This window comes from Amblyraja radiata, chromosome 3, assembly GCF_010909765.2.
Source record: "Amblyraja radiata isolate CabotCenter1 chromosome 3, sAmbRad1.1.pri, whole genome shotgun sequence".
NCBI lineage: Eukaryota > Metazoa > Chordata > Chondrichthyes > Rajiformes > Rajidae > Amblyraja > Amblyraja radiata.
In genome coordinates this window covers 105,617,936-105,746,448 of record NC_045958.1, presented here as the reverse complement: position 1 = coordinate 105,746,448, position 128,513 = coordinate 105,617,936, and the positions used below count along the sequence as shown (strand labels likewise).

Genomic DNA, 128,513 nt, shown 5'->3' with positions numbered 1-128,513 from the left:
CTCTGGAATTTAGAAGGATGAGAGGGATTCTTATTGAAACATACGATTATTCAGGGTTTGGGCACGCTAGAGGCAGGAAACATGTTCCCGATGTTGGGGGAGTCCAGTACCAGGAGCCACAGTTTAAGAATAAGGGGTAAGCCATTTAGAACGGAGATGAGGAAATTTTTCACACAGAAACGTTTTCACACAGAGTTGTGAGTTTGTGGAATTCTCTGCCTCAGAGGGTGCTGGAGGTCGGTTCTCTGGATGCTTTCAAGAGTTAGATGGAGCTCCTAAAGTTAGCGGAGTCAAGGAATATGGGGAGAAGGCAGGAACGGTGTACTGATTGTGGATGATCATCCATGATCACATTGAATGGCGGTGCTGGCTCCGAGGGCCGAATGGCCTACTCCTGCACCTATTGTCTATTGTTTATGTTAACTTTTATTAAGTTGTGTGTCTTGTTGTTTGTTTTTGGTATGGCTGTATGGGAAATCGAGTTTCACTGTACCTTAATTGGTACACGTGACAATAAAAGACCTTTGAACCATAGAAATGAATATAATTCCATCAGAGTCTATATAAAATATATATATATAGTTTATTTAAGAGCCTGTCCCACTTTCAGAACTTAATCCAAAACCTCTGCCGAGTTTAAATGACCTAAAAAAAAAATCTAGATTTTGGTAATCAACGAACTCCTATGACCTTCCACGAATATGCTGACGAACTGGTGACAGATATCACGTGATGTTGACTTAAGCTTTTTTTTTCACTCACATTTTTCTCTCTGTCCAGCTGCCTTGAGTATTAGAAAGGCGCTATATAAATCCCATCCATTATTATTATTATTATTATTATTATTACCCACAAATATCTATGACTACCCTCACGGTCTACTAAGGTCTGCCCACAAACAAACTATTGGTAAAAAGTTGCAATTTTTTTCATCCCGACTATTTTTTTACTCGTGGACATTTTTTATCGGGCTGGAAAAAACGTCCCGACTTACCTGATGTCCCGAGTACCTACGGCTGGCATAACGAGCCGCTATGATATATCCACAAACTCCTACGGACTCGCTACGTACATTCTGCGAGTTTGAATCAGGGGAAAACGCGGGAGAATTCGTGAATTACCTCGTGAAAGTGGGACAGGCCATTTAGAGTCTATAAAATATATAATTCCCCAATCTATCTGATATATATATAATTCATTGTGTCTGGATAATATATATGTTGAATTCCCTCAGTCTATATAATATGTAGGTCCCCCGATCTATGAAATATACATATAATTCCCTCAGTGTCTATAATATAAATAATATAAATAAATAAAAGATATATTATTATTATTATTATTATTATTATTATATATGTAATTTTCTCAGTATATATAAAATATATATCATTCCCTCAGTCTGCGTGATATATGTAGAAACCGAAGATCTCGGAGAAAACCCACACAGGTCACGGGGAGAACGTACAAACTCCGTACAGACAAGCACCCGTAGTCAGGATCGCACCCGGATCTCTGGCGCTGCAAGGTAGAAGCTCTACCGCTACGCCACCGAACTTCCTCAACAGATTTGTCAGGCAAGATCTCCCCTTCACAAAACCATGCGGATTTTGGCCTGTGTTATCATGTGCTTCCAAAACACCATAAAACCCCGTCCTTAATAATGGACTAAAATGTTACTAACCACAGTCAGACTAACTGGCCTATAACTTCCTTTCGAAGATAGACACAAAAAGCTGGGGTAACTCAGCGGGACAGGCAGCATCTCTGGAGAAAATGATTAGGTGCTGTTTCGGGTCAAGACCCTTCTTCAGACTGACCATAATTTCCTTTATTTTGCCTCGTTCCTTCTTAAAGAGTAGAGCTACATTTGCGATTTTCCAGTCCTCTGGAACCATTCCTGACTAGTGATTCTTGAAGGATCACTAATAATGCCTCCACAATCTCTTCAGCAACCTGTTTCAGAACCCTAGGATGTAGTCAATCTGATTTATTTTTTGCTTTATTTCAGTGAATGTGACAATAATCAATAGTACAGTAACAATGGTCTGTTTCCTTTATCATTTGTTACTTTTTTGCATATCTTTCATTCATTTGTTCTATATCTCTCTATATCACCGTCTATATCTGAAGAAGGGTCTCGACCCGAAAAGTCACGGATTCCATTCCTCTAGAGATGCTGTCTGACCCTTCTCTTGACTCCATTTATAGCTCACCCTGCCTCAGCAAGGCCAGCAGCATAATCAAGGATGAATCGCACCCTGGCCACTCCCTCTTCTCCCCTCTCCCATCAGGCAAAAGGTATAGAAGTGAAAACGCACACCTCCAGATTCAGGGACAGTTTCTTCCTGGTTGTTATCAGGCAACTGAATCACCCTGCCACAACCAGAGAGCAGTCCTGAACTACTATCTACCTCATTGGAGATCATCGGACGATCCGTGATGGGACTTTACTAGCTTTACCTTGCAATAAACGTTATTCCCTTATCATGTATCCATACGCTGTAAATGGCTGTGATTGTAATCATGTATTGTCTTTCCGCTGTCTAAATAGCACACAACAAAAACTTTACACTGTACATGTTGCCATAAACTGACCCGCTGCCACACTCCAGCTTTTTGTGCCTATCTTTGGTTTAAAGCAGCATCTGCAGCTCCTTCCAACATTTCAAGTTAAGAACTTTGGAATGCCTGAGTACCACTCCGTACCACTGTATGTGACAGGTTCAACTGCATGTGTGTTCACTGTGGCCTGAGTGGGGAAGTTCTCTCGTTTTCACACCTTGCCCTTCCATATCTCTGTGCCTCCCAATCCCCTCTCAGTCTGAAGAAAGGTCCCGACCCGAAACGTCACCCATCCTTTCTCTCCAGAGATGCCGCCTGTCCCGTTGAGTTACTCCAGCATTTTGTGTCTATCCTGGGGAAAAAAATATCCATTGACGTCCTCCGCAGCCTTCTGCGGCAAGAATGAAAGATATGCAATAAAATTTGGTTGTAGAGCTGGAGAATCACAGAGGGGGAGCAGTGAGAGTGTTGCAGAACTGTCGTCAGAGAGAGGAGGGGAACTTTTTCAATGTGGGTACACCTTGAGGAGATTTAGCAGTGGGGCGGACGAAAATGTGATGTGTCCACGAGAACTGAAATGACAGTCATTGCGTTTTTGAAGATGGCTCTAGTTTTTAATCAATTAGTTACAATAAATCAGAATAATGCAATCAGTTTACAAAACCAGAAGCTGTACATACACAAAAAGGCAAAGCACTTCTGAAAAATAGAACATGCATTTTTCTCTGGATTAAAAATATCTAACCCACAATATACTTCACATGATGTCGATTCTTTATACTTTATGCAGCTTTTATTTCTTACGAACAAACTTAGGACTGAGAGGAAACAAACACTTTCAACGCTTCCCGCTGAGAGCGTGAACCAGTATGATCTAGGTTCTAGTTTATCTGTCCACTTTCAAAACTGTTTGGCCGCAGCTCCCAACAAAGGCATTGACTGCTTCACCAGCATCGATGAGGTGACGGGGGCTTAGATGAGGCAAGGGTCTCAGCGGCCAAGCCACGACAAAGGGGTGCGCACCTTGTGAGGGAGTAACATCTCTCACAAGTTAGGGAGATGGTACCACCTCATTAGGTTGGTCGGTAGCAACAATGGTTCGTTTGAGATAGCCATAATATGCTGGAGTAACTCAGCGGGACAGGCAGCATCTCTGGAGAGAAGGGATGGGTGACGTTTCGGGTCGAGAGCCTTCTTCAGGCTGAGAGTCAGGGGAAAGAGGGAAAACGTTGAGTTTATTGTCACGTGTACCGAGGCACAGTGAAAGGCCTTTGTTGCGTGCTAACCAGCCAGCAGAAAGACTACACATGATTACAATCGAGCCATTCACAGTGTACTGAAACATGATAAAGGAATAAAGTTTAGTGCAAGATAAAGCCAGTAGAGTTCGATCAAAGATAGTCAGAGGGTCTCCAATGAGGTAGATAGTAGTTCAGGGCTGCTCTCTTGTTATTGGTAGGATGGTTCAGTTGCCTGATAACAGCTGGGAAGAAACTGTCTCTGAATCTGGAGGTGTGCGTTTTCACACTTCTATACCTCTTGCTCGATGGGAGAGGGGAGAAGAGGGGGTGGCCGGGGTGCACGAGTTTAAGGTGAGAGGGGTAAGATTTAAATGGGTCCTGAGGGGCAGATTATTCACACAGAGGGTGGCGAGTACATGGAATGAGCTACCACACAAAATGGCAGAGGCAGATACATTTGGAGAGGTACATGGGGAGGAGAGGTTGAAGCGGATATGAGCCAAATGGCACTAGCTAAGGTAGGCATCTTGGTTGGATGGATGAGTTGGGACGAGGGGCCTGTTTCCAGCCTCTGTGACTGTATTAGTCATTGACCTGAAACACTGATCACTTCTTTCTCCACAGGGTGGCAAGGCAGTAGAGTTGCGGGCTTACGGCGTTACAGCGCCAGAGACCCGGGTTCGATCCAGGCTACGGGTGCTGTCTGTACGGGGTTTGTACGTTCTGCACGTGACCTGCGTGGGTTTTCTCCAAAAACGTTGGCTTCCTCCCACACTCCAAAGACGTGCAGGTTTGTAGGTTTATTGGCTTGGTGTAAATGTAAATTGTTCATAATTTATGTAGGATAGTGTTAGTGTGCGGGAATCGCTGGTCGGTGCGGACTCGATGGGCCGAAGGGTCTGTTACCGCGCTGTATCTCCACACTAAAAAGTTCCCCTTGATCGAAATCTGTATTTGGATTTCTGTATTTCTGTTTTTATTTCAAATTTCTAGAATCCATTGTATTTTGCCCGAGGATTTTGATTAAAGACCTATTCAGAACAAGTTTGTCAGAGGCTATGCAAAATGTATGTAAAAAACGTAACTCAGCCATTTCACAAGCATTGGTGTAAAGGGTCCTGACTTGAAACATCGCCTGTCCATTCCCTCCACAGATGCTGTCTAACCTGCTCAGTTACTCCAGCACTTTGGCCTTTGCTCAAGATTCCAGCATCTGCAGTTTCTTGTGTCAACATTCATAACAACTTTATTATAAGAAATGAACCAAGTTATTTGGCAAATTAGATGACAGGCTTGGATAGTGTGGAGGTGGAGAGGATGGTTCCACTAATGGGAGAGTCTAGGACCAGAGGGCATATCTCCAGAATGAAAGGACGTTCTTTTACGAAAGAGATGAGGAGCCATTTCTTTAGTCAGAGGGTGGTGAATCTGTGGAATTGATTGCCACAGAAGGCTGTAGAGGCCAAGTTAATGGATGTATTTAAGGCAGAGATAGATAGATTCTTGATTAGTGCGGGTGTCAGGGGTTATGGGGAGAAAGCAGGAGAATGGGGTTAGGAGGGAGAGATAGATCAGCTATGATTGAATGGTGGACTAGACTCGATGGGCCGAGTGGCCTAATTCTGCTCCTATCACTAATGACTGGTGTCAGGTCATGGAGATTCACTGATTGTCTTCTGAGGAGTAGGACAACTGCTCTTTTTAAGTAGAGACACTCACCAGTTCATGTAAGCCAAAGATAGACACCAAATGCTGGAGTAACTCAACGGGTCAGGCAGCATCTCTGGAGAGAATGAATGGGTGACGTTTCGGGTCAAGACCCTTCTTCAGTCTTAAGCCCAAGTTTCCTTCAGTCGGAAAAATCACTGGCTGAGATTGCAAAGGTTGCATTAGTAGGTTAAATATCCACTGGGAAGTACAGACCTTAACGTTAGATGGTAGCTATCAATAATTACTGTATTTCCGAGCTACGTGCATGACCAGGTGAGGTGCCACACCACAGAATATCGGACCTGAAAGTTTCAACCTGCATTGTGCGTGAGCCCATAATGAAGAGGTTGCAGCAGCTAATACCGAGGGAGAGCCCCTGCGAGGGTCGTCAGGCGGTAACCCAGGAGGCTGATGAAGGGCTGGCGCTAGGTGTCCATGTGCACGTTAGTAAGGCGTTTGACAAAGGCTGCTCCAGGTTAAGGCACAAGGCATCTGAGGCGTGTTAGTGATTGGCTGATTGGAGGAATAGGGCAGTGGGGGTGGGTGCTGCTTGGACGGTAGTCTATCACCACTGCTGTAGTTAGACACAAAGAGTTGGAGTAACTCAGCGGGTCAGGCAGCATCTCGAGGCAAAGGAATAGGTGACATTTCAGCTCGAGACCCTTCTTCGACCCGAAACGTCGCCAATTCCTTCTCTCCCTAGATGCTGCCTCACCCCCTGAGTTTCTCCAGCATTTCGTGTCTACCTTCGATTTTAGCAGCATCTGCAGTTCTTTCTTAAACCCTTCTTCAGACTTCTTCTTGAGAGTCAGGGGAAAGGGAAACGATAGATATAGACAGTGACGTATAGAACAAATGAATGAAAGATATGCCAAAAAGTAACGATGATATGGGCCATTATTAGCTGTTGGGCGAGGTGAAAACAAGTTACAGACAATGAGACTCAACAAGATGACTTGAAGCTGGCACAATGACTTGGGTGGGGGAAGGACGTCAGCTTACAACCCAGCAGTATGAGTATTGATTTCTTTAACTTCGTAACCCTCAGAAGCAGGGTCTCGACCCGAAACGTCACCTGTCCCTTTTCTGCAGAGATGCTCTCTGACTCGTTTGAGTTACTTCAACATTTTGTGTCTGTCTTTATTTTAAACCAGCATCTGCAGTTCCTTCCTACACCACTACTGTGGTACGCCGCATGGATCCAGCTAAACCCATTGTTGTTGGCAATATGTAGAAATTGCTTGAATGGGAATGGAGAGGGCAGGTTGGGCTACCTGGTAGATGCACATAAAATTATTTGAGGCACAGATAGAGTGGATAGTCACAACCTTTGTCCCTGGATGCAAATGTTCAAGGCTAGAGGGCATAACTCTCAGGTGAGAGGGGCAAAGATTAAAGGAGATGAATGAGGCAACTTTATTTTTACACAGAGGGTGGTGGGTGCCTGGAACGTGCTGCCAGGGGTGGTGGTGGAGGCAGCTACGAGAGTGGCTTTTAAGAGGCTGTTAGATAGGCACATGAGCACAGGGAATGGTGGGAAATGGATCACTGAGTCATAGAGTGATACAGCATGGAAACAGTTCCTTCGGCCCAACTTGCCCACAGCGACCAACATGTCCCACCTACACTAGTCCCAACGCGTTTCGCCCATATCCCTCCACACCTGTCCTATCCTTGTAATTGTCTAACTGTTTCTTATCCCAGCCTCAACTACCTCCTCTGGCAGCTCGATCCATACACCCACCACCCTGTGTGTGAAAAAGTTACGCCTCAAGTTCCCATTAAATCTTCTCCCCTTCACCTTCAACCTATGTCCTCAATTCCCCAACTCTGGGCAAGAGACTCTACCCGATCTATTCCCCTCATGATTTTATACACCTCTATTAGACCACCCCTTCATGCAGGCAGATGGGATCAGTTGCAATTGGCATCGTGTTCTGCACAGACATGGTGGGCTGAAGGGCCTGTTCCTGTGCTGTACCGTTCTATGTTAACATTTCTCTCTCCAGCTGACCCGCTGAGTGTTTCCAGCAATCTTTTTCTATGTCAGATTTCCAGCATTTGTAGTTCTTTGATTGTTGAAGAGTTTATTTTAGTTCTTTATCTCCAATATCACCGCTTTTCAAAGCAAGGGTTAACATGGACGTTTAAACATTTAGGCACAAGGCATTTGAGGCGTGCTGGTGAACTGGATCCACAATTAGCTGGGAGACCTGAGGCAGAGAGCAGTGCCGGATGGGTGCAATCTTCCCCAGATTCATTACTCAAATCCCCTCAAATCCTCACCAAAACTAAATGGAAAGCTTACAAAACAACTTCTATTTATTTTAGTTTAGAGATACAGCACGGAAACAGGCCCTTCGGCCCAATGAGTCCGCGCCGACCAGCGATCCCCACGCATCAGCATTATCCTGCATACACCAGGGACAATTTTACAATTATACCAAGCCAATTAACCTACAAACCTGTACTTCATTGGAGTGTGGGAGGAAACGGGAGCACCCGCAGAAAACCCACCTGGTGAAGGGGAGAGCGTACAAACTCCGTTCAGACGGCAGCCGTAGTCGGGATCGAATGCGGGTCTCTGGCGCTGTGAGACAGCAACTCCACCGCTGAGCCACCAATCCGGCCATGTTTAAAGTATTTCCGCAATTTATAATAACACTGATCTAAGCAAAGTATTTTTCACATTTTAGTACCGGGACCAAATTTCTTTCTGGCAAAATGTCGCATTGAGCGGGGCGAGTCAGACATGCCCCCGTGTTCAGGATCGAACCCGGATCTCTGGAGCTGTGAGGCAGCAACTCTACCGCTGCGCCACCATACTGTGTTGTAAGGTTTGCCGTCAACGCCCACTGCAGCCCATGTCAAAGATCCCACTGACTACGCTAATCCCACTGCGGACCAAGTGAGGTTACCGCCCAATCAACTATTCAAACAGACCACCATCTTAGACAAGGGTTGAACGGACAGAGCCTTTACTGTGAACGCAGAACAGTACAGCACAGGAACAGGCCCTTCAGCCCACAATATCTGTGCTGATCATAGAAACATTAAAACATAGAAAATAGGTGCAGGAGTAGGCCATTCGGCCCTTCGAGCCTGCACCGCCATTCAATATGATCATGGCTGATCATCCAACTCAGTATCCTGTACCTGCCCTCTCTCCATACCCCCGATCCCTTTAGCCACAAGGGCCACATCTAACTCCCTCTTAAATATAGCCAATGAACTGGCCTCAACTACGCCAAACTAAATTAGCCACAACTTATGGATAGGACAGGTTTGGAGGAATGTGGACCAAACGTGGGCAGGTGGGACTAGTGCAGCTGAGACATGTTGGCCAGTGTGGGCAAGTTGGGCTGAAGGGCCTGTTTTCCCCCTGTACGACTCCGTGACTCTATAACACTGCACGTGCTCCGTATCCATCCATTCCCTGCATGTTCATGTGCTTGTTGAAAGCACTGAAAGCCATATCCAGAACCCAGTTTGGGATTCCTTGATGATTTTATCCCCAGCGGGGTACAAAGAGTTTGTCCAACTTCACTATAAACGGCAGTGGAGGAACATGGCTGATATGCAGGAGAGCATTTCCGTGCAAAAGAAGTTGCTAAGAGGATTGGTTGGCTAGAGTAGAAGGCAGAAGAGATTTTAAGTTAATAACTAGGTTGGCACTGCATTGTTTCATTTAATTCCACTCCCATACCATGCATTGAACAGGTCAATACTTCCCTGGTCGTCTAAGTCCCATCAGAGGGAGCATTTTGCAGAGTGAATTTCCCCTCATGTTCTCTATTAAGCAGCCTCGTTACACATGTTTACTTTCCCTTTAAGGGTGCTGTGTTAGTGATATTAGCTTTGTTCCTGAGATCGCCTCGTTTACGTAAAGCTTCTGTTTGATCCTCCTGTCATTCCCGTTGACAGGGAGCAGAAGGATCCTGCAGTCTGCCCCTCTAGGGGGGCGGCGGTGACGTTGCCGCTGCGAGCACTGTTGTTTTCAGACCGTCGATTGCGGCCCCCGTAGTCCATGGCTGGCTGCAAGCACTAAACAGCGGTGGAAACGCATTGTACATTCAGTTCCATCGGCGGGGGCTGAAGCTTCGGGAATGCAAGGATTCAGGGCATTTGCTGCTCTCCCCGATTCCCCAAATTTGCAGCAGGCATTCACCAGAATTCCAGAACTGATCTTGCCGAAGAACAGGCTTCCAAGTCCACCCGACTGAGAACTTTCTTCCAATTGCGTTCCAGCTTCGCCATGGCAATTGTTTTTGCTTTATAAAAATACAGCCTTTTCTCACTAACAAATATAGCTGACATTTAAAAATAATTCTGAGCCTTGATTTGTCATATAACATTTCTCACTGGTTGTACCGTTGTGTGTGTGTGTGTGTGTGTGTGTGTTTCCATGAGCTAATACTTTCATATCGTTGTACACGGTCGGTGGGACAACTCTGCTCGCACTGGGGCTGCTGGAGGTACAGTGTGGTTAGGGGATGACATTGCCAAGTTGTTCAGGCATCAGGTAGCCAGCCAGGCTGGCCTGACACTTGCTGGGCAGCACGTTTGGGTTCAACAACAGGCTCTGCTGAGAGTCCACCATGTGTATGGAGGTATAGTCCGGGACAGGTAATGTTGGCCGCCTCGTATCTCCGAGCTTGGCAAGGATGTCCGTGGTGAAATAGTTGTTTCGGTTAAGGCTTTTCTCCGCGACGTTGCCACCGCACAGTTGTTTCATGTCCCCTTCCGAGGTGTAGGAGCAGTCGTCCTCCCTGCGTTTGCCTGCCCCAGTTGCCTTTGGGTCGGCCGAGGGTCCTTTGTCGGGGAGCAGCTCGGCTTTGCTCTGCTGCCCTGGGGAGAGGAGGACTCCCCCGGAGGGGGTGATGTCGCTTACCTGTGCGTAAAAGTCCATTTTGCCGAGCGTGTTGTGGTTGCCGGGCTGGCTGGGCCCGGCCGCTGGGCCCGGCTCACTCTTGGCAGGCGGCCTGGGCCTACACCCAGCGGCCTGGGCCTGCTCCGCGTTGCCGCGCCGGGGCTCCTCGCCGAGCGCCCCCCCACCCTCGCCATCTCCTCCAGCGGCCATCGCGTCCCCGCCTCCGGCCTTCAGCTGAAAGCCCGCCAACTGGCCGCCCGTCTCCTTGCAGCCCGCCTCGGCAGTGTCCGGCTCGTAGCAACTGTCGCGGCCAGAATCGTCGTCCTTGGCGCTCAGGCCGCTGTCCACCTTTGGGCTGCCCGGCCCCAGCAACCTGTCCGTGTCCAGCACCTCCATCTTCCCATCCGCCTCGTCCAGGTCTACGTCGATGAACTCCACCCACGGGTCGTCGATGTACAGGTCCGACTTGTAGCTCAGGTGATTGGCGAAGATCGAGTTCACTTCATCCATTTTACCTTTCTGCAACAGAACAAATATTTATCAAGGATTTTAAGGAGGCGCCAGGGAAAACTGCAGTGTGAGCAAAAAAGTGTCGACAATGGTGATTAATGCGGCCCACCTAAAAGCCTCCATTCCATGTTCAGATGTCAGTGAACCTGTATAAGTCTGTCCCAAAATGTCTGCCATCATATGATACCCTTTAACCATGGATACAGCCCAGGCCATCACACAGACCAACCTCCCTTCCCTTCAGTCTGAAAAAGGGTCTCGACCCGAAACGTCATCCATTCTTTCTCTCCAGAGATGCTGCCTGACACCCTGAGTTACTCCAGCATTTTGTGTTTACCTCCCTTCTATTGACTCCATTTACACCTCAAGCTGCCTCGGCAAGGCCAGCAACATAATCAAGGACCAGTCACACCCCGGTCACTCCCTCTTCTCCCCTCTCCCATCGGGCAAAAGGTACAGAAGTGTGAAAACGCACACCTCCAGATTCAGGGACAGTTTCTTCTCAGCTTTTATCAGGCAACTGAGCCATCCATTCACCAACGAGAGAGCAGTGCTGAACTACTATCTAACTACCTTCGATCGGACTCTACTGGCTTTACCTTGCACTAAGCATTATTCCCTTATCATTATCCTTTATCTGTGAATGGCTCAATTACAATCATGTATTGTCTTTCCGCTGGCTGGTTAGCACGCAACAAAAGTTTTTCACTGTACCTCGGTACACGTGACAATAAACTAAACTGAACTGAGAACACAACGTGTTGAATAACTCAGCGGGTCAGGCAGCATCTCTGGAGAACATGGATAGGTGACGTTTCACAGTGTGCTGGAGTAACTCAGCGGATCAAGCAGCATCTCTGGAGAACATGGATAGGTGACATTCCACAGAGTGCTGTAGTAACTCAGCAGAACAGGCAGCATTTCTGGAGAACATGGATGGGCGACGTTTCAGATCGGATCCCTTCGTTGGAAACCTCACCTATCTTTGTCCTCAACAAACGCTGCCAGACCCGCTGAGTTGCTCCAGCACTTGTCTAGATTCCAGCATCTGCAATTCCTTGTGTCTCTGAGGACAATTGGTGATGAGCAACTCAAGGATGTCTACATCTCAAGACATCAATAGAATAAAGATAATCGTTGCCCTATTACTTGGCTATATTACTTCTAATGGAACCATAAAAAACACTCTCCTGATAGTCCTCCCACAAGCCCAGATCCATTCCCAAAAATTAATTCCATAACTTCGCTGCCTCATGTACACTGGATAAATAAAACGTTCTCTTAAATGGAGGAAAAAGAACAATTATAGTTTTAAGGTGAAGGGGAAAAGATTTAATAGGAATCTGAGGAGTAACTTTTTCACACAGAGTTGTGTGGAACAAGCTGCCAGAGGAGGTAGTTGAGGCAGGGACTATCCCAACATTTAAGAAACATTTAAACAGGTACATGGATGGGACAGGTTTGGAGGGATATGGACCAAACAAGGGCAGGTGTAGCTGGGACATGTTGGCCAGTGTGGGCGAGTTGGGCCGAAGGGCCTGTTTCCACACTGTATCATTCTATGACGTGGGACTAGTGTAGTTGGGACATGTTGGCCAGTGTGGGCAAGTTGGGCCGAAGGGCCTGTTTCCACATTGTATCACTCTATGACTCTATAACAATAAGAGTAGCTTACAACTCAATATGATGTTCATTGAATTTTCTCATTTTTGGTAACTACAACCCTCCCTCCCCCATATCAACACCTCTCCCCCTCTCCCTCCTCTTCCCTGTGCCTCACCTGGACCAACACTTCCCCTCCCCCTCCTCTTTCTTTCTCTAGCTTCACAAGGTGCAACCCTTCAATCCTTTTGCTTGCTGCTCCTCTCTTCCATCTTTCCTCCCTCCACCTCCCATACAATCTATCCATGTTCTCCCGAGACGTTGCCTGACCCGCTGAGTTACTTCAGGTGTGGAATTCTGTCCACTCTGGACCTTTTACCCAGTTTGTATCGCAGTTAACATGAAGGTAATTACAATCACTCACTCTTGCAGACTTTTTTTTGACCTAGTCATAGAACTGTACAGCATGGCTGCACAGCATGGCTCTTTGGCCAAGCTTGTCCATGCCAACTAAGTTGGTATAATGGGCTGGTCCCATATCCCTCTCAAACCTTCCTATCTCAAATATATGTCCAAATGTCTGAAAAAGTTGAAATTGTACCCGCTGCTATAGTTTGCTCTGGCAAGTCCTTTCCGATACAGACTACCTTCTGAATGAGAAAGTTGTCCCTGAGCTCCCCCTTAAACCTTTCCCTTCCCACCTTAAGCCCATGTCCTCTAGTTTAGGAATCCTCTACCCTGGTAAAGGGACCGTGAACGTTCCCTTTATTTATGATCCTGTACACCTCAATAAGGTCACCTCCAGCCTCCTACTTCTCCGTAGATTGTCACCTTGTCGTGGTGGAGAAGCTTGCGTGGTCCTGAGATTCTGAGAGCGATGCCGTCTGGAGCTATGCTCCTGGTAGGGCCACCCATGGCGGGTAGGTCGAGGGGGAGGTCTCTGACAAAGAGCAATCCAACTAAGACCTCAACGGTGGAACAGGCGGAAGACGATGGCTGACCTTAGTGGAGCGTCACAACGGCTGGGAAGGCGGATGAAGGCTGCAGCAGAAAAGGGTCTCCGATCGTCTTGGACTCCATGCCACTGGATCCTGACCCAGATCTGTCAATGGCTGTCTGTGCACCAGTCTCCCCACGTTAAACAAAGTCACGCACAGGCGTCCTCCATATTGGGAATAGCACCCTGGAGACACCCATGACTGAAGGGGGCCTAAGAAGAGCTTCCTACGCTCCAAAGGAAAAACTCCAAGCCTACACAACCTCCCCCTATAACTCGAACCAGCAAGCCCAGGTAACATCCTGGCGAATCTAGACACAAAATGCTTGGATATCAGCAGGACAGGCAGTGTCTCTGGCGAGAAGGAATGGGTGACGTTTAGGGTCGACACCCTTCTTCAGACTTGAACCGAAACGTCACCATTCTTTCTATCCAGACGTGCTGCCTGTCCCGCTGAGTTACTCCAGCATTTTATGTTTATCTTCTGGTGTAAACCAGCATCTGCAGTTCCTTCCTGCACATCCTGGTGAATCGTATCTGCGGCTTTACCAACTTGAAGGCAGACTAGACATTTGCCCCTAGATTCTAGGTCATCTATCTCTTCCTTCATGGCCCGCAGTACATTTACAACAGTGTTAAGAATCCTTCTTTCTGCATCTTACAAAATGTATATAGTTATCAAAGATGTGGATTACCTTAAGAAGGTCTGAATCAATTCCTTTGATTTTGGGCACAGGAACAGGCGGCAGAAAGAACAGCTTCAGTCTGAAAAGAAATATTTTAGGATATCAAGTCACCCATTAAAATACCTGCCTGGAATGAATTTCTAAGACAATCCTCAAGTCTGACGACTATATCTGGCATGCATGTGTCAGGATGAGTGGGATTCATTCACTCAGGTTTTAGACCGCCACTGACAATTTTCTGTGCCAGTCAAAGAGTTGCCAAATACTTTAATTCCCCTTCCCATTCCCACGCTGACCTTTCTGTCCTGGGCCTCCTCCATTGTCAGAGTGAGGCCAAACGCAAATTGGAGGAACAGTATCTCATATTTTGCTTGGGCAGCTTACAACCTAGTGGTATGAACATTGATTTCTCTAACTTCAAGTAACCCTTGCATCCCCTCTCTCTCACTCCCCCACCCAAGTCGTCGTACTAGGTTAAAAAGTCTGTAACTCGTTTTCACCTAGCCCACAGCTAACAATGGCCTGTTTCCTTTATCATTGTTAATTCTATGCATAGCTTTCATTCATTTGTTCCATATCTCTCTACATCACCGTCTGTATCTCTTGTTTCCCTCTCCCCCGACTCTCAGTCTGAAGAAGGATCTTGACCCGAAACGTCACCCATTCCTTCTCTCCAGAGATGCTGCCTGTCCCGCTGAGTTTTGTGTCTATCAAAGAGTAACCTAGTTGCCTCTCAATATCTCCTTAGGTTTACCAGAGGCATATGGGCTAAACTTGGGCAAATGGGACTAGTGCAGATGGACATGTTGGTCGGCGTGGACGGTTTGGGCCGAAGGGCTCTATGTCATATACAAATACATCAGTGTGCTGCCTGGATTAGATGTTATTCGCTATAAAGAGAGGGTGGACAAACTTGGCTTGTTTTCTCTCGAGCTTGGAGTATATAAAATGATGAGAGGCACGGATAGAATAGACAGTGTGAACCTTTGCTCCAGGGTGGAAATGTCAACTACTAAAAGGTATACCTTTCTGGTGAGAGAGGGTGGTGGGTGCCTGGAACGTGCTGCCAGGGGTGGTGGTCGGTGCAAATATGGTAGTGGTGTTTAAGAGGCTTTTAGGTAGACATGCAAGGAATGAAAGCAAATGGATTACATGCAGGCTGAGGAGATTAGTTTAACTTGGCAACATGTTTGGAACATACATTGTGAGCTGAAAGGCCCGTTTTATGTTCTATGTTTTTGCCCCCTTCACCTTAAACCTATGTCCTCCGGCCCTCGTTTCACCTACTCTGGGCAAGAGACTCTGTGCATCTACCGCCCGCTCTATTCCTCTCATGATCTTATACACATAATACAAGTTTGTAGATCTGCTTCTATGACTAGCACACAGTCGGCTGCATTGGGAGCCATCTTGGAAGCAGGGTTGTAAACGTTGGCGGGGAACAGGAATGTGTCTGATTCAATGGGCGAATGGCCTCGTTCTGTGCTGTTAATAGTTCTGCTCTGTGATGGCAATGGCGCACAGTACCAGAGGTCACTTGGCAAGCCTGGCAGCTCACTGTGTCTACAGTGCCCTCCATCATGTTTGGGACAAAGACCCATCATTTATTTATTTGCCTTTGTACTCCACTATTTGAGATTTGTAATAGAAAAAAATCACATGTGATTTAAGTGCACATTGTCAGATTTTAATAAAGGCCATTTTTATACATTTTGGTTTCACCATGAAGAAATCACAGCAGGGTTTATACATAGTCCCTCCATTTCAGGGCACAATAATGTACAGGACACAGCAATGTCATGTAAATGAAAGTAGTCATGTTTAGTATTTTGTTGCATATCCTCTGCATACAATGACTGCTTGAAGTCTGCGATTCATGGACATCACCTGTTGCTGGGTGTCTTCTCTGGTGATGCTCTGCCAGGCCTGTATTGCAGCCATCTTTAGCTTATGCTTGTTTTGGGGGCTAGTCCCCTTCAGTTTTCTCTTCAGCATATAAAAGGCATGCTCAATTGGGTTCAGATCGGGTGATTGACTTGGCCACTCAAGAATTGACCATTTTTTAGCTTTGAAAAACTCCTTTGTTGCTTTAGCAGTATGTTTGGGATCATTGTCTTGCTGTAGAATGAACTGCGGGCCAATGAGTTTTGAGGCATTTGTTTGAACTTAAGCAGATAGGATGTGTCTGTACACTTCAGAATTTAATTATGCTACTACCATCAGCAGTTGTATCATCAATGAAGATAAGTGAGCCTGTACTCTCAGCAGCCACACATGCCCAGGCCATAACACCCCCACCACCATGTTTCACAGATGAGATGGTATGCTTTGGATCTTGGACAGTTCCTTTTCTCCTCCATACTTTGCTCTTGCCATCACTCTGATATGTCAATCTTCATCTTTTCAAAGCTAAAAAATGGTAAATTCTTGAGTGGCCAAGTCAATCACCTGATCTGAACCTAATTGAGCATGCCTTTTATATGCTGAAGGGAAAATTGAAGGGGACTAGCCCCCAAAACAAGCATTAGCTAAAGTTGGCTGCAATACAGGCCTGGCAGAGCATCACCAGAGAAGACACCCAGCAACTGGTGATGTCCATGAATCACAGACTTCAAGCAGTCATTGCATGCAAAGGATATGCAACAAAATACTAAACATGACTACTTACATTTACATAACATTGCTGTGTCCCAAACATTATGGAGCCTTGAAATGGGGGCACTATGTATAAACACTGCTGTAATTTCTACATGGTGAAACCAAAATGTATAAAAATGGCTTTTTATTAATATCTGACAATGTGCACTTTAACAACATGTGATTTTTTTTCTATTACAAATCTCAAATTGTAGAGTACAGAGGCAAATAAATAAATTATGGGTCTTTGTCCCAAATATTATGGAGGGCACTGTATGTCATGCCTACCTTTGGTTCTTGGTGTAGAGGACCAAGAATAGCATCAGGGTTGTGCCCAATGAAGCGAAAATCAGGATTAGCCTGAACAAAAGGCCTGTTTCTGGAAGAAACAACATATGAAAAATGAAAACACAGAATGGTACAAATCATTGGCAGGTCAGTCCCTCCTTCAGACTGAGAGTCAGGGGCAAGAGAAACAAGAGACATAGAAGGTGATGTAGAGAGATACATCACCTATCCCTTTCCCCATTTCTCTCTACAGCACTGTCTGTATCTCTCATTTCCCTCTCCCCTGACTCTCAGTCTGCAGAAGGGTCTCGACTCAAAACATCACTTATTCCTTCTCTCCAGAGACGCTGCCTGACCCGCTGAGTTACTCCAGCATTTTATGCCTATCTTCGGTTAAAACCAGCATTTACTATTCCTTCCTACACATCAGTGGGCCAGTTGCTATCTTTGAGGAAAGAAACCAAGTTAGCCTTTAGGCAGGTAATCGTTCATCTAATAGAGAAAAGATGTTATCAAAATAACCAAATTAAATCCTTACGGCTAGTGCTTTTGTTGTGATGGTTTGCACTGGTACAGCAGATCAGCACATCTGACACGGCACATATGTTGATTAATCATGCTTAGCGAATGGATAACATAAGCAAATCAATTAGAACAGTTATGTATTAAGACTCAGAGTTCAGTTATTACATTGCAAGTCAAAGTGCCCCATCGACCTGTAAAGCAATAACAAATGATGGAAAAATGATGGAAAAATATGTTGGTAAATGTAGCTTAAATTTTAGTTTAGTTCAGTTTAGTTTCGAGATACAGCGCAGAAACAGGCCCTTCAGCCCAACGAGTCCGCACCGACCAGCGATCCCCGCACACTAACACCATCATTCACACCAAGTACAATTAACCTACAAACCTCTACGTCTTTAGAGTGTGGAAGGAAACCAAAGAGGTCAGAGAAAATCCACGCAGGTCATGGGGAGAACGTACAAACTCCTCATAGACAGCCCCCTTATTCAGGATTGAATTCGGGTCTCCGGTGCTACAAGTGCTGTAAGGCAGCAACTCTACTGCTGCATCACCGTGCTGCCCCTGAAATGTGGACCCATTGACACGTGCTTCTGCAGGTATCTTCTCTACAAAAACAGCACTGCTGAAGGGGAATTTCTTCCTTGCATCAAAGCATTAGATTTTTCACCAGTTTTTCTACTGACAGCTACGAGCTTAAGAGACACAATTTATTGCATTGTGGCAACGTACAACATCATTTGAGCAGTCTGAAAGGGAACTGTAAGCTGAACGAATAATCATTGTCAGAACTGAATAGGACAAACATTTCGATACAATGCAATAATTGTATTTTTAGAGAGACACAAAATGCTGGAGTAACTCAGCGGGTCAGACAGCATCTCTGGAGAAAAGGAAATTAGAGGTATGACTCTCAGTCTGAAGAGGGGTCTCGATCCAAAACGTCACCCATTCCTTTCCTCCAGAGATGCTGCCTGGCCCACTGAGTTAATCCAGCATATTGTGCTTATCTTCAGTATAAACCAGCGTCCGCAGTCCCTTCCAATGGCGGAAGTGGCGGCGCTGGTGAACGGCTGCGGCTCGCCTGCAGTCCGTTTGTTTTTACTTTTTTGTGTTGTTTTTTTTTCGTTTTGTCTAGTTAAGTTTTTGGTTTTTAGGTTGTGTTTATGTGGGGGGGTGGGGGGTTGAAACAGGGCTTGCTGTCTCTCCCTTCTGGGGAATGCGACTTTTCTGTCGTATCCCCCTTCTCTGCCTCCGTTTGCGCTGAGGCCTAATGGCGGAGCTGGCGACCTCAAGGCTCCGGAGGCAGAGCCTGTCAGGACTCGCCCTGGGCTCGCTCCCGTGAGGGCGGTCCGGCTCGGGGCTGGAACGGCGCTCCCGTGAGGGGCTGTGATGCTCCCGTCGGGGCGGCCCAGCCCAAGGGTGGAACGGCGCTCCCGTCGGGGCGGCCCAGCTCGAGGGTAACGGCGCTCCCGTCGGGGCGGCCCAGCCCGAGGGTGGAACGGCACTCACGTGAGGGCTACCCGGCTCGGGGCTGGAACGGTGCTCCGGTGGCTGAGACGGCGTTCTGGCGGCGGTGACCTGAGTCCGGGGTTCAGCCGCGGGCCAGTGGACGACGTCGTCAGCGGCTGCATCCGCTGGACTGGAGGGCGGTAGCTCCGACCACCCCCGGGCCGCGGTGTTTGAGCCGTCCCATTCGCGGAGCTCGGTGAGCCACGGGACTGATTTTGCCATCGCCCGGTGGGGAATCACCTCAGCGCAGAGGGAGAAGAGGAGGGAAGAGACTGCAGTCCTAAGATTTTTGCCTCCATCACAGTGAGGAGGTGCTTGGTGGACTCACTGTGGTGGATGTTAATTTGTGTTTACTGTTGTTTATTATTGTATTATTGTATGTATGACTGCAGGCACGAAATTTCGTTCAGACCGAAAGGTCTGAATGACAATAAAGGAAATTCAATTCAATTCAATTCAATTCAATTCAATGCTTTATATTCTAATTTCGGGAACCCGGGTCCGTTTGGTGAGATCAAGTTTAATCAAGTGTCTCCAATTGGTGTCACGGTGGCACAACGGTAGAGTTGCTGCCTTACAGCGCTTGCAGCGCCGGACACCAGGGTTGGATCCCGACCACGGGTGCTGCCTGTGCGGAGTTTGTACGTTCCCCCCGTGACCTGCGTGGTTTTTCTCCGAGATCCTCGGTTTCCTCCCACACTCCAAAGACGTACAGATCTGTAGGTTAATTGGCTTGGAATAAAATGTAAATTGTCCTTAGTGTGTGCAGGATAGCGTTAGTGTGCGGGATTTGCTGGTCGGCGCCGACTCTGTGGGCCAAATTGCCTGTTTCCGCGCTGTATCTCTAAACTAAACTAAACTGGTGCTGCCTGCGTAGGCGCTGCTGCAGCGTTGGGAGATGTGGTTCGACAGTGCCCTGTGTGGGATGGTCAGAGAGGATTTGCAAAGGCGGGTTTTGTCAACCGATTTTTGAATTACGAGGGAAACGAAGGACTGCGGCAACTGACCAGGAAGGTGGAATTAAGGCCAACAAATCACGCCAGCCACAGGTCACACAATGAGAGAGCAATCACGTTGCTCACTCCTACAGAGATGGTGGAAGCAGGCAGGAGATGGTGTTGGGAAGTGGAAGGTCATGTCCCTGATGGCAAGAAAGTGAAGTCATAAGGTCATCAGTAATACGAGCAGAATTAGGCTATTCGGCCCATCAAGTCTACTCCGCCGTTCAATCATGGCTGATCTGTCTCTCCCTCCTAACCCACTCTCCTGTATATTCTTCCCTCAGATACGGGGCCCAAAATTGCTCACAATACACCAAAATACGGCCTGACCAGTGCCTTATAGAGCCTCAGCATTACATCCCTGCTCAGTAGACACAACATGCTGGAGAAACTCAGCGGGTGAGGCTCAGGAGGGTGAGGCCAGTGAAAGGTCTGTACAGAATGGATGTGGAGAGGATGTTGCCACTAGTTGGGAGGTGGAAGGTCACGTCCCTGATGGGAAGAAAGTGAAGTCATAAGCTCAGTCTGAAGAAGGGTCTCAACCCGAAACGTCGGCAATTCCTTCTCTCTGCCTGACCCGCTGAGTTTCTCCAGCATTTTGTCTCTACCTTCGATATATGTTTCAATAAGATTCCCTCTCATCCTTCTAAACTCCAGAGTATACAAGCCCAGTCGCTCCATTCTCTCAGCAAATGACAGTCCCGCCATCCCGGGAATTAACCTTGTAAACCTACGCTGCACTCCCTCAATAGCAAGAATGTCCTTCCTCAAATTAGGGGACCAAAACTGCACACACTACTCCAGGTGTGGTCTCACTAGGGCCCTGTACAACTGCAGAAGGACCTATTTGCTCCTGTACTCGATTCCTCTTGTTATGAAGGCCAACCTCTGGTCCTAGACACTCCCACTAGTGGAAACATCCTCTCCACGTCCACTCTATCCAGGCCTTTCATTATTCGGCAGGTTTCAGAAATCTCAACCAACAACATAATTAGTTGTTGAGCAGTGGTGTGGAGAGAACCTGCGATGGTTTGTGGTTCTGGCTTACCTTCTGCTGAGGGAGGTGCTGGGATGAAGATGCTCAACGCCTCACTGAACTCGCTGAACTCCCCGTTGGCGATCTGTTTACAGCGTAGACGGATCTCGTAACTCTTGCCGGTGCCCAGAGCATAAACCGGATGGGAGGTCGCGAATGCTTCGATCTGTGACGAGGAAGGTGAGAAACAAAACATCAGCGGAAGATGTTTCAAATGAAACATCTGAAAGATGAGGTGCCTGTGATCCTGCCGCAAACAAGCTTTCCACGGCGCCTGTACCCCCAACATACTCATGCCAATGACTTTTAGAGATACAGCGCGGAAACAGGCCCTTCGGCCCACCGAGTCCACGCCGACCAGCGATCCCTGCACTATAACACTATCCTACGCATACCAGAGACAATTTACAATTTTACCGGAGCCAATTATCCTACAAACCTGTACACCTTTGGAGTGTGGCAGGAAACCGGAAATACCTGGAGAAAAGACTCGCAGGTCACGGAGAGAACATACAAACTCCGTACAGACAGCACCCATGGTCAGGATCGAACCCGGGTCCCTGGGGCTGTGAGGCAGCAACTCTACCGCTGCGCCACCGTGCCACATGACAATAAACTTGAACTTGAGGAGTGATGTGCAGATACAAAGTAAAGCTTGGCCATCGCTTCGCTGCGCTGTTCCAGGTGTCAACTGCTCTACATCGGCGAGACCAAGTGCAGACTTGGCGATCACTTTGCCCAACACCTCCGCTCAATTCGCAATAACCAACCTGATTTCCCGGTGGCTCAGCACTTCAACTCCCCCTCCCTTTCCGAATCCGACCTTTCAGTCCTGGGCCTCCTCCATGGCCAGAGTGAGTCCCACTGCAAATTGGAGGAGCAGCACCTCATATTTTGCTTGGGCAGTTTACACCCCAGCGGTATGAACATTGACTTCTCCAATTTCAGGTAGTCCTGGCTTTCTCCTTCCTTCCCCTTCATAGATGCTGAGTTTCTACAGCTTTTTTGTCTAGCTCACAGTACAATGTCGCTTAACTGAGGCACAGGGCATCATGTAATTTTCCCGTACACACCCTCCTCACCAATACTCAAGAGGTGGTTCTGAGACCACAATCAGCATTCCAGGTGAGATGGAAACATAACTTCCACCTCTGCGAAGACCAACATGCCTTAAACGTCGCCTATCCATGTTCTCCAGAGATGCTGCCTGACCCGCTGAGTTACTCCAGCACTCTGTGAAACGTCATTTGATTGTTATTCTGTGATATATTAAGGATACTGTATTTGGGCTCCCTTCATTGTAGATCTACTGAACCACCATTTAGAAGACTCACTGCTGGAGGCCCGGGTTCCATCCAGACGCCGTGTGCTGTCTGTATGGAGTTTGTACGTCCTCCATGTGACCGCGTGTTCCGGGTTTCTCCCACACTCCAAAGACATACAGATTTGTAGGTTAAATGGCTTGGTGTCATGGTAAATTGGCCCGAGTGTTAGTGTGCGGGGATCGCTGGTCAACGTGGACTCAGTGGGCCGAAGGGGCTGTCTCTCTCAACTAAAACCAAACTAAAAGAACCAGAGGGCATAGGTTTAAGGTGAAAGGGGAAAGATTTAATAGGAACTTAACGAATAGTGAAAGGCCTGGATAGAGCGGATGTGGAGAGGATGTTTCCACCAGTGGGAGAGTCTAAACCAGAGGTCATAGACTTGATGGGCCGAATGGCCTAATTCTGCTCCTATCACATGAACTTATCAACCTGAGGGTCAGTTTTTTCCACAGACACTGGTGGGTATATGGGATGAGCTGGCAGAGGTATAATAACAGCATTTAAAAGACACTTGGACAGGTATATGGATAGGAACGTTTTAGGATAGTGGCCAAATGCAGGCAAATGGCACTAGTGTAAACAGGGCATCTTGATTGGCATGGACAAGTTGGACCGAAGGGCCTGTTTACCTGCTGTATGACTCTTTGATGCTGTCTACATTTTCTTTAAAAAGCCAGGTGTGAAAACTGGGCCTTCGGTGGAACTTGCCCACACCAGCCAACATGTCCCATCTGCACTAGTCCCACCTGCCTGTGTTTGGTCCATATCCCTCCAAACCTGTCCTATCCATGTACCTGCCTATATTTGGTAGAAGGATAAAGTAACACTTTGAATAGATTTGTACTTACTGCATCCCAGTGGCCACTCTCACTGGTTCTATACTGGATCTCATACTTCAGGGATATCCAGCCGTTTTTAATGTCTGCGGTCGGCGGAGGTTCCCACCACATCTGGATGTCAGCGAGCAGTCCCGACTGGCTGATGTTCAGCAGAGTCCAGTTCAGGGAGATCGGAGGGTCCGGCTTCACTGCAGAGAGGAGGAGGCAAAGTCAATCAAAGGGGAGTGTTGCGCAGACGTGGTGGACCGGTACCAGCCGCTAGGACATGGAGATGACCAGCACTGGGCCCAGCCGCCAGGACATGGAGATGACCAGCACTGGGCCCAGCTGCCAGGATATGGAGATGACCAGCACTGGGCCCAGCTGCCAGGACATGGAGATGACCAGCACTGGGCCCAGCTGCCAGGACATGGAGATGATCAGCATTGGGCCCAGCCGCCAGGACATGGAGATGACCAGCACTGGGCCCAGCTGCCAGGACATGGAGATGACCAGCACTGGGCCCAGCTGCCAGGACATGGAGATGACCAGCACTGGGCCCAGCTGCCAGGACATGGAGATGACCAGCACTGGGCCCAGCTGCCAGGACATGGAGATGACCAGCACTGGGCCCAGCTGCCAGGACATGGAGATGACCAGCACTGGGCCCAGCTGCCAGGACATGGAGATGACCAGCACTGGGCCCAGCTGCCAGGACATGGAGATGACCAGCACTGGGCCCAGCTGCCAGGACATGGAGATGATCAGCATTGGGCCCAGCCGCCAGCGGGTCAGGCAGCATGTCTGGAGAAAAGGAATAGGTATCGTTTCGGATCGAGTCTGAAACGTTACCTATTCCCTTTCTCCACAGATGCTGCCCCATTCTACAGATTTACCAACCTCGGACTAAAAAAAATTCCTCCTCATCTCTTTCCTGACGGAATGTCCTTTTATTCTGAGGCTGTGACCTCTGGTGCTAGACTTTCCCACTAGTGGAAACATCCTCTCCACATCCACTCTATCCAGGTCTTTCATTATTCGGTAAGTTTTAATGCAGTCTATCTTCCTATTCCTTTTCTCCAGAGATGCTGCCTGACTCGCTGAATATAGACTTCAACCCCAATCAGCAACTCACTCTCACTATCTTTAACAACATCCCGTCACCTGCCTCCTTCCCCTCAGAGTTAAAGGATGTTCCTTTAGAAAGGAGATGAGGAGGAATTTCTTTAGTCAGAGATGGTGAATCTGTGGAATTCATTGCCACAGAAGGCTGTGGAAGCAGTGAATTGATATTTATAAGGCAGAGATAGATAGATATTTGATTAGTACGGGTGTCAGTCATGAGGAGAAGGCAGGAGAACGGGGTTGGCAGGGAGAGATAGCAGCAGGGAGGGCGGTCACGGTGGCGCAGCGGTAGAGTTGCTGCCTTAAAGCGAATGCAGCGCTGGAGACCCGGGTTCGATCCCGACTAAGGGTGTTGGCTGTACGGAGTTTGTATGTTCTCCCCGTGACCTGCGTGGGTTTTCTCCGAGATCTTTGGTTTCATCCCACATTCCAAAGACGTACAGGTTTGTAGGTTAATTGGCTTGGTAAATGTAACAATTGTCCCGAGTGTGTGTTGGGTAGTGTTAATCTACGAGGATCGATGGTTGGTGCGGGTCCAGTGGGCCGAAGGGCCTGTTTCCGAGCTGTATCTCTAAACTAATCTTAACTAAACACCAGCCATGATTGAATGTTTGAGTAGACGTGATGGGCTGAATTGCCTAATTCTGCTCCTATCACTAATGAACATATGAAGCCATTTCACATTGTCAAAGGCAGGTGTACACACTTGGCTGGGGTCATTACTCCTGCTGTCCAGGCACTCTCTGAGAGAAGGAGCTTTACCTATGTTATCAATGGAGAAACAGCGTTTGTCAAAAATGATGTTCTGGTCCTGAATGTCAGACTTGAGCTGGACACAGTATGAAACCCAGATGGAGGTGTAGGTCTGGTTGAAGTAGCAGGCGTCCCTGTCAGGCAAGTAATTCGGACATTCTCTCCAATCCGCGTTGCTTCTGCAGAAACAGTCATCGGTTAGAACTTCAAGAAACAAGAACTTATTCAAAAATATTAAACGACTCAACACTCGGCATTGACATTGCAGACTCTGCAACAGAGTGCTCCGCCAGTAATTATCTTGTCAAGAGACGGGTCAATGGACAGTCCGTCAACATACAATGTCGGACAAAACACACACGTGCTGGAGTAACTCATCGGGTCAGCCTGCATCAGCGGAAGGAATGGACAGATGACTTTTCACCAAAAAAAATCAAGTCAAGAGTGTTTTATTGTCATATGTTCCGAAATCGAGCAATTAACCTTTCTGTCTCTTTTTCTCACAGAGAGTGGTGAGTCTGTGGAATTCTCTGCCTCAGAGGGCGGTGGAGGCAGGTTCTCTGGATACTATCATGAGAGAGCTAGGTAGGGCTCTTAAAGATAGCGGAGTCAGGGGATATGGGGAGACGGCAGGAACGGGGTACTGATTGGGGATGGTCAGCCATGATCACATTGAATGGCGTTGCTGGCTCGAAAGGCCGAATGGTGTACTCCTGCACCTATTGTCTATCATCTATTATCTATTGTCTATTGTCTGTCCTGGGCCTCCTCCATTGTCAGAGTGAGGCCCAGCTCAAATTGGAGGAACAATACTTCATATTTTGCTTGGGCAGCTTACACCCTAGAGAAATCTTAATTTCTCTAACTCTTGCTTTCCCTCTTTCTCCATTCCTTCCCCTATCCTAATTCTCCGATGTTTCATTGTCCACCTGATTAAATATTACTGATTGCATGCCTCGTTGTCACCTTTCCCTCCGCCAACAACGATCCATTCCACATTTCCTTGAGCATTGTCCCCTTTGATCTGTGTTTTTACACCTCACCCTTCCATATCTCTATGTCTCCCTCTCCCCTGACCCTCAGTCTGAATAAGGGTCTGGACCCGAAAAGTCACCCATTGCTTCTCTCCAGTAATGCAGTAAAGATTTATGAGGATGTTGCCAGGACTAGAGGGCCTGAGCTATAGGGAGAGGTTGAGTAGGCTGGGTCTCTATTCCTTGGAACACAGGAGGATAAGGGGAGATCTTATAGAGGTGTATAAAATCATGAGAGGAATAGATCGGGAAGACACACAAAGTCTTTTGCCCAGAGTAGGGGAATCGAGGACCAGAGGACATAGGTTCAAGGTGAAATGGAAAAGATTTAATAGGAATCCGAGGGGTAACTTTTTCACACAAAGGGTGGTGGGTGTATGGAACAGGCTGCCAGAGGTAGTTGAGGCTGGGAGTATCCCATCGTTTAAGAAACAGTTAGACAGGTACATGGATAGGACAGGTTTGGAGGGATATGGACCAAGCGCAGGCAGGTGGGACTAGTGTAGCTGGTATGGGGAATTTGATTAAAGGGCCTGTTTCTACACTGTATCACTCTATGACTCTATGCCTCAGCAAGTGCCAGAAACAGTTTGCAGTGTGAAAGAACTCACAACAGATCCAAAGAGATATCATTCACTGTCGCCTACTTACAGTAGGTTTGTCTCAGTCCAGCTCCAGAATTAGACGGCTTCTCTAAATCTCCAGCACAATGCTAATCTTTTTGCGGTTTTGTTTAGTTTAGAGATACTGAATGGGAACAGGCCCCTCGGCCCTCGAAGCTGGAATTCTTTGAGGAAGTAAATAGCAGGAGAGACAAGAGAGAGTCTGTAGATGTTGTTCACCTAGCGTTTCAGAAAGCCTTTGATAAGGTGCCACATGTGAGGCTGCTAAGGAAGATGAGAGCCCAGGGTATCAATAGGCAGATACTAGCTTGGACAGCAGGTTGGCTGGATAGAAGAAGGCAAAGAGTGGGTGTGAAGGGGGCTTTTTCTGGCTGGCTGCCAGTGACTAGCGGAGTTCCGCAGGGGTCGGTGCTGTGGCCGCTACTCTTCACGTTGTATATTAATGATTTAGACGAGGGATTGAAGGCTTTGTGGCCAAGTTTGCCAATGATTCGAAAATAGGTGGAGGGGCAGGTAGTGTAGAGAAAGCAGGGACTCTGCAGAAGGACTTGGACAGGTTGGTAGAGTGAGCAGAGAAGTGGCAGATGGAATACAGTGTAGTAAAGTGTCTACGCCTTTATTCCTACTACCAAACTGCAGGATTCCACACTTTGTTACGCTGTATTTTCTAATTTGGTATAACAGCTGAGAAGAAACTGTACCTGAATCTGGAGGTGTGCGTTTTCACACTTCTAATCCTTTTGCCCGATGAGAGAGGGGAGAAGAGGGAGTGGCCAGGGTGCGACTGGTCCTTGATTATGCTGCTGGCCTTGTCGAGGCAGCGTGAGGTGTAGGTCAATGGAAGGGAGGTTGGTTTGTGTGATGGTCTGGGCTGCGTCCACAATTCGCTGCAATTTGTTGCTATGCTGGATGGAGCTGTTCCTAAACCAAGCCGTGATGCCCCCAGTCTCTCCAGTTTCCTCCCACATCCCAACGATATGCGGGTCAGAGGGTTAATGGTGTAAATTGCTCCTAAATTGCTCCTAGTGTGCGGTGGTAGAATCTGGGGAAGTTGAAGGGAATGTAGGGAGAATAAAATGGGCGGTGGCAGGATCAGAGACACGGCACGGTGGTGCAGTGGTAGAGTTGCTGCCTTACAGCGAATATGGCACGTCGGAGACCCGTGTTCGATCCCGACTACGGGTGCTGTCTCTACGGAGTTTGTATCTTCTCCCCATGACCTGCGTGGATTTTCTCCGAGATCTTCGGTTCCCACATTCCAAAGACGTACAGATTTGTTGATTAATTGGCTTGGTATAAATGTAAAAATTGTCCGTAGTAGGTGTAGGATGGTGTTAATGTGTGGGGATCGCTGGTCGGCGCGGACCCGGTGGGCCGAAGGGACAGTTTTCGTGCTGTATCTCTAAACTAAACTCAACTAAAAACAGGGGATTTATGGTCGACCCAGACCCTCGGTTTCCAAGGGACTGTTTCTTGGCTTAACATTAAGTCAAGAGAGTTTAATTGTCACAGGGATAGGAAAAATGAAATAGTTACTTGCTGCAACTTTACAGGTCTAAGGTTATTTAATTGTCATATGTACCATAAACAGAACAATGAAAATCTTACTTGCAGCAGCAAAACAAGTCTATAAACGCAGTACTCATAGATAATAAAAAAACAAAAAAATTCAATAAATTATTTTCAAAAACTATAAAAGCCCAAAATCCCTAGTGCGACCAAGTCAATTTGTGTGTGCAGTGCTCAAGAGCCTGATGGCTGCAGGGAAGAAGCTGCTCCTGAACCTGGACGTTACAGTTTTCAGGCTCCTGTACCTTCTTCCCGATGGGGGGAGTGAAATGAGAGCGTGGCCAGGGTGGCGTGGGCCTCTGATGACACTGGCTGCCTTTTCGAGGGCCATTATCAGTGGCGCGGTGGCGCAGTGGCAGAGTTGCTGCCTTTACAGTGCCAGAGACCCGGGTTTGATCCTGACTACGGGTGCTGTCTGTACGGAGTTTGTACGATCCTCGCGTGACCTGCGTGGGTTTCCTCCGAGATCTTCGGTTTCCTCCCACACTCCAAAGACGTACAGGTTTGTAGGTTAATTGGCTTGGTATGAATGTAAAATTGTCCCTAGTGGGTGTAGGATAGTGTTAATGTGCGGGGATCACTGGTCGATGCGGAATTGGTGGGCTGAAGGGCCTGTTTCCGCGCTGTATCTCTAAGCTAAACTAAACAAAAAAATGAACACCAGAAAAGTATACAATAAATGATCAGTTTTTCCATGTAAACCAGACTATAATATTGCAAGCCAAAGCAAGCAAGCAAGCATGCACTATTTATATCTGTTACACCATGTCTATGATGCATTGCCTTCAGTTCTGGGCACCATGTTACAGGAAAGATGTTGTCAAGCTTGAAAAGGTACAGAGAAGATTTACGAGGATGTTGCCAGGACTAGAGAGTCTGAGCGACAGGGAGAGGTTGTGTAGGCTGGAACTCTATTCCCTGGTTGCAGAAGGGGATGAGGGGTGACCTTATAGAGGTGTCCAAAAGCATGAGTGGAATGGATCGGGTAGACGCACAGAGTCTCTTGCCCAGAGTAGGTGAATTGAGGACCAGAGGACAAAATGTGAAGGGGAAAAGATTTAATAGGAATCTGAGGAGTATCTTTTCCACACAAAGGGTGGTGGGTGTATGGAACAAGCTGCCAGAGGAGGTGGTTGAGGCAGGGACTGTCCCAACGTTTAAGAAACATTTACTCAGGTACATGGATAGGCCAGGTTTGGAAGGATATGGACCAAATGCGGACAGATGGGACTAGTGTAGCTGGGACATATGGGCTGGTGTGGGCAGGTGTGGTGGAAGGGCCTGTTTCCACACTATTATTCTATGACTCTATCTGATACAATCCCTCTATAAACATAATATCTGCTTACTATCCACTTCACGACCCGATGGCCTGAGCTATAGGGAGAGGTTGGGCAGGCTAGGTCTTTATTTCTTGGAGCGCAGGAGGATGAGGGGTGATCTTACACAAGTGTATAAAAACAAAACCCAGACGACATAGGAACACAAGAGGCTGTGTTTTCATTCAGAAGGTGATGGGTATGTGGAATGAGCTGCCAGAGGAGGTCGTTGAGGCAAGTGCGATAATAACATTTAAAAGACATTTGGACAGGTACATGGTTAGAAAAGGTTCAGAGGGGTATGGGCCAAACGTGTGGGCAGGACTAGTGTAGATGGGGCATCGTGGTCGATGTGGGCAGGTTGGTCCAAGGGCCAGTTTCCGTACTATATGACTCCATGGTACTTGGATAGGAAATGTGTGGAGAGACGTGGGGCAAAGGTGGGCAAATGGCACTGCCTTAGATGGGGCAACTTGGTCGACAAGGAGGAGTTGGGCCGAAGGGCCTGTCTCCATGCTGTGACTCTACTCTCTTCAATCTCGTTTCTACCTGCAGTACTTGAGTTGGATTTGATAGTGTTTATGTAGAGCATTATCTGATCTAAGTGGATAGTATACAATATAGTTGGAAGATCAGAACTACACCCTAGCCTAGGAGTGGGCTATGCAGTGGTCGGATAACAGCGGGGAAGAAGCTGTTCCTGAATCTGGTGGTATGTGCTTGCAAGCTTTTGTATCCCCTGCCCGACGGGAAAGGGGGGAAGAGGGAATAACTTGATTGTATTTATTGTGGATTTAAGAGAGAGTTAGATAGAGCTCTAGGGGCTAGTGGAATCACGGGATATGGGGAGAAGGCGGGCATGGGTTATTGATTGGGGACGATCAGCCATGATCACAATGAACGGCGTGCTGGCTCGAAGGGCCGAATGGCCTCCCCCTGCACCTATTTTATATGTTCCATCTATGTTCTATGTGTAGGAGCATAATTAGGCCATTCGGCCCTTCAAGTCTTCTCCGCCATTCAATCATGGCTGATCTATCTTTCCTTCTCAACCCCTTCTCCCCATAACCCCTGACACCCGGTATTAACCAATCTGATCGAATTGGTTATTACGCATAACAAACCTCTTCACTGTACCTCGGTACATGTGACAAAAATAAACGAAAAACAACACAAAGGCAAAGCATCCGTGGAGAATAAAATAACGGTGCACAAAACGATTAACGTGTCTTCATCACCACTCACCCCTTTGTGTAAAAGAATCTGAGCTGCCTTGGTTGAGTCAGGTTTTGGTAATTGCCAGCGCTCCATCGGCACATGAAGGTCTCCTGCTCTGGTGAGCGGCACTCAATGATGCTCGGCCTCTCCAAAGGAACTGCGGCAGAAGAAGAAGAAGAACGTGAGAGGTATGCGGGGAATGGAGGGATGTAGATCTCACGAAGGCAAGTCAGTGTTGGTCTTGGCCTCCTCCTGCACCTATTTTCTATGTTTCTAGTAAACTAATCACTGGTTCGTATCCTCCATTCCCTAATGCATGTCAATATGCCTATCTAAAAGCTTCTGAATCGCCACCACCAATCTACTTCTACCACCACCCCGACAGACAGCCTGTTCGATGAAAAATAAAAGTTATTAGTGTTTTAAAAATGTTGAGATTCTCTCTCCTGTCAATCACACCATAAAGGCCATGCCCCTTCTGGTGGGAGGGGGCTATAAAACCCAGAAGTGTGGGCGTGGCTCAGTCTCTGCAAGATGGAGGAGAGAGAGGTCACGACTCTCTGTCTTTAGTGGCCTTGCAACCTGCTTGAAATGGTATGAAACTGCACTTGAATTTGGTGGCCTTGCACCCTGCTTGAAATGGAATTTCAAGAAATAGCCGTGAGTCAACTACCAGCCGTGAGTGAGTGAGCTGCCAGCACAACAGGCTTGAGTGATTGAGCCGCCAGCCCAAAAATCTATTCGGCCCACAATGTCCTTCAGCCCACAATGTCCATACTAGCCCTCTGGAAACCAGTCCATTCAGCCAACAACACCCATACTAGCACTCCAGAAAGCCCCCCCCCCCCCCACTGGCCACCAATATTGGAATTAGTGGAGTGGTGGGATATTGCGTTGGGGGACCAGCCCTCCCGTGCGATGCTGGGACCCAACGGGTCCCACTTAGTCTAGTATATATATATATATATAGTATATATGTCTATCTTTGGTTTAAACTAGGATCTGCAGTTCCTTCCTACACCTTGTTTGCCAGTCTATTTTCTAATGAGAATAATAACAGCAAAGCCTGGCAATCTTTCTCTTGTCTAACCCATTGAGTGTACATGTTCTATATGCAGCAGCTTCTACCCAGCACAACCACAATCTGCATCCACAAGCTGCCACTGAGAGCTCTCACTGAAACACTGCCAAACTCATACAATCTTTAAATACCGTCTCCAGAAAACTCTTCCACACCAAATCCCACATTCCATGGGTTCTAACGTTCATTTCACCTCCTATTGATTGCGGTGTCGGAAGGAAGACTCTTAAAACGTCGCTGAATTCACTGTAATTGCCGACGTCGTAGTAAACGCATCTCAGTCGTATGACGTACTGCTTCCCTGTGGCAAAGCTGTACAGCGGCTGTGGGGGAGGTTGGCCGGGCAAGGTTTCCATCTGCAAAGACAGAGAAATTCAGCAATCTCCCGTACCGTAATCTATTACAGGTGAAACTACCAGGATGGCACGCTGATGCACCGATAGTGTTGCTGCCTCACAGCGCCAGAGACCCGGGTTCAATCCTGACCACGGGTGCTGTCTGCATTGGGTTTGTACGTTCTCCCCGTGACCTGCGCGGGTTTTCTCTGGGATCTCGGTGTTAGTGTGTGACGGTCACGGGTAGGCACGGACCCGGTGGGCCGAAGGGCCTGTTTCCGCGCTGTATCTCTAAACTCAACTAAAGACCGGATGGTCGGGACTTAATTGGAATGGGGCAGCCTCAGATTGTCAGAACACCTCTGCAATCATTGTTTTGGTTTCATCCCCGGAGAGGGAAATGTCAGTGCTTCGATATGCCTCGGGTGTACTGAATGCAAGGCCCACCATCCCAACTGATTGCTACTGAGGTCACCTCTCACCTACCAACATCCATTAAACAAATATGAAATGCATGTCAACAATCGGAGAGTCTAGGACCAGAGGTCGCAGCCTCAGAATTAAAGGACGTTCCTTTAGGAAGGAGATGAGGAGGAATTTATTTGGTCAGACAATAAACAATAGACAATAGATGCAGGAGTAGGCCATTCGGCCCTTTGAGCCAGCACCGCCATTCAATGTGATCATGGCTGATCATCCCCAATCAGTACCCCGTTCCTGCCTTCTCCCCATATCCCCTGACTCTGCTATTCTTAAGAGAGGGTGGTGAATCTGTGGAATTCATTGCCACAGTAGGCTGTGGTGATCAAGTCAATGGATATTTTTATTAGAGATAGATTCTTAATTAGTATGGGTGTCAGGGGTTATGGGGAGAAGGCAGGAGAATGGGGTTAGGAAGGAAAGGTAGATCAGCCATGATTGAATGGCGGAGTAGACGTGATGGGCTGAATGGCCTAATTCTGCTCCTAGAACTTATGAACATGAATTGAGGAGAGACACCAATGTCTTTTCAACTAACTTAATTGATTGGGATGAGATGCTGTGAGCAGGGGTAAAACCTAAAGATTTTATGATGATTTCTCCCAACCATCCTTTATTCCCTTAATCCTGTATCTGTGCACTGTGGATGGCTTGATTGTAATCATGTATAGTTTTCTTGTGACTGGATAGCACGAAACAAAAGACCTTTTCACTGTATCTCAGTGCATGTGACAATAATAAATGAAACTGAACCCAGTGTTATTTTTATGAAAGTCCACACCAGTAATGTGATACTGATGTTTATAAAACCTAACTAGCTAATTGATAATGTAAATGGATGAATTATAACATTTATTTGTTTGGACTTAGAACTCAGTTAATCTATTACAAGTTGTTCCCAACGTGAACACATGTGCAGTAACTCAGCAGGGCAGGCAGCATCTCTGGAGAAAAGGAATGGGTGATGTTTCGGGTCGAGACCCTTCTTCAGACTGTACACACACATATATATATATATATATACATACACACACATACATATGCACACACACACACACACACACACACACACACACACACACACACACACACACACACAAACACACACACATATATACACACACATATATACACACACACACACATGCACACACACATATATATACACACACACATATACATATACACACACATATACACACACACACATATACATATACACACACATATACACACATATTCTGTGTGTTTTGTTGCTTTTTATTGGTATAGTCAAATCAAATTTTTCGTATGTTGCAAAACATACTGGGCTAATAAAGTATGATTATGATGATATTTCACTTAGGCAGCTTACAGCCCTGTGGTATGAATAGTGATTTCTCACACTTCACCCTGGCATTCCCTCTCTCTCTATCCCTCCCCCACCCAAGTCGCACTGGATTTTCATTTTCACCCTACAAACAGCTTACAATGGCCTGTTCCCTTTATCATCGTTACTTTTTTGCACCTTTCATTCATTGTTCTTTTATCTCCCCACATCACCGTCTATATCTCTCGTTTCCCTTAACCCTAACCATTGAAGAAGGGTCTCGACCCGAAACGTCACCCATTCCTCCTCTCCAGAGATGCAACCTGTCCTGCTGAGCTACTCCAGCATTTTGTGTCTATCTTCGATTTAAATCAGCATCTGCAGTTCCTTCTTACACATGACTACAATTGATCCATTTACAGTGCAGAGATAAATGATAAGGGAATAACGTTTAGTGCAAGGTAAAGCCAGCAAAGTCTGATCTCGGATAGTCCGAGGGTCACCAATGAGGTAGATAGTAGTCCACCACTGCTCTCTGGTTGTGATAGGATGGTTCAGTTGCCTGATAACAGCTGGGAAGACACTGTCCCTAAATCTGGAGGTGTGCGTTTTCACACTTCTGTACCTCTTGCCCAATGGGAGAAGGGAGAAGAGGGAGTGGCCTGGGTGCGACTCATCCTTGTTTATGCTGCTGGCCTTGCTGAGGCAGCGTGACATACCATAGAACTAGTGTGAACCAGTGATGGATGGTCAGTGTGGACTTGGTGGGCCTGTTTCCATGCTGTATCTGTAAACTACACAACTGCAGACTTTGACCCAAAGTAAAGCATCTGTTCCCTTGCAAAGACCTGACTGAAGATACATACCACATTCCACGTGTCTGTGTCGCTGGGCTTGTACTGGATTTCAAATTTGAGTGGGATGTGGCCAGAGCTGGCATCAAGCTCAGCTGAAACTTCCCACCACAGCTGTATGTCCATGAACAACCCCGACTGGCTGATGTTCAAGAGCGACCAGTTCAAGGAGATTGGGGTGTCTGGCTTTACTGTAAGAATGAGAGAAAATAGTACAGAATGTTACAGTGAAATGGAAACACAACAGGCTGCAGATGCTGGAATCTGGAGCAAAATACAAAGTGCTGGAGGAACTCAGCGCCTGTGCACGGAAATGAACAGACGATAGCTCCACAGATGCTGCCTGACCTGCTGAGTACCTCCAGCACTTCGTGCTTTGCTCACGTTACAGTGAAAACCAGCAAGTTATGTATTAAAAATAAAACTCTGGTTAATATCAATACGTTTATTTTTGTTACTGTACGCCTGAAATGCTAACGGCTGCATGTTAAATTGATTAATTGAGTATCACTGCACGTGTCAACAGAAACAATCGCTTGTCAATTTCAAAGACCTCCCACAGCAACCGTGTTCTTAAGAGACAATGACGTCTGATTACTGTGGGAAGGTTACGTGGAAACCTTCCCTCCCGGACTGTTTGATTTTCCAAGACAGCTTTTTCCCCAGCCAGTTACCAAAGTAACTTTTAAGTGGTCGTCCAATTCCCAATCAAAATCACATTAGAACCATTTTGGCCTGCGTACTGCAAAAGACTATTCCCTAATTCATTACATGTTACTGAATAGTGAAAGGCCTGGATAGAGTGGATGTGGAGAGGATGTTTCCACTAGTGGGAGAGTCTAGGATCAGAGGTCATAGCCTAAGAAATAAACGGCATTCCTTTAGGAAGGAGATGAGGAGGAATTTCTTTAGTCAGAGGGTGGTGAATCTGTGGAATTCATTGCCACAGACAGCTGCGAAGGCCAAGTCAATGGATGTATTTAAGGCAGAGATGAATTCTTGTTTAAGAAGGAACTGCAGATGCTGGAAAATCGAAGGTAGACAAAAATGCTGGAGAAATTCAGCGGGTGAGGCAGCATCTATGGAGCGAAGGAAATAGGCAACGTTTCGGGCCGAAACGTTGCCTATTTCCTTCGCTCCATAGATGCTGCCTCACCCGCTGATGAAGAATTCTTGATTAGTATGGTTGTTAGGGGTTATGTGGAGAAGGCAGGAGAATGGGGTTGAGAGGGAAAGATAGATCATCCATGATTGAATGGTGGGGTAGATTTGATGGGCCGAATGGCCTAACTCTGCTCTTAACTCTTATGAAGGTCATCAACTTGTAGCATATTTACCAATTTCAGCGAGTACAAAGCACCGATGGTCGTGTGTGATGCTATCCAACTTTAGTTGAACACAGTATTCGGTCTCTGATGTGTGGGTCTGATTGAAGTAGCAGCGGTTTTCTCTGGCGATATACTCTGGACATTCCCTCCAGCTGGGACTTTTCCTGGACAGAAAATAACCATCAGTCACCAGTCTTCAGTGAAATGGACACGTAACAATTCCCTGAGTTAAGTGCAACACTGGTTAGGTAGACGCAAAAAGCTGGAGTATCTCATCGGGACAGGCAGCATCTCTGGAGAGAAAGAATGGGTGACGTTTCGGGTCGAGACCCTTCTTCGGACTAAGAGTCAGGGGAAAGGGAAACGAGAGATAGAGACGGTGATGTAGAGAGATATAGAACAAATGAATGAAAGATACACAAAACAGTGACAATGATAAAGGAAACAGGCCGTTGTTGGCTGAGGGCTAGGTGAAAACGGGTTACAGACAATGAAACTCAACACGACGACTTTCAAGCTGGTACGACAACTTGGGTGGGGGAGGGATCGGAGAGAGGGAATGCAAGGGTTACTTTAAGTTAGAGAAGTCAATGTTCATACCACTGGGGGTGTAAGCTGCCCAAGTGAAATATGAGGTGCTGTTCCTCCAATTTGCGCTGTGCCTCACTCTGACAATGGAGGAGGCCCAGGCTAGAAAGATCAGTGTGGGAATGGGAGGGGGAAATGAAAGTGTTTGGCAACCGGGAGATCAGGTAGGTTGAGGCGGACTGAGCGGGGGTGTCCAGCGAAACGATCGTCCAGTCTATGTTTGGTCTTGCTGATGGTTATCTTCTTGACTTCCTCTTGTATTGCTCCATCATTTACGGACCTCTCCTTTCACTTCAGTCACCTTTTGTAAAACTTCTCTCTATTCTAAGTTTTGATATTTATTATTCGCCGCCTCTCAAGTCAGTACTTGTACCTGAGTTGCAATTTCCCAGTTTCACTAAATCCTCCCACTGATTAAAGTCCTGGCCATCAAAGAACATCAAAGAGGAGGACGACTGAACTTTGGTGCCTTCCCTCACAGTGGGAAACTTTGATACCGCTGTGTGGGGATGTTTATGTTTATCGTGTTCTGTGTTCTTTATTTTATTCGTGTGGCTGTATGGTGACCACAAATTTCACTGTACAAATTGCTGCATGTGACAATTAATGTCTATTGTCTCTTGTCTAGCTTCTGTTCTGGTTGGGCGGCATGGTGGTGCAGCTGTAGAGCTACTGCCTCCTGCCAGAGACCCGGGTTCCATCCTGACTACGGGGTGCTATCTGTATGGAGTTTGTACGTTCGGCCTGTGTCCTGCGTGGGTTTTAGAAACATAGAAACATAGAAATTAGGTGCGGGAGTAGGCCATTCGGCCCTTCGAGCCTGCACCGCCATTCAATATGATCATGGCTGATCATCCAACTCAGTATCCCGTACCTGCCTTCTCTCCATACCCTCTGATCCCCTTAGCCACAAGGGCCACATCTAACTCCCTCTTAAATATAGCCAGTGAACTGGCCTCGACTACCCTCTGTGGCAGAGAGTTCCAGAGATTCACCACTCTCTGTGTGAAAAAAGTTCTTCTCATCTCGGTTTTAAAGGATTTACCCCTTATCCTTAAGCTGTGACCCCTTGTCCTGGACTTCCCCAACATCGGGAGCAATCTTCCTGCATCTAGCCTGTCCAACCCCTTAAGAATTTTGTAAGTGTCTATGATCCCCTCTCAATCTCCTAAATTCTAGAGAGTATAAACCAAGTCTATCCAGTCTTTCTTCATAAGACAGTCCTGACATCCTAGGAATCAGTCTGGTGAACCTTCTCTGCACTCCCTCTATGGCAATAATGTCCTTCCTCAGATTTGGAGACCAAAACTGTACGCAATACTCCAGGTGTGGTCTCACCAAGACCCTGTACAACTGCAGTAGAACCTCTCTGCTCCTATACTCAAATCCTTTTGCTATGAAAGCTAACATACCATTCGCTTTCTTCACTGCCTGCTGCACCTGCATGCCTACTTTCAATGACTGGTGTACCATGACACCCAGGTCTCGCTGCATCTCCCCTTTTCCTAATCGGCCACCATTTAGATAATAGTCTGCTTTCCTGTTTTTGCCACCAAAATGGATAACCTCACATTTATCCACATTATACTGCATCTGCCAAACATTTGCCCACTCACCCAACCTATCCAAGTCGCCTTGCAGTCTCCTAGCATCCTCCTCACAGATAACACTGCCCCCCAGCTTAGTGTCATCCGCAAACTTGGAGATATTGCCTTCAATTCCCTCATCCAGATCATTAATATATATTGTAAATAGCTGGGGACCCAGCACTGAGCCTTGCGGTACCCCACTAGTCACTGCCTGCCATTGTGAAAAGGACCCGTTTACTCCTACTCTTTGCTTCCTGTTTGCCAGCCAGTTCTCTATCCACATCAATACTGAACCCCCAATGCCGTGTGCTTTACGTTTGTATACTAATCTCTTATGTGGGACCTTGTCGAAAGCCTTCTGGAAGTCCAGATACACCACATCCACTGGTTCTCCCCTATCCACGCTACTAGTTACATCCTCGAAAAATTCTATAAGATTCGTCAGACATGATTTACCTTTTGTAAATCCATGCTGACTTTGTCCAATGATTTCACCACTTTCCAAATGTGTTGCTATCCCATCTTTAATAACAGACTCTAGCAGTTTCCCCACTACCGATGTTAGACTAACTGGTCTGTAATTCCCCGTTTTCTCTCTCCCTCCCTTCTTAAAAAGTGGGGTTACGTTCGCTACCCGCCAATCCTCAGGAACTACTCCAGAATCTAAAGAGTTTTGAAAGATTATTACTAATGCATCCACTATTTCTGGAGCTACTTCCTTAAGTATTCTGGGATGCACCCTATCTGGCCCTGGGGATTTATCGGCCTTTAATCCATTCAATTTACCCAACACCACTTCCCGGCTAACCTGGATTTCACTCAATTCCTCCAACTCCTTTGTCCCCTGCTATTTCCGGCAGATTATTTACGTCTTCCTTAGTGAAGACGGAACCAAAGTAGTTATTCAATTGGTCCGGCATATCCTTGTTCCCCATGATCAACTCACCTGTTCCTGACTGCAAGGGACCTACATTTGTTTTAACTAATCTCTTTCTTTTCACATATCTATAAAAACTTTTGCAGTCAGTTTTTATGTTCCCTGCCAGTTTTCTTTCATAATCTATTTTTCCTTTCCTAATTAAGCCCTTTGTCCTCCTCTGCTGGTCTCTGAATTTCTCCCAGTCCTCCGGTATGCTGCTTTTTCTGGCTAATTTGTACGCATCATCCTTCGCTTTGATACTATCCCTGATTTCCCTTGTTATCCACGGATGCACTACCTTCCCTGATTTATTCTTTTCTCCAAGATCTTCCATTTCTTCCCGCACTCAAAAGACATACAGGTTTGTAGGCTAATTAGCTTGGTATAAATGTATGTGTGTAGGGTAGTGTTAATGTGCAGAGATTGTTGGTCGGTGCGGACTCGGTGGGCTGAAGGGCCTGTTACCGCACTGTATCACTAAACTAAACTAAACTAAACTCTGGAGAAGTAGTATTACATACAAGCCTTATCCTGTTGAACATACTGGTAAAAGCAACAATAATCACCACCAACTTAGCTGTCCAATTGTAATTAGCCAGTACCATGTTTATTGCTGATTATACTGTGAAATAAACGACAAGATCAAAGTGAATTTAAATTGTAAATGCTGGGTCAAAAGTCACCTAAACCCATGATAAACAAATAAGCTCTTAAAATAAACTCTTAAAATGCATGCATTTAAAAAAGCAGATGGCCAGGGCAAAAAGGATGACAAAGGAGAAAATTTTTGCTTGGAGTCTGGGGATGTCAGCAAGGTACTAAATGAGTATGTTGCATCAGTGTCCACCAAGGAGAAGGAGAAGGAGAATAGTGAGATCAGTAATGCGCAGTTTGAGATCAAGGCGAAAGTGGTGTTGGATTTCTTCAAGAGCATTTCTTCAAGAGTTGGATAAATTCCCAGGACTTGATGGATCTATCCCAAGTTATTGAGGATGTGACTCAGCGGGCTGCAGTGCCTGTTTCCGCGCTGTATCTCTAAACTAAACTAAACTATACACAGGTTACCTGGCGTGGGGGGAACCGCCGAGAACTAAGGAGGGGGCCCCAAATGGAATGTGTTAAAAATGGTTTGTGTTAAAATGGGATACTTGTAACTTTGTCTGTGCCCTTTAGGTGGCGACTCTTTGTATACCTTGGGTATGCAAAAACAATATCACTGTGACTTGTCACGTGTGACAATAAAGTATCATTAATTCATTCAAAACAATCAAGGTGGGTGGAAGGTGAGCGTTGGCAGCTCCTACCCCTCTGTGTAGAAGAACTTCAGCCGTCCCCGGTCGGTACGATTCCGGCCATGCCCAGCGCTCCAGCTGCACGTGAAGGTCTCCTGTTCTGAAGAGCGGCATTCCGTGATCCGAGGCCCTTTGGAAAGAGAGGAGAAAGAAGACGTTTGATGATGTGCCACCATGCAAGGGAGGAGATAAGTCTCTGGCTTCCCAAATTCCTGCACAGGATTACATTCTCGGAGACAATGACAGAGTTCCCTGAAGGTGGCGACACTGGCAGACAGAGTGATGAAGAAGGCTTTTAGAGATACAGCGCGTGACAAGTCCTTCGGCCAGCCGAATCTGCGCCGACCAGCGATCACCCTACACTAGCACTACCCTACACACACTAGGGACAATTTGCAAGTTTACAGAAGCCAATTAACCTACAAACCTGCACGTCTTTGGAGTGTGGGAAGAAACTGGAGAAAACCCACGCAGGTCATGGGAAGAACGTACAAACTCCTTGCAGACAGCACCAGCAGTCAGGGTGGAACCCGGGTCTCTGGCGCTGTGAGGCAGCAACTCTACCGCTGAGCCACCTGCCGTTCATCAGACAGGGAAATATTAACAATGTCATGGGACTTGGACCCCAAGATCTCTCTGTCCCACGCATTTGAGTGTCTTACCATTAACGGTCTTAACTTCCCCTTAAATTCAACCTCCCAAAGTGAGAATAGACGCTGGCTGTACAAAGACGTTGGTCAGGCTGCATTTGGAGTATTGTGTTCAGCTTTGGTCATCCTGCTGTGGGAAGGATGGCATTAAGCTGCAAAAAGTGCAGAGAATATTTACAAGGATGTTGCCAGGACTCGAGGGCCTGAGCTATAGGGAGAAGTTGGGCAGGCTAGGACCAGATAGGGTTGAGGAAATCAAGAACTACAGGGCATAGGTTTAAGGTGAAATGGGAAAGATCTAATGGGAACCTTAGGGGCAGCTTTTTCCACACAGAATATGGAACAAGATTTCAAGCTAAGACTCTAACATTTTTAACAATTCTGTACTTGAAGGGTGCAAAATAGTGGCAGAAACATGACAACTCTTGTGCATTGCCTCAGTGTAATCTACTATTTTACACTATTGATTAATATGATTGTGCCTAATGTACAGTTAAGATAGTTACTGAGCTGGTCGGCGCGGACTCAGTAAGCCGAACTGCAATTTCACAACCTAAACCAGACTGCTGTTGAGTAGGTGAAGCTGCTGCAGTGTTAGTAGATGTGGTTCTACAGTGCGGTGTGTGGGACGGTCGGATAAATGTGTTTTGTTGCATTTTGGTAGGCAAAACCAGACAGGACTTACGCAGTAAATGGTTGGGGCCCTGTGGAGTATCGCAGAACAAAGGAGACCCAGGAGTACAGGTTCATAGTTTAATGAAAGTGGTGACATGGGTGGACAAGGTGGTGAAGAAAGCGTTTGGCAGGCTTGCCTTCTTCGGTAATCATAATCATAATCATACTTTGTAAGCATAACCATGAGTACAGGAGTTAGGGTACCATGTTACAGCTGAGCACAAAGTTGCCACAGCCACATTTGGAGTACACAGTCTGGTTGCCCTGCTATGAGAAGGATGTGGTAAACTAGAGAGTGTGACAAAAAAAACATTTATCAATACCAGGTCTCAAAGGGATGAGTTATAAGGAGAGGAGTGGAGTTTGTTTAGTTTAGTTTAGTTTAGTTTAGTTTAGATTAGAGATACAGTGCGGAAACAGGCTCTTCGGCCCACCGAGTCCGCACCGACCAGCGATCCTCCACACACTAGGGACAATGTATATTTATGTCAATCCAATTAACCTACAAACCTGTACCTATTTGGAATGTGGGAGGAAACCGAAGATCTCGGAGAAAACCTACACGGACACGGGGAGAGGGAACAAACTCCGTACAGACAGCAGCCGTAGGCAGGATCGAACCCAGGACTATAGCGCTGTGAGGCAGCAACTCTACCGCTTCACCACCAGGCCGCCCTTCGTGGAGAGGTGGAGTAGGGAAAGTAGAAAGGCATAGAAAAGGCACAGGTTTATAGTGAGAGGGGAAAGATTTAATAGGAACCTGAGGGGCAAATCTTGCACACACAGAGTGGTGGGTGTATGGAGTGAACTGCCAGAGTTGAGGCAGGTACAACAACATTTAAAAGACATTTGGACAGGATCATGGATGGAAAAGGTTCAGTGGGGGAAGGGCCAAACACAGGCAAGTTGGACTAGCTTGGTTAGATAACTTGGTTAGACTGAACAGTTAACAGAATGGAAAATGCTGGAAGCACTCTGTAGGTCAGGCCGCATCTGTGGGAAGAGAAGCCAGCAATATTTCAGGATGAAGACCCATGGTCAGAACTAGTAAGGAGAAACTCATTAAGCGGGAAAAACCTACTCATTGAAACTTACCGAATAGTGAAAGGCCTGGATAGTTCAAGTTCAAGCGAGTTTATTGTCTTGTGTCCCTGTATAGGACAATGAAATTCTTGCTTTGCTTCAGCACACAGAACATAGTAGGCATTTACTACAAAACAGATAAGTGTGTCCATATACCATGATATAAATATATACACACATGAATAAATAAACTGATAAAGTGCAAATAACAGATAATGGGTTATTAATAGAGTGGATGTGGAGAGGATGTTTCCACTAGTGGGAGAGTCTAGGACCAGAGGCCACAGCCTCAGAATAAAAGGACGTTCCTTTAGGAAGGAGATGAGGAGGAATTTCTTTAGTCAGAGGGTGGTGAATCTGTGGAATTCATTGCCACAGTAGGCTGTGGAGGCCAAGTCAATGGATATTTCTAAGGCAGAGATAGATAGATTCTTGATTAGTAAGGGTGTCAGGGGTTATGGGGAGAAGGCAGGAGAATGGGGTTGAGAGGGAGAGACAGATCAGCCATGATTGAATGGCGGAGAAGACTTGATGGGCCGAATGGCCCAATTCTGCTCCTATCATTTATGAACAAATTTATGAGAAGGGGGGATTTCTCCGGCAGGGTATTCAAAGATGTTCAAAGAAAAGTTGCGCAAGGCACATTAAAAATCGTGTTGCCTACAGATCTGAGCTGGCTCTAGTCTTTGTACGTGACTGTCAACATAATCAGCTTCTTATTGTCGCACACAATTAAAGAGGCACCAAAATTCTCACTGCCAAACACATCCTTATTTGTACATAAATACTTTGTTGTAATATAAACTAATCCACAATGTATTACCCAGTCACGCAACAAGAATTACAAATCCCAATGAAATAATACGATTAAAAACTCAGTGTCTTCATGCAAGTCTACTGCAATTAAGCTCGTCCGGCACTTAAGTCACACATGTGGAGCAGTGGTTCCGATGCAACCCCAGTGGCAGCGAGATTATATGAGAGTGTAGATGGACACAAAATGCTGGGGTAACTCAGCGGGACAGGCAGCGTCTCTGGGGAGAAGTCTCGAGATGTCCCTTCTTCAGTCTCGACCCGAAACGTCACCCATTCCTTCTCTCCAGAGATGCTGCCTGTCCCGTTGGGTTACTCCGGCATTTTGTGTCTATCTTCGGTTTAAACCAGCATCTGCACTTCCTTCCTGCACATGAGAGTGCCATGATAGAGAGGGTGAGCTTTAAAGCATTATCGCAAACTGCTGAACAATGAGCTTGACTAAAGAGCGTATAGGGCGGTCACGGTGGCGCAGCGGTAGAGTTGCTGCCTTACAGAGAATGCAGCACCGGATACCCAGGTACAATACAATACAATACAATACAATACGGTTTTATTCGTCACATTGCACATAAAGTGCAAGTGAAATGAATTTGTCAGCAGCGGTACAATGATAAAGAACACACAATACACAATAAAAATTTAACACAAACATCCACCACAGCATTCATCACTGTGGTGGAAGGCACACAATTTGGCCAGTCCTCCTCCATTTTCCCCCGTGGTCGGGACCTCAACCCTCCGCAGCCATCGCTGCGGGCGTCCAGATGGTAAAAGGACAAGGTAAAAGTCCAGGTAAGTCCAGAGTCGGCTCTTCCCCACCGGAGACCGCGGCTTCAAGATGGTGTAGGCCGCAGGCTGGCGGTCGAAGATTTAAAGTTCCCGCCGCGCCGCAGCCAGAAGCACTGCAGACCGCAGGGCCGGCAGTCGAAACTCCCCTCCAGGGGTGATGGTAAGTCCACGCCGGGTCCGCGGTAGAAGTAGGCCGCGGGCCGGCATTCGGAGCTTCTTCTTCCCCCGGGTCCCCCACGAGCGATCCCGGGCTGCAGACGCCGCGCCAGCTGGAGCTCTGCAGACCACGGCTTCAGGCTGCCGGCAGCAGCGGGCCAGCGAAACGGAGCGCTCCCCTCCGGCGAGCCCCAGCGAGGGCTCGCCCGCTCCACGCCGAGAGTCCACGCTGCGCCCGCCGCTGAAGCCCCAGGCGCGTCTCCGGGAAAGGTCGCGCCGATCTTTGCTGTTAGGCCACGGGGGAGGCGACCTGGAAAAAGTCGCCTCTCCGTGGAGGAGGCGACCGAAACGGTTTCCCCCTTACCCCCCCACACCACCCCCCACACAAGACACACAGAGAGACATTCTGGTTCGATCCTGACTACGGGTGCTGTCTGTACGGGGTTTGCAAGTTCACCCCGTGACCGCGTGGGTTTTCTCCGAGATCGGTTTCCTCCCACACTCCAAAGACGTACAGGTTTGTAGGTTAATTGGCTTGGTAAATGTAAAAAATGTCCCTAGTGAGTGTAGGATAGTGTTAATGTGCGGGGTTCGCTGGTCGGCGCGGACCCGGTGGGCAAAAGGGCCTGTTTCTTCGCTGTATCTCTAAACTAAACAAAATATAAACATAGAATGTGGGAAATCTTCAACCGGGTGAAGAAGGGTCTTCGACCTAAAACAAGTCACATTGAATTTGTTGTCAAGACCACAAGTACGGTGCGATACAATATAATCCAGCTTACAGCTCCCGGGCACAGTGACTCGGACAAGACAATACAGGAGAGCAGCAGGTGGAGTTGCTGCCTCATGGAACCAGGTTCGATTCTCACCTGTCTGTGTGGAGTTTGCATGTTTATCCCTGTGACCTGCGTGGGTTTCCTCCGGGTGCTCCGGTTTAGACAATAGACAATAGGTGTAGGAGTAGGCCATTCGGCCCTTCGAGCCAGCACCGCCATTCAATGTGATCATGGTTGATCATCCCCAATCAGTACCCCGTTCCTGTCTTCTCCCCATATCCCCTGACTCCGCTATTTTTAAGAGCCCTATCTAGCTCTCTCTTGAAAGCATCAAGGTTTCCTCCTACATCCCAAAGATATGCAGGGTTGTAGGTTAAGTAGCCTCTAAAATAGGCCCTCGTGTGTAGGGAGTGGATGAGAAAGTGGGATAACATAGAACTGGTGTGAACAGGTGATCGATGGTCGGTGTGGACTCTGTGGCTGAAGGTACTGTTACCATGGAGTATCTCTAAACTAAACACTAATAACACAAATTATACATAAATTATATAAAATTAAAATGCTATCTCTTCTGCATCTTATCACATATTCTGCTTGTCCAACATTTGGTTTTAGAGTTATACAGCGTGGAAACAGGCCATTCGGCCCAACTTGCCCACACCGACCAACATGTCCCAGCTACACTAGTCCCACCGTTTGGCCCATTTCCCTCCAAACCTGTCCTATCCATGTACCTGTCTAATTGTTTCTTAAATGTTGTGAAAGTCCCTGCCTCAACGACCTCCTCTGGCAGGTTGTTCCATACACCCACCACCCTTTGTGTGAAAAAGTTACCCCTCAGATTCCTATTAAATCTTTTCCCCTTCACCTTAAACCTATGTTATCTGGTCCTCGATTCACGTACCCTGGGGAAGAGACTCTGTGCCTCGACCCGCTCTATTCCTCTCATGATTTTATTCACCTCTATAAGATCTCCCCTTATCCTCCTGCGTTCCCAGTCTACTCAACCTCTCCCTATAGCTCAGGCCCTCTAGTCTTGGCAACATCCTCATAAATCTTCTCTATATCCTTTCCGGCTTGACAACATCTTTGCTATAACATTTTATATTTTCAACAACTTTGTTTTTTTAATATTTTCTTTTATTATTAAGGGGATATTTGTCTAATTGTACAAAAAAATGACTGATAAAGAGCAAGTATGTTCAGAATATCACTTTCAGGTACCTGCAACATCGCAAGTAGATAAGCAATCTTTACAAATACGAAGCCAATTTACCTACACACCTTGGAGTGTGCAGGTCACGGGGAGAACGTACAAATTCCATACAGACAGCACCCGTAGTCGGGATGGAACGCGGGTCTCCAGCGCTGTAAAGGGCCTGTCCCACTTAGGGGACTGCCAGGGACTAGCTTTAATGGATTTACCTACGACACCTGGCAACAACCTGCGACAACACCTACGACAACCTACGACAGCAAAAACCTCTGCGGCAGTCGCTTGTCGTCACCCAAAAAATCACCTAAGTGGGACAGGCCCATTAGGCAGCAACTCTACGGCTGCACCACCGTGATCTTATAGAAGTGTATGCAATCACGAGGGGATAGACAAGGTGAATGCACAGAATCCAAGTTCGTCAAAACCTCTTCCTACAGCTCATATATTCTAATCCAAGCAACATCCTGGTGAACTTCTGCTTCACCATCTCCAAAGCCTCCACATCCTTCCCATAATGGGGGTGACCAGAACTGCACGCAGGCCTGACCAACTCTCATACTCAACACCCCGACCCCCAACTCTCAGTCTGAAGTAGTTCAAGTTCAAGTTCAAGTGAGTTCAAGTGAGTTTATTGTCATGTGTCCCTGATAGGACAATGAAATTCTTGCTTTGCTTCAGCACAACAGAACATAGTAGGCATTGACTACAAAACAGATCAGTTTGTCCATATACCATTATATAATTATATAGAAGGGTTGAAGTCTGGTCTTGACTCGAAACGTCACGTATTCCTCTTCTCCAGAGATGCTGCCGGCAAGTTACTCCAGCTTTTTGTGTCTAACCCCGACCGATGAGGGCAAGTATGCCGTTACCTAGCATATACAGTGGCTTGCAAAAGTTTTCATACCCCTTGAACTTTTCCACATTTTGTCACGTTACAACCACAAACGTAAATGTATTTTATTGGGATTTTATGTGATGGACCAACACAAAGTGGCGCATAATTGTGAAGTGGAAGGAAAATGATACATGGTTTTCAATTTTTTGTACAAATAAAAAACTGAAAAGTGTGGCGTGCAAAAGTATTCAGCCCCCCTGAGTCAATACTTTGTAGAACCACCTTTCGCTGCAATTACAGCTGCAAGTCTTTTGGGATATGTCTCTACCAGCTTTGCACATCTAGAGACTGAAATGTTTGCCCATTCTTCTTTGCAAAATAGCTCAAGCTCAGTCAGATTGGATGGAGAGTGTCTGTGAACAGCAATTTTCAAGTCTTGCCAGAGATTCTCGGTTGGATTTAGGTCTGGACTTTGACTAGGCCAGTCTAACACATGAATATGCTTTGATCTAAACCATTCCATTGTAGCTCTGGCTGTATGTTTAGGGTCATTGTCCTGCTGGAAGGTGAACCTCCGCCCCAGTCTCAAGTCTTTTCAGATTCAGATTCAGATTCAGAAAACTTTATTGTCTGTCGTAACAGAAAATCTTCTTTGACGTGGCTCAACATACAACCAGGACAATGTACTGATAAGCAGTCATACAACACAGATTTCTGCGAGCACACACAGTGTATATAGATCTTAAAAGCAAGTATAAAGATTAGAAACTGTAAAAATAGACAAGATAAAAGTTGTGGATACGTGTAAAGTGACAGTGCGTCAGGGTTAATTTGTCCCTTGTTCATTTTTTATTTAAGCTGTTTATGGCAATGGGTATGAATTAGTTTTTGTGGATGTTTCCGCTGTTGCTCACTCTGGCAATGGAGGAGACCCAGGACAGAGAGGTCGGATTGGGAATGGGAGGGGGAGTTGAAGTGCTGAGCCACCGGGAGGTCAGGTAGGTTATTGCGGACTGAGCGGAGGTGTTCGGCGAAACGGTCGCCCAACCTACGCTTGGTCTCACCGATGTAAATCAGCTGGCATCTAGAGCAGCGGATGCAGTAGATGAGGTTGGAGGAGATACAGGTGAACCTTTGTACCTGCCTTCCGCAAAGACCGCTCCCTCCGCAACTCCCTCGTCAATTCTTCCCTTCCCTCCCGCACCACCCCCTCCCCGGGCACTTTCCGTTGCAACCGCAAGAAATGCAACACCTGTCCCTTCACCTCCCCCCTCGACTCCATTCAAGGTCCCAAGCAGTCGTTCCAGGTGCGACAAAGGTTCACCTGTATCTCCTCCAACCTCATCTACTGCATCCGCTGCTCTAGATGCCAGCTGATTTACATCGGTGAGACCAAGCGTAGGTTGGGCGACCGTTTCGCCGAACACCTCCGCTCAGTCCGCAATAACCTACCTGACCTCCCGGTGGCTCAGCACTTCAACTCCCCCTCCCATTCCCAATCCGACCTCTCTGTCCTGGGTCTCCTCCATTGCCAGAGTGAGCAACAGCGGAAATTGGAGGAACAGCACCTCATATTCCGTCTGGGGTCCTTGCGGCCTTATGGCATCAACATTGAATTACCCCAATTTGGCTAGCCTGTGCTATCTCCTCCCCTTCCTTCACCCTCTAGCTGTTTCCTCCCACCCTCCCATCCGCCCGCCCTCGGGCTCCTCCTCCTCCCCCCTTTTTCCTTCTTTCTTTCCCCACCCCCCATCAGTCTGAAGAAGGGTTTCGGCCCGAAACGTCGCCTATTTCCTTCGCTCCATAGATGCTGCTGCACCCGCTGAGTTTCCCCAGCAATTTTGTGTACCTTCGATATTCCAGCATCTGCAGTTCCCTTTTGAACACATGTATTTATACTGAGATTAGATTACACACAAGTGGACTCTATTTACTAATTAGGTGACTTCTGAAGGCAATTGGTTGCACTGGATTTTATTTAGGGGTATCAGAGTAAAGGGGGCTGAATACTTTTGCACGCCACACTTTTCAGTTTTTTATTTGTAAAAAAACTTGAAAACCATGTATCATTTTCCTTCCACTTCACAATTATGCACCACTTTGTGTTGGTCTATCATATAAAATCCTCGTTAACTTGCCTGCCCTCTCCTCAAAGCATCTACACTAATCCTTCCCAGTGTAATGAGTTCCAACACTAACTACATTACAACAAAGTTTCCTCTGAAGATAAACACAAAATGCTGGAATAACTCAGCGAACAGGCAGCGTCTCCGGAGAGAAGGAACAGGTGACGTTTCGGGTCGAGACCCTCCTTCAGGCATGGGAGAGGCAGACACAGAGATATGGAAGGGTAAGGTGTGAAAACGACACATCAAAGCAGACGATGAGAAGGAAAATGTAGAATTGTTCATTGTTACCTGAGGGGAAGGTGATAACGAGGCAGACATTCAGAAAAATTATTCAGGAAGACAGTGAAAGTAGTCGGAGAACCAGGGTGGGGGAGGGACGGAGAGAGGACAATCAAGGGTTACTTGAAGTTAGAAAAAACAATACTAAGGGCTCTGGTAAGACCACATCTGGAGTATTGTGTACAGTTTTGGTCCCCTAATTTGAGGAAGGACATCCTTGTGATTGAGGCAGTGCAGCGTAGGTTCACGAGATTGATTTTTGGGATGGCGGGACTGTCATATGAGAAAAGACTGAAAAGACTAGGCTTGTATTCACTGGAGTTTAGAAGGATGAGGGGGTATCTGATAGAAACATATAAAATTACTGGACAAGCTAGATGCAGGAAAAATGTTCCCAATGTTGGGCGAGTCCAGAACCGGGGGCCACAGTCTTAGAATAAAGGGGGGGCCATTTAAGACTGAGGTGAGAAAAAAAATGTTTCACCCAGAGAGTTGTGAATTTGTGGAATTCCCTGCCACAGAGGGCAGTGGAGGCCAAATCACTGGATGGATTTAAGAGGGAGTTAGATAGAGCTCCAGGGGCTAGTGGAGTCAAGGGATATGGGGAGAAGGCAGGCACGGGTTATTGATTGGGAACGATCAGCCATGATCACAATGAATGGCGGTGCTGGCTTGAAGGGCCGAATGGCCTCCTCCTGCACCTATTTTCTATGTTTCTATGAAGGCCCTTTAAATGTCTTGATGATTATGTTCTGGTGAAGGCCCCTGGTTCTGCTCATCCTCTTGGCATTCTTTCTATTAAACTCCTCTATAATTTTAATGATTACCAGTAGAACATAATTTGGACGTATTTTCTTGGGAAAAGAGACCCAGATTGTCCTTCCTGTTCTGATAAATGTACGTCATGTTTCTGGGATTATCCTTGTAAATGCTCCCTGGATCTGCTCCAATATCTCTGTCGCCAGATGGTGATGAATCTAGACGTCCTTGCCACAGACGGCTGTGGAGGCCAAGTCATTGGGTATTTTTATCGCAGAGAATGGAAGGTTCTTGATTAATAAGTCAAGAGAGTCAAGAGTATTTTATTGTCAGATTGTCAATGAATAATTAAATTCTTACTTGCAGCAGCACCACAGAATATGTAAACATAGTACACGGTAAAAATAATATAAATGAGAGAAAAAGTTCAGTGTATGTAGAATCAAATACACAGGACAAGATGTTAAGAAGTCCCTTGTGCCAATAGGTGGGGAGCATTTCACGACATTCGTTGATTGTTGAGAGTGGTAGACGCTCAACATCGGTGGGGGGCGGGAGGGGATACGTATATCTTGGCCTGGGTAACCTTCAGGACAGTTGGGCACAGGACACATCATTAGTAGTGTACCCTTGCATTACTGGGTGTTTCGGCCTTTTAACACTATACACCCTCCACAAGGGCGGCCCGCTGCAGGATGATCAGCCCTCAGCGCGTGTCCCGTGTCAAACCATCCCAAAGATTCACCCTGAAGTACTTGGGGCCCAGCATGGGTCTTTCCGCTTGAGCCAAATCCACCGGCTGCTTCTTTCAGCCGCCTCTGAGAGTGATCTTACGGTCTTCCGCAGAGCCTGACCGTGGATTCCAAGCACACATAATATAGATATATATAGCGTATATAAGAACTGCAGATGCTGGTTTAAATCGAAGGTAGGCACAAAATGGTGCAATAACTCAGCGGGACAGGCAGCAGATCTGGAGAGAAGGAATGGGTGACGTTTCGGGTCGAGACCCTTCTTCAGACTGATGTCAGGTGAGTGGGCGGGTCAAAGATAGAATGTAGTCGGAGACAGTAAGACTGGTGGGAGAACTGGGAAGGGGGAAGGGATGGAGAGAGAGGGTTACTTGAAGTTAGAGAAGTCAATGTTCATACCGCTGGGGTGTAAGCTGCCCAAGCGAAATACGAGGTGCTGTTCCCCCAATTTGCGCTGGGCCTCACTCTGACAATGAAGGAGGCCCAGGACAGAAAGGTCGGTGTGGGAATGGGAGGGGGAATAAAATGCTGAATAACCAGGAGATCAGGTATGTTAATATATATATGGTATATAGGTAGGTTATATACTGTATATACACACACACACACACACACACACACACACACACACACACACACACACACACACACACACACACACACACACACACACACACACACACACACACACACATAGACAGTCAGACACACACAAAATAACAGTGCGAAAAGACAAAACCAATCCCCCCGCATCTGTGTAGTTTAGAATTTATATGAGGTGGGAGATTGCAACCTTCACGTGGTCCGCCCTGTTTCGACAAATGCAATCAACGTGGTGTGCGCAATCAAATAAGATCAAATAGAACAAGTTGTGCTGCAACTTTAGGCTGTGCACGCCATACGCAAGAAGAAGAGCTTATTTCTAATGTTTAATAGCCTGATGACAGTAGGGAAGAAGCTGCTCCTGAGCCTAAGTGCACCAAAGGTTATGGGGAGAAGGGAGGAGAATGGGGTTGAGTGGGAACAATAGGCAAGCCATAATCAAATGGCAGAGTAGACTTGATGGGCCAAATGTCCTATTGCTGGCACTGTGATCTCAACACTCTTTTACACAATGGCACGACACTAGATGCTATCTCTATTGATGCCACTGGCAATTCATTCATTCACGTGCAATTTATCCCGACTCCACATTCTGTGATCTGATTTATTTATCAGCAGGCGAGTACATTTTGAAACTTGGCATAATTTGTCGGTATTACATTAGCCAATGCCCACTCTCTGTTACCTCGACGACGGATTGATTGGTTGATCACATAAAAGGTTTTGCCGTTGAAGTCAAGTCAAGTCAAGTCATGTTTATTTGTCACATACACATACGAGATGTGCAGTGAAATGAAAGTGGCAATGCTCACGGACTTTTGTGCAAAAGACAAACAACCAAACAAACTATAAACACAATCATAACACACATATACCTTTACATAATAAATAAAGGAAGGAAAAACGTTCAGTAGAGTTAGTCCCTGGTGAGATAGGCGTTTACAGTCCGAATGGCCTCTGGGAAGAAACTCCTTCTCAACCTCTCTGTTTTCACCGCATGGCAACGGAGGCGTTTGCCTGACCGTAGCAGCTGGAACAGTCCGTTGCAGAGGTGGAAGGGTTCTCTCATGATATTGTTGGCTCTGGAGTTGCACCTCCTGATGTATAGTTCCTGCAGGGGGGCAAGTGAAGTTCCCATAGTGCGTTCGACCGAACGCACTACTCTCTGCAGAGCCTTCTTGTCCTTGGCAGAGCAATTCCCAAACCAGATGGTAATGTTCCCGGACAAGATGCTTTCCACCGCCACTGCGTAGAAGCACTGGAGGATCCTCGGAGACACTCTGAATTTCCTCAATTGCCTGAGGTGGTAAAGGCGCTGCCTTGCCTTACTCACGAGTGCTGAGGCGTGTGATGCCCATGTCATATCCTCGGAGATGTGGACTCCCAGATATTTAAAACAGTTCACCCTATCCACAGGATCCCCATTTATCCTCAATGGAGTGTACGTCCTCGGATGATGTGCCCTCCTAAAGTCCATGATCAGCTCCTTCGTTTTTTTGATGTTCAAGAGGAGGCTGTTATCCTGGCACCAGAGTGCTAGACCAGCCACCTCCTCCCGGTAGGCCTTCTCGTCGTTGTCTGAGATCAGGCCCACCACCACAGTGTCATCAGCAAACTTAATTATTGAGTTGGAGCTGAACTTAGCCACACAGTCATGTGTGTACAGGGAGTACAATAGGGGGTCGAGGACGCAACCCTGGGGCGATCCTGTGCTCAGGGTAAGTGACTTTGATGTATTCCCTCCCATCTTGACTACCTGGGGCCTGGCGGTGAGAAAGTCCAGGACCCAGGCACACAGGGAGGTGTTGAGTCCCAATTCCATTAGCTTCCCGGCCAGTCTGGTGGGGACTATCGTGTTTAAGGCTGAACTGTAGTCTATGAACAGCATCCTCACGTAGCCCCCCTTCTGGCTGTCCAGATGGGAGAGAGCGGTGTGCAAGGCCTGGGAGACCGCACCGTCCGTGGATCTGTTCGGACGGTATGCGAACTGCAACGGGTCCATGTTCCGAGGGAGGAAGGCGCAGATGTGTTTCTTCACCAGCCTCTCAAAGCATTTCATGAATTCATTATATCGACGACAGACACAAAGTGCTGGAGTTATGGCCCTGTCCCACGGTGCGAGTTCATTCCAAGAGCTCTCCATGTGTTTTTTTTAAATCCAAACTCGTGGTAAGCACGGAGAATGAACGTAGCGGGTACGTCGGAGCTCGGGGACGTCTCTTAGCGGCTCGTAACGCTAACGGCAGGTACTCGGGAAGACTCGCTAACGGCAGGTAAGCTCGGGAAGACTCGTGAAGATATTTCAACACGTTGAAAAATGTCCACGAGAGCCCCGAGTACCGACGAGTGGCCATTACCGTAAATCTCCGAGTTCGAATCAGGGCAAACTCGGGAGAGCCCTTGGAATGAACTCGCACCGTGGGACAGGGCTATAACTCTGCGGGACAGGCCGCATCTCTGGAGAGTTTCTGGTCGAGACCCTTCTTCAGTCTGAGTGACCCAACACATCGTCTGTCCATTCCCTCCACACATCCACAGGGGCTGGCTGATCCACTGAGTTCCTCCAGCACTTTGTCTTTTGCTACAGATTCCAGTGTCTGCAGTTTCTTGCGTCTCCACTGAGAAACAAGAGCTAAATTGAGGAATAAAGTTCCTGACAAACCAGTCCCTGACAAACCAGTCCCTGGCGATGATATTTTCTCCCCCCTCCTAGTTTAGTCTCAATCTTTGAGTGGCACGGTGGCGCAGCGGTAGAGCTTACAGCGCCGGAGACCCGGGTTTGATCCTGACTGCGGGTGCTGTCTGTATGGAGTTTGTACGTTCTCCCCGTGACTTTTCCCTAGGATAGTGTTATGCCCCTGTCCCACTTAGGAAACCTGAACAGAAACCTCTGGAGACTTTGTGCCCCACCCAAGATTTCCGTGCGGTTACCGGAGGTTTTTGTCAGTCTCCCTACCTGCTTCCACTACCTGCAACCTCCGGCAACCACCTGCAACCTCCGGGAACCACACGGAAACCTTGTGTGGGGCGTAAAGTCTCCAGAGGTTTCCGTTCAGGTTTCCTAAGTGGGACAGGGGCATTAGTGAGTGGGGATCGCTGGTCGGTGTGGACCCGGTGGGCCTGTTTCCGCGCTGTATCTCTAAACTAAACTAAACTAAACTTTGCCTGGGTGATGTACAACCACATTAAATGCCGCACAAATGAAAATGATTGCTGCTGAGGTTATTTTTCGTCTGAGATGATGGGAGCGGCAGAGGGATGGATGGCTCCGGTGTGAGTGCTGAGCTCAGCTGAGTCCAAATTGCTTTCAATTATGCCACTCATCGAGTTTTATTTGTCTGCCTCTGCAGCTAGTGCTTCAGAAAGCGAGGACAGTGTGTACCCAGATGTGATCAATAGGTACAAGAGCAATGGATATTAATGGAGATGGTGTCAGATCAATCAATGTGCCATGTAAGTGATCGTTACAGTGATTATAACTCTGAGCACACGCGTGGAGCCACTACACCGATTCCTGGAGGAAATAAAGGTAGCTGCAAGGGCATGAATGCAGAGAAATCTCGGTAGACCAGCTGCAAATAGGGTCGCCAACTTTCTCACTCCCAAATAAGGGATAAAAGGTCAAAATATGAGACAAATTCCCCACGGCAATTCGTTGACCGACTCGGCCGTGGCTGGGTGAATGATGAGTTGTCCCGGGTGCTGGACTGCACACAAAGCCCAGCCGGCGGGCCAGCTGAGGAGTTTTGGCCCCGGCACCCCATCCAACTCATGAACCGATAATCGGCCATGAGAAGGAGGGGTGGTGGTGGAGGCAGTAGGCGAAGGTCCGAAGGTCGGACAGCTGGCCGGACTGCCGACCGATGGGGCCACGGGCGAGGCGCTGCTGCTGCTGCTGCACTCCATGGGCTGCACTACGTCGGGACAGGTGAGGCGGGGCCGGACGCGGCGCTCCGACCCGACAGTCCCCTCGACCCGAGTAGTAGCAGTCAAATACGGGACAAGGGCGGTCCTGTACGGCAGTGATTCCTAACCTGGGGCCATGGCAAATTTCAGGGGGGGCCACACAAAACTTTTGGGATTTAGGGGGCCACAGGTTCAATGAAGGGGGCCACAGAGCTACCTCCTAAATTTCAGTTCTAATAAATTTTAATCTATGTATTTTTGATGTTTGTGGAATAGAATAAAAGAGAATATATGTGCAATTAATAGACGCTGATATTTTTATGGAAGGTATTATAATATTGAAGTACTTTTTTTCCGCTAATAATGTCAGGGGGGGCCACAGAAAAATTAAAATATCCCAAGGGGGCCCTGAGCTAAAAAAAGTTGGGAACCACTGCTGTACGGGACAAACCAATTTAGCCCAAAATACGGGATGTCCCGGCTAATACGGGACAGTTGGCAACCCTAGCTGTAAAGGACAGACGATAGCGTCACCGAGTTAAGCAGGACGGAAACAGGCTCTCGGCCCAAAGCATCCATGCCCACCCACCAAGTTGGAACCTGTTGCCAAGGATGGTGATGGAGACAAGGCTTGTGGATAGGCACATGGGTTCCACTGATCGGAGAGTCTAGGCCCAGAGGTCATAGCCACAGATTTTAAGGACGTTGCTTTAGGAAGGAGATGAGGAGGAAATTATTTAGTCAGAAGGTGGTGAATCTTTGGAATTCTTTGCTCAAAAAGGCCGTGGAGACCAAGTTAATAGAAACACAGAAACATAGAAAATAGGTGCAGGAGTAGGCTATTCGGCTGCTCGAGCCAGCACCACCATTCAACATGATCATGGCTGATCATCCACAATAAGGTTTTTGGAATAGATATTTTGAAGGCAGAGATAGATAGAGATTAGTACGGGTGTCAGGGGTTGTGGGGAGAAGGTAGGAGAATGGGGTTAGCAGGTAGAGATAGATCAGCCACGATTGAAAGGCAGAGTAGACTTGATGAGCCGAATGGCCTAATTCTGCTCTTATCGCATGATGAGCAGGGAATGGAGGGATGTGGATCAGGTACAGAGGAGATTAGTTTATTTTGGCATCATGTTCAGCACGGACATTGCGGGCCGAAGGGCCTGTTCCGTGCTGTACTGTTCTATGATTTGTTAAGGCAATTGAATTGGATCCCAGATAATTTCTGAGGCAAGAATTGAATAAACGCCACAACCAGACAAATGTCATTGAGGCAGGTCACCTTGGCCCTTTCTTCGACTTGGGCACTGCTAAACTCAAACCATAGAAGCAAGAGTTTGCAGATGTCCTTGAATACACCAGCCAGTTAGAGTGATACAGTGTGGAAACAGGCCCAACCTGCCCGCACTGGCCAACATGTCCCATCTACACTAGTCCCGTGCTTGGCCCAAAACCCTCTTAACCTATCCTGTCCATGTACCTGTCCAAATGTCTCTTAAACATTATGACAGGACCTGCCTCAACTATCTCCTCCGGCAGCTCGATCCATATACCCACCGCCATTTATGTAAAATACCCCTCAGGTTCCTATTAAATCATTCCATCCGCTCCTTAAACCGATGTCCTCTGGTTCTCGATTCCCCAACTCTGGGCAAAAGATTATGCATTTATCCCATCTATTCCTCTCATGATTTTGTACACCTTTATAAGATCCCCCCTCATCCGCCTGCGCTCCAAGGAATAGAGTCCCAGCCTACTCAACCTCTCCCAATAGCTCAGACCCTCGAGCTCTGGCAACATACTAGAAAAATACTAGGCGACCAAGGATCTAGTGGGAGGGAGGAACTGAAGGGAATCCACATTAGTCAGGAAAAGGTGTTAGGTAAACTGTTGGGACTGAAGCCAGATAAATCCCCAGGGCCTGATGATGGACTGCATTCCAGAGTACTCAAGGAGGTTGCCTTAGAAATCGTGGATGCATTGGTGATCTATAGACTCTGGATCAATTCCTGTGGACTGGAGGGTAGCTAATGTAACCCCACTTTTTAAGAAAGGAGAGAAAACGGGGAATTACAGGCCAGTTAGCTTTACATCCCTGGAGCTGGGGCGGCGGCCCGGAGCAGAGACTGCGGGACCCGGACTGGGGCGGTGGCCTGGAGCTGATGCTGTGGCGGGCTGTCTCGGAGCGGAGACGGCGTTCCGGCTTTCGGCGGCGGCGACATCACCACGGAGGTCCGCTGGACTGGAGGGCGGCATCTCCGGCCTGGATCGATCGCCTCAGCGCAGAGGGAGAACAAGGAGGGAAGAGACGGAGACTAAGACTTTGCCTCCATCACAGTGAGGATGTGCTTGGTGAACTCACTGTGGTGGATGTTTAATTTGTGTTTATTGTATGACATATGATGAAAGAATGGGTCGCCTGGGCATGTATTCTAGGCTTGTATGATGGCTGTGCTGGGCCTGCTTCCATGCTGTATCTCTTAATGACTTAATCAATCAATTAATTTGTTAATCTTTGCGGTCTAAGCTGTTGAGTTTCTCCAGCAACTCAATAGCAAATCCAAGAATGGCTCGACTGGGTTTATATTCACTGGAATTTAGAAAGGTGAGAGGGGATGTTATAGAAATATAAAATTCTTAATGGATTGGACAGGCTAGATGCAGGAAAAATGTTCCCGATGTTGGGGGAGTCCAGAACCAGGGGTCGCAGTTTAAGAATAAGTGGCAAGCCATTTAGGACTGAGATGAGGAAAGACTTTTTTACCCAGAGAGTTTTGAATCTGTGGAATTCTCTGCCACAGAAGGCAGTGGAGGCCAATTCACTGGATGTTTTCAGAGAAACATAGAAACATAGAAAATAGGTGCAGGAGGAGGCCATTCGGCCCTTCAAGCCAGCACCGCCATTCATTGTGATCATGGCTGATCGTCCCCACTCAATAAACATAGAAACATAGAAATTAGATGCAGGAGTAGGCCATTGGGCCCTTCGAGCCTGAACCCGTGCCTGCCTTCTCCCCATATCCCTTGATTCCACTAGCCCTTAGAGCTCTATCTAACTCTCTCTTAAATCCGTCCAGTGATTTGGCCTCCACTGCCCTCTGTGGCAGGGAATTCCACAAATTCAAAAATGTTTTTCTCACCTCAGTCTTAAGTGGCCTCCCCTTTATTCTAAGACTGTGGCCCCTGGTTCTGGACTCGCCCAACATTGGGAACATTTTTCCTGCATCTAGCTTGTCCAGTCCTTTAATAATTGTAAATGTTTCTATAAGATACCCCCTCATCCTTCTAAACTCCAGTGAATACAAGCCTAGTCTTTTCAATCTTTCCTCATATGACAGTCCCGCCATCCCAGGGATCAATCTCGTGAACCTACGCTGCACTGCCTCAATCACAAGGATGTCCTTCCTCAAATTAGGAGACCAAACCTGTACACAGTACTCCAGATGTGGTCTTACCAGAGCCCTATACAACTGCAGAAGAACTTTACTCCTACGCTGAAATCCTCTTGTTATGAAGGCCAACATTCCATTAGCTTTCGTCACTGTCAGCTGTACCTACACACCAACTTTCAGTGACTGGTTTACAAGGACATCCAGGTCTCGCTGCACCTCCCCCTTACCTAACCTAACCCCATTGAGATAATAATCTTCCCCCTTGTTTTTGTTTCAATAAGTTATCCTCTCATCCTTCTAAATTCCAGAGTATACAAGGCGAGCCGCTCCATTCTCTCAGCATATGACAGTCCCGCCATCCCGGGAATTAACCTTGTAAACCTACGCTGCACTCCCTCAATAGTAAGACCTTATACCTTAGCATACACCTTGCACTAAACGTTATTGCCTTATTATGTGTCCGTACACTGTAAATTGATCGATTGTAATCATGTACTGTTTTTCTACTGACTGGTTAGCACGCAAAAAAAATCTTGTCACTGTACCTCGGTACAATAAACTGAACTGAACTGAGGAAGGGTTTAGAGGGATGTGGGCCAAATGCGTGCTAATCAGACATCCTAAATGTCAACTTGGTCGGCATGGACAAGCTGGGCCAAAGGGCCATCAGCACAATGACTCTAGAAATACGACTAAAATATTAATGTGAGTTTGCAAAATCAGCAAGAGTCTATGAAAGGGAAATCGCGCTTACCAAATCTACTGGAGTGTTTTGAGGAAGTAACTGATGGAATTAATATGGAGAAACAATGGATGTGGTGTGTTAGGACTTTCAGAAGGGTCTTGACAAGGTCTAAGTGGTGGCACAGCAGTGCAGTGGGCAGAGCCCCAAGATCCAAGATCTTCAGCTTCCTCCCATACTCCAAAGGCATATGGGTGTCTAGGTTAACTTGTAAATGAATGTAAAATTGTCCCTAGTGTGTGTAGGGCCGTGTTAACCAAAACAAGAACTTTTCTTTTTTTTTATACATATGTGGTGTGGTTTTGGTCTGTTTGGGATGGGAATAGAGGAACAAGCAATCAAAACGGTTGTAAGTGCATGAAAAAGTATTTATAAAGCTGCTATACGGATTATACAGGTGTCAGGGGTTATGGGAAGAAGGCAGGAGAATGGGGTTGAGAGGGGAAGACAGAGCAGCCATGGTTGAAAGGCAGAGTAGACTTGATGGGCCGAATGGCCTAATTTTACTCCTTTAGTTTAATTTAGAGATATAGCGTGGAAACTGGCCCTTCGTCCCACCGAGTCCCCACCAACCAGCGATCCCCACACACTAACACTATCCTACACACACTAGGGACAATTTTTACATTTACACCAAGCCAATTAACAATACACAAACCTGTACGTCTGTGGAGTGTGGGAGGAAACCGTAGATCTCGGAGAAAACCCACGCAGGTCACGGGGAGCATGTACAAACTTTGATTGTTGGGATCAAACCCGGGTCTCACGCGCTGTAAGGCAGCAACTCTACGCTGCGCCACCGTGCAGCCCTTATTCCAGCTGAATGTCATCTTTCCTACAGGAGGGTGATAATCCCTCCACAATCCCACATCCCCCCTTGGGGATTGTCACCTTCTCTCCGGGAGGGATGGATTTCATTAGTCGACTCTGATTCCCGTGAGTAAATCTTCGTTTCTAATCCAAACTATCCGTGGACCACTCATGTTCAACAGGTTTTATTATAGCCATACACAGTGGCATACCAACACATGGCACTTTCAATCATGTACTCACCACACACGTTCTATAAAGGTTATTAATAACTCTGTGTTCACTTTGCATTCAAATTCCTCGCACAATCATTTTATTTTTGAAAACACAGTGGATGATTAGCATTTTATAAGTGCGACAACATCATTTGTTGGAACTCAGAGGATGCTTCCACTAGTGGGAGAGTCTAGGACTGGAGGTCACAGCCCCAGAATTAAAGGACGTTCCTTTAGGAAGGAGATGAGGAGGAATTTCTTCAATCAGAGGGTGGGTTGAATCTGTGGAATTCATTGCCACAGAAGGATGTGGAGGCCGTCAATAGGGATTTTTAAGGCAGAGATTGATTAGTACGGGTGTCAGGGGATATGGGGAGAAGGCAGGAGAATTGGGTTGAGAGGGAGAGATAGATCAGCCATGATTGAATGGCGGAGTAGACAGCCAAATTCTGCTTCTATGATTTATGACTTTCTCTCACGGCATTGGTATCAATGTTTTATTGTCACGTGTATCGAGATACAATGAAATAGTTGCACACCCATTTCTCCTTATCTCCTTATCTTCTATCTTTTTATCTCTGACTTTTGTCCAACCACGTGCCAACCAAAACCATGCTATGTCCCACCCCCACCTCTCTTCCAGCCTTCTCCCCCGTCCCGACCCAAAATGTCATCTATCCCTGTTCTCCGAGATGCTGAAGATTGACACAAAATGCTGGAGTAACTCAGCGGGAAGGGTAGCATCTCCAGAGAGAAGGAATGCTTGACGTTTCGGGTCGAGACCCTTCTTCAGACTGAAGTTCCAACTTCGGAGTCTGAAGAAAGGTCGCAACCCAAAACCTCATCTGCGTCCGCAGTTCCTTCCTACACATTTCTTCAGGGACGCTACCTGACCCGCCGAGTTACTCCAGCACTTTGTGGTTTTTTAGCGGGGTAAACCAGCATCTGCAGTTCCTAGTGTTTGCATTGAAAAACATTGCTTGCGTGATACCCAATAAATTGATACTATACATTAGTACAATCAAGCCATAGACAAGTACAACACGTGGTGCAAATGGAAAATTAACAGTTGCAGATAACACTGGATTGTCCACAGATGCCTCATTGCCAGTTGAAAGATTTGCCCAGATTAAACACCTTCCAGCACTGAGTCCTCAACTCTGCAGGTCAGTGTTTTTCGGCAAGTGCACATCCGAGTTCCCTTTAAAAAACCCAAGGGTGCCGAACTAAAGTTCATTTCAGTTTAGTCTATTGTCACGTGTACCAAGGTACAGTGAAAATCTTTTGTTGCGTGCTAGCCAGTCAGCGGAAAGACAATACATGATTACAATCGAGCCATTTACAATGTACAGATACATGATAAGGGAAGAATGTAAGAAATGTTGCTGTAAGAGTAGAGATTTAAGAGTGTGGAGCTATTGTAATAGGTGATTGTAGATCTGCTTCTGTGGCCAACACGCAAATAGTCACCTGGGTTGGGCGCCATCTTGGGAAGCAGGGCTACAAACGTTGGTGGGGAAGAGGAATGGGTCTGACAGTGTACAGATACATGATAAGGGAACCACAGTTAGTGCAAGGTAAAGCCAGTAAAGACTGATCAAAGGTAGTCCGACCGAGGGTCACCAATGAGGTGGATAAAAACATAGAAACATAGAAAATAGTTGCAGGAGGAGGCCATTCGGCCCTTCGAGCCAGCACGGCCATTCATTGTGATCATGGCTGATCGTCCCCAATCTATAACCCTTGCCTGCCTTCTCCCCATATCCCTTGATTCCACTAGCCCCTAGAGCTCTATCTAACTCTCTCTTAAACCCATCCAGTGACTCGGCCTCCACTGCTCTCTGTGGCAGGGAATTCCACAAATTCACAACTCTCTGGGTGAAAACGTTTTTTCTAACCTCAGTCTTAAATGGCCTCCCCCTTTATTCTAAGATTGTGGCCCCTGGTTCTGGGCTCGCCCAACATTGGGAACATTTTTTTCAAGAAGGAACTGCAGATGCTGGAAGATCGAAGGTACACAAAAATGCTGGAGAAACTCAGCGGGCCCAGCAGCATCTATGGAGTGAAGGAAATAGGCGACGTTTTGGGCCGAAACCCTTCTTCAGACTGAAGAAGGGTTTGAAGAGGGGTTTCGGCCCGAAACGTCGCCTATTTCCTTCGCTCCAAGAATGCTGCTGCACCCGCTGAGTTTCTCCAGCATTTTTGTGTACCTTGGGAACATTCTTCCTGTATCCAGCTTGTCCAGTCCTTTTATAATTTTGTATGTTTCTATATAAAGTGGCCAAGGTGGACAGGACTGCTCTCTAGTTGTGATTTAATAAAGAAATGTAATGTGACTTAATAAAAGTAAACCTCCAACCAGTCTGCACACATGACTCATTGGTCACTTTAGCTCTCCAAATTGGACTTCGAACACTTCAGACTCCCCCCACTGGCCCCATGACGCACAAACATGAGAAAAAACAACCAGAAATTCAATTACAATGCTTCAGTTGAGTTTAGTTAAGTTTAGAGGTACAGCAGGGAAACAGGCCCTTCGGCCCACCGGGTCCGCATTGACCAGCGATCCCCGCACACTGATGGGTCTGTCCCACTTAGGCGATTTTTCAGGCGACTGTCAAGTCGTAGCCGCTCGCAGAAAACCCAGCGACTGGAACGGCGACTGTCAGAGTGGAACACACACATCGCTTCCTTCACCTGCCAGTTATGCAGGCGGGGGACAGGGCAAGCGGGGGGAGCGCTGTCTGAGTGAAATTCACACGGTGCAAAGCGAAGGTGATACAGACGCACACCGCGATGAACAAGAAGGTTGGCGCTGTGATTAACACGGTGAAAGCACAAGTGTACAGGAAGGGTCACTTAAGTCCTTTAAAAGAGGGGTCAGAGGGGGGGGGGGAGAAGGGGGAGACGGGGTGGGGAGAAGGAGTGGAAACAACTTTTAAGAAGCCAGAGATACATGGCTGTGAAGCTCAGCGGACATTTAACATTACCGGTCGGTTATCCTTGGTTCTTTTTCCCCAATGAGCCACTGAAATTCACCGGTCTGCACTGGCGACAATCGGCGACCTCCTGGCGACCTACTACCACTGCACCTACGGCATGAGAATTCTCGCTACTCTCCATGGCGGCTTCATGTTGAAAAATTAGCGGCGACCAGAATGAAGCCGCGACTAGTTCCGAGAATGCGGGAACTCCTCACGACCATGAAGGCGACTCCCTGGCAACCACCCGCGAACACGTGGCGACCAAGTGGAGACCGCATAGTGTCCTGTAGTTGCCGAAAAAGTCACCCAAACGGGATAGGCCCATAACACCATCCCACACACACTAGGGACAATTTGCAATGATGCCAAGCCAATTAACCTACAAACCTGTACGTCTTTGGAGTGTGGGAGGAAACCGGAGATCCCGGAGAAAACCCACCTCACGGGGAGAACGTACAAATTCCGTACAAACAGCACCCGTAGTCAGGATCGAACCCGGGTCTCTGGCACTGTCAGGCAGCGACTCTTCCACTGTGCCACTCTAACAGTTCCTTTATTATTTCCACCCTGGAGAAAAAGGTTCTGACTATCCTCCCTATCTATGCCTCTCATAATTTTATATACTTCTATTCAGTCTCCCCATAGCCTCAGATATTCCAGAGAAAACAATCCTAGTTTGTCTAGCCTCTTATTATAGGTTACACCCTCTAATCCAGGCAGCATGCTGGTCAGCCTCTTCCATGCCTTCTCCAAAGCCTCCACATCCTTACTGGAACGTACAGAGTGCCCCGGGGGGGGCCCTTAAAATTTGACCGGCAGGTTTTGCTGTTAATCAGCCTCGTGTTTCTGATGTTATGTCCACATAAAAGATTATTAAGGGATTGGACAGGCCAGATGCAGGAAACATGTTCCCGATGTTGGGGGAGTCCAGAACCAGGGGCCACAGTTTAAGAATAAGGGGTTGGCCATTTAGAGTGGTGATGAGGAAAATATTTTTCACCCAGTGAGTTGTAAATCTGTGGAATTCTCTGCCTCAGAAGGCAGTGGAGGCCAATTCTCTGGACTTTTAAGTGGGAGTTAGGTAGTCATCTTAAAGAGGGCAGAGTCAAGGGATATGGGGAGAAGGCAGGAACGGGGTACTGATTGTGGATGATCAGCCAAGATCACAGTGAATGACGGTGCTGGCTTGAAGGGCCGAATGGCCTACTCCTGCACCTCTTGTCTATTGTAACCACTTTTGCAGGCGCGGCACGGTGGCGCACCGGTAGAGTTGCTGCCTTACAGCGAAAGTGACCCGGGTTCAATCCTGACTATGGGTGCTGTCTGTACGGAGATTGTACGTTCTCCCCGTGACCTGCGTGGGTTTTCTCCGGTTTCCACCCACACTCCAAAGAAGTACGGGTTTATAGGTTGTTCAAGAAGGAACTGCAGATGCTGGAAAATCGAAGGTACACAAAAATGCTGGAGAAACTCAGCGGGTGCAGCAGCATCTATGGAGCGAAGAAAATAGGTGACGTTTCTGGCCGAAACCCTTCTTCAGACTGATCAGCCCACCCCTTATCAGTCTGAAGAAGGGTTTCGGTCCGAAACGTCACCTATTTCCTTTGCTCCATAGATGCTGCTGCACCCGATGAGTTTCTCCAGCATTTTTGTGTGCCTTCAGGTTTATAGGTTAATTGGCGTGGTAAAAATGTAAATTTTTCCCTCGTGTGTGAAGGATTGTTAGTGTGCGGGGATCGCTGGTCAGCACGGACTCGATGGGCTGAAGGGCCTGTTTCAACACTCTATCTCTAAACTAAACTAAATCAGGGCTCACGGGATGACATCATTCTCTGTGCAACGCTCCTTTGGGAATAGTTCCGGGAAACCTGGACCATGTTAGATCTTAACAGGACAGCACCAGACTGAGATTGTTAATTAAACCAGACTGCCAGTTAATTAAATCATTTATCCTCATACCATGCCTCTTGGAATTTTGTGGGGTTGGGATTTTAATTTGTTGCATATCTGTTTCTTATATATTATCTATGTGTATTGTGCTTGGAGGCCTGTCCATGCGTTCATAAGTGATGGTAGCAGAATTAGGCTATTCGGCCCATGAAGTGTACTCTGGCATTCAATCATGGCTGATTTATCTCTCCCTCCTAACTCCATTCTCCTGCCTTCTCCCCATAACCACTGACACCCGTACTAATCAAGAATCTATCTATCTCTGCATTAAAAATATCCATTGACGGCCTCCACAGCCTTCTGTGGCAAAGAATTCCACAGATTCACCACCCTCTGACTTTAGAAATTCCTCCTCATCTTTCCACAGGAAAGTCCTTTAATTCTGAGGTTATGACCTCTGGTCCTAGACTCTCCCACTAGTGGAAACATCCTCTCCGCATCCACTCCATCCAGGCCTTTCACTATTCTGTAAGTTTCAATGAGATCACCCCTCATCCTTCTAAACTCCAGTGAGTACAGGCCCAGTGCCAACAAACGCTCATCACACGTTAACCCACTCATCCCTGGGATCATTCTCATACACCTCCTCTGGACCCTCTCCAGAGCCAGCACATCCTTCCTCAGATATGGGGCCCACAATTGCACACAATATTCCAAATGCGGCCTGACCAGCGCTTTATGGAGCCTCAGTTATGCTGCTGCTGCTTATATGATATTCATCGTTTCGTTGTCGGTACAAGTGACAATTAAACACTCTTGACTTTGATAAACTTCTGTCAGATCGTCCGTCAGCCCCCAGAGCACCGCACCAACTGTTCCCCACCTCCAACCCTCCAACCTGCATGCACAGTACCCCCCCCCCCCCCTCACTCAAAACCCCTCTCCTCGAGATCCGCAGATAGACACAAGTGTGCTGGAGTAACTCAGTGGGTCAGGCAGCATCTCTGGAGAACATGGATAGGTGACGTTTCACAGAGTGCTGGAGTAACTCAGCGAGTCAGGCAGCATCTGTGGAAAACATGGATAGGTGACATATTGGGAGTGGACCATTCTTCAGACAGGTTTTGTGTCGGGACTCTGTCTGGTAAAGCACTTTGTCTTTTTTTTCTCTATTAAACTTTCCCCTCTCACCTTTAGCCCAGGCCTCTAATTCCTGGTACCTCTAGCCTGGGAAAAAGACTATGCCCTGGTGATTTTATACACCTCTATAAGATCACCCCTCAGCCTCCTGCGCTGCAAGGAATAAACGCCTAACCTGCCCAGCCTCTCCCTGTCGCTCAGGCCTTGGAGTCTTTACTCATTTGACCCATTATCATCCTCGTTAACACTGCGCTGCCAATCTCTCCCATCTTCTACCCTACTGCCGCACATTCTCCTTGTCTCCTTATCCCGGATTTTAAAGTTTACCTCCAACTTTTACCAGTTTTGTATTGGCACGCTGGCTCAGCGGTAGAGCTGCTGCCTAACGGCGCCAGAGACCCGGGTTCGATCCTGACTACGGGTGCTGTCTGTACGGAGTTTGTACGTTCTCCCCGCGACCTGTGTGGGCTTTCACCGAGATCTCCGGTTTCCTCCGACACTCCAAAGACGTACAGGTTTGTAGGCTAATTGGTTTGGTATAAATGTAAAAATTGTCCCTCGTTTGTGTTGGATGGTGTTAATATGCGGGGATCGCTGGTCGGCGCGGACCCGGTGGGCCGAAGGGCCTGTTTCCGCACTGTATCTCTAAACTAAACCAGACTGCTGTTGATTATTGATTCTTGGATTTGTAATGTTTCCTCCCTGCCTGTCATTCCTACCTTCGGCAGCCAAATGATGACCCTGCCACCTCTACTGATGCACTGCAGGAACAATCCTATCCAGATGCATCACAGCATGGTTTGGCAACTGCCCTGCCGAAGACTGCAAGAAATTGCAGAGTTGTAGATGTGGCCCAGTCCAGACCAGCCACACAGATCTTGGTCTCCCCGATTCTTGGTTTCAGGAAGTGAAGCGGTACACATACCCCAGTTTGCATTGACGGCGCTGTTGAGAAGGTTGCAAACTACAAATTCTTCAGAGTTAATATCACCAATGACTTCTCCTGGACCACCCATAACGAAGCAGAGACCAAGAAAACTCACCAACGCCTCTACTTCCTTAGACGGCTCAGGATGTTCAGCATGTCCCCAACAACTCTCACCAACTTCTACAGATGCACCACAGAAAGCATTTGATCAGGATGCATCACAGCTTGGTTTAGGAACAGCTCCATTCTTCACACCTTCACACAAACCAACAGATTCAGATTCAATTTTAATTGTCATTGTCAGTGTACAGTACAGAGACAACGAAATGCATTTAGCATCTCCCTGGAAGAGCGACATAACAAATGATTTGAATAAATAATAATAAGTGTCCGGGGGGGGGGGGGGGGGGTGATTGGCAGTCACCGAGGTACATTGTTGAGTAGAGCGACAGCCGCCGGGAAGAAGCTGTTCCTGGACCTGATGGTTCGGCAACGGAGAGACCTGTAACGCCTCCCGGATGGTAGGAGGGTAAACAGTCCATGGTTGGGGTGAGAGCAGTCCTTGGCGATGCTGAGGGCCCTCCGCAGACAACGCTTGCTTTGGACCTCCCTTCTATTGAAGATAGACACAACAAGCTGGAGTAACTCAGCGGGACAGGCAGCATCTCTGGAGAGAAGGAATGGGTGATGTTTCGAGTCGAGACCCTTTGTCGGACTTCTGAAGGGTCTCGACCCGAAACGTCACCCAATCCTTCTCTCCAGAGATCTTGCCCGCTGAGTTACTCCAACTTTTTGTGTCTATCTTCGGTTTAAACCAGCATCTGCAGTTCCTTCTTTCCCATTCCTTTCCATTGACTCCATTTGCACCTTACGCTGCATCGGCAAGGCCAGCAGCATAATCAAGGACCAGTCTCACCCCGGCCACTCCCTCTTCTTCCCTCTCCATCGGGCAAAAAGTACAGAGTTGTACACGTGCCAACAAACTAAACTGAACTTTTTCACTGTATCTGGATATACATGACAATAATAAACACGTACCAATATCATGATACCGTTTACATGTGAGTTGAGTCCAATTCAGTTCAGGCATCCACAGTTTGCCATGTCTTAACCTGTTGCAGTTGTACCCTTGTGTGTTAAGTGGCTGGGTGTGCCCGCAGGGAACCTGACCTCCCTCCTGCCTTTCGAGTTAAACAACAACCACAGTTATTAAAGTCAAACTTGGGCAGTAGCTTCGCGTAGTTTAGAGGTCCAGAGCAGAAACAGGCCTTTCGGCCCACCGAATCGATCCCCGCACACTAACACTGTCCTCCACACACTGGGGACAATTTTACATTTATACCAAACCAAAGCCGCACGTCTTTGGAGTGTGGGAGGAAACGGAAGATCTCGGAGAAAACCCACGCAGGTCACGGGGAAAACGTACAAACTCCGTACAGACAGCACCCGTAGTCAGGATCGAACCCGGGTCTCTGGCGCTGTGAGGCAGCAGCTCTACCGCTGCGCCACGCTGCCGCCCTTAAACCATGTACTGCCTGAGGTTCTGCAGAATTGCGAATTTGTCTACTTTGATCATTTCTGAGCATGATATCTGCTACCTACTCTCAACGTAACAAAAGGTTCAGGTTCACATTCTGAAAAGGAAAGCCATTCTCCTTGGGTCGCTAACTGTATGAACATTGAATCCTCCAATTTTAAGAAACTTACACACAACCTCCATCCCCTTTTTGTTCCCCTGTTCCCCACAAGATTCGCACCCATTTCTCCCCTTCCCCCTACCCTCCCCTCGCCTCCCATCCCCTCCCACCTACATTTCTTGCCCTAGCTTCACAATTCCAACCTCTTCTACCATTCACACTGGTTGTCTTTTCAACTCTTTTTAACCCAATATCCAACCATCTGCCAACCCCCACCTCATCTGTATTCACCTAAGACATCCCCAGGTATTGTTATGCCCCACCTCTCTACCAGCTATCTGCCCCCCCCTCCCCCCCACCCCCACCGCAGCACCACACCCAGTCTGAAGAAAAGTCCCGATCCATCACACAATGAATGGTAGGACTCTGGGCAGTGTGTAGAGCGGAGGGATCTAGGAGTACAGGTGCATGGTTCCTTGAAGGTGGAGTCGCAGGTAGATAATGTGGTCAAAAAGGCTTTTGGCACATTGCCCTTCATCAGTCAGAGTATTGAAGTTGGGAGATCATGTTGCAGTTGTATAAGACGTTGGTGAAGCCGTCTTAGCTGTTCAGTTCTGGGCACCGTGTTATAGGAAAGGTGTTGTCAAGCAGGAAAGGTACAGAGAAGATTTACGAGGATGTTGTCAGGACTCGAGGGTCTGAGCTATTGGGTGAGGTTGAGCGGGCTGGGACTCCATTCCTTTGCTCGCAGGAGGATGAGGGGTGATCTTAAAGACCTGTATAAAATCATGAGAGGAATAGATCGGGTAGATGTACAGAGTCTCTTGCCCAGAGTAGGTGAATCGAGGATCAGAGAACATAGGTTTAAGGTGAAGGGGAAAAGATTTAATAAGAATCTGAGGGCTAACTTTTTCACACAAAGTGTTGTTAGTGTATGGAACAAGCTGCCAGAGGAGATGAGGCAGGGACTATCGCAACGTTTAAGAAACAGTTAGACAGGTACATGGATAGGATAGGTTTGGAGGGATATGGGCCAAATGCAGGCAGGTGGGACTAGTGTAGCTGGGACATGTTGGCAAGATGGGCTGAAGGGCCTGTTTCCACGCTGTATCACTCTATGGCCCAAAACGTCACCTATCCATGTTCCCCAGAGATGCCGCCTGACCCGCTGAGTTACTCCAGAGTTTTGGGAATTTTTGGGGGGAAATCCGGCATCTGCGGTTCCTTGCGTCTCCAATGGCAATCTGCCAATTTGTTTGTGGAGAAATTCTGAAAAGCAGCTTTGTACGAAGTCTGCTTTGAAGGGTTGCATTTCACACAACGATCATTAAACGATCTGCTGGCGTGTCAAAGTCTGGCGGGTTGCTAAGCAACCATGCTCATTGTGGCACGCATTATATTGGGTGTTTACTCACGTATATTGCTGGGGGCGGGGGGGGGCGGGGGGGCCGAAAGTGGATTAGACACCAGCCAGCGACAATTACTCTCCTCTGTGTGCCTGGCTAATAATTGCTAGTCTCATAGTTGGTCATCGTCCTGGAGGTTAATCACATGACACCTTGCCTCCAACCACCCGTCCAATCAAACAACCCTGACTTCAGCATCTATCTTACAAAATTGAACCAAAACAGAAGTTTTCAAAGAGATTGCGTGTTTAGTTTGCTGTTGCGTGATTTTTCCGGTGCTTTGTCATGGATAAAGGTTGAATTCCAGGAAACCAACCTATTGGTCTCTGGTCTTTACAGGGATCATTTAGGTCTACCAATACCTCGACCTGAAGGTCATACGGTCATGTGATAGGAGCAGAATCAGGCCATTCGGCCCATCAAGTCTGCTCCGCCATTCAATCGTGGTTGATCTATCTCTCGCTCCTTGGAACATAGAAAACTACAGTTAGGAACAGAACCTTTTGATCCATGCCGAGCTGGATGCCATGATCATGAGTTACTCCAGCACTTTGTATTCTATGCCAAGATAAACTAGTTTAGGTTAGCGATACAGTGTGGAAACAGGCCCTACAGCCAACCGACTCCATGTCGACCAATGATCACCCGTGCACTAGTTCTATCCCACACACACTAGGGACAACTTACAGAAGCCAATGAACCTAGAAACCTGTGCATCTTTGGAGTGTGGGAGAAAACCGGAGCACCCGGAGGAAACCCACAAGGTCACAGGGAGAACTCTGTAGACCGCACCCGTAGGCACGATGGAACCCGGGTCTCTGGCGCTGTAAGGGACAACTCTACTGCTGCACCACTGTGTTGCCTGCATGCATGTGATCCATGCCCCTCCACCCCCTGCATATACATTGACATTTTCAAAATAGAGATGGTTGAAAGCTTCAAGTTCCTCGGAGTAAAGATCACCAGCAACTTGTCATGGACCACCCATATTGAAGCATCGGCCAAGAAAGCACAACAACGCCTCCACTTCCTTAGAAGGCTTAAGATGTTCGGCATGTCCCCTACAACTCTCACCAACTTCTACAGATGCGTCGCAGAAAGCATTCTAATCGCAGCACGGTCTGGGAGCAGCTTAATCCCAAATCGCAAGAAATTGCAGCGAATTGTGGACGCAGCCCAGACCATCACACAAACCAACCTCCCTTCCATTGGCTCCATCTACACCTCACGCTGCCTCGGCAAGGCCAGCAGCATAATTAAGGATGAGTCTCACTCTGGCCACTCTCTCTTCTCCCCTCTCCCATCGGGCAAAAGGTACAGAAGTGTGAAGACGCACACCTCCAGATTCAGGGACAGTTTCTTCCCAGCTGTTATCCGGCAACTGAACCATCCTATCACCAACTAGTTACTGGCCTGAACTACCATCTACCTGATGGTCTGAAGAAGGTTCTCAACGCGAAACGTCACCCATTCCTTGTCTCCAGAGATGCTACCTGTCCTGCTGAGTTACTCCAGCATTTTGTGTTGATCTGCAGTTTAAACCAGCATCTGCAGTTCCTTCCTACACTATCATCTAACTCATTGGAGACATTTGGACGCTCTTTAATCGGATTTCACTGGACTTTATCTTGCACTAAAGATCTTGCACTAAACCTTATTCCCTTTTTCCTGTATCTAAACACTGTAGATGGCTTGATTGTAATTATGTATACTCTTTCCGCTGACTGGTTAGCACGCAACTGAAAAGCTTTTACTGTACCTCGGTACACGTGACAATAAACTAAACTAAACTACAGTATATCCATTGGGCAGAAAGAACTGCAGATGCTGGTTTAAACCGAAAATCGATAGTGGCCTTCAAATGGGGGTGGTTGGAGAAAGCATTCTGCTTGCCTGCTAGATTTTCACATACTGTAACTGCAGGAAAAATGTTCCCGATGTTGGGGGAGTTCAGAACCAGGGGTCACAGTTTAAAAATAATGGTAGGCCACTTTGAGATGAGAACAAACTTTCTTCACGCAGAGAGTTGAGAATCTGTGGAATTCTCTGCCACAGAAGGCAGTGCAGGCCAATTCACTGGATGTTTTCAACAGAGTTACATTTAGATCTTGGGGTTAACGAAATCAAGAGATATGGGGAAAAAAACAGGAAAGAGGTACTGATTTTAGATGAATAGCCATGATCATATTGAATGGCAGTGCTGGCACGAAGGGCCGATGGCCTATTCCTGCAACTATTTTCTATGTTTCTATGCTTGCGTATATGGCAATAAAACTCGACCACTTCATTTTGAAACATTCATGCATGGTGGAGGTATAATGTAGTCATAGAGTGATACAGTGTGGAAACAGGCCCTTCGGTGCAACTTGCCCACACCCGCCAACATGTCCCAGCTACACTACCTGCTTTTGGTCCATATCCCTCCAAACCTGTCCTATCCATGTATCAGTCTGTTTCTTAAATGTTGGGATAGTCCCTGCCTCAACTATCTCCTCTGGCAGCTTGTTCCATACCCCCACCACCCTTTGTGTGGAAAAAGTTACCCCTTAAAAAGTTACGTCTTAAAAATACTTCAGACAAAAAACATTGAAATCATACTTCTACAATGCACTAAAACATGATTTTAATACATCAAATTTCAAAAAGTCCCTACCGATCTTATACACAACCATAAGATCACCCCTCGGCATCTTACACTCCAAGGAGTAAAGTCCTAGCCTGCCCGCCCTCCCTCTTCAGCTCAGACCCTGGAGTCCTGGCAATATCCTCGTTAATCTTCTTGGCACTGTTTCCAGCTAAACAACATCCTAGGTGGATACAGGTGTAGGAGCGAGTTAGGTTTGATAAGTTCTTCTCAAAGAACTTCCTGGATGGACTCAGCACCCTTCTCTTTGCATCCCTGCAAACCATTGCTCCGTTAAGCTCTTCTATTGAACGCTCTTGCACATTGGGCGACACGGTGGCGCAGCGGTAGAGTTGCTGCCTCACAGTGCCAGAGACCCCGGTTCGATCCTGACTGCGGGTGCTGTCTGGACAGAGTTTGTACGTTCTCCCCGTGACCTGCGCGGGTTTTCATCGAGATCTTCAGTTTCCTCCCACAACCCAAAGGTGTACAGGTTTGTAGGTTAATTGGCTGGCTCAGTGTAGGGTAGTGTTAATGTGCGGGGACCGTTGGCCGGTGCGGACTCGGTGGGCCGAAGGGGCCTGATTCCACACTGTATCTCTAAACTAAACTAAACTAAACTAACGTCTTATAGTTGTACAGCTCAGAAACAGATTCTTCAGCCCACTTTATCCATGCTGACCAATTTGGCAATTGGGGCTACTCCCATTTGCATGTGGTCCATATCCGTCTAAACCCTTCCCATCCATATATCTGTCCAGATGCCTTTTAAAAGTCGCAGTTATATCCATTTCTACAGCTTCCTTTGGCAGCTCATTCCAGGTGAGCACTACCCTCTGAGTGGAAAAGTTGCTCCCAAGGTCCTTCTTGGATCATTTCTCCCCTCTCACCTTAAGCCGATGCCCTCTATTTTTAGTATCTTATACTCCGAGGGAGAAAGACTGTGAGTGTTCACTTTATCCATGCCCCTCATGATCTTGTACACCTCAATAAGGTCACCCCTCAGCAAGGTCACCCCTCAGCCTCCCATGCAAAGCAAAAAAAATGTTCCAGCCCTGTACAACCTTAGAACACAATTCCAGGTAACAGTCTGAAGAAGAGTTCCCTCCTGAAATATCATCTGTCCATTGCCTGCACAGATGCTACGTATTGAGTTCCCCCAGATCCTTGTGCTTTATTCGGAGATAACATCCTGGTAATTCTCTTCTGACCGTGTCACATCTTTCCCATAGCTGGTAGTCCAGAAACGGCACGTTAGCGCAGCGGTAGAGTTTCTGCCTTAAAGCGCCAGAGACCCGGGTTCGATCCTGACTACGGGTGCTGTCTGTACGGAGTTTGAACGTTCTCCCCGTGACCTGCGTGGGTTTTCTCCGAGACCTTCGGTTTCCACCCACACTCCAAAGACGTGCAGGTTTGTGGATTAAATGGCTTTGCCTAAATGTAAATTGTCCCTAGTGTGTGTAGGATACTGTTAGTGTGCGGGGATAGCTGGTTGCTGCGGACTCAGTGGGCCGGAGGGCCGTGATAAGGTCCCGCACGGGAGACTGGTGACTAAAATTAGAGCACATGGTGTTGGGGGTAGGGTGTTGACATGGATAGAAAATTGGTTGGCAGACAGGAAGCAAAGAGTAGGAGTGAAACGGGTCCTTTTCAGAATGGCAGGCAGTGGCGAGTGGAGTGCCGCAAGGCTCGGTGTTGGGGCCGAAACTATTTACCATATATATTAATGATTTGGAAGAGGGAATTAGGAGCAACACTAGCAAGTTTGAGGATGACACAAAGCTGGGTGGCAGTGTGAACTGTGAAGAGGATGTTAGGAGGTTGCAGGGTGACCTGGACAGGTTGAGTGAGTGGGCAGATGCGTGGCAGATGCAGTATAATATAGATAAATGTGAGGTTATCCACTTTGGCGGCAAAAACAAGGGGGCAGATTATTATCTCAATGGGGTTAGGTTAGGTAAGGGGGAGGTGCAGCGAGACCTGGGCGTCCTTGTACGCCGGTCACTGAAAGTTGGCTTACAGGTACAGCAGGCAGTGAAGAAAGCTAATTGAATGTTGGCATTCATGACAAGGGTATTTCAGTATAGGAGTAAAGAGGTTCTTCTGCAGTTGTATAGGGCTCTGGTGAGACCACATCTGGAGTATTGTGTACCTATACAATACATCTGGAGTATAGTATTGGGCTCCTAATTTGAGGAAGGACATCCTTGTGATTGAAGCAGTGCAGCATAGATTCACGAGATTGATCCCTGGGATGGCGGGACTGTCATATGAGGAAAGATTGAAGAGACTAGGCTTGTATTCACTGGAGTTTAGAAAGCTGAGGGGGGGGATCTTGATACAATGATACAATACAATGATACAATGTATTTGTTGTCATTTGAACCTCATTGAGGTTCAAACGAAATTTGGTTTCTGCAGTCATACAAATAAGTAGAAGAACCAAGACACAACACAAATTACACAAACATCCATCACAGCGAATCTCCTCCTCACTGTGATGGAAGGCAAAGTCTTATCTCTCCCCTGCACTCCCCATTGTCCTCCCGATGTCCTTTTAGAAACATATAAAATAACAAAAGGACTGGACAAGCTAGATGCAGGAAAAAATGTTCCCAATGTTGGGCGAGTCCAGAACCAGGGGCCACAGTCTTGGAATAAAGAGGAGGTCATTTAAGATTGAGGTGAGAAAAAACTCTTTCACCCAGAGAATTGTGAATTTATGAAATTTCCTACCACAGAAGGCAGTGGAGGCCAAGTCACTGGATGGATTTAAGAGAGAGTTATATAGAGTTCTAGGGGATAGTGGAGTCAAGGGATATGGGGAGAAGGCAGGCACGGGTTATTGATAGGGGACGATCATCCATGATCACAATGAATGGCGGTGCTGGCTCGAAGGGCCGAATGGCCTCCTCCTGCACCGATTTTCTATGTTTCTATGTTTCTATATGAAACGCCACAAAAATGGAACCATACACCTGTACTTGGAGATCTTCGGCAGAGTTGCTGCCTTAAGAGCCTGTCCCACTGCGGGTTTAGAAGAGTTTGCACTCAACTCAAACTTGCAGCATGGTTGACACGTGGTCCTAGGAGGTCTATGTAACTCTCCTTCATGCTCACGAGAAGTTCTTGCACACTCAGTTTGGTGGAGGAGTATTTTTTTAGCATGCTGAAAAATTATCTGCGAGTAAAAATTGGTCGGCATGGAAAAAAATTGATATCTTTTTTACTCGTAGGTTTAGTCGAAGTAGGTCGGCATGTTATTCGTAGGTAATCGAAGGCAGTCAAAGGTAATCAAAGGTAGCCGAAGGTAGTCATAGATAGTGTTAGTATAGTCGAAGGTAGTCGAAGATGGTCGTCTTCACTCTCCACTATTCGGTGTCCAATTTTCCCGAAGCTAGTCGAAGTTAGTCTTCAACATAGTCAAAGGAGGTCTTCTACTTATTCGAAGGAGGTTCTCTTCATAGTCGAAGGAGGTCGTAGGAGGTGTTCTAGTCCGGCGATACAGCAAGGCCATGACACTTTCTTAAACTCACCTAAACTCTTCTAAACTCACAAATTATGTCCCCGCAGTGGGACAGGCCCTTTACAGCGCCAGAGACCCAGATTGGATCCTGACTACGGGTGCTGTCTGTGTGGAGTTTGTACGTTCTCCTGAAAAACTGACCATCCTTTGCTTCCGCAGATGCTGCCTGACCCGCCAGATTTTGTTTGCAGTCTGTAAACTTCAGCATTTTCATTCGTTATCCATTATGTCCATTGAGGATCAACGTAGACTCCATTAGCATGTAGGAAGGGACTGCAGATGCTGGTTTAAGTCTGAAGAAGGGTCTCGACCCAAAAGATCACCTTGTCTCCAGAGATGCTGTCTGATCCGCTGAGTTACTCCAGTTTTTTGTGTCTATAGACCATTATCTGCTGACTTCGTGACTCCTAAAATAAAATATTTCCTTGTTGGCAAGTCTGCAGCAGAATGTAATAATTACAGCCAAAGCCTCCACAGGAATGGCATTTGATGATATGTGAGTTGTTAAATGTAACTCTGAGATTGGTGGGGAAAGGTGGCTCGCTGCGGTTAGGCCATAATCTTAATTAATTGAAGAACAGGTTGTTCCTAAATTTGCAAATATTTTCAAACCTAAAATGGAAACATATGGTAACTCTCCCTCACATGGAAACTGATAGCAAGCAATGTTTAATAATTAGTGGTATCAATAGACATAAGGAGAAAGTCGACACGTAATGCTGGAGTAACTCAGCGGGACAGGCAGCATCTCTGAAGTGAAGGAATGGGCGACGTTTCGGGTCGAGACCCTTCTTCAGACTGATGTAGGGGGAGTGGGCGGGACAGAGATAGAATGTAGTCGGAGACAGTAAGACTGGTGGGAGAACTAGGATGGGGAGGGGATGGAGAGAGAGGGAAAGCAAGGGCTATTTGAAGTTAGAGAAGTCAATGTTCATACCGCTGGGGTGTAAACTACCCAAGTGAAATATGTGCTGTTCCTCCAATTTGCGATGGGCCTCACTCTGACAATGGAGGAGGCCCAGGACAGAAAGGTCAGATTGGGAATGGGAGGGGGAGTTGAAGTGCTGAGCCACCGGGAGATCAGGTAGGTTAAGGCGGACTGAGTGGAGGTGTTCAGCGAAACGATCGCCGAGCCTGCGCTTGGTCTCACCGATGTACAGGAGTCGACACCTGGAACAGAGGATACAGTAGATGAGGTTGGAGGAGGTGCAAGTGAAAAGACTGTTTGAGTCCTTGGATGGAGTTGAGAGGGAAGGTAAAGGGACAGGCGTTGCATCTCCTGCGGTTGCAGGGGAAAGTACCCGGGGAGGGGGCGGTTCGTGTGGGAAGGGTCGAGCTGACCAGGGAGTTACGGAGGGAACAATCTCTGCGGAAAGCAGAAAGGGGTGGAGATGGGAAGATGTGGCCAGTAATGGGATCCCGTTGGAGATGGCGAAAATGTTGGATGATTATATGCTGTATGCGACGGCTGATGAGGTGGAAGGTGAGGACAAGGGCCCACTGAGTCCACACTGACCAGTGATCCCCGCACACTAACTATCCTACACACACTGTGTTACATTTAGACCAAGCCAATTAACCTACAAACCTGTACGTCTTTGGAGTGTGTGAGGAAACCGAAGATCTCGGAGAAAACCCACGCAGGTCACGGGGAGAACGTACAAACTCCGTACAGACAGCACCCGTAGTCAGGATCGAACCCGGGTCTTCGGCGCTGTGAGGCAGAAGCTCTGCCATAACGCCACCATGCCGCTCTCCCACCTCAAACATATCTTTGCCCTCCCACCTTTAACCTATGTCCTCGGGTTCACAATTCCCAGTTTAGCAAGTCCAAGTTCTGCTGACACCAAAACGGTATAACACGGACTGAAAGCACAGAATGGCTAACTCAAGGTCATGACAATGCAATACTCATGGCTGCCAGATTATCAAATTAATGTTTTACTTATCTATGCTTGCACCCTCCATTGTTTTATCAATCAAGGGCCTGTCCCACGAGCATGCAACCTGCATGCGGCAAGCGCGACCAAACCGGAAGAGGGGGCCGCGCGGGGGTAGCGCAGAGGTCGAGTGATCCCCGTACAGGGCCGGTCCCACCAGCATGCACCTGCATGCGGCGAGCGCGACCAAACCGGAAGCAGGGGCCGCGCAGAGGTCAAGTGAGTGAAGTTCGAGCGAAGTCCGCGGGAAGTTGGCGCGTAACATACGGCGTCGAGGCGCTGCGTACGGCGTCGAGGCGGCTGCGGGCCAGCAGGCCGTTGCCGCGCGGAATTTTTGAACACGGTCAGTTTTTCGGAGCCCCGCGCGATGTCGGGACCAGCACCGCACAACTCCATACGGCTCCGCCAACCGAAGTGGGACCGGTCCCGCGAGGCCGTACGGCTCAAGCGACCACGTTAGGTCGCGCTTGCCGCATGGAGTCGCATGCACGTGGGACAGGCCCTTAACCCACTGACAGGGTGTAGAGGTCCATTACTGCTGGGTGGGTGGGGAGTGCAGGACAGAACGAGAGATCTTTCTCTGCAATGTCTTTGCCAGGAAACATCAAACATCATGGCATCAAACAAACTGCTGGTATCAGTTCCAAAATGCTTCACATCAAAGAACCGTGAATGGGCACAGTCTCCCAACGAATACTAAACACTGCAAGATGTAGAAGCTGATAGAAGAAGCAGCATACAGTCTGAAGAAGGGCCTTGCCCCAAAACGTCACCCACTCCTTCTCTCCAGAGATGCTGCCTGTCCCGCTGAGTTACTCCAGCATTTTGTGTCCACCTTTGGTATAAACCAGCACCTGCAGTTCCTTCCTAAACATAATGAAAAGCCCCTGTCGCACTTCCACGACCTTACACCGTGGACATTTTTCATCATGCTAGAAAAAACGCCCCGACCTACTTGATGCCATGAGTATCTACGGCCTACCTACAACCTACAGAGGAATTTCCCGGATTTTTTTCCCGAATTGGACCTGGGTTTTTATCCGGTTTTTTGCCTCCCCCAGGAGATCGCGAGGTTCTTGGGGTGGAGAGGGGTGATAGCGGTATAAAGGGGAGGGTAGTGTCTTGTGTTCTGTGTCTTGTGTCTACTGTTTGTGGGTAAGTGTGTCTGTTTAGTGTTCAGCCATGAGCGAATGGCGGTGCGGGCTCGACGGACCTGGTGGTCTACTCTCGCACCTACTTTCTATGTTTCTATGTATGTTTCTAACCTCCTACGGCCTACCTACAACCTCCTACGACCTACCTACAACCTTATGATGACCATGCTGCGAGTATGAGTCCTGCACAAGGTGCAGAAGCTTGAAAGCACGCACCACCAGACTCAGGAACACCTTCGTCCCCTCTGTTATCAGGCTTCTGAACGGTCCTTCCATAAGCTAGGGTGCTGTCTGATTCACCTGTACCCCATTGCGGACATTGGACTTTGTCTCTGGAACAGATGCGCTACAATGCTGAGAACTATATTCTGCACTCTGTATCTTCCCCTTTGTTCTACCTATTGTGCTTGAGTTTAACTTGCTTGTACTTATGCATGCTATGGGGGTGGGAGATTGCAACCTTCACGTGGTCCACCTGTTTCGACAAATGCAATCAACCTGGCGTGCACAATCAAATAAGATCAAATAGAACAAGTTGTCCTACAATTTTAGGCTGTGCACGCCATACGCAAGAAGAAGAAGATGTCTGCTATTATCTGATCTGCTTGCAGAGCATGCAAAAACAAAGCTTTCACCTTGGTGCATGTGACAATAATAAACCTTTGAGATACAGCATGGAAACAGATCCTGCGGCCCACCGAGTCGACGCCGACCATCGATCACCAACTCACACTAGTTCTAGGCTACCCCACTTTCTCATCCACTCCCGACACACGAGGGGCACTTTACAGAGGGCCAATTAACCTACAAAGCCGCACGTCTTTGGAATGCGGGAGGAGACCCGTGCGGTCACAGGGAGATCGTGCACACTCCATATAGACAGAACCCGAGGTCAGGATCGAACCGGGGCCTCTGGCGGCTCTACCCGCTGTGCCACTCGTTAAATATTTTAATAATATAATCTCACCTTGTAGATAACTGTACGGCGTGGGTCTAGTGGTGACCAGTTAGAGGCTGTGCAGGCTGGATTTCTATCATCCAGTCGTCATGCTTGTTTAGAGAGGCTCAGATAACCCGATTGCAACATCTGTCTCTGTGCGTACTTTGTTTTCATTGGAAAACTTCGGTGAAGGGTACAGTTCCAATTACAAAACAAAGCGAAGGTTACCGAGATCAAGATTTCTTTTCGTTCTTTATTTCGTTTCAGAGAGGCAGAGCAGAAACAGGCCCTTCGGCCCACCGAGTCCATGCAGACCAGTGAGCCCCGCACATTTACACTACCTGACACACACTAGGGACAATTTACATTGAAGCCAAGCCAATTAACCTACAAGCCTGTACTTCTTTGGAGCGTGGGAGGAAACCGGAGATCCCGGAGAAAAGCCACGCGGGTCACGGGGAGAACGTACAGACAAGTACCCGTAGTCGGGATTGAACCCGGGTCTCTGGCGCTGTGAGGCAGCAAAGTCCACCGCTGCGCCACCGTGCCGCCTCTGGAGTGGAGAATTGGGTGGGGGTGAGAATGAGGGAGGGTGGGGGGGAATGGTCTGGAGTTCCACCGCCATGCTGGGCTGAGCTGTGGAACATGCACGTGAGTTGACTTGAACGTGGGCAGGCCCCGCGCACACACACACAACCACGCGCGACTGAGTTTCGGCCCACCGGATGCACTGCGTGCAAGGATAGCTGCCCAACCAAACAGCCTCTGCGTGGGAGCTGCCATCGGAATTGCCATTAAAGTCTAAGCAGCCTTTCTGCGCTCTGTGCTGGAAGGAATCCACTGCTTCCTTGTATTCGGCAGCGGGACATTCTCCTGAATATAGCAGGAGCCTCGTTAAATCGTGCCAACTGCAATCCTTGAGATGATGTCACCGTATCTGATTTAACAGACTCAGCACAGCCCTCATGGAAGGCTATCTAACCTGTTGGCACCAGCACATTCTGTACACTTCCCTTCTCCGCAGGCATGGATGTTGATCGCTAACTGGTGACGCCCTACACTCATCCCCACGTATTGCCAACGTGAAAACAGACCAGCGATCACCCCCTCACTTAAGAGTCATAGAGTCATACAGTGATACAGTGTGCTGCCTGACCCGCTGAGTTCCTCCAGCACTATGCTCAAGAATTGATAAGATATTGACTGCAAGCAGAAGTGAAAGTGTAACAGTTTCTCCCATTTACACCGCCTCGATCTTATACCATTCTCTTTCATCAATGTTGTTCTTCCTGCAAATTACCAACTACACACCTTTCCCTTCATCCCTCTTCCCTTCTGGCCCTGCACGACAGACCTGCATCCTTGTCTCTCTCTCTCTCTCTCGCTCGCTCTCTCGATGTTGCTGAGTACTTCTCTTTTATGTTTTAAGATTTTCTCAAAGGCCAGTCTTCACCTTCCCTCAGCTCCTGAAACCCCAGCGGTATGAATATTGATTTCTCTAACTGCAAGTGACCCTTGCATCCCCTCTCTCTCCATCACTCCCCCACCCTAGTTGTTGTACCAGCTTCAAAGTCCTCGTGTTGAGTCTCATAGTCTGTAACCAGTTTTCACCCAGCCCATAGCCAGCCCATAGCCTTGCCTTTATCATCGTTACCTTTTTGCATATCTTTCATTCATTTGTTCTACATCACTGTCTATATCTCCCGTTCTCCTTTCCCCTGACTCTCAGTCTGAAGAAGGGTCTCGACCCAAAACATCGCCTATTCCATTCAGTATATACTTTACCCTTGTATTTTACCTTCCAAAGTGCTTCATCAATTCAATTCCTGTGATATCCAGAAGCATTCCAAGAGCACTGGATATGACAAAGAGTATGTGATCAAACAGTGTCCTTGCTGTGGTACTGAGCATCTGTGTTCTACAACTGACTGCACCTCCAGCCAAGCCGTCCCAGCACAGTTCAAATGTTCTTGGAGCAGAATTAGGCCATTCGGCCCATCAAGTCTACTCCGCCATGCCGCCAAACAAAGCTGATCTATCTCTCCCCCTCAACCCCATTCTCCTGCCTTCTCCCCATAACCCCTGACACACGTACTATTCAAGAATCTATCTATCTCCACTTTAAAAATATCCATTGACTTGGCCTCCACAGCCTTCTGTGGCAATGAATTCCACAGATTCACCACCCTCTGACTAAAGAAATTCCCCGTTATCTCCTTTCTACAGGAATGCCCTTTAATTCTCAGGTTGTGGCCTCTGGTCCTAGACTCTCCCACTAGTGCAAACATCCTCTCCACATCCACTCTATCCAAGCCTTTCACTATTCGGTAAGTTTCAATGATGTTTACCCCTCATCCTTCTAAATTCCAGCGAGTACAGGCCCAGTGCCGTCAAACGCTCATCATATGTTAACCCACTCATTCCTGGAATCATTCTCGTAAACCTCCTCTGGACCTTCTCCAGAGCCAGAACATCCTTCCTCAGATATGGGGCCCAAAGTGCTCACAATACTCCAGATGCGGCCTGACCAGCACCTTATAGAGCCTTGGCATTACATTCCTGTTTTTGTATTCTAGTCCTCTCAAAATAAATGCTAACATTGCATTTGCAGTTAGAAAAATAGAAACATGGAAAATAGGTGCAAGAGCAGGCCATTCGGCCCTTCGAGCCAGCACTGCTATTCAATATGATCATCCTAAAGCAGTACCCCTTTCCTACTTTTTCCCCATATCCCTTGATTCCGTTAGCCCTAAGAGCTATATCTAACTCTCTGTTGAAAACATCCAGTGAATTGGCCTCCACTGCCTTCTGTGGCAGAGAATTCCACAGATTCACAACTCCCTGGGTGAAAACTCATCTCAGTCCTAAATGGCCTACCCCTTATTCTTAAACTGTGACCCTTGTTCTGTACTCCCCCAACATCTGGAACATTTTTCCTGCTTCTAGCCTGTCCAATCCCATAAGTATATGTCCCAATCCCATATGTTTTTATAAGATCCCCTCTCATCCTACTAAATTCCATTGAATACAAGCCCAGTCGACCCATTCTTTCATCATATGTCAGTCCCGCCATCCTGGGGATTAACCTGGTGAACCTACGCTGCACTCCCTCATTAGCAAGAATGTCCTTTGTCAAATTAGGAGACCAAAACTGCAGACAATACTCCAGGTGTGGTCCCGCTAGGGCCCTGTACAACTACAATAGGACCTCCTTGCTCGTACACTCAAATCCTCTTGTTATAAAGGCCAGCATGCCATTAGCTTTCTTCACTGCCTGCAATACCTGTTCCAGATCTGATATCAACCCAATGGTCGTAGTTTCTCCAACTCGCCAAACTGATTCACCGTTACCCAACCCATCTACTATTGATCATCACAGTAACACATGCACAACATCAGTGCTGTCAGCAACATTTACTCACCAATAAGCTGCTGACCCATCACTAATTTGGAATGAAGATGGACACAAAACGCTGGAGTAACTCAACCGGACAGGCAGCATCTCTGGAGAAAAAGTCACCTATCCCTTCTCACCAGAGATGCTGCCTGACCCGCTGAGTTACTCAAGCCTTTTGTGTCCATCTTCGGTGTAAACCAGTTCCTTCCTACTAATTTGAATCATTCAGCTCCAGGCCTTGAGAAACCTTGATCTAAACATGGACCAAGGAGCCGAACTCCAGTCATGAGTTGAACGATTCAGTGTGAAATGATGCACCTCGGGAGGTAAAATGTAAGGATAAAGTATACACTTAATGGCAGACTCTTAACAGTACTTGGATTGTTTCTCTGGAATGCCAGATGTTTAGTTTATAGTTTAGTTTCGAGTATCAGTGTGGAAACAGGCCCTTCAGCCCACCGAGTCCGCACCGATCAGTGATCCCCTGTACATTAATACTATCCTACACGCACCTGGAGCAATTTACATTTATACCAAGCCGATTAACCTACAAACTTGTACGTCTTTGGAGTGTGGGAGGAAACTGAAGATCTCGGAGAAAACCCACACGGTCACGGGGAGAATGTACAAACTCCGTACAGACAGCACCCGTAGTCGGGATCGAACCCAGGTCTCTGGCGCTGCAAGCGCTGTAAGGCAGCAACTCTACCGCTGCGCCACCGTGCCGCCCAATGTTGTAAGGAGACCCGACAAAAGTATATCAAATTATAGGAGGCATAAATAGGGTAGAGAGTCAGATCTTTTTACCCAGGGTGGAAATGTCAAAAACAAGAGGCCATAGCATTAAGAGAGGGGCAACGTTTAAAGGAGATGTGCGGAACAAGTTTCTCAATGGACTTGGCACCTGGGAGGATATAACTACGCAAGGGGCTTTAACTGTACATGGGGCTTTCTCCACAAGATGTGCTACTGTGAGATTTTATGAATAGATTAGGCAGATATGTTTTTGTTGGGATAATTTTGCAAAAATTGGTCTTGGAAGAGCTGTAAAGCTGGAGCCAAAATTTGGCAGAAAAACTGTAAATTACACAATCCTCAAAAATGTGCAGAGTGAGCCAAGGCCTGGATGGAGTTCAAAGCTGCTCTTGCCACTGACACTGTAGAGAGCAGAAGAGCTGAGTCCTCTCAGTCTGAAGAAGGGTCACAACCAGAAACATCACCTATTCCTTTTCTCCAGAGATGGTGTCTGACCCGCTGAGTTTAGTTTTTAGATACAACGTGGAAACAGGCCCTTCGCACCGACAAGCGATCCACGTACATTAGCACTATCCTACACACACACACACACACGAGGGACAGTTTACACTTACACCAAGCCAATTAACCTGCAAACCTCTACGTCTTTGGAGTGTGGGAGGAAACCAAAGTTCTCGGAGAAAGCCCACGCAGGTCACGGGGAGAATGTACAAACTCCGTACGGACAGCACCCGTAGTCGGGATCAAAATCGGGATCCCAAGCGACAAGCGCTGTTTTAGGCCTGTCCAACTTAGGCGATTTTTTGGCCGACTACAGGCACATGTTGAAAAGTTTTCGGCGACAGTGGCGACAATTTCTGCTGTCGTAGGTTGTCGTAGGTGCTATGATAGGTTGCCGCCAGGTGTCGTAGGTGAATTCCATTAAAACTAGTCCCTGGCAGTCGCCGAAAGAGTCGCCAAAGTGGGACAGGCCCATAAGACAGCAACTTTACCGCTGCACCACCCTGCCGTCCACCAGCTTTTTGTGTCTATCTTCGGTTTAAACCAGCATCTGAAGTTCCTTCCTACACTGTAGTGAGCAGACTTTGATTTCATTAAAGGAAAGCAAATGAACAGCACCAGTCACCCCAGTCCAGGCAGTGGGACATGAACCACCAGTTTCAGGAACAGCTTCTTCCCCGCTGTTATCAGACAACTGTGCGTCCTTCCAAAAGCGAGGATATAGTCCCGATCTACCCCGCCTTCGTCATTGTAGCACTATAGCACTGCAATGTTATATTCCACAATAGACAATAGGTGCAGGAGGAGGCCATTCGGCCCTTCGAGCCAGCACCGCCATTCAATGTGATCATGGCTGATCATCCCCAATCAGTACCCCGTTCCTGCCTTCTCTCCATATCCCCTGACTCCACTATCTTTAAGAGCCCTATCTAGCTCTCTCTTGAAAGTACCTTTGGGATTTTTCTTCTTGAACTACCTATTGTACTTGTAGTATCACTTGATTGTACCCACGTACAGTAGGATTTGACTGAAGACAGACACAAAAAGCTGGAGTAACTCAGCGGGTCAGGCAGCATCTCTGGAGAGAAGGAACGGGTGACGTTTCGGGTCGAGACCGTTCTTCAGACTGAGAGTCTGGGGAGAGGGAGACTAGATACGGTGTGAAAACGACAGATCAAAGCAGACGATGATAAGGAAATGTAGAATGCGTCATTGTTAGCTGTGGGGAAGGTGACACGGAGGCATACAATCAGTTGAATTAATCAGAAGGACAATGGCCCAGAATGAAGAAGGGTCTCGACGCGAACCATCACCCATTCCTTCTCTCCAGAGATGCTGCCTGTCCCGCTGAGTTACTCCAGCATTTTGTGTCTATCTTCGGTGTAAACCAGCATCTGCAGTTCCTTCCTACACATTTTGTTTGCTGATCTGTAATGGGGTGTAATTGGGCTGTGTTTACTGATTTGTGTCTTTCTAAGGTGCGTGATTGGGACAGTAGGATGGGGGAGAGACAGAGAGAGAGGGTAAGCAAGGGTTACTAGGAGTAGGAGAAATCAATATTCATACCGCTGGGTTGTAAGCTGCCAAACCATTTGACTGGGGAAACTTGCATAACAAAGTTTTTCCACTGTATCTCAGTAAATGTAATGATAATGATGAACAATACAATAGTAGGCTAACAGAGAGCTCACAGCACTGTTAGTATCGACTGTGTGAAACCACCTCCTATTCTTACTCCTAGATCTGCAAGAACTCTGTTACACAGAAGCCGGGCAGGCTAGAACTTCTTCGAGCGTATGTGAGCGTCATACGTACTGACAACAGAACAGTGAAATTCTTACTTCCAGCAGCATAACAGGCCTGTATACACACGGTGGAGCAGCGGTAGAGTTACTGCCTTACAGCGCCAGAGACCCGGGTTCCATCCTGACTACGGGTGCTGTCTGTACGGAGTTTGTATGTTCTCCCCGTGACCTGCGTGGGTTTTCTCCAAGATCTTCGGTTTCCTCCCGCACCCCAAAGACGTACTACCAGATCATTTAGTCTCGACCAGAAAAGGTCACCTATCCATGTTCTCCACAGATGCTGCCTGACCCACTGAGTTACTCCAGCACTCTGTGAAACGTCACCTATCCATGTTCTCCACAGATGCTGCCTGACCCGCTGAGTTACTCCAGCACACTTGTGTCTATCTGCAGATCTCGAGGAGAAGGGTTTTGAATGGGGAGAGGACTGTGTGTGCAGGTTGGAGGGTTGGAGGTGGGGAACAGGTGGTGCAGTGCTCTGGGGGCTGACGGACAATCTGACAGAAGTTTATCAAAGTCAAGAGTGTTTAATTGTCACTTGTACCGACAACGGAACGATGAATATCTTATAAGCAGCAGCAGCATAACAGAGGCTCTATAAAGCGCTGGTCAGGCCGCATTTGGAGTATTGTGAGCAATTTTGGGCCCCGTATCTGAGGAAGGATGTGCTGGCTCTGGAGAGGGTCCAGAGGAGGTTTACGAGAATGATTCCAGGAATGAGTGGGTTAGCGTGTGATCAGTTCTGATCAAACTACGTTATATGTTGGGTCCACTTCTGCTCAGAGTGCAGTTCTGCTGAGGCTGCACCACAAACACTGGGTTGAATCTTAACACCCAAGAAACTGGAAGAAGGAACTGCAGATGCTAGTTTACACTGAAGATAGACACAAAATGCTGGAGTACCTCAGCAGAACAACCAGCATCTGGGGCGAGAAGGAATAGGTGACGTTTCGGGTCGAGACGAAATGATCTGGTACGGACAGGACTAAATCCCCAACCATCTATGCGCGCGCGCACACACACACACACACACCTGTATCACTCTATGACAAGTTGCTGGTGAGAACCATGTGCAGTTCAGGTCGCCCAGCTACAACATTAAGATGAAGAAGGTGCAGAAGAGATTCACCAGTCTAGTTTGTGGGCTGTCATTTCTTCATCTCCATCACCTCAAAGCTATGGCCTCTGCTTTTCGACAATTCCATCTTGGGGAAAATTCCCTTTGTCTATCCTATCTATGCTTCTAATAATTTGATATACTTCTGCCAGGTCTCCTCTCAACTTCTGCTTTAATTTCCATACATTGCAGAAAGGAGGAGCCTAAACTCTGTTGGAAATGATGAGAGGGGATCTTATTGAAACATATAAGATTGTTAAGGGCTTGGACACGCTAGAGGCAGGAAACATGTTCCCGATGTTGGGGGAGTCCAGAACCTGGGGCCACAGTTTAAGAATAAGGGGTAAGCCATTTAGAACGGAGACGAGGAAACACTTTTTCTCACAGAGAGTTGTGAGTCTGTGGAATTCTCTGCCTCAGAGGACGGTTCACTGGATTCCTTCAAGAGAGAGCTAGGTAGGGCTCTTAAAGATAGCGGAGTCAGGGGATATGGGGAGAAGGCAGGAATGGGGTACTGATTGGGGATGCCGTCATCGCATTGAATGGCGGTGCTGGTTCGAAGGGCCTATTCCTGCACCTATTGTCTATTGTCTATTGTCTAAATGTATTGTGGACATTGAAGTAAAAGATCAATGATCTAGAATTTACTGGCAAATTTTTAATCTGTCTTCAAGTTGGGAAGAGTGCAGAAGGAATTCACATGTAAAATTTGTCCCCAGTGTAGGATAGTGTTAGTGTGCAGGGATCGCTGGTCGGTGGGCCTGTTTCCGCACTGTATCTCTAAACTAAACTAAATTAAAAGCCTCCAATTTGACATTAAGTCCTGAGAGAGTCATGGGCTTGTTGCGAAACATCCAAATTGGGGACAGACACAAAATGCTGGAGTAACTCAGCGGGGGGCAGGGAGCATCTCTGGAGAGAAGGAATGGGCGACGTTTCGGGTTGAGACTCTTCTTGAGAACAAGAGTCAGGGGAGAGGGAGACATAGAGATATGGAAGGGTAAGGTATGAAAACGACAGATCAAAGGGGACGATGTTCATCGAGTCAGAGTGGAAACAGGCCCTTCAGGCCAACTTGCCCACACCGGCCTACATGACCCAGCTACACAAGTACCACCTGCCTGCATTTGGCCCATATCCCACCATATCTGTCATATCCATGTACCTGTCTAGCTGTTTCTTAAACATTGGGATAGTCCCTGCCTCAACTACCTCCTCGGGCAGCTTGTTCCATACACCCACCACCCTAGGTGTGAAAAAGTTACCCCTCAGATTCCTATTAAATCTTTTCCCGTTCATCTTAAACCTATGTCCTCCGGCTCTCGATTCACCTACTCTGGGCAAGAGGCTCTGTGCGTCTACCCGATCGATTCCTCTCATGATTTTATACACCTCTATAAGACCAGAGAACATGTAGAACGGTTCATTGTTAGCTGAGGGGAAGATGACAACGAGGCATACAATCAGTAAAATTTAATCAGGAGGACAGTGAAGCTAGTCGGAGAACTAGGGTGGAAGAGAGGCGGAGAGAGAGGGAAAGCGAAGGGTTACTTGAAGTTAGAGAAATCAATTATCATACCGCCGGGGGGGGGGGGGGGGGGGGGGGGGGGGGGGGGGGGGGGGTAAGCTGCCAAAGTGAAATATGAGGTGTTGTTTCTCCAATTTGCGCTGGGCCTCACTCTGACAAGCCCAGGACAGAAAGGTCAGCGTGGGAATGGGAGGGGGAATTAAAGTGTTTGGCAACCGGCTGCTGGAAGTGTCTCCAGAAAATGCAGAGGACAAGAAAGGAATTAGTAAATCAGCGCCCCTCTCCATCAGCTTCTCATCCCCCACCTCCCTGCTAACGCAAGTCACATATACCACAAGTTGCTGGGGCAAGGGGTGCAGGAAATGCAACGTCAGTTCATCCATTTCAGAAAGAGCCTGAGATGAAAGCTCATCACCATCGTCCACTCATCGTAAAGTGCATTGATATATAAACTATGCAGCCCAACGCCACTCCGGTTTCAGCCAGCTTAATCTGTACGTTTGTTTTGTTTGTAGGTTCATAGGTGATAGGAGCATAGGCCATTCAGCCCATCAAATCTACTTTGCCATTCAATCATGGCTGATCTATCTCTCCCTCCGAACCCCATTCTCCTGCCTTCTCCCCATAACCCCTGACGCCCGTTCTAATCAAGAATCTATCAATCTCCGTCTGACAAAATATCCACTGACTTGGCCTCCACAGCCTTCTGTGGCAAAGAAAGTCCACAGATTCTACGCCCTCCGACGAATGAAATTCTTCCTCATTCCTTCCTAAAGGAACGTCCTTTAATTCTGAGGCTGTGGCCACTGGTCCTAGACACTCCCGCTAGTGGAAACATCCTCTCCACATCCAGTCGGTCGACGTTCGTCTGCAGCAGCTGCTGTGGAGGTTTTCTGTAGTTGTGTTATTTGCGTACGTTATAGATTACTGTTGCTATTCTCAAGTGACACCCACACCTGTGCACTTCTCAGCGCGAACCATTACACAGTGCAGACGTGGCTTTCTGGATGATGTCTCCCTTGTCACAGAGTCACACAGCATGGAGACAGGCCCTTCGGCCCAACTCCTCCATGTCGACCAAGTTGCCCCATCTAAGACCACCATTTGCCCACCTTTGACCCACGTCTCTCTGCACCTTTCCTTTCCAAGTACCACGGAGTCATATAGTACGGAAACAGGCCCTTGGACCAACCTGCCCACATCAAACGCAATGCCCCATCTACACTAGTCCTGCCCACACGTTTGGCCCATACCCCTCTGAACCTTTTTTAACCATGTTCCTGTCCAAATTTCTTTTAAATGTTGTTTATTATGCCTGCCTCAACGACCTCCTCTGGCAGCTCGTGTAAGAAAGAACAGCAGATGCTGGTTTAAATTGCCCCTCGGGGACGAATAAAGTGCTTTGAATTTGAATTTGAATTTAAATTAAATCAAAAGTAGACACAAAATGCTGGAGTAACTCTGCGAGTGAGGCAGCATCTCTGGAGAGAAGGAATAGGCGACGTTTCGGGTCGAGACTGAAAAACGTTGCCCATGCCTTCTCTCCAGAGATGCTGCCTCATCCTCTGGCCGCTCATTCCATACCACCCACCACCTTCTGAATGAAAAGGATGCCCCACCGCTTCCCCATAATATTGCCCCTCTCACCTTAAACCTGGGCCTTCTAGGTCTGGATTCCCTGACCCCGTGCATTCACCTCATCCACTCCCCTCATGGTTGTATACAAGTCAAGTCAAGAGAATTTTATTGTCATGTGTCCCAGATAGGACAATGAAATTCTTGCTTGCTGCATCTCAACAGAATATAGTAGGCATAAATACAGAACAGATCAGTGTGTCCATATACCATAGAATATATATATACACACACACATAAATAAACAGATAAAGTGTTTGTTTGAAGTTGTGTTTAATAGCCTGATGGCTGTGGGGAAGTGGCTGTTCCTGAAACTGGACGTTGCAGATTTCAGGCTCCTGTACCTTCTACCTGATGGCAGTGGAGAGATGAGTGTGTGGCCAGGATGGTGTGGGTCCTTGATAATGCTGGCAGCCTTGAGGCAGCGACTGCGATAGATCCCCTCGATGGAAGGGAGGTCAGAGCCGATGATGGACTGGGCAGTGTTTACAACTTTTTGCAGCCTTTTCTACCTGGGCGCTCTGGTTGCCGAACCAAGCCACGATGCAACCGGTCAGCATGCTCTCTACTGTGCACCTCTAGAAGATCACCACTCATCCTCCTGCGCTCCAAGGAATAAAGCCCTACCCTGCCCATCACTCTCCCCACAGCTCAAGCCCTCAAGTCCTGGCAAACATCCTCGTAAATCCTCCCTGCACTTTTCCCATCTTCATGGCATCTTTCCTGCTGCTGGAATTTTTCAACCATTGCTTTCTAACGTCTCTGGGCAGAGGCCAGGACTGGAAGATTAGAGAAGTGGGCGGCACGGTGGCGCAGCCGTAGAGTTGCTGCCTCACAGCGCCAGAGACCCGGGTTCCATCCTGACTACGGGTGCTGTCTGTACGGAGTTCGCACGTTCTCCCCGTTGCTTTCCTCCGGATGCTCCAGTTTCCTCCCACACTCCAAAGACGTACAGGTTTGTAGATTAATTGGCTTGGTCTAATTATACATTGTCCCTAGTGGGTGTAGGATAGTGTTAGTGTGTGTGGGGGGGGGGGGGGGGGGAATTGCTGGTCGGCATGGACTTGGTGGGCCGAAGGGCCTGTTTCCACGCTGTATCTCTAAACTAAACTGAAAAAGAGCCGATGTTATTCCTTTGAAGGGAAATAGGGATAAATCCAAGAAATTATAGCCTGACCCGTATAGTGGTAGGGATAATATTGGAGAGGAGTCTTTTGTGCACGTTTGTTCACATTGGGAATGGAATAAGCTGATTAGGGATAGGAAGCATGTTTGTTTTTGTTCGGGGACAGGTCGTATCTTACGTACTTGAATGCTTGTTAGAAAACAGAAGATTACAGCACAGGAACAGGCCCTTCAGCCCACAATGTTCGTGATGAACATGATGCCAAATTAAACGAATCTTCCCTATCTGCACATGATCCGTATCCTTCCATTCCCTGCATATCCAAGTGTCTCGTAAATGTCACTATTGTATCTGAGCTCTAGGCACCCACATATATATAACACAAGACTTGCCGTGCATGCCTTTAAACTTGCCCCCTCTGTCCTTAAAATCATACCTCCTTTAACATTTCCACCCTGGTAAAAAGGTTCTGGCTGTCTACCCTATCTACAGTGGCTTGCAAAAGTATTCATACCCCTTGAACTTTTCCACATTTTGTCACGTTACAACCACAAACGTAAATGTATTTTATTGGGATTTTATGTGATAGACCAACACAAAGTGGCGCATAATTGTGAAGTGGAAGGAAAATGATAGATGGTTTTCAAATTTTTTTACAAATAAAAAAATGAAAAGTGTGGCGTGCAAATGTATTCAGCCCCCTTTACTCTGATACCCCAAAATAAAATTCAGTGCAACCAATTGCCTTCAGAAGTCACCTAATTAGTAAATAGAGTCCACTTGTGTGTAATCTAATCTCAGTATAAATACAGCTGTTCTATGAAGGCCTCAGAGGTTTGTTAGAGAACATTAGTGAACAAACAGCATCATGAAGCCCAAGGAACACACCAGACAGGTCAGGGATAAAGTTGTGGAGAAGTTTAAAGCAGGGTTAGGTTATAAAAAAATATCCCAAGCTTTGAATATCTCACGGAGCACTGTTCAATCCATCATCCGAAAATGGAAAGAGTATGGCACAACTGCAAACCTACCAAGACATGGCCGTCCACCTAAACTGACAGGCCGGGCAAGGAGAGCATTGATCAGAGAAGCAGCCAAGGTAACTCTGGAGGAGCTGCAGAGATCCACAGCTCAGGTGGGAGAATCTGTCCACAGGACAACTATTAGTCGTGCACTCCACAAATTGGGCCTTTATGGAAGAGTGGCAAGAAGAAAGCCATTGTTGAAAAATAGCCATAAGAAGTCCCGTTTGCAGTTTGCCACAAGCCATGTGGGGGACACAGCAAACATGTGGAGGAAGGTGCTCTGGTCAGATGAGACCAAAATTGAAGTTTTTGCCCTAAATGCAAAACGCTATGTGTGGCGGAAAACTAACACTGCACATCACCCTGAACACACCATCCCCACTGTGAAACGTGGTGGCAGCATCATGCTGTGGGGATGCTTTTCTTCAGCAGGGACAGGGATGCTGGTCAGAGTTGATGGGAAGATGGATGGAGCCAAATACAGGGCAATCTGGGAAGAAAACCTGTTAGAGTCTGCAAAAGACTTGAGACTGGGGCGGAGGTTCACCTTCCAGCAGGATAACGACCCTAAACATACAGCCAGAGCTACAATGGAATGGTTTAGATCAAAGCATATTCATGTGTTAGAATAGCCCAGTCAAAGTCCAGACCTAAATCCAATTGAGAATCTCTGGCAAGACTTGAAAATTGCTGTTCACAGACACTCTCCATCCAATCTGACTGAGCTTGAGCTATTTTGCAAAGAAGAATGGGCAAACATTTCAGTCTCTAGATGTGCAAAGCTGGTAGAGACATATCCCAAAAGACTTGCAGCTGTAATTGCAGCGAAAGGTGGTTCCACAAAGTATTGACTCAGGGGGGCTGAATACTTTTGCACGCCACACTTTTCAGTTTTTTATTTGTAAAATAATTTGAAAACCATGTATCATTTTCCTTCCACTTCACAATTATGCACCACTTTGTGTTGGTCTATCACATAAAATCCCAATAAAATACATTTACGTTTGTGGTTGTAATGTGACAAAATGTGGAAAAATTCAAGGGGTATGAAAACTTTTGCAAGCCACTGTAGATATGTGTCCTGTAATCTTATTAACTTTCAAGGTGAAGGGAAAAGATTTAATAGGAATCTGAGGGGTAACCTTTTCACACAAAGGGTGGTGGGTGTATGGACCGAGCTGCCAGAGGTCGAGGTTGAGGCCGGGACTATCGCAACGTTTAAGAAAAAGTTAGACAGGTACATGGATAGGACAGGTGTGGAGGGATATGGTTCAGGTGTGGAGGGATATGTTGGTCAGTGTGGTCAAGTTGGACCCAAGGGCCTGTTTCCACACTGTATCACTCTATGACTCTTATCACTTCTATCAGATCTCCCCCAAGCCTTTTACTCTGGAGAAAGCAATCCAAGTTTGACCAACATCCCAATATAGGGAATACCCTCTAATCCAGGTAGCATTCTGGTAAACCTCTACAAAGCCTCCACAATCTTCTTTTTTTATTTTTTATTAGAAGCAGTTGTACGAGAGTAAGACAGTCAGCATATAAAATTATACAGTTAATGTACAGCTTCAATTTTAAATTTTTAACTTGGAAATAGAGGGAAAGAAAAGAGATGGACCAAGAGAGAGAAGGAGAGGTGCGAAGATAGGACCCCAGACTACCAAAGTAGTGTAGCCAAAAAGTGGATGAAAGAAAGAATTTGACTTGGAGCGGGGCCTAACATCGCCCCGCGCGGCTTAAGCGGCCGCGGAACTTACCATCGCCCGCCGGGGGCTTTAACATCGTGAGCCCCAGTCGTCTCGACGTTGCAGTTGGACTGCTGGACCGCGGGAGAAGAACAAAGGGAAGAGATAAGACTTTTGCCTTCCATCACAGTGAGGAGGTGTTGGAGATTCACTGTGATGGATGTTTGTGTAAATTGTGTTAAGTGTGTGTCTTGGGTTTTTTTTTGTAATGTTAAGACAGTAGAAAATGAAATTTCGTTCAAACCAAGCTGTTTGAATGACAATAAAAGGCATTCTATTCTATTCTAATGTTGTTTTTTTTATTTTCTATTTACATGAATCCATCCGAAGACTTCTTGAAGGCAAGTTTGAACTTCGTTTAAAACTCAGAGGAAGAACCAGTAGCTGTGCATTGCTAGTGAGAAACTACAATAGAAGATAGACTCAAAAAGCTGGAGTAAATCAGCGGGTCAGGCAGCATCCGTGGATAGATGGAATGGGGGACATTTCGGGTCGAGACCCTTCTTCAGACTGAGAGTCAAGGGAGAGGGAGACACAGAGATAAGGAAGGGCAAGGTGTGAAAACGAGACATCAAAGTGGACAAAGTTCAAGGAAAATGTAGAATAGATCATTGTTAGCTGGGAGAAGTTAACAACAAAGCAAGCAGAGATAAAATGTTGTCAGAGACAGTCAGACTGGTGGGAGAACTAGGAGGGGGGAGGGATGGAGAGGGAAAGCAAGGGTTACTTGAAGTTAGAGAAGCCAATGTTCATACCACTGGGGTGTAAGCTGCCCAAGTGAAATATGAGGTGCTGTTCCTCCAATTTGCCCTGGGCCTCACTCTGACAGTGGAGGAGGCCCAGGACAGAAAGGTAGCTTTGCTTTACCAGGGAGAGACTGCAATAGCATCAACGTGATCTCTGCACTCCTAATTTTATACTTTTAGCTCAATATTCTGACCAGAGAAGTGACTCTGGCAGTTACCCTATTGCATTCAGTACGGTAAAGGGAATGATTCTCAGATGGCTGGTTATTTATAACTCAGTTCCAGCACTGGAACAGACACGTATGATCATATCCTCTCGAAAGCTCAAGAATACAACAGGCCTGTGTGTTATCTTGAAGCAGCAGATAGACTGTGACTGAAGATAAGCTACAGAGAGGCAACAATGCAACTCTCAGCACTCCCTTCCTCTCTAACTTTGGCATTTTTCCCCTTTATTTATCCATGCCTTTCAGTGAAGGTATCGTTGATCTCACAAGGGCCTTAAGACTGGTGCGGGAGGATTGAAAGACCGTTAAGATTGTACAGAAGACAGACACAAAAAGCCGGAGTAACTCAGCTGGTCAGACAGCATCTCTGGAGAAAACATCTCTGGGTGGCATTGTGGAAGCTGCATGCGCTGGTAAACGGCTGCGGCTCGCCTGCAGTCCGTTTGTCTTTACTTTTTTATGTTGTTTTTTTTTGTTTTGTCTAGTTAGTTTTTGTTTTTTAGGTTGTGTTTATGTGGGGGGGGGGGTGTGGGGGGTTGAAACGGGGCTTGCTGTCTCTCTCTTCGGGGGAATACGACTTTTTTATCGTATCCCCCTTCTCTGCCTCCGTCTGCGCTGAGGCCTGATGGCGGAGCTGGCAGCCTCGAGACTCCGGAGGCAGAGCCAGTCAGGACTTGCACTGGGCCCAGCTCGAGGGTGGAACGGCGCTCCCGTCGGAGTGGCCCAGCCCGAGGTGGAACGGCACTCCCGTCAGAGTGGCCCAGCCCGAGGTGGAACAGCGCTCCCGTCGGAGTGGCCCAGCCCGAGGTGGAACGGAGCTCCCGTCGGAGTGGCCCAGCCCGAGGTGGAACAGCGCTCCCGTCGGAGTGGCCCAGCCCGAGGTGGAACGGAGCTCCCGTCGGAGTGGCCCAGCCCGAGGTGGAACAGCGCTCCCGTCGGAGTGGCCCAGCCCGAGGTGGAACGGCACTCCCGTCGGAGTGGCCCAGCCCGAGGTGGAACAGCACTCCCGTCGGAGTGGCCCAGCCCGAGGTGGAACGGCGCTCCCGTCGGAGTGGCCCAGCCCGAGGTGGAACGGCGCTCCCGTCGGAGTGGCCCAGCCCGAGGGTGGAACGGCACTCACGTGAGGGCAATCCGGCTCGGGGCTGGAACGGTGCTCCGGTGGCTGGGACGGCGTTCTGGCGGCTATGACCTGAGTGTTGAGCCGCGGGCCAGCGGCTGCGTCCGTTGGACTGGAGGGCGGCAGCTTCGACCACCCAGGGCCGCGGTGTTGGAGCCGGCCCGTTTGCGGGGTTCGGTGAGCCGCGGGACTGTTTGTACCATCGCCCGGTGGGGAATCGCCTCAGCGCAGAGGGAGAAGAGGAGGGAAGAGACTGCAACCCTAAGATTTTTGCCTCCACCACAGTGAGGAGGTGCTTGGTGGACACACTGTGGTGGTGTTAATTTGTGTTTATTGTTGTTATTATTATATGATTGTATGTATGACTGCAGGCACGAAATTTCGTTCAGACCGTAAGGTCTGAATGACAATAAAGGCATTCAATTCAATTCAATTCAATTCAATTCAATGGGAGCAGCAATAAATGCCTAAAGGTTGTTGTGCTGTACTACTATCCTTTGTCATACTGCAATGTATCGGGTCGAGACCCTTCTTCAGACTGAGTGCCAGGGGAAATGCAAAAAAAAGATATAGACGGTGATGTAGAGAGATGTTGAGCAAATAAATGAAAGATATGCAAAAAAGTTACGATGATAAAGGAAACGGGCCATTGTTTGCTGTGGAGTAGGTGAAAACGGGTTATAGACAATGAGATTCAATAAGATGACTTTGAAGCTGGTACGACTTGGGTGGGGGAGGAATGGAGAGAGAGGGGATGTAAGGGTTACTTGAAGTTAGAGAAATCAATATTCATACCACTGGGTTGTAAGCTACCCAAGCGAAATGTGAGATGCTGTTTCTCCAATTGCGTTTGGCCTCACTCTGACAAATGGGGCAGGCCCAGGACAGAAAGATCAGTGTTGGAATGGGAAGGGGAATTAGAGTGTATGGCAACCGGGAGATCAGGTAGGTCCAGGCAGACTGAACGAAGGTGTTCAACAAAACGATCGCCCAGTCTACGTTTGACCATTGAAACATTGACCCATTGGTACATTGAAACATTGACCACTGCACTATTGACCATTGAACCATTGAATTATTGACTATTGACCATTGAACCATTGAATCATTGACTATTGACCATTGAACCATTGAATCATTGACTATTGACCATTGAACATTGAACCATTGACCATTGAAACATTGACCATTGAACCAATGAATCATTGACTATTGATCATTGGACCATTGAACCATTGACCACTGGACCATTGAACCATTGACCACTGAACCATTGGACCATTGAACATTAAACCATTGAACATTAAACCATTGAACATTAAACCATTGACCATTGAACCATTGAACCATTGAACCATTGAACATTAGACCATTAGACCATCGAACCATTGACCATTGAACCATAGACCATCGAACCATTGACCATTGAACCATTGAAACATTGACCATTGACCATTGAACCATTGAATCATTGACTATTGATCATTGGACCATTGAACCATTGACCACTGAACCATTGGACCATTGAACATTAAACCATTGAACATTAAACCATTGACCATTGATCATTGAACCATTGACCATTGAACCATTGACCATTGAACCATTGAACATTAGACCATTAGACCATCGAACCATTGACCATCGAACCATTGACCACTGAACCATCGACCACTGAACCATCGACCATTGTACCAATGAACCATTGACCATTGACCATTGACCAAACTCTGATTTTGGAAGGCAGAGAAGTGAAGTGTGGGAATTATGAGGAATCAGCCTGAGGACCAAACTGAAGTTGTATCGTACTGTTGCCATACCCATCTTCCTCGAGTGTAGGAAGGAACTGCAGATGTTGGTTTATACCCAAGATAGACACAAAATGTTGGAGTAACTCAGTGGGACACGCAGCATCTCTGGCGAGGAGGACAGGGTGATGTTTCAGGTCGAGACCGCTATTCAGACTTCAGGTCTCGACCCGAAAAGTCACCCATTCCTTCTCTCGAGAGATGCCGCCTGTCCCGCTGAGTTACTCCAGCATTTTGTGTCCACCCACCTTTACTCTATCTATGCTTGTGAGACATGTCGTAGTACAATCAACTCGACGTGCACGAACGGAAGATCAAATAGAACAAGCTGTACAACAACTTTAGGCTGTGCACGCCACACGAAAGAAGAAGAAGACATGTCATGTGTACAGCAAACATGCCAGGCTGCTTGACCACTTCCATATGTCCACACACACTTCACACCAACATCAAATTAGGTGGCAGGATGACAAGAGTGTCTGATGACAGAATGTCAAAGCAGCCACTTTGTGGAGAGCTGGCCGAGGGAAAAGGATCAGATGGTGACAGGACAACAGGTTCAAAGTCCTGTGGCCCTGGAAGGGGTCCAGAGGTTTACGAGAATGATCCCAGGAATGAGTGGGTTAACATATGATGAGAGTTTATCCGTTACTAGGCCTGTACTCACTGGAGTTCAGAAGGATGAGGGGAAATAGTGAAAGGCCTGGATAGATTGGACGAGGAGAGGATGTTTTCACTAGTGGCAGAGTCTAGGACCAGAGGTCATAGCCTCAGAATTAAAAGACGTTCCTTTACTAATAGACAATAGGTGCAGGAGTAGGCCATTTGGCCCTTCTTGCCAGCACCGCCATTCAATGTGATCATGGCTGATCATCCCCAATCAGTACCCCGTTCCTGCCTTCTCCCCATATCCCCTGACTCCGCTATTTTTAAGAGCCCTATCTAGTTCTCTCTTGAAAGCATCCAGAGAACCTGCGTCCACAGAGAATTCCACAGACTCACCACTCTCTGTGAGAAAAAGTGTTTCCTCTTCTCCGTTCTAAATGGCTTAAAAGGAAGGAGATGAAGAGGAATTTCTTTAGTCAGAGGGCGGTGAATCTGTGAAATTATTTGCCACAGAAGGCTGTGAAGGCTGTCAATGGATATTTGTAAGGCAGCGATAGATAGATTCTTGAGTAATACGGGTGTCAGGAGTTATGGGGTGAAGACAGGAGGATGGGGTTAGGATGGAGAGATAGATCAGCCATGATTGAATGACGTAGATTTGATGGGCCGAATGGCCTAATTCGTCTCCTATCACTTATGAGCTTATGAAGACTGTCTTAGAACATCACTGAGGAGTTTAGTTTAATTTAGTTTACTGATACAGCTGGGAAAAAGGCCCTTCGCCCCACCGAGTCCGTGTTGACCAACGACCACCCGTACACTAGTACTACCCTGCACGCCAGGGACAATTTACAGAAGCCAATTAACCTGCAAACCTGCACGTATTTGGGATGTGGGAGGAAACCGGTGAACCCGAGGAAAGTGAAGTGGTCACAGGGAGAACGAACAAACTCCGGACAGACATCACCCATGTCAGGGTTAAAGCCGGGTCTCCGGCGCTGTGAGGCAGCAGTTCTACCGCTGCGCCATCGTGCAGCTTAAACATTGGTACACGCCGCTGGGAAGTACAAGCATTGGGCCGGCGTGTTTGACATTTCTGCATTAACTAAACGGTGCTTGTTCATTTGAGGAAGTTAGAATCGAGGAAGCATAGAGGAAAACAATATCTTGAAAACCAAGAACCACAGATGCTGCAGCATCCCACTCTGTCACACCTGTGATCGGAACATCTCAGCCTAGATTGGTCTGCCCAGCCTCCTCCGTACACTATCACAACTCAACTGACACGATTATTTGAGAATGGATGACAAACAACAACTAATTCTGGAATTCGGGCAGTCACGATGGCACAGCAGTACAGTTGCTGCTCTACAGTGCTTACAGCGCCAGAGTCCCGGGTGCGATCCTGGCTACGGGTGCTGTCGGAACGGAGTTTGTACATACATCCCCATGTCCTTTCATATTCGGCAGAGAAAGGAATATCTAACTTCTGCAGTTCCCTTAAAGCCCTGTCCCACTTAGGAAATCTGAACGGAAACCTCTGGAGACTTTGTGCCCCACCCAAGGTTTCCGTGCGGTTCCCGGAGGTTTTTGTCAGTCTCCCTACCTGCTTCCACTATCTGCAACCTCCGGCAACCACCTGCAACCTCCGGGAACCGCACGGAAACCTTGGGTGGGGCGCAAAGTCTCCAGAGTTCAGGTTTCCTAAGTGGGACAGGGGCATTATCCTTTCATCCTATCCACTATAATACCTTTCAACAAACCTCCCCAGTCTTTGTAGCCAACTCACTCCATATACCCAGAGTTTGTGGGCATCATGGTGGCGCAGTGGTAGAGTTGCTGCCTTGCAGCGCCCGAGACCCGGGTTCCATCCTGACTACGGGTGCTGTCTGTACGGAGTTTGTACGTTCTCCCCGTGACCTGCGGGGGTTTTCTCCAGAATTTCTGGTTTCCTCCCACACTCCAAAGACGTACAGGTGTGTAGGTTAATTGGTTTGGTGTAAAAGTAAATTGTTCCTACTGTGTATAGGATACTGTTATTGTGCAGGGACCGCTGGTCGGCCTGTTTCCACGTTACATCTCCAATCTAAACTAAAAATAATAATCTGATGCTTTCTGAAATGCTGAGGTGATTATCAACTCCTTTCACTGTTGGAACTACTTATTAATTTATAATTAAAAAGGCATCTAGTTATCCACATCTGCTTTGGAAAATAAGTCAGATCAGTGAACTCTGACAGACAAATATTTGCATTTGCAACATCTCCTGGAGTAACGCTGCCACTACGTCCTAATGCGACTGTTTCTCAATAATCGCTTCCTGGATCCATGCCACACCACAGGCAGACCATGTGAAATTAATTCAGTTCAGTTTAGCTTATTGTCACGTGTTCCTAGGTACAGTGAAAAGCTTTTGTTGCGTGCTAACCAGTCAGCGGAAAGACAGTACATGATTACAATCGAGCCATTCAGGAGGTGGGTAGGTAAAGTCAGTAAAGTCCGATCAAAGATGGTCCAAGGGTCACCAATGAGGTAGATAATAGTTCAGGACTGCTCTCTGCTTGTGGTAGGATGGTTCAGTTGCCTGATAACAGCTGGGAAGAAACTGTCTCTGAATCTGGAGGTGTGCGTTTTTACACTTCTATATCTTTTGCCTGATGGGAGAGGGGGGGAGAGGGAGTGGCCAGGGTGAGACTGGTCCTTGATTATGCTGCTGGCCTTGCCGAGGCAGTGTGAGGTGTAGATGGAGTCAATGGAAGGGAGGTTGGTTTGTGTGATGGTCTGGGCTGCGTCCACAATTTGCTGCAATTTCTTGCGGTCTTGGATGGAGCTGTTCCCAAACCAAGCAGTGATGCATCCCGATAAAATGCTTTCTGCGGCGCATCTGTGGAAGGTGGTGAGGGTTGTTGTGGTCATGCCAAACTTCCTTGGTGAGCTTTCGTGGACGTTGCTTCAAAATGGGTGGTCCAGGAGGAGTTGTGGTCATATTGACTCCCAGAATTTGACGTTTTCAACCATCTCTACTTCGACACCATCAATGCAAACTGGGCAATCTGTACCTCTTCACTTCCTGAAGTCGATCACTATCTCCTTTGTCCAGCAGACGTTAAGACAAAGCCAGTACACAGAGTGAAAGCTCACTCTGTGTTGAAGTGTTCCTTGTATAAGATGGCTGACCACGTGGGCTCGCCCAGAACGTACTGTCTCAGTGGCAAGATTGCCCTTGTCAGTCAAAGCTGCCTTTGATTTAAAACTCAACACATTATGAGCTGGTGATAAGCAGACCGGCTGCAGTGCACGGCTCACTGGAGGCCCTGCAGCAGAGGCTTAGGGCTCGGCTGGACCGGGCGCCGCTCCAAGAGGCTGAGCACGTGGACTGCACGCGACCTACAGCGGTGGAGCAGCGGCGGCGGACACCACGGCAACGCTTGGCCAGGCCCACCCTGCAACGTCACCATGACAACGGGCCTTCATGGTCAGGTCAAGATCCCTGCACTTACAACAACTGGGACTTGAAAATGGTGCTAAACTGGCGACTCTGTACGACTTTTATATTCTCAGTGGTACGACTGCTGTACGCTTGTACTGTATCTGAGATGTATCTAAGCGCTTACAGTGATATGCATAGTGATACCTGTACTGAACTGTATTAGTGTGAAGAAAGATCTCGACCAGAAACGTCACCTATTCCTTCGCTCCATAGATGCTGCCTCACCCGCTGAGTTTCTCCGGCATTTTTGTCTACCTTCGATTTCTCCAGCATCGGCAGTTCGTTCTTAAACGAACTATATACAAACATGAGTTTCACTTGTCCTCGGCACAAGTGACAAATAAAGTACCAGACCATAAATTATAAAGAAGAGAGGGAAGAAGGGAAAGAGATGGAACTTTTGTTTACCTTCCATCACAGTGAGGAATGTGGGGCAATCGCTGTGGTGGATAGTCATGTTCAAAATGCATTTGTTGCTCTCTTTATTGGCTGGGCTGTGTAGCAATCCAAATTTCACTGTTACCTTTAATTGGTACATGTGACAATAAACAAAGCTTGAAACCTTAAACCTATGGTGCATCATTACCACCAGATCAGGGGAACTTGATATCAGAGAGACAGATGCTGGAATTAGGAGCAAAGAGCAAGCTGCTGGGTCAGAAACATCTCTGGAGGGAAATGGACAGTCGGCATTTCAGCTCGGGACCCTTCCTCGCGACTGAAAGAGCAGAGAGATAGCCGGTATCAAGAGATGGGGGGGATATTGGTAAGATAAGTGGTAGATGCATCTCGGTGAGGAGGTGTTGATGGAGCCTTACAAAAGGCCCCCATCAGTAGTGGTCTATTTAATTACTAAGAGTCAGTGTATCTTGGTAATAGCCAATCAACACATTCTATGTTCCAGATAAACACTGACACCATTTAGTTTACTTTAGTTTAGTTTAGAGATACAGCGCGGAAACAGGCCCTTTCGGCCCACCGAGTCCGCGCCGACCAGCGATCCCCGCACACTAACACTATCCTACTCCCACGAGGGGCAATTTACATTTACACCAGGCCAATTAACCTACAAACCTGCACGTCTTTGGAATGTGGGAGGAAACCGACGATGTCGGAGAAAATCCACGCTGGTCACGGGGAGAACGTACAAACTCTGTACAGACAGCACCCGTGGTCGGGATAGAACCCGGGTCTCTGGCGCTGTGAGGCAGCAACTCTAACGCTGCGCCACCGTGACGCCCTGGCAGCTCCAGCTCATTCAGGAGGTCACAGGTCTGCTGCCAGGCTCCGACTACCAGCCACCCAGTAAGGCGACAACAAGTTGGCTTCACCCACACAACTTTCCAAGATTCATATGCAGGTTTATTTTTGGCCTCCTGAATGTCTTTGAGGCCGGCTTACCTCTTTAAGGTTAGAGTTACAGAGACCGTAACCATGGATTGACGACCTCTTGGCTATGAGCAAGAGCACAGAGGTTCCACGCACACACACACACGCACACACAGGGTGCTTCTCACCTGTCTCTGCTCCATGACCCCTTGCATGGCATATTTGGGAACACAGTTCAGAGAACCAGAGGTCAGTGGCTTGATTTTTGCATTACTTGTTCTGAATTTATTCCAATAACTAATGATCCCCACAACATAGAGCGGCAGGGTGGCGCATCTGCTCGAGCCGCTGCCACACCTGGGTTCGATCCTGACTTCGGGTGCCATCCATGTGGAGTTTGCACGTCCTCCCCGTGACCGCATGGGTTTTTATCCAGGTGCTCAGGTTTAGGTTATTTTAGTTTAGAGAATGCGGAAACAGGCCCTTCGGCCCACCAGGTCCGTGCTGACCAGCGATCCCCGCACGCTAACACGATCCTGTATGTTTCCATCAACATTCCAAAGTAGTATGCGTTTGTATTGGCCTCTGTGAATTCCCCCCCCCCCCCGCCCCCCCCGAGTGTGCAGGGAGTGGATGCAAACGCCCAACTTCGGCAGAAAGGAAAGTGTGGGAAGTTAGTATAATGGACAATAGGTGCAGGAGTAGGCAATTCGGACCTTCGAGCCAGCAGCGCCATTCAATGTGACCATGGCTGATCATCCCCAATCAGTACCCCGTTCCTGCCTTCTCCCCATATCCCCTGACTCCGCTATCTTTAAGAGCACTATCTAGCTCTCCCTTGAAAGCATCCAGAGAACCTACCTCCACCGCCCTCTGAGGCAGAGAATTCCACAGACTCACAACGCTCTGTGAGAAAAAGTGTTTCCTCATCTCCGTTCTAAATGGCTTACCCCTTATTCATAAATTGTGGCCCCTGGTTCTGGACTCCCCCAACATCGGAAAAATGTTTCCTGCCTCTAGCGTGTCCAAGCCCTTAACAATCTTATATGTTTCAATAAGATCCCCTCTTATCCTTCTAAACTCCAGAGTGTACAAGCCCAGCCGCTCCATTCTCTCAGCATATGACAGTCCCGCCATCCCGGGGATTAACCTTGTAAACCTACGCTGCACTCCCTCAATAGCAAGAATGTCCTTCCTCAAATTAGGAGATCAAAACTGCACACAATACTCCAGGTGTGGTCTCACTCGGGCCCTGTACAACTGTAGAAGGACCTCTTTGCTCCTATACTATATAAAGGATAATATAACAAGACGTTCAGAAAATACTAATTTCTGAAAATGGCCCATCTGCAACTGGCTTCTCAACCTCTCAACTAAGAAGGAACTACAGATGCCGGTTTAAACTGAAGATAGACACAAAATGCTGGAGTAACTCAGCTGGTCAGGCAGCACCTCTGGAGAGAAGGAATGGGTGACGTTTTGGGTCGGATCTTGAGAAAGGTCTCGACCCGAAACGTCACCCATTCGAGTCTGGAGAAAGGGAGGAGGTAGAGGGGCAGGAGGTTGCAGGGGACAGTACCTGGGGAGGGATGAGTGTACCTCGGAGTTGTGGAGGGGGTGCAAAAAGACTGCACAAGGAGTATGAAGAAGACTGCAAAAAGCGGTGAGCACTGCCCGCTCCATCATGGGTACTGACCTCCTCACCGTCGAAGGGATCTACAGGAGGCACTGCCTCAGAAAGGCAGCCAGCATCACCAGAGACCCACACCCACCCTGGCCACACTCTCAACTCACTCCTACCATTGGGAAGAAGGTACAGGAGCCTGGAAACTGCAACGTCCAGGTTCAGGAACAGCTGCTTCCCCACAGCCATCAGGCTATTAAACACTACAACCTCAAATAAACTCTGAATTATGATAGACTATTATTGTTATTATTGCACTATTATTGTTTGTTTGCTTTTTTTGTGTACATATGTGTGTGTGTGTGTGTATATATAACTTTTTTTCTCTCTCTGGTTTATCATATTGTTTACAGAGTACTGAAGAAGGGTTTCGGCCCGAAACGTCGCCTATTTCCTTCGCTCCATAGATGCTGCTGCACCCGCTGAGTTCCTCCAGCAATTTTGTGTACCTACTGTGTTTACACATTCTGTGGTGCTGCAGCAAGTAAGAATTGCATTGTTCTATCTGGGACACATGACAATAGCTGGCCCAAAAGCTCGCCGGACATGGAATATCGGGATGGAGTCACTGGAAACGCGAGGCGTGGAGAGCAAAGGCGGTAGGAGAGTAAAGCGGGGTATTGCCTCCAGCGTCGTTGTCGGCTGCAGGCGGTTGCCCCCGGAGCACAAGATGGCCGACGAGGAGGGGAGGGACGACGGTTCGTGGGCTGAGCCGGTCGCGGGCCACGGAGGGGATCGGGAGCCTCTCCGGAAGAATAAACACGCGGGAATCCAGACTTTGAACGATGAAATAGCGCAAACACAGCTACGGCATTATACGCAAAATGAATTTCACTCTGTAGTGTTTAATTGCATATATGACAATGAATACCCATTTAGTTTAGAGATACAGAGCGGAAACAGGCCCTTCGGCCCGCACCGACCAGCGATCCCCGCACACTAACTATCCCACTGGGGACAATTTTTACATTTCCCAAGCCAATTAACCGACAAACCTGTACGTCTTTGGAGTTTGGGAGGAAAACAAAGATCTGAGAGAATACCCACGCAGGTCACGGGGAGAACGTACAGACTCCATACAGACAGCACCCGTAGTCGGGATCGAACGCGGGTCTCCGGCGCTGCCTTCGCAGTAAGGCAGCAACTCTACCGCTGCGCCACCGTGACCGCCCTGGAACCATTGGAAGATGTGACTGGTGGCGGGACCAGGTTGAAGGTGATGGAAATGCTGGAGAATAGTTATTATCTATGCTCTGCATATTAATAGAATGAGAAGACATAATTTATTGAAAGGGAAATCATATTTGATAAACCCAACTGCCGATTTTTGAGCGTGTCACACCCAAAAACAGATTAGTTACGTACGTACTTAAAAAGGCAAGACTCCGTGATTTACCATTGACCGGTTAACAGCTGTCTCTTTCTCCGGATTCGGAAGAAAAGGGTATGAGGAATTCTAATTTCAATACAAGAGGCAAGAGGAAGGATAGGCATTAAAGGGTGTTCACAGAACAGGTGCAATGCAGTATTTACAATGAAAAACTAAATCACGTGGTCTTGTTTGACTATTACTTAACTACACATACTATAAACCATGAACAGTAGAGTCTAAAGTCCACCGATAGTTACTCAACGCCACACCACTAGTCTAGTGAAGTTGCTGTGGAAGTCCTTGGTAACGATAGCGATTCAAGATTACCTTTGTTATCTTAAGAAGGTACGTCTGCACTGGACAACTCACAATTTTTCAACAGACTTAAAGTGATCAAAATGGAAATATACACATTAATAACCTCTTTAATAAAAACTCTATGTGACTGGTCACTTGGTGGCAAAAACAGGAAAGTAGATTATTATATGAATGGTGGCTGATTAGGAAAAGGGGAGATGCAACGAGACCTGGGTGTCATGGTACACCAGTCATTAAAAGTAGGCATGCAGGTGCAGCAGGCAGTGAAGAAAGCGAATGGTATGTTAGCATTCATAGCAAAAGGATTTGAGTATAAGAGCAGGGAGGTTCTACTGCAGTTGTACAGGGTCTTGGTGAGACCACACCTGGAGTATTGCGTACAGTTTTGGTCTCCTAATCTGAGGAAAGACATTCTTGCCATAGAGGGAGTACAGAGAAGGTTCACCAGACTGATTCCTGGGATGGGAGGACTTTCATATGAAGAAAGACTGGATAGACTCGGCTTGTACTCGCCGAAGAATTTAGAAGATTAAGGGGGGATCTTATAGAAACGTACAAAATTCTTAAGGGCTTGGACAGGCTAGATCCAGGAAGATTATTCCCGATGTTGGGGAAGTCCAGAACTAGGGGTCACAGTTTAAGGATAAGAGGGAAGTCTTTTAGGACCGAGATGAGAAAATCATTCTTTACACAGAGAGTGGTGAATCTGTGGAATTCTCTGCCACAGAAGCTAGTTGAGGCCAGTTCATTGGCTATATTTAAGAGGGAGTTAGATGTGGCCCTTGTGGCTAAACGGTTCAGGGGGTATGGAGAGAAGGCAGGTATGGGATGCCGAGTTGGATGATCAGCCATGATCATATTGAATGCTCAATATGAATATTGCAGGCTCAAAGGGCCGAATGGCCTACTCCTGCACCTATTTTCTATGTTTCTATGTTCTTCGGCAAGCAACGACTGATGTTTCTGGGCTATGACATGTTATCACCTTACAGTGACGCATCGAGGAGTGCAAGTCCGTAGATCTCCGAGTGTTGTAAGCAAAGTTGATGCCTTACAGCGCTGGAGACCGAAGTTCCATCCCGACTACGGGTGCTGTCTGTACGGAGTTTGTACGTTCTCCCCGTGACCTGCATGGATTTTCTCTGAGATCTTCTACACTCCAAAGACATACAGGTTTGCAGGTTAATTGGTTCGGTGTACGTGTAAAATTGTCCTCAGTGTGTGTAGGATAGTGTTAGTGTGCGGGGATCGCTGGTCGGCGCGGACCCGGTGGGCTGAAGAGCCTGTTTCCACTCCGTATCTCTAAACTAAATGGGGTGGGAGATGGCAACCTCCACGTGGTCCGTCCTGTTTCGACGAATGCAATCAACCTGGCGTGCACAATCAAATAGATCAAATAGAACAAGTTGTGCTACACCTTTAGGCTGTGCACGCCATAAGCAGGAAGAAGAACTAAACTAAATCTAATGCCACATCTCAGCCTTCTACGCTATAGAGATAAAATCCATAGCCTGTCCACTCTCTCTGTATAACTCAAGCCCTCCATCCCAGCGACATCCTTGCAGATCTTTTCTGCACCCTCTCCAGTTTAAAGACCTGCTCCCTATTGCTAGGTAACCAGGACTGCACAGAATTCGGATAGATCATATTAAAACCTTTCCTGAAGAAATGTGCCCTTAATATTTCCATGAATCTTACAGGGATATGGTTAAACCATAATGTTCTGGAGGAACTCAGCGGGTCAGGCAGCATCTGTGAAGGGAACGGACTGATGACCTTTTGGGTCGAGACCCTCCTTCAGACCGACATGGAATTGGGTATCTCCTGTGCAGATAATTGGGATAAGTCTGAAGAAGGATCTCGACCCAAAACGTCACCCATTCCTTCTATCCAGAGATGCTGGATCTTATAGAAACATATAAAATTATCAAGGGATTGGACAGGCTAGATGCAGGAAACATGTTCCCGATGTTGGGGGAGTCCAGAACCTGGGGTCACAGTTTAAGAATCAGGGGTAGGCCATTTAGGACTGAGATGAGGAAAAGAAACGTTTTCACCCAGAGAGTTGTGAATTTGTGGAATTCTCTACCACAGAAGGCAGTGGGGGCCGATTCACTGGATGCATTTAAGAGAGAGGTTGATTGAGCTCTGAGGGCTAGCAGAATCAAGGTGTATGGGGAGAAGGCAGGAACGGGGTACTGATTGTGGATGTTCAGTCATGATCACATTGAATGGTGGTGCTGGCTCGAAGAGCCGAATGGCCTCCTCCTGCATCGATTGTCTATGTATCTACGTATCGATGCTGCCTGCCCCGCTGAGTTGCTCCAGCTTTTTGTGTCTATTGAGACAAACAATATCCTGCCAGATTGATGAAATGGTATGAATCGTAGCAAGGGCCCAGAAGTGTTGGGCTCAACTTCCTAACATTGGGTTTCTCATTTAATGCATGTAATGCTCTTTGCTTTTATCCGCCTGAAATCACGGTGTCATTTAATTCCAGGTCAACAATGGTCCAAGCCGCACAATCGGGCGACTAGAAAGAAACTAACAATGAACGACATCAAAGAGTTACTTATTAAGTGAATCACATTCCTGATTTCCCAAATCAGTGCGGCGGCGCTGCCTTGATCGTGCCTGAACTATATAACCATATAACCATATAACAATTACAGCATGGAAACAGGCCATCTCGACCCTTCTAGTCCGTGCCGAACACATAATCTCCCCTAGTCCCATATACCTGCGCTCAGACCATAACCCTCCATTCCTTTCCCATCCATATAACTATCCAATTTATTTTTAAATGATAAAAACGAACCTGCCTCCACCACCTTCACTGGAAGCTCATTCCACACAGCTACCACTCTCTGAGTAAAGAAGTTCCCCCTCATGTTACCCCTAAACTTCAGTCCCTTAATTCTCAAGTCAGCTGCTTTTAACTCTGCTGATAAACTCGCTGCAGTAACCCACGCACAGATAGAACAGGGCATATCGAGTCACAGTGTGGCTGTGTACAGAGACTTGCCAGCAAGGAAGGCTGCTGTGCCCAGTGCACCAGAGTAGAATGACATGTTAGTTAGATAAGTAATTAGATAGTTAGTTTAGTTAGTTTGTTAGTTTAGTTTAATGTCACGTGTGCCAAGGTACAGTGAAAGGCTTTTGTTGCGTGCTACGGAGGGGTTAGGAGGGAAGAGATACATCAGCCGCGATTGAATGGCGGAGTAGACTTGATGGGCCAAATGGCCTAATTCTGCTCCTATCACTTATGACCTATCCAATCAGCGGAAAGACAACACATGATTACAATCGAGCCATTTGCAGTGCGCAGATACATGATAAGGGAGTAACGTTCAGTGCAAGGTAAAGCCAGTAAGGTCCGATCAAGAATAGTCCGAGGATCTCCAATGAGGTAGATAGTAGTTCAGGTGCTGTTCACTCACGCTTGCCAGCACGTACAGCCTTGACTACGGGTGCTGTCTGTACGGTTTGTATGTTCTCCCCATGACCTGTGTGGGTTTTCTCCGGGTGCTCCGGTTTGCTCCCACACATACAGGTTTGTAAGTTAATTGGCTTGGTAAAATTGTAAATCGTCCCGATTATGTGTAGGATAGTGTAAGTGTAAGGGGATCGCTGGTCGGAGCGGACTCGGTGGGTCGAAGGGCCTGTTTTCATGCTGTATCTCTGAACAAGGGGGAAGATACAGAGTGCAGAATATAGTTCTCATCATTGTAGCGCATCAGTTCCAGAGACAAAGTCCAATGTCTGCAATGGGGTAGAGGTGAATCGGCCAGCACCCTAGCTTATGGAAGGACCGTTCAGAAGCCTGATAACAGAGGGGAAGGAGCTGTTCCCGAGTCTGGTGGTGCACGCTTTCAAGCTTCTGTTCCTTCTGTGGAGAAGAAGGAATGACCGGGGTGGGACAGATTTTAGATTATGTTGGCTGCTTTTCCCGAGGCAGCGTGAAGTGTATAAAGTTAATGGTGGGGAGTCTATCGGTGTGACGGACTGGACTTTACCTACAACCCTCTATGGCGGATAGGGCGTCCCGATGGCGCAGCGGTTGAGTTGCTGCCATTCAGCGCCAGAGACGCGGGTTCGATCCTGACTACGGGTGCTGTCTGTACGGAGTTTGTACGTTGCCCCCGTGACCGTGTGGGTTTTCTCCAAGGTCTTCGGTTTCCTCCCACACTCCAAAGACGTACGGGTTTGTAGGTTAATTGGCTTGGTATAAATGTACATTGTCCCTAGTGGTCATATTTCTGCTGGATCTCTAAAACTAAAAATAAAACACTTGTGCATATCATTTGCCAAAAAAAAAAATCATCTTTTGACTCTTGACACGAGGAAAGGCAAGAATACAAATCAACGTTACAAGAACCAAACAGCATCACCTCAGTCTAACTGTGTGTTGACAATGATAGTTATGTCACTTGTCTGAAGAATGGTCTCCAAAACATCCCCACGTCCTTCTCTCCAGAGATGCCGCTTGTCCTGCTGAGTTACCCCAACATTGTGAGTCTGTCTTCGACAATTACGCTACATTGTGTAGCAGCAAAGCAATCAACGGTCCGGTGGGGTATATGAGCGTTCCTGTCCGCACCCATCTTAGAACCTCCAAACTCACGAGCGACTAGTCTTATTAGACGTAATGACGTCAAGTTGGGAAAAGGGGAAGTACAACGGGATCTGGGGGTCCTTGTACATCAGTCTATGAAAGTAAGCATGCAGGTACAGCAGGCAGTGAAGAAAGCGAATGGCATGTTGCCCTTTATAACAAGACAAATCGAATATAGGAGCAATGAGGTCCTTCTGCAGTTGTTCAGAGCCCTAGTGAGACTACACGGGGAGTATTGTGTGCAGTTTTGGTCCCCTAATTTAGGGAAGGACATTCTTGCTATTGAGGGAGTGCAGCGTAGGTTTACAAGGTTAATTCCCGGGATGGCGGGACTGTCATATGCTGAGAGAATGAAGCAGCTGGGCTTGTGCACTCTGGAGTTTAGAAGGATAAGAGGGGATCTCATTGAAACATATAAGATTGTTAAGGACTTGGACACGCTAGAGGCAGGAAACATGTTCCCGATGTTGGGGGAGTCCAGAACCAGGGGCCACAGTTTAAGAATAAGGATTAAGCCTTTTAGAACGGAGACAAGGAAACAATTTTTCTCACAGAGAGTGGTGAGTCTGTGGAATTCTCTGCCTCAGAGGGCAGTGGAGGCAGGTTCTCTGGATGCTTTCAAGAGAGAGTTAGATAGGGCTCTTAAAAATAGCGGAGTCAAGCGATATGGGGAGAAGGCAGGAACAGGGTACTGATCGGGGATGATCAGCCATGATCACATTGAATGGCGGTGCTGGCTCGAAGGGCCAAATGGCCTACTCCTGCACCTATTGTCTATTGTCTATTGAATTGCTGCTATACTGGCACACAGCCAACTGCAGGCACTGGGAGTCGGATGTAGAGTAATGGACTATTGGCAGGAAGACAACATTACTATAGCTGAGTCTGGTGTCGAGACAACAACCTCTCTCTCAATGTCAGCAAGACAAAGGAGATAGTGATGGGCTTCAGGAAGTGAAGCGGTTCACATACCCCAACTTGCACGTACGGCGCCGAAGTAGAGATGGTTGAAAGCTTCAAGTTCCTAGGATTCAATATCAATAACATGGTCTCCTGGACCACCCATATTGAAGCAATGACCAAGAAAGCACACCAACACCTCCACTTCCTCAGAAGACGTAGGAAGTTCGGCATGTCCCCAACAACTCTCACCAACTTCTACAGATGCGCCGTGGAAAGCGTTGTACCGGGATGCATCACAGCACAGTTTGGGAACAGCTCCATCCAAGACCGCAAGAAATTGCAGAGAATTGTGGACGCAGCCCAGACCATCACACAAACCAACCTCCCTTCCATTGACTCCATCTACACCTCACACTGTCTCAGCAAGGCCAGCAGCATAATCAAGGACCAGTCGCACCCCCGCCACTCCCTCTTCTCCCCTCTCCCATCGGGCAAAAGTATAGCAGTGTGAAAACGCACACCTCCAGATTCAGGGACAGTTTCTTCCCAGCTGTTATCAGGCAACTGAACCATCCTACCACAACCATCGAGCAGTGCTGAACTACTGTCTACCTCATTGGTGACCCTCGGACTCTCATTGATCAGGCTTTGCACTAAACCTAGCACTACGACTGGTCAGCACGCAACAAAAGCTTTTCACTGTACCTCGGTACACGTGGCAATAAACTAAACTGTAACTGAATGGATCGACAGTAAGCTGACTCTTAATTCTTTGGATCTTGCAAGGAATTACATGTACTTAATTGACAGCACAAAATCTGCCAAGCAGACCAACAGCAGTACTCATATCCCATATCAACCACTTCTCACACAAACTCTAACACACACAGAATGAACAGCACAAGAGAACATTTGGAGCCCGAAGAAGCATCTGGAGCCGAAATGCCACCTGTCTGTCTCCTCTAGGGATGCTGCCTGACCCACTGAGTTACTCCAGCACTTTGCGTTCTACACAAGATTCCAGCGTCTGCCGCTCCTTGTGTGTAGAATATTTGGGCCACTGTGCCTGCAGACGCTCTGTGGTTACTTAGTTAGTTAGTTTAGTCTATTGTCACGTGTACCGAGGTACAGTGAAAAGCTTTAGTTACGTGCTAGCAGAAAAACAATACATGATTACAATCAAGCCATTCACAGTGTATGGATACATGATAAGGGAATAGCGTTTAGTGCAAGGCACTGCCCCCCCCCCCCCCCATATTTCAAAACATTTATGTCATGATCATATTGCCTAAACTTTCAGGTTAAGCTTACCAATATTCCTGGTCTCACACTGACCATTTATTCAGAAGCCATTGAAAGGTACAGCAGTAATATTAGTCCAAGTGGGAGAGTCTAGGACTAGAGGTCATAGTCTCAGAATTTCTTTAGTCAGATGGTGGTGAATCTGTGGAATTCTTTCCACAGAGGGCCGAGGAGGCCAAGTATTTTTCAGCCCATTGAACCCATGCCTCTTCTTCTTCTTACCGAGTCCACATCACAAGATTGAAAGTTGTTCAGCCAGGGCGGAACACACTTCTCGGCATCTGCATACAATGGTGTCTGTCTTGTCGCTTCTTGTGCGTGGTGGTGGAAAGATTGGTGGAGATAGGGCCGCGACGTGAACGCTCTTTCCTATACACTCATTTATATCAATCTTTCCTTTTCATTCTCCCCACCTTCTCATCAACTGCCCCGCAAGATTTCACCACCCCCTACACCAGAGGTTCCCCAGGCAACTTTAGTAGCACATAACAATGTTATTTCACTTATTTATGAACAACTAATGATGAACAGATTACCAGAACCAAACACAGTCAGTCAATGAGAAAAAATAGGTACAAATCCAGAATTAACACATTTACCCCCTGGGTAGGTGAAATTTACCCCCTGGGTAGGCGAAATTTACCCCTAGGGTGGGAACCCTTGCCTTAAACATTCCAGATGATTTGGCTAGCAGCCGATACATCCGTTCAGTTCAGTTTAGTTTATTGTCAGATGTACAGTGAAAAGCTTTTGTTGCGCGCTAACCAGTCAGCAGAAAGACAATACATGATTACAATCGAGCCATTCACAGTGTAGATACATGATAAGGGAATAACGTTTAGTGCAAGGTAAATCTAGCAAAGTCGGATCAAAGGGTAGTCTGAGGGTCATCGAAGAGGTAGTTAGTAGTTTGGCATCTGAACTACATGTTTGTGGTGTGGGAGGGAATCAGAGCACCCATGGGAAACCCAAGCAGGAACAGGGAGAACGTGCAGACTCCACGCAGACTGCAGCCAAGGTCAGGATGGAGCCAGGGGTCTCGGGCACTGAGAGGAAGTGGCTCCGTCAGCTGCGCAACCGTGCCACCAGACACCTCCCCCACAACTTGGCAACATAGGCTTCCTAACTTGAAGCACATGGTCGAGAAAACCTTGACACAAATTAACTTACCATCTGAAGAATAAACAGAGTCAACGAAAACCACAGCCAGGAAGTACCAGATTAACCAGAGTGCCGCCATTGTTGGATCCAAATTGATCTGTAAGAGAAAGATCCACATTAAACTTCATATCCTCCAATACGTTTTGTCTCCCTCAGTCAACCTGCTGTCGTTCAGTGTCTCTGCCACAAGTTAAATTTCGCTTGGGCAGCTTACAACCCAGCGATACGAATATTGATTTCTCTAACTTCAAGTAAACCTTGCTATCCCTCTCTCTCTCCGTTCCTCACCCACCCTAGTCGTCGTACTAGTTTCACTGTCATCCTGTTGTGTTCGTCTGTCTGTATCACTCCTTATCACCCAGCCCACAATGGACCATTGTGGGCTCCACCTTTCCCTGATCATCGTGACTTTTTTGCATATCTTTCATTCATATGTTCTATATCTCTCTACATCACCGTCTGTATCTCTCGTTTCCCTCTCCCCTGACTCTCAGTCTGAAGAAGGGTCTCGGCCCAAAACTTCACCCATTCCTTCTGTCCAAAGATGCAGCCTGTCCCGTTGAGTTACTCCAGCCTTTTTGTGTCTATCTGGGGGTTTAAACTAATCTGGGAAATCATAGTCACAGATAAGAAAATGAATGCAAGTATAGAGAGGAGAGCAAGAAAATCTAGTAAATAGGAGAGGCTGGGGAGGACAAGGAGTGAAGGTCTGACATGTTAACGGCCTGTCGCAGGTAGGCGATTTTTTCGGCGACTGTCGGCGACAGTCACAGTCGTTGCAGGTCGCAGAAAAACCGGCGACTGGACTCCCCCTACAACAATGTCTACGGCAACCTATCACCTAGTCGACGTAAAGGTACGGACAACCGGCGACCCATCAGGACGCCCACCTACGACCACACCTACGACAACCTACGTCCACACAGGCGACAACCTACGACCACTGAAGTCAACCTACATCCACCCACGACAAGCTACGACCCTGTCGGTGACAACTGAAGACAATTCAGTTGCTGGTACCTGACGTAGGTTGACGTTGGTAGTCGCTGATAGAATTCACCAAAGTCAGTACTGGCGACAACCAATATCACCTGGCGACAACCTGCGTCATCCTGGTGACAACCTGCGTCATCCTGGTGACAACCTACCACAGCACCTACGACAGGAGAAGACAAGCTACGTCAAGCCCACAGTCGCCGAAACGTTTTGAACGTTTCAATATCCAGCGGCGACCAGAAAAAGGTTCTGACTCTTTAGACAACTTGAGGAGATGACTAATGACCATACAGGTGTCACCCCGCGACCATGTGGCGACAGCCTAGTCACCTGTAGTCTCCAAAAAAAATCGCCTAAGTGGGACAGGCCCTTTAAGTTGCATTTTCTTTCCTGCAAGAAGTTGGACAGGAACCGATGCACTTAGAGCATGGATCGACACATCGGACTGTGATATTAGTCCTAGTGGGAGGGTCTAGAACTAGAGGTCATAGAATCAAAGGATGTTCTATTAGGAAGGAGATGAGGAGAATTTTCATTAGTCAGAGGGTGGTGAATCTGTGGAATTCATTGCCACAGAAGGCTGTGGAGGCAAAGTCAGTGGATATTTTTAAGGCAGAGATAGGTAGATTCTTGAATTGCAAGGGGTTATGGGGAGAGGGCAGGAGAATGGGGTTAGGATGGAGAGAAAGATCAGCCATGATTGAATGGCGGTGTAGACTTGGTGGGCCGAATGGCCTAATTCTACTATCACATGATCTTATGATGATAAATATTACAGTGACATGGTTGAGGAATGGGTGGATCTGGCAGCTCAATGTCCTAGGGTCTAAAGGCTACCGAGATGACCCATTCAGATAGGATGGGTCCATAGGTCAAAGTCATAAATGGGAAAAGGCTGTCTGACCCACTGAGTTATAGTCATAGAGTGATACAGTGTAGAAACGGGCCCTTCGGCCCAACTTGACCACGTGTCCCAGCTACACTAGTCCCACCTGCCTGCGTTTGGTCCATATCCCTCCAAGCCTGTCTTATCCATGTACCAAGAGTTACTCCAGCTTTTTATCTTCTGATTTCAATGGCGCCAGCCAGGAACTCTGTAACGTTGATTGGGAGAGTCAGTTTGCATGGAAATGACATCTGGCAAGTGGGAGGCTTTCACAAGTGAGATAAGAAGAAGTCGGGGACAGCATGTTCCAGTGAAAGGCATGGCTGGCAGGCAGGCAGGTTCAGGGAACCTTGGCTGATAAGAAAAATCAGAAAATAGGAGGGATATGCCAGGTAGGCAAAAGGTATCAAGTGAGTCCCTTAAGGAGTAGTGGGCATGTGAGAGTACCCTTAAGGGGATAACTAGCAAGGCAAAAATCATACGTTGGGTGGCACGATGGCGCAGCGGTAGAGTTACTGCTTCACAGCGCCGGTGACCCAGGTTCGATCCCGACTACGGGTGCTGTCTGTACGAAGTTCGTACGTTCTCCCCGTGACCTGCGTGGGTTTTCTCCGCCATCTTCGGTTTCCTCCCACACTCCAAAGACGTGCAGGTTTGTAGGTAAATTGGCTTGGTATAAATGTAAACTGACCCTAGTGCGTGTAGGATAGTGTTAGTGTGCGGGGATCGCATGTCGGTGTGGACTCGGTGGGCCGAAGGGCCTGTTTCCATGCTGTGTCTCAAACTAAACATGTGATATAACATGTGATAAGTCTGGCAGACAGGATGCAAAAGAATTCTGAAAGCTTCCATAAGTGTACTAGGAGCCAAAGGTCTAGCCTTAAGGATCAGTGTGGTGATCTGTGCATGGAACCATAAGAAATGGGAGAGGTCTTATACTTCTCATCTGTATTTACCGCGGAGAAAGAAATAGAAACTAACGAGTTCAGCGGAAGCCACAGTGAAATGGAGCATGTTAGCATTAAAGAAAGGTGGTGCAGGCTTTGGAGAGGATGCAGAAGATCATAAGGAATAGGAGCAGAATTAGGCCATTCGGCCAAACAAGTCCACACCGCCATTCAATCATGGCTGATCTATCTCTCCCTGCTAACCCCATTCTCCTGCCTACTCCCCATAACCTCTGGTACTAGGTTTACCAGCATGCTGCCTGCATGAGAAGGTAAGGATGGCTGGTCAAACTTAGATTGTTTTCTCTGGAGTGTCAGAGGCTGAGACCTGATCGAAGTATGTAAAATTATGAGAGGCTTAAATCGGGTAGACTGCTTAGTTTAGTACAGGTACAGCACGGAAACAGGCCCTTCTGCCCACCAAGTCCGTGCCAACCAGTGATCCCCGCACACTTGCACTATCCTATGTTGTGGTGTTTTATGCAACACTCCCCTCGCCTTCATCTCCACTGAAGACAGACACAAAATGCTGGAGTAACTCAGCGGGACAGGCAGCATCACTGGAGAGAAGGAACACCCGGATGATTCTCTTTCCCCTGACTATCCGTCTGAAGAAGGGTCTCGACCCGAAACGTCACCCATTCCTTCTGTCCAGAGGCGCTGCCTGTCCCGCTGAGTTACTCCAGCATCTTGTGTCCATCTTTGGTGTAAACCAGCATCTGCAGTTCCTTCCTACACATTTCGGCTGCTCCGCTGCGAGATCTCCTCAAGGTATGCCCACTTTGAAGAAGTTCTCCTCCTCTCTCCGACGAGGGTTCTTCAACATCCTCTCTCGCTGCTCCCCGTCTGTGATTCCTCTTGCCCTCCGACGCTACCACCGCGTTTTAAACCAGACTTGCGACAACAGGAAGAAGGGTCTCGACCCGAAATATCACTCATTCCTTCTCTCCACAGGTGCTGCCTGTCCCGCTGAGTTACTCCAGCACTGTGTGTCTATCTCCTTCATATCTACCCCGGGATATGTCCTGTCCCACCAACAAGACTGATCAAGTAGAGTTACTTGTTCAATGGTTGGCAATTGGGCAGGAGCTACTCATGGGAATCCTATGCCTTAGGTCAGAAGGGATAGAAGTGGAATTAGCCCATTTGGCCCATCAAGTCTACTCTGCCATTCAATCATGGCTGATCTATCTCTCCCTCCGAACCCCATTCTCCTGCCTTCTCCCCATAACCCCTGACACCGCACTAATCAAAACCAATTCATTGGGCGTTGGGTCCCAGTCAAACATCTGCCTACCATGTTTCCTCAGGAACAATTAATAAATTGAACTGCCAGTTTGGGATATCTATGGGATAGACACATAGACAATAGGTGCAGGAGTAGGCCATTCGGCGCTTCGGGCCAGCACCGCCATTCAATATAATCATGGCTGATGATCCAAAATCAGTACCCCGTTCCTACTTTCTCCCCATATCCCTTGATTCCGTTAACCCTAAGAGCTAAATCTAACTTTCTCTTGAAAACATCCAATGGATTGGCCTCCACTGCCTTCTTTGGCAGAGAATTCCAAAGATTCACAACTCTCTGGGTGAAAAGGTTTTTCCTCATCTCCGACGTAAATGGCCTACCCCCTATTCTTAAACTGTGACCCCTGGTTCAGGACTCCCCCATCATCGGGAACATTTTTCCTGCATCCAGCCTGTCCAACCCCTTATGAATTTTAAATGTTTCTATAAGATCTCCTCTCATCCTTCTAAATTCCAGTGAATACAAGCCCAGTCGACCCATTCTTTCATCATAGGACTGTCCCGCCAACCCGGGAATGAACCTGGTGAAGCCAACCACACGAGACTTAGCGCAGCTGGTGGGGGCACTGGCTCACAGCGCCAGTGACCCGGGTTCGATCCTCACTACTGGTGCTGTCTTTATGGAGTTTGTACGTTCTCCCTGTGACCGCGTGCATTTTCTCCGGGTGCTCCAGGTTTCTCCCACTTCCCAAAGACGTACATGTTTATAGGTGGTTTGCCTTTGGTAAAAAAAATTGTAAATTGTCCCTCGTGTGTGGGATAGTGCTCGTTTAGTTTAGTTATACAGCGCGGAAACAGACCCTTTGGCCCATCAGCGATCCCCGCACACTAACACTCTCCTACACACACTGGGGACAATTTGCAATTATACCAAGCCAATTAGCCTACAAATCTGTACGTCTTTGGTGTGTGGGAAGAAACGGGAGATCCACGCGGGTCAGAGGGAGAACGTACAAACTCCGTACAGACAGCAGCCATAGTCAGGATGGAACTCGGGTCTCTGGCGCTGTGAGGCCGCAACTCTACCGCTGCGCCACCATGCCGTGTACGGGGCGATCGCTGGTCGGCGCAAACTCAGCGGCCCGTTTCCGCGCCGTATCTCTAAAGTATGAAGTAAAGATTGTTGCTGTGCTCGAGGTCTCCTTATATACGAAGCAAATCGGTAGCATGTACTGTAGTTACAGTAAATAACTGGGGCCTTTACTACAAACAGAAGAGGAGAAAACGGTAAAGGACTGGCTGCAACTGCGCAGGTTGTCAGAGATTACACACCAAGTACACTGCATGCAGGTCATAGAGTGATACAGTGTGGAAACAGGCCCCTCGGCCCAACTTGCCCACAACGGATAACAATGTCCCACCTACACTAGTCCCACCTGCCTGCGCTTGGTCCATATCCCTCCAAACCTGTCCTATCCATGTACCTGTCTAACTGTCTAACGTTGGGATAGTCCCCGGCTCAACTACCTCCTCTGGCAGCTTGTTCCATACACCCGCCACCCTTTGTGTGAAAAAGTTACCTCTCAAATTCCTATTAATTCTTTTCCCCTTCTCCTTAAACCTACGTCCTCTGGTCCTCAATTCACCCACTCTGGGCAAGAGACTCTGTGCATCTACCCGATCTATTCCTCTCATGAAGGTCTCCTTCCGAAAGAGGTTTCAATCAAGGCAGCTCAGAGAAGGTTCTCTAGGTTGCTGGGTTCTTAGAAGCAACAACAAGCAGGATGAACAGAACCTCATATTTCACGGGCAGTTTATAACCCAAGCAGTATGAATATTAATTTCTCTAACATCAAATAACCCGTGCAACCCCCCCCCGGGCATCCCACCCCCACCCTAGTTCTCCAACGTGTTTCCCTGTCCTCCTGATTAATTTTATTGTTAGTTTGCCTCCTTTTCACCTTCCCCTCAGCCAAATGTAGAATGATCTATTCTTCATATTTCCCTCTCCCCTGACTCTCAGTCCGAAGAAGGGTCTCAACCCGAAACGTCACCCATTCCTCCTCTCAGCAGAGATGCTGCCTGTCCCGCTGAGTTACTCCAGCATTCTAACAACTAACACTATGACCCCATTTTCAATGGACTTCCCAGGGACTGAGAACATGTTTATTCTTGTGGGAATAGCAAGAGCTAGAACATCAGGAGCTTTTAAGAGACATTGGACAGATATATGGATGGGAAGATTTTAGTGTACTAAATGCAGGCAAATACTCAGTATGGACAAGGTGGGCCAAAAGGCCTGTTTTGTTGCCGTATAACTCTTGTGGCTCTATAACCAAGTTTCATAGCTTCAGACGGTGCGAGACGGTGCATTTAAAAAGGGGGGTATCTCTTCCCTTAAAGGGTTACAAATCTCTCTATATCAGAGGCTCAAACACCACTGTTGAAATGATTTGGGGCCTACTAAAAGGGTTAAGGGAAACAGGCAGTAAAGTGGAGCTAAAACAAACATCAAACCAACCATCATCTTACCAAATCACAGTATGTCTTAGCCTTGTTCCCATTTTTTTGGTTCTTAAATGATTTCTTACACCTCAAACATGACCTCACCATTGGGAAGATGAAGTTGACTCTTCCCCCCGCACCAATGCCCACTTCCCTTTCCCCGCCAGCTTCTTGTACAAACATGGCTGTTCTACTTTCACAATGAGCAATCAAACACTCTCTGCCCTTCACCCTGTGGGGAGATACCCCCACCACAGTATCTTCATCTCGTCAGGATCATGACTAGCAAATGCCCACTTCTACTTTGTCCATCTTTTCTTAAGCAGATCTGGTTATTTTGTTGTGTTTAGGAAGGAACTGCAGATGCTGATTTAAACCGAATATTGCTGGAGTAACTCAGCGGGTCAGACAGCATCTCTGGGGAAAGCAATAGGTCTTAATAAGTCGCAAGAAGGGTCTAGACCCGAAACGCCACCCATTGCTTCTCTCCAGAGATGCTGCCTCACCCGCTGAGTTACTCCAGCATTGTGTGTCTATCTTCTGGTTATTTTGTTCACAACTTCAGTCAGCTTTTGACCAATTGGTGTAGGTTTATTATTGTCACCAGTGCCAAGATACAGTGGGGAAAAAAAGTGTCAGGGCTACAGAGAAAGTGCAGACGTTGTTCCTGAGTCTGGTGGTACAGGCTTTCAAACGTTGGTATTTTCAGCCTGACGTGAGAGGGGAGAAGGGGGAATGAGCTGGGTTGTGAGTGGTCCTTGATTATGTTGACTGCTTTCCCGAGGCAGTGTGATGTGGGGGAAAGCTGGCCCGTGTGATCTATTGGGCCGAGTCCACAACTTCATGCGGTCTTGGGGCAGAGCTGTTGCCAAACCAAGCTGTGATGCATCCAGATTGAATGTGGAGGAAGTGACTGCGGTTGCTGGTTTAAACCGAAGATAGACACAGAAAGCTGCAGTAACTCAGCGAGACAGGCAGCATTTCTGGAGAAAAGGAATGGGTTTCGGGTCGAGACCCTTCTTCAGACTGAGAGTCAGGGGAGAGGGAAACGAGAGATATAGACAGTGATGTGGAGAGATATAGAACAGGTGAATGAAAGATATGCAAAAATTGAACGATGATAAAGGAGACAAGCCATTGATAGGTGAGAACGAGTTACAGACAATGAGACTCAACAAGACGAGATGACCTGAAATGTAAGTCTGAAGAAGGGTAACCTATTTCTTCTCTCCAGAGATGCTGCATGTCCGGCTGAGATACTCCAGCATTTTGTGTTTGTCTTCATGCATCAGGATAAGATGCTGTTTACAGTGCATCTGTAGAAATTGCTACTAGAGCCTCATAATTCTTGCATGATCTAATCTACCGACCTGTAGACATGCATTCTATTTCCATCACAAAAGACGGGAAACGCAAGATCAGGTAATCGCATAAATATTGACTTAAAAAGCACTCGTGACCTCAAAACCAGTGGGTCACAAACAATTAGTTCTCTAACATGTACAAGGGAAAGAGATTTGTCAGTCTCGCCCACTCACCATTCTTATCCCACAGCGACGTGGTTGACTCATAGCAGCCCTCTGCAACGGCGCAGCAATCACGCAAAGTACAGGAGCAACGGGGTTTTTAACATTAGTTTATGCTTTCGTTTAGTTTATTGCAATGAGTACCGAGGTACAGTGAAAAGTCTAGTTTTAGTTTAGAGATACAGCACGGAAACAGGCCCTTCAGCCCACCGAGTCCGCGCCGACCAGCGATCCCCGCACACTAACACTATCTGACACACAGTCGGGACAATTTACAACATTACCAAAGACAATTAACCTGCGAGCCTGTGCGCCTTTGGTGAGTGGGAGGAAACCGGAACACCCAGAGAAAACTCACAGGGAGAAGGTACAAACTCCGTACAGACAGCACCCGTAATCGCAATCGAGCCTGGGTCTCTGGCGCTGTGAGGCAGCAACACTACCGCTGCGCCACCTTGCCGTCCCAAAGCTTTTTTGTTGCGCGCTATCCAGGCAGCAGAAAGACTGTACATGATTACAATCAAGCCGTCCACATTGTACAGATACTGGATAAAGGGAATAGCGTTTAATTCAAGATAAAGTCCAGTGTGTTTAACATTAGATATCTGTACTGAAGTACAACATCAGATCTAAAGCTGCAAGTTTAATGAGTTTGGTGACAGCTTTACCTGGTGCAGAAATAAACTATTATTGATTTAATTATTAAAATAAATAGTAATCTGATCCACTTGTACTTTTAGTTCTTGGATCAATTTAAGATTGTAATAGACAACAGACGATAGATAATGGACCATAGATGCAGGAGTAGGCCATTTGGCCCTTCGAGCCAGCACCGCCATTCAATATGATCATGGCTGATCATCCATAATCAATACCCCGTTCCTGCCTTCTTGCCATATCCCCTGAGTCCGCTATCTTTAAGACCTCTCTCTCACTCTCTCTTGAAAGCATCCAGAGAATTGGTCTCCACTGCTTTCTGAGGCAGAGAATTCCACAGATTCACAACTCTCTGTGTGAAAAAGTGTTTCCTCAGCTCCATTCCAAATGGCTTACCCATTAATCTTAAACTGTGGCCCCTGGTTCTGGTCTCCCCCAACATCGGAAACATGTTTCCTGCCTCCAGCGTGCCCAAACCCTTAATCTTATATGTTTCAATAAAATACCCTCTTATCCTTCTAAATTCCAGAATATACAAGCCCAGCCGCTCCATCCATCAACATACGACAGTCCCGCCATCCCAGGAATTAACCACGCTGTACTCCCTCAATAGCAAGAATGTCCTTCCTCAAATTAGGAGACCAAAACTGCACACAATACTCCAGGTGTGGTCTCACTAGGGCCCTGTACAACTGCAGAAGGACCTCTTTGCTCCCATACTCAACTCCTGGTGTTACAAAGGCCAACACGCCATTCGCTTTCTTCACTGCCTGCTGTACCTGCATGCTTACTTTCAGTGACTGTAGTAAGTGTGTAGTAGTAAGTAGTAAGACCACAGTGAAACTTAGTATGATGACCAGGGTGGGGGAGGGATGGAGAGGGAGGAGAAGCAAGGGTTACTTCAAGTTAGGGAAATCAAATTCACGGTTGTAAGCTGCCCAAGTGGAATATGAGGTGCTGTTCCTCCAATTTACATTTGGCCTCACTCTGACAGTGGAGGAGCCCAGAAGAATGGCGGCGCTGGCTTAACAGCTGCGGTCCGTCTGTTTTTTTCTTTCGTTTTTTTCCTTGTCATATTTTAGTTAATTTTGTTTTATTAAGTTGTGTATGTGTGGGTGGGGTGGGAGAAACATGCTTTGGTCTCTTCCTTCGGGGGATGCGACTTTTTCTTCGGTCGTATTCCCCGTCCCCGTCTCCGTCTGCACCGAGGCCTAATGGCGGAGCTGGCGGCATCGGAGCTGTAGCAGCGGCAGCAGCGGCGGAGACCCGACTCGGCACCGAAGCTGTGGCGGCGGCAGTGGCAGTGGAGACCCGACTCGGCACCAAAGCTGTGGCGGCAGCGGCAGCGGCAGCGGCAGCGGCAGCGGAGACCCGACTCGGTCCTGGAGCTGTGGCGGCGGCAGCAGCAGCGGAGACCCGACTCGGCCCTGGAGCTGTGGCGGCGGCATCAGCAGCGGAGACCCGACTCGGCCCTGGAGCTGTGGCGGCGGCAGCAGCAGCGGGGACCCGACTCGGACCTGGAGCTGTGGCGGCGGCAGCAGCAGCGGAGACCCGACTCGGTCCTGGAGCTGTGGCGGCAGCAGCAGCAGCGGAGACCCGACTCGGTCCTGGAGCTGTGGCGGCGGCAGCGGTGGCTGCAGCAGTAGCGGAGACCCGACTCGGCCCCGAAGCTGTGGCGGAGGCGGCGGAGACCCGACTCGGCCCCGAAGCTGTGGCGGAGGTAGCGGCAGCGGAGACCCGACTCGGCCTCGGAGCTGTGGCGGAGGCAGCGACCACCCGTGGGAGTTTGAACCGTCGCCTCGGCGCAGAGGGAGAACAAAGAGGGAAGAGACAGAGAATTTAAGATTTTGCCTTCCACCACAGTGAGGAGGTGTTTGGTGAACTCACTGTGGTGGATGTTAAATTTGTGTTGATTGTGTGTTTTTGTCATTTTTTAAATTATATGTATGACTGCAGGTAAACAAAATTTCGTTCACACCGAAAGGTCTGAATGACAATAAACAAATCTAATTTAATCTAATCTAATCTGACTGATGAACAAGGACTCCCCAGATCTCGCTGTACTTCCCCTTTTCCCAACTTGATACCATTCAGATAATAATCTGCCTTCCTGTTTTTGCCACCAAATTGTGGCAGATTACGCGATTTAGATTATTTCCCCTTGGCGCTGCCTTATTTACACCATATTGTACAGTTACCACCACCATATCCTTGCTGAGAATAACCAGATGGTTTTATGCGAACTGTACTCTGCTCTGCAGACTCGCGTCTACTCTTCACACATAAATTAGACTTCGTCAAACCTTCCCCCATCCAAATTAACATCCTGCGTGCCAGCTGATCACTAATTAAAGTCCAATCTCAGGAGAAATCACGCAACTGAAGCAACTTAATTTAAAGCTCAGCCTAATTTCCACGACTGTTGGAAGTTCCATCTGCTCAATATTCTCACAATCATTCCGACCAAGAAAAATATGACCACAGTCACAAGAGAAATGGACAGGCACTTCAGTGATCACAGCAGAGTTTAGCCTGAAGAAGGTTCTCGACCTGAAACGTCGTCACCCATTCTTTCTCCCCAGAGATGCTGCTAGTCCCACTGAGTTACTCTAGCTTTCTGTGTCTATCTTAGTCTAGTTTAGTGATACATCGTGGAGACATGGAGAATAGTGTGGACTATATCAGCTCGGCGATCGTTTCACTGGACACCTCCGCTCAGTCCGTCTAAACCTACCTGATCTCCCGGTTGCCAAACACTTTAACTCCACCTCCCATTCCCACACTGGCCTTTCTGTCCTGAGCCTCCTTCATTGTCAGATTGAGACCCAGCGCAAATTGGAGGAACAGCACCTCATATGTCGCTTGGGCAGCTTACACCCCAGCGGTATGAACATTGACTTCTCTAACTTCAAGTAACCCTTGCTTTCCCTCTCTCTCCATCC

The 128,513-nt window shown here is 47.5% G+C and overlaps 1 protein-coding gene across 1 annotated transcript; it reads right to left on the bottom strand.

Annotated features, from left to right (window-relative positions):
- Window positions 1–8,197: 8,197 nt before the first annotated feature.
- On the bottom strand, window positions 8,198–127,094 carry ghr (growth hormone receptor). Its single transcript, XM_033018512.1, has 13 exons — window positions 127,089–127,094; window positions 116,816–116,903; window positions 40,749–40,866; window positions 36,358–36,512; window positions 35,033–35,211; window positions 32,236–32,398; window positions 30,989–31,118; window positions 25,208–25,377; window positions 23,351–23,529; window positions 21,190–21,343; window positions 17,107–17,197; window positions 14,191–14,260; window positions 8,198–10,905 (listed from the first exon to the last, which is right to left on the bottom strand). The coding sequence occupies exons 2-13, from the start codon at window positions 116,883–116,885 to the stop codon at window positions 10,003–10,005; spliced, it is 2,382 nt and encodes a 793-aa protein (XP_032874403.1). The 5' UTR covers window positions 116,886–116,903; window positions 127,089–127,094; the 3' UTR covers window positions 8,198–10,002.
- Between the last annotated feature and the right edge of the window lie 1,419 nt (window positions 127,095–128,513).

Excerpts from the sequence above, each read along its gene's own strand:
- ghr (XM_033018512.1), bottom strand. The coding sequence starts at position 116,885 with ATGGCGGCACTCTGGTTAATCTGGTACTTCCTGGCTGTGGTTTTCGTT. Across the intron at positions 21,344-23,350 it reads AGAGTGGCCACTGGGATGCA|ATCGAAGCATTCGCGACCTC; the intron begins GTAAGTACAAAT and ends TCCTCGTCACAG. Across the intron at positions 10,906-14,190 it reads TTGATTCAGACCTTCTTAAG|AAAGGTAAAATGGATGAAGT; the intron begins GTAATCCACATC and ends GTTCTGTTGCAG.